General features: G+C 36.7%; 1 protein-coding gene across 2 annotated transcripts; it reads left to right on the top strand.

Annotated features, from left to right (window-relative positions):
- The first annotated feature begins 8699 nt into the window (after window positions 1-8699).
- Window positions 8700-94853, top strand: LOC149797745 (glutamate receptor 3-like). Of its 2 annotated transcripts, none has more exons than XM_089962689.1 (12): window positions 8700-9161; window positions 48439-48561; window positions 50357-50596; window positions 56103-56281; window positions 57772-57825; window positions 58827-59060; window positions 70085-70189; window positions 72497-72628; window positions 78409-78612; window positions 82717-83546; window positions 84206-84383; window positions 88558-94853. In XM_089962689.1, exons 1-12 carry the CDS (start codon window positions 9074-9076, stop codon window positions 88603-88605), a joined length of 2415 nt encoding a protein of 804 aa, XP_089818815.1. In that variant the 5' UTR covers window positions 8700-9073; the 3' UTR covers window positions 88606-94853. The 2 variants fall into 2 exon arrangements, with proteins under 2 accessions (XP_089818815.1, XP_089818814.1); XM_089962688.1 differs by having other exon boundaries at window positions 48395-48561.
- Window positions 94854-110244: the final 15391 nt, after the last annotated feature.

Raw genomic sequence — 110244 nt, 5'->3', positions numbered from 1 at the left:
GTTGGAACACTTGTATATGGGAATGACGAAATAATGTGACCGTTATTGAAAACTGGGCGACGTCTCCAATGTGTTTCTGTTCAACATAATTTCTCTTCCATGACGATAATATGACTTTCTGGGTTTTGACCACATTACTGTGTCTGTAATTTCAAAATAGCAAAGCTACGGATAATTGTAAAGGCTACTTGTTTCTGATACGAGTTTTCAACAAAATGTATGCTAACTTATAGTACATCTATAAAGATGCATTCAGTATTTGTTCCCAATCATGCATGCATTTTTACACTGAAGCGCCATATATCTTGCAACTTAAGGGTCAAATACCGTCTGTAGTTCACATTACATTCTACCTTATTTTCGGATTTATATTGTATCGATCGTTCTAACGTGATTTAGTAAATTAAGCGAAGAGAGATTTTCTTAAAAATTCAACCTTATGTATTGTAATACAAAATGAAAATAATGGAGTTATTAACCAGATTTCCGGTATAACTACTCGTCGGCTTATTATTGTAATATAATAAGACAACCACAATTGTAAGTCAGACAAAGGTCTTGTAGCTATCTGGTGACTCCAGTACACAATCACCAAGAGAGGATGGGCCATGTATATTGGTATTCATTCAAGGCTCCTTTAAATATCTATTCAAGGCGCCTCAAAATAGTGGTCTCAAACTACGATTGCAGTTCAGCGTTCTAGTCTTTGATTGAGATTATGTGTTTCAAGCTGGAAATTTTGATTTATGGGAGAAAAGAAGACGAATTATCTTGTTCGTAAACTTTCCCAATTTAAAGGAAAATTAGCTGACTGAATTTTGACAAACAAGAAATGAAAATAGTACCTTATTATTGTGTGACCCCTAATAATGTTCTCCTTTCTATCTTGACGATTGATGACTTACGTATCGATATTTCACGCACCAACCGGATTTCAGTAAAATTGTCAAGTAATTTACTTTCATCGTAAACACATGCAGATGGAGATGGCTGCGATTAAATTTGACCTATTCCTGCTCTTCATTGTAATCTTGGACAAAATAATCAATGCATGTTCTCTCCTAACTGTAAGTATTAACGACATTGGCAAGTTAAGCAGTTCCAGAACTAAAGAAAATAAGCTGATAAAAAAGGTATCATATAACAATCAGGTAGTACATCATCTTAGGATGCCTAGTTTTAATTATTTAATTATCGTCTTGCAAGAACACAGCATTCTTCAATAAAACAAATGATAATATCAGTAGGGTATAATGGTACTTACATAATGTAGCTTGTTGACCAGTATCACATGAAGTCAGTGATAAAGTGATTTAGGTTAAGACGCACATATACATATTGTTTCAAGAGTAAGTTATAGCTTCTATACTCTCTAAATCAGTGACAAATTTCCGCTATTTATTAATGAGTAGTATATTATTCATGTTAAATCTTTAAATAGTATCTCATCGTATTCTACGTCCATGTAAAGTCGTTTAACAGTATCAGAGAATATTCTTCTAGCGTGTAAAATGAAATTATTAGATCGAAACATAACTGTATGGCGGCAGCCTGTGTTTTGGTATATTTCTTCATGCAAACAATCCTATTATATTAACACGTATGCTCCTGAGAAAATTCAGGGTTATGACTTTCTGCTGTTTTCTGAATATTTGCATCTGTCAGAGGAATTCGGAATGCCTGTGTTTAGAAAAGAGTTAATTAGGTTCCCTGTGTTTGTTATGGATGATTGCCTATATTCTCGACTTAGGTCCATCCTGGGGATATTTAGTCAAGAGGATATGAGGATTGGTTTAAGTTCCATCATGTGTTGAGGATGTAAGCTTAGTCAAGAGGATATGAGGATTGTTGTTCTAAGTTACATCCTGTCATAGCGGTACGCGGCTTAGCCTAGAGGATATGAGGATCAGTCTAAATTACATAATGTGTTGGTATGCACGCTTAGTCTTGACTCTAGACTAAGCGTGCATGCCCAATACATTATGTAACTTAGACCGATTCTCATATCCTCTAGACTCTAAAGGATATGAGAATCGGTCCAAGTTACATGATGTATTGGGGATGCACTCTTACTCAAGAAGATATGATGATCAGTCTAAGTTACATAATATATAGGGATGCACTCTTAGTCAAAAAGATATGATGATCGGTCTAAGTTACATAATATATTGGGGATGTACGCTTAGTCTAGAGGATATGAGGATCGGTGTAAGTTACATAATGTATTGGGGATGCACGCTTAGTCTAGAGGATATGAGGATCGGTCTAAGTTACATAATGTATTGGGGATGTACGCTTAGTCAAGAGGATATGAGGATAGGTGAGAGGCAATAAGTGATGTATCTATAAAGTACAATTAAACAAAAAAATTACTACCGGCATGACTGCGCATGCGAGATTGATGTATTCATCGCTTTGCAATCGTTGCCCATGTCCTAATGTAGTATGAACCGACATGATAAAGGTAACAATTACATTATGGTGGGATTTATTGCAATATTTCATCCGCTGTCATTCGAATAAAGTATCGATTTCTTCATCAAAGAACAAAGAAAATGTATTTTATGTGTGTACGTGTGTGTCTTTGCTATGCAGCCACAACGCTGGAAATAAATAACCCGTCGTTTTTATTTGTTGGATTTATGATAGTTTTAGTGGCAGAAGAAAACCTAATCACGGAGCTATTATATAAAGTTACTTAAACAAATATGATTGCGATCTCAATTGCCTCTGAAAACTTGAAGAATAGACCATATCTACATTGTTTGAGTGGATACCAGGAAATATTTCACGAATGAAGTAGAAACATTTTGTATTATCAAGCCACTCGAAACCAAAATATGTTTCTACTTTGCTCGTGAAATATGTCCTTATATTTACTACTAAACAAGTACATTTTCTTTTGCATATATTTTAAGGCAAATCCTTCCATTTCTTTCTCCATTTTGTGTCAATGCGATTAACAACTATATTGCTACATCATTAAAAAGAAGTTCCGAAATTTTAAAATAATTTTGCACAGCCACTTGTTACAAATTTAGATTGTGCATGTACTACTTCAAATTGTATATTTTGTTAAATTCATGAATGTTGTCTAAAGAAACTGAAGAGAGATTTGTTTGTTTTTTAAGATATCTCTTGCGCGGATTGATACGAAGAACACTGATGTAGTGAACATATTATCGAGACATCGAGCAACCATTTTTTAATGATTGTGAGTTTACTTATAAAGAGTTTGGTTTTTGCTTTTGTTTACGTCTACATTCAGGCGTGAATACTTGTGTATTTGCAAGATCGCAGCCTATTTTGGTAACAGACGCTGCACTCAACTTTCGATTACCACTTGATTTTGGTTTGCAATTGGCACTATTCAGTGCCTGATTTCTCCATCAGTTTCAGACATGATTGTGATTGTGATTACATTTAAATCACTGCTCAAACAATTTTATTCCTATATGTATTCAAGAGTGTTTCCTAACTGTTTATCGTTTGTCCTAACTTGTAACAGGCATAGAATGATATATCGGTGACATAGAATATCCAATGGGAACATGTCATATTAGTTCAGTCACTAATAAATTTGACCTTTCATGTGAAAAACTAATTATGAAAATGTTCATACTTGAAGCCTACTTTGTCTTGATTTAGAATTCATTTTAGGAGCTAATGAGAGCGCCTACTCATTCATTAAAAAAATGATATTAGAGGGTCAACAGCCTTGATGAATGTTAAGATCTATTCTTCCTGATGGTGAGAGAGAGTGAAAAATATTAAACAAATGAAATAACACAAAATATGGAAATACGGATATGAGAAATATACATAAGAGAAAATAAATTTAAAAAATGGAAAAGAAAGAAGTTAAGAAAGTGGGGATAAAAGTGGTATCGCAACTCTAACAATAAAGGTGGCATCGCTACTGTGGCGATATGTTTATCCCACTGTTATATTTCAATAACTAAGTATGAAATATATAATAAATAAGTGTGACGTTCAATTGCACGTGTAGGTACTTACTACCTGTAGGTACTTACTGTTTTAAAGTATTCATTAGAGATTGCTTATATTTTACTGTTTTAAAGTATTCATTAGAGATTGTTTGCACTCTTCATATAGTATTGTATTACGAATATTTGATTTTCAGTGTACTGCAGCACGTTAAATGTTTATTATCCAACATTTTCAGTCGATTACACCGGGAATGTTGGCCTTATTCCCTGCCTAATTCATGCGTGCCTCTCTTTCTCTACTAATGCCATAAGTGGTGAAACAAATTTCATTCATTACACTTAAAACAGACCCATTTAGGACATCTGAAGCAGCTCTCTAATCAATACCATTTCTTTTTTTTAATAGAGCAAAACCAATACAATTTGTCATTAACAAGGCACTGTTTGAAAACGTGTCCATTTATTGACATTGATAATGCACTGCTAATGAATACCTCGTTTAAACCAGATTAGGAGTGACCTCCCTGAGCAAGGCGGTGTAAACAAGTAATACCTTTGCAGGAAAGGAAGGGCACATTCAATTATGTTAAATGTGTGATTAAAGCCACCATTGACTAGTGGATCAAACCTTAATATGAAGTTGAGTTGTATCTTTTAACATGGCATGATCTTGGTAGCCATTTTTATTCATTTCTTAATGATAATGGTAATGGAAGTTAGAAAATATTATGCTGCAAAAGTTTCCATTGGCACTGCATGTTTTCTTAAAAATTTTAACTATGCTACTGAAACAATCTTGAAAATCCCACCCACCCATCCATCACCCCCATGACTGTGAAAGTCGACAAATCCAGAGGGCAAAGAGTACGTTTCTTTACATGATTACATATATTTTGTATTGTAGATGCGCTTCATTGTAAAAGGACGAAGGTATCAGCATAGGAATGATGAAGAAAACGTATTATATGTACATGAATGAGTATGACGTGTGGCTTCAAATTCCGCTAGAGTCTGTTTTGAGGTCCGAGTACTGACTGGGACAATAGTAGGCGTGCAGTTTAGCACGAGTACTGACTGGGACAATAGTAGGCGTGCAGTTTAGCACGAGTACTGACTGGGACAATAGTAGGCGTGCAGTTTAGCACGAGTACTGACTGGGACAATAGTAGGCGTGCAGTTTAGCACGACATAAACATACATGATGACGATGGCCCTATGACCATAAATAGAAAATTATTCAAATTTAAGAATCAGATGTACGGATTTCTGACTTTCAATTGCAATACTTGTGCTTTTGTAACACCGACATTTCTTACCAACACTATGAAAATTACCTGCATATTAGCACCGACCTTTTGTATCAGCACTATGAAAATTACTTGCATATTAGCTGAATAATAATCCTGTCCAGAATAGATAACACTATATAAATTTCATAATAGAAGTCGACTGTACAAATTCTTTTTCATCAATCAGGTTTGCTGATATTCCAAACCGTAATGGCGGCATTTTTCTTTTCTTTACTATGTGCGATATATTTTGAAAAAAGGTTTGTACGTTTGGGATTAATTGAGATTACGTGGGATTAACTATTTGGGATTAATTTATAATCCGAAGCAATTTTACAGCCGGGTCCTGCAGGATATGATAACCGAAGCTGATACTTCGTCATCCGACGGGTAGGGTTGGGAGACCTCAACGGAGGGCGAGATACCAGCGGGGAAGAGAGTAGTGAGCATAATGGGGATTAGCCTCAACTCCGGTAAATAAATACCGGAAGAGGTCGAAATCAAACACAGGAAATGGAGACCTATCTCCTTGTTAAACGCGGATTACAACATCCTCAGTAGATTTTATCCAATAGGATAAAAAATAACATGACAACAATAATAAATGTTAATCAAAGTTGTGGGAAAGAGGGTTTTTCAGAATAAAACATTGAACATACAGATCACGATAGACTAGATAAGCATATTTTTGCCCAAAATGGTGCTTTGGTACTTTTTGACCAGTTAAAGGTTTCTGACAGATGAGAAAACAACTACATAGGCTTCGGAAACAACTTCCAAAATGGACCAAAATACTGTACAACGAAATCTTCTCAAGCATACATGGGAGTGGAGTGGTAACAGAGAAACTTAATATACAAAAATCGGTAAGGCAATGATGCCCCCTTCTCCATGCTATTATACTTAATTGCAATAGAAGTCTTAACTCATCAGACAAGAGGCAGCCAAACATCTCAGGAATTAGCATACCAAATTTGAAAGGAACTGAAATTGCTCCACCACGCTGATGACTGTACAAACCCCACAACTGATATAAATTCCTTGAAGCATCTAGAAAAGAAATTTAAAAAATACGGAAAAGTTTCAGGATCTAGAATCAATCACGAAAAAAATTGATTTCTTTTAAGCAAGAAACTGGGGAGAAATCACCCAGGACCCCACCACCACCACCAAATTAAAGACAAGGTCAAGGTCCTAGGTATAACCCCTGGACACAACGTAGCTTTCGAAAACTATCAAAACATGAAGAAAGAAAAAAATAATAAATGTAGAAATCTGGGAACCCATGTCGCTCAGCATATATATAGCCAAATAAAAGGAAGGATAAGTATTCAAAATTTACTTTTAAAAAAATTACAAACACACTAAACCGTATGAAAGGGTTAAAAGCAAATCAAGTTTTTGAATGTGATACCTTATATATTTATTATTTCTATTTTATGCTGAGAAATAAATTAGAATTTTAAAGAAATAATAATCCTGTTAAGCAATAGCAGGTACCCAGGAAGGAAATATCGAATGTGGATAAAACAGGATTATGCCACATGGCGCTACGCGAAGTGGACATGACTGTGAAAGAGCTCGAGGAAACATTGGAGCAAAACACAAGAACACTCAAACAGGCAGACGGACTGAGATCTACATTTGTTTATTAGAATTAAATTTCCACTGTGTCCAAATCGATACAAATCATATGTTAATCTAAAATACCCTCAAACATCACTTCACATTAACGTTCTTGTCATAGGTTCACAGGCATTTCTTTGAGAGGCTCGACTATAAAAAGCAACGTGCATTGAAACACAGATTTCACTTCCGGATCATCACCAAGGCCTTATTACTCACTGTGCACTGTCGCCAAAACACACACAGACAACCATTTGATTAATTGTGACATGATTCCATCAGGACCAAGATATGAGTAGAGGAAACCGAAATGATAACACAATGGTATACCGGGATGAAGCCAGACCATAGAGTGGAGGATAGAATTTATACCTGAAATGACACGTAGATAATGCCTATGGGTTATATTGCACGGCTGAGTGCGTGGAATGAAAGCTCCAACTAACACGAGGCGCTCTCTCAGCACGAGTAGTCTCTCAAAAGATTGCGAATAGAATCAATGACATCACTGGAGGGATTGAAGTGATATCGTTTTTACCTATCTGAAGATGAAACAATATCAGGAACCTTCTCTTAACTGCAAATATCCCGAAACGCTCGAGGGACAGTAGCTCCAGAAATTCAATGCAAATAATATATAATAAAACTTAAACCAGTCGACAACTAAAATCAATTTTACATATATGCCGTTATTACATGAAGAGAGCAACACATACACAGTATCACGCAATACACATATCATACTCAGGACAGTAGTAGATATACTGGCAAATGATCACATATGGATACAAGGAGGAAGGATACCGACTTTGGACATCTGCCTCTGGCAGTAAGTACGACCCCAAAAAAATCTCAATGTAAGGTCAAGAGAACGTTGAGGAACCAGACCGAGTACCTCGACAAGTACCAAATAGTGAAGATCAACCCCCAATTCTAAAATAAATATCTATAAAAGAAATTGTTGTATCAAAATGCAATTTTCTTTTACAGAAACACAACATCAACGACCTTTGCGACCAGCACTTACATATAAAATCGTTTATAAATTTTGGGACCATGCTGGAACACTTCCAAGGTTACCAGCTAATTTGGCAGGAAGCTAGCGAGGTCCCACTTATAAATCTTTTACCTGTTGGAATATATTTGGCTGGTTCAAAACTGTTAATGCAAAATTACGAGAAAATTGCTCTGGTTTAATGACGGTAACATAATATAGAAAAATAAATATAAGAATCAAAATTTTAACAGCAACATCTAATTTAAAAAAAGTAATAATAACGAGCATGATACTGTTGATGTTGTTATTGTTATTGTTTTATTATTCATTGAATCGATAACAAAAAATAAATTTCTGCTCTCATAGTGCTAAGATATGGAAAGGTTACAACGTTAACGTAAATATTTGTCAGGTACATATAATGACCTATCTATTTTATTTTCATTTAAATAAGTGGTTTTGTTTGCAACTGTGATACTAAATTTCATTGAACTAATTAATGAAGCTGAATAAATTTGAAATTAATTTAACTCGTGCACGTTTAAACACATTTATATATAGAAACTAGTGATTTGGTACGATGCAACTAGCCAGTAAACCATTATGAAGACGAGATTTCATTCCGTTTATCCCTACATATTAAAGAGAATAACGTCTTGAAAGTTATCCGGTGGCAGAAAAACAAATCAAGATTCAACATTGACCGGATAAATATTTAAGTTACATACACTGCACTGAGACAGGTGTGAACAAATGAAGCCGACAAGACTGTAAACAAATTAACCCCTTTTGCCATCACATGGGTTACAGAGAACACGCGGTATCAGGTGGAATCCCCTGATGGTAGTTTTATAGAGGCTATCGACCAGAGACGAGTGCAGAAATTTCCCCATTCAGCGTTGTTCTTCTCTCTTTACTCTGCTGCTAGTACAGCCTATATTAGTAATATGAGTGTGTGAGACCGGTTTCGAGACAACCTTCCTGGTATGTGGACTGTCCTTTCATTGCTAGATTGTGCTCGGTTATTTAAAGCCCTCGGCGCAACGAAATATGCATGATGAGATGGCATTGCTGTATATCATACGTGTTTTGTCCCGGGAAATATGTACAGGAAGCGATGAATGACTTTAATTATGGTCTGTCTGCGTTTTAAGACCTGTAGCAATTCGGAATCCAAAACAGTTTAGGTGGATGATCAGAGAAAAACAAACATGAATGCAGGAGGAGTTATTGACACATGTGTTCTGCTAGGAATTCTGAGCCAGATATCGTGTGTGTCCAGTGTGACAATAACTACAGGTAAGACAGTCTTTATTTGTAATTAAATGATAAATCAAGGTATCAAGTGTTTGTAATCAAGTGTTTGAAGTAATCTGATTGAAGGATTGGTTATTTTGTTCTCTCTCTCTCTCTCTCTCTCTCTCTCTCTCTCTCTCTCTCTCTATATATATATATATATATATATATATATATATATATATATATATATATATATATATATATATATATATATATATATATATATTATGCACGAGCTATTGCTCTATCTAGTTTGTTTCTATAAATTAAAACAACTTGATTTATCGCACGTTTATATGATCATTGATAATGGGATCTAATTCCAATAAAAATAAATACGGGATGCATTTTCCAAAACAATTATTGTTTTTGCTCCAGGACTGCTGTCATCCTTTGTAAAATTTACAGTTATTGTCATTCATAAAAATAATGTCATGAGCTGGAAAAGTTTTTTAATGTGTGCGACAGATTTTACAGTGCGCTTAAAACAAACCTTAATTATCAATGACCAGATCTAAAATCAATTTTATCCTGAGGATGTAACCATTTGTACACGCAAATACGGATCAAAATAAAATAATGTCGCACAACTCACGTCATTTGGCTATTCTCTTTAAGATGTCATTCATAGTAATTGAAAATTTGATTGATGCATGAAATTCCGATGAAATCCCAGTGTCCGTAACTTATGATTAGATTTCGTGATATTCAGTTTGATGTCTTGACACTTACGTTTTATATTTGTTTGGCTATTTGTAACACATTAGCGGCACTGGGTGGCCATGCGGTCTATAACGTTCGTCAATACCGATCACTGCCGTCCCACCACTGTTCAAGTCGGTTCGAGTCTCGGGCTCGGTAAAGGCTGGTGTGCGAGAAAGCTTGCCAATAGCTTCCCATGGGTCGATTCTTTCCGGTGTTTCCCGGGTTCTTCTTCCTCCGCCATATTGTGGCCTATGATGTGTTGAAAAACGACATTAAACCCACAACAACAATAACAAGAATTCAACAAACAGTCACTTGTGAAACCCTGCTTTTTCAGATATTTGAGCAACCCATTTTAATTTTGTTAAATAAAGGAATTTATTGAATTCATTTAAGGCTAAATTCTGGATTAGAATATACTGTGACTAGTATTATTTTCCATTTTGGACTGAATTCATCAATTACTAAAGTCTTTACCTAGCCTTGACTATCTGCTGTTTATAGGCAGGATTAGTAACACAGCTTTTAATTTTTGGACGGAATTTTTTGGAGTCCTTTTTAATTTGCAGATGTTCTCATTTCTCGAGGAATTGTCTAATTGGAATAATTAGGATATATTTGGGACTAAAAAAACTGCTTCCTGTTTGCTAGTATCGGCTAATTCTGTGTGTCCATCTTATCCAATCATCCGGTAGCTCAGCTTTCAATACGTTTTCGACCCGTAGACTGCTATGCGAAGTAATATCACGCATGCATGTCATCTGATCACTATGGGAATCAACGAACCTTATGAGGCTGTGTTGTCTAGTGCAATCATCTATAATCAAGACGACTGTAGTATTCGCTTGTTTATACTGGCCCTGAAGTGATTGAATGTCAGAGATCATATAGCGTACGTCTCATGTTCCTTGGATTTAAATCACCTACTGTTATCACATGCGAAGGGCTCAGCATTGTTAAAAAATGAGCCCCTCTTCGATGAATCTAAGGCCTGGATTTACACTTTGTTGTTTCTATCAGAAAGAGTCTCAAGCTAAAATATTCAATCTAACATACCCATTTTATCTAAGTAATCAAGTGTATTTTCAGCTCACTGTATCATATATTTAAACTCTGCTTCTAAAAAGGGTCGGTAACCAAATTAAGTTAGTCAAAAAATTTAGTTGAATTAGCTATGTTGATATTTAACCTTTTGAAGCCATAAAGGGTATAAAAAAGAGATATTATTCAAATAGTTTTAATTTTCCTTTAAAATTGTAAAATATGTTTTGGTTGTAAGAAAAGACACCATTTTATATTTCTAACTCGTATGTTGTAGTTATAGCGCGGAAAAAGGAAGAAAGTTTAAGAGTAGTTTAAAAAAAAATATTAATACAGTTTAATTTTGTTGAAAAAAGTGAAATAAATTGCTGCATCATTATTGGAACAGAATAATCGCCGTGTTTGTAATTTCTATAGTTTAATATTTTAAAAAATAGTTTCGTGTTCTGAATAATTTTCATAGAATTAATTAATTAATTTAGGTTTTATATTTTATTTCATCTAAGCCATGTCTGAAAAGAAATAGATAATATATATTTGACGTTTTCAAAAAGAGTAATTATGAAAGGCTATGTTCTTTCTAGTAAATATCGTTGAGGAAGATATATATATAAATGTTGAGCTATTCTGAACATTTAACAATTTTGATTGCATGGTATATTTACATTGCCTAGCAAAATAATATTTGCAACTGTTGGAATGTTTATAAACTGTCAAGAACAACTAATTCATGGCGATCAATATTATAGGCTTGAGATTTTTAAAAAAATGAGGAGCAGACTCAATTATCGCACAATGGCATTTATGTGTTGAAGATAGATGGCTGGTAAATAAATCGTAGTTTAAACGTCTAGATTTACTTCATAGCCTTGCATGAACAGTAGAGTGTTTTCGCTGAGCGATCAGACTTCAGGTATTCACGTGAGATATTTTCCCTAAGATTCTCGATCCAAGAAGTTACAAATTATTACGGAATTCTGTACTGATTGCAGTACCTACCTTTTCTTGACGGTTTACGAATTTTCCTTGTTCTTAGTTGTAGCTGCAGCTTGACTTGCATATAATTGGTAGATTTCCTCGAGGTGCTATAAAAGAATTCTTTTGATTGGATAAATTTACGTATATTTGTATTGCTTGGTTATGATAACATACAATGCAGAAATACATATACTTTAAAAAATCATGCCTGTTAATTGTACGGTTAACTTTGAGACGAAACGATAGCTGTTGGCTTATGAGATTTAAAAAGATATCCTGAAATAACGGGTCATTTGAATGAGCCCAGAATAACGGGTCATTTGAATTAGCCCAGAATAACGGGTTATTTGAATTAGCCCATAATAACGGGTCATTCGAATTAGCCCAGAATAACGGATCAATTGAATTAGCCCAGAATAACGGGTCATTTTAATTAGCCCATATGTGTCTATGCTTAGTTTGTTTTTCTAAATTTATTGCCTTTATTTCGAGTAGTGTAGATCGTATCAGTTCTAGCTCATTTGTTTCGTTGTTCTGATTTCAAAACATGATCTTTTAAGCAACTCTGTTTTAACTAAGTTCTCTCACGATTAGAAAAACCCACTGCTCTAGTGTACCAGACAGTCGCGAGGCCTCCCTCCTTCCTGCCCTGACTCCGCTCTCCCCTTCTCAACATCATGGCAGACGGCTACCTATGTGATCTTCTGAGAAAGAAAAATGATACACATATACACTTTTTTTAATATATTCACTAGCAGCATATTTTAGGTCTATGTATCCTCTCAAGTATCCCTTCAATATATATATATATATATATATATATATATATATATATATATATATATATATATATATATATATATATCGATAACGATTTACACCATTTGCAGTAATGTGGATGAAATTGCCAGTACTTCAGATATTATCATCACAACATTACGAACTGTGTAAAATTAAAAGGGCCAAACTCATATTTCATCACCTTGCAAAGTGAAATGCAACACATGATGAACTTTTTGAAGGGCATCAGACATTGTAGACATTGTGATAAAACCTACAGGAAGAAAACAAGCGTAAAACAGCATTCGAATACGTACACCGTGAACATTATAACTGGATATTAAATTGAAAGTCACAAGATAGTTTATTACTATGTCTGATAAACTGTCTGGTAAAAGTCATTTTATCATCGGTACAGTAGAAACTTTAGGCAACGGACCAATGTTTTACCTATATATTTGTCCAAATATGGTACTATAGAGAGTTGTTGTCCATGTCAATAATGCCAAGCTACTAATTGTGTAAATGATATCGTTTCTATCCAACAAGTTTCGATTAGTAAAATTTGAGTCAACTCTAATCGTTGAATAGTCTAGTTTATATTATTTCTTCTATAATTTTTAAAATTGTTATCTGAACACATGTTTATCGCTGGGACCTTTGTTTTTACCTTGATGCGAAAGACTGCGCATGCCCCTGTATTAATGGGAGCAATGAAGGCAATTACGGCATCCATACATACAGAAGGGAAAATATATGTTACTATTCCGCAGTAACTGAAAGTGGCTGAAAGTCATTAATGGGCATATGCTTTAGTCGTTTAAAATCACTAATTAATAATTAAAAGCCCTAAGAGGTACTGAAAGTAACTGGCATGTATATTTGGTTCGTCATTTTCAGTAACAAAAACAAATATATAAAAATATCCGAAAATATATTTATTAATGTTGTCAAGAAATTTTTAGTAAAACATATCAAATACATGACTAAACATTGCCCTATAAATGGACAAATATATACTTGAAAATGATGGCGTACTAAAGAGTACATATAATTAAATCCCGATGGAATATAGTCTACCGCCACCCACCTCCGCCCTCATTTAGGTACCTGCAAACAAACTACAAATAAAATTCATGTTGATGTACATTGCATAGGATGTGCCATTTCGGAAATGCAACTTACATATGGCGAAAATCAACCAAGACAATAATTAATAACAGAAAAATGTATCAGCTAATGAAATATTAGGTGGCGGTCCGATATACATTTAAAATATCGACAGCGCGTTATTCATTACCCTTCTTCAGAACAGTATCTGAAACTTAATTTGAATTCGGGCTTGCAAATTACCAAAATCGTGAAATATTTGATGGATGCTGATTTGCTACAAACTGTAAAAGCGAAATATAGAAATGAATCTACACCTGGAATAGAGCGGAAAACATACCAGTTGATGGCAATGGTCATTCTTCAAAACAGGAATATAACGATCTAGGTGAATCATTATTAAATTCAATTAGAACTAGAAAATCTCAAACGCAACTACTTGAAATTATATCTCATTCGACCACAACATCTTTGAAATGGCAAATGAATCGTATATAGCAAAAGCAAGGTCAATGAACCAGCTACGAAAAACACCACCAGCTTCCAAAAAAAATCCAAAAAAAAACGCACCCCAAAACGCTAAAACACGCGGATACATCAAAGTACATTCACCAATACAGATGAATATTACAAAGAAGAAATAATATGTATATGTTTATTAATTTGTCTTCTATCAATTCTTCTAGAGTATGTTCTTGTTGATTGCGTGTACTATAGAATGGCCGATTTTCTAGCACACTGGCGATTCAATTTCGAATATAAGAAAAATCAAATACCAAAGTAGAGACAACTCTGCGAAGAATTATTTCTAATATACATAAAGGTTAAAGAATTGATAGGAGAAATGGTTGCAGAACTCTCAGCGTACATACTATTAGTTATTTTTACTCTTAACACAATTGTTATTTATTATTAATGAATATTTTCTTTATGCTATAAACGAGTTCATGAAATATACGGAGAAATTGTGTAATGTATCGTAAGTAATCTTATAATTTTAATTGCTATCCCTTCATTATCTAAATTATCATCATCGTCATATATATCCTCCTCCTCTTCTTTTTCTTCTTCTTCTTGTCATTGCTGACACTAATTTTTCATATCCATTTCTTCCTGCTCAGATAATATGAACACAAAGCAATCACAACAACAACTACTACTACTACAATTACAACAGCAACAACAACAAATACTATCATCAGACAGATTAGCGACAAAGGCCGCAGGAGTAACACATAAAACTTTCTAATGCATCTTAATGAAGTGGGATAGGAAATAATATTTGTAGCAAAGATTAATTAATCGAGTCTCAAAAAAAAATAATTGCATTTTCAGAAGTAGACTGGACAGTTACATTTTGCGAAATAGACAAATTAATGTGCCCCAATGTAACCCAGAGACATAGATCAAAATAACCTTCCTTTGTACATTAAAGAACCATGATGGATGAACTAGTGATGCGATTACTACAAGAAAATGAGAAAGAGGAATGATGGTATAGTATTGAAACACATATCTGATGGGATACGTCCAACATACGCATTAAAGAAGAGTTCGAGGATTACATTGAACCACTCGGAACCTTTTAGACCGTCATTCCAGTCGCCATTAACATTTACCTCCCTCGGTGGCGTAGTGGTTAGAGCACCCGCCTCGGATGCGGAAGATCGCCGATTCGATGACCGGCCGAGTTATATTTAGTATTAGAGGTTAGTGTTAGGACTGGTCGACCTGGTGTCAGGATAATGTGACTAGGTGGGACATATTCCTACATGTCTGCGGTATGATGCCCCGGTGTAAGATATCATTATAAACTGCCACACTGCAGACATCGACGATCGTAGCGAAATGACCGAAAAAAAATCAAAGTTAAAAATACAAACCACACATTTACCCCCACCCACCAACCATCACTTCCGAATTATGTAACGACTGGACCTACACCCCCAACATTGTACGGCGGGGGATATTCCATTCCTCCTCCTTCCATAGTTACCACGCACGAACTTTGTTTTAGCGTCTCTGAAAAAAATTATTGAGCTCGAGGACCTGCTCGAAACAGGTCTAATTCAGAAGACCCATCGACTTTTTCAGATAAGGTACATAGGCCGAGGAGCGCTTAGCTCGGGGAGGTCGTACAAGGTATAGATGACGCAGTTTAAGCTTCATTCTCGCTTAGCGTTTTGAGAAAATCTGCGCGATTATCGGATCGACTGTGGACAAAAGTGTGGACCGTTCTACAGTCACGTGTAAGTTAATTTTGATGTTGCATAATTATTCAGCTCGTCCAAAATGAGACTGAAATCGTTTTAGGACGGGGTTGGGGGGTGGGGGGCATAGTGGAGGGCTGGCGAGACTAATTGTGAGATGGAGTTTAGCTTATCTTCCGTGAGGACCCGCATTTGGTCGTATTTTTGAGCCTTTACGAAGAGACAGTGGACTGTGAATGTCCAGCCAGTGAAAAGAGCCAGCACGTGAGTAATGCTCCTTTCAGCGGTATAGTGAGAGGGGCAGTTGCCAGAATAGCGAGCAGTGTACACGTGGCAAAATCTTGTAAGCTATCTCCTCGATAAGTAGCATGGTATTGGCGTGGACCTCCCCTTAATAACAGCCTGGACTATGCGGATAAAATAAACATACCAGGTGTGGATCCGACGAGGGCCTACATATAAAGAAACATATTTTCCAAAAACTTTACTTTTACAAACACCAGAGAAAAGTCGTCCTGGCCTGAAATCCAGACCTCGTCTCCAACAAAAAGGACGTTGACGCATCCAGCTTATGGCCATGAGCCATTCCTCTGAAAAAATGCTACCTGCGACCGTAATGCGGTATCCGATCTCCGCGTGCAAGGACACGTAGGCAGCATAAAAGGTAGCCATAATGTGGTTTCCTCTAGAGTTAGAAAGATAAGACCTAACACCCTCAGACGTCAAAACAAACTAGCCACCGAATTTGAAAAGACGTCAACATGTGTAGGTATCGATATTGGCCTTGGAAACTGCATCCAAGGGAGCTTTCGCACGCCCACTATTTTATAATTTTTCAATCCAGGGTGGTGGATATAGCACCCAGTGAGGCTTAAGAACTAATCCAGTCAACATATATTTAAGTGCATCGTTGTTTTCACCAACAGGTCTCAACATGACCATGATTTTGTTGTCGTTCAGGTATAAGGGGCGCCTCATGCTATCTCCAGATTTGGATATCCCAGAAATAGCCAGTGCTCCATTTTAGTATATAGGGTATCCTTCATAGTTAAATCCAACCCATCCTGATTGTTAATGGAATCGTCAGCGTTTGATTATATGGTCCCTGCGTTTTGACGGAATATTTGGTCCGCTCGGGACGCACAATTATTTTTAGCAATATCCAATGGAACAGTCAAACTAATTGGCTTGGCCATGTCATTCTTGTAATCGTTTCCTCATCAAGTGCGTGTTTCTTTTTGCCGTCGTGTTTAAGTCGCTGATCATTGTCTCGCTAGCCTTGGTCACCCAGTGTGCGACTTGCTCGTCAACCTTATTGTGGAAATTTCGCCCGACGACGTGATTGTGGCATTGGTGCGTTGCTTTTGAGCCATGTCCATGTAGTCGGCATTCATTTTCACCTCAGTATATGTATCGTTGTCGTACTTGTTTTCTGATCCCATATGACATACTCTTCGGCCCTCACTCTATTGAGCAAACTGCTGCCGTCTCGCAGAATGCCATCCGCCACGAATACGACGAGGCTAACGGGGCCCTCAACTCTATCCCGGTGAGTCAAGAGCAAGTAAAGTCCACGCCGGAGCTCGTCAGGTTCCCGACGCTGTTGGCGAATACAAACAGGTCGTTCGGATCGGAGCTGTAAGCTACCACCAGCTCAACCTTTTTGACATAATGAACAAGGTCCATTTGAGCTCTGGGTACTGCCTCGTCTTTCTGCGAGTCTTCTGGAATTGTCTCCTAGTATGGTGCATATTGCCACCGGCAGGTAGTTTCTCAACAAAAGGGCGCGTTAAGGACATCCCTTTACTGTCAGTGGACTCTAATTTATATTGATCTAAGTGCATCAGTCTGGTGGCCATACCTGCATTTGGTACATATGTGATGGACGTAGAGAGTGCCTGATTCTCATTTACAGCGGGTCAAAGATCGGAACGCATCCAATCTATGTCGAAGCAATTACGGCCTTGTATGCATTAAAGCACTTCTTCCTATTAAGGGTAGTACGACTTATGATCATCCAGTCGTTTGTGGCCCATAGTTAATGACGGTATCCCATAGACCCCTCACGTCTATAATGGGTCTTTTCGTGATAGCCACTCACCTGATGATCTGCTATCATAACCACCAAGGCCTGCCCCCCTCCCCAATCGCAGGGTGTACCAAAATAGTTGTCTTTCGTTGACTTAGCATAATGTGATGCAGAGATTCTCTAAATTCACATTTTACTGATAAGTTTGCATTTGAACTAACAATTTAATATGCACAGACATGACTAAATATTTGGGGTGTGTGTGTGTCTGTGTGTGTGCGTGTGTGTGTGTGTGTGTGTATTTGAGTTCTCTTATCCGTTTGTATTGTACCACAGATTTCTCTCCAACTCATTTGATCGAAGCAATTACTTTGCGTGATATTTTAACATATAATCATCAGAGTCGTTCATTTGATGGCTATGATATGTGATTTTCACCTCGACTACCCAGGCAAGTAATCGCCGAACTCAGCTGCTGTTTAATTGAATATCATAATGTTTTGTATGGTACATAACTTTCTTTGATAAGCAATAATACTCAAAATATCCCATATGATGAGCAATATTACACACAATAATACATATGATAAGCAATAATACACACAATAACCCATATGATAAGGAATAATACACGCAATATTCCATGTGATAAGCAATATTACAAACAATAACCCAATTGATAAGCAATAATACATGCAATATCAATATGATAGGCAATATTACACACAATAATCCATATGATATGCAATAATACACGCAATATCCCATATGATAAGGAATAGTACTCACAATATCCCATATGATGAGCAATATTACATACAATAATCCATATGATAAGCAATATTACACTCAATATACCATAGGATAAGGAATATTACACGCAATATCCCATGTGATAACGAATAATACTCAAAATATCCCATATGATAGGCAATATTACACACAATGACCCATATGATAAGCAATTATGTACTCACTATACCATAGGATAAGCAATATTACAGGCAATATCCCATGCGATTAGCAATTAAACTCGCAATATCCCATATGATAATAATACACGCAACATCCCATAAGATAAGCAATAAATGCACGCAATATCCCACACGAAAAGGAATAATATACTCAATATCCCATATAATAAGGAATAATACACGCAATATCCCATATGATAAGCAATAATACAAATAATATCCCATATGATAAGCAAGTTCACACGCAATATACACGCGATAAGCAATAATACATAATATCCCATATGATAAACAAGGTTACACACACTAACCCATATGAAATGATAGATTAAGCTCTTATACTTTAAGACAATATATTGTTTTGTTACATATCAGGAACATCGCTGTTCGCATAAACTATTTACGTTGTATTATCGTAGATCATCAAAGAAACATACTCTTAGATTCAACAGGTAATTGTTATTATTTCTCGCCACTTTGATCGCGCACTGTCTTTACTTAACTTCGATTGAAGGCGAAAGACTAATTAATATAGTCCTTCTAACGCAGCATTAATGAAGCTTTATTGCTCTGTATTTTAGCTTACTTTCATAAAAGCACATTATCTTCCGGAAACTTTCGCCCTGAGTGGATCTCATTTATGTGAAAGATCAAAATAGAAACCAGAACCCTGGTCGTTTTGAATGCGGGATGTGAGATCAAAGTCACGCAATATACAGTTAATTAAATAATTCAGAGGCATTCAGAAATAAACATTTTATTTTCACAACGATGTTTCAAGAAGTTATGAGTTAGAAGGTAAGTTAGGCGGTTAATGTATTATGACCCGATACATTTGTTAGGGCAAATTGCTAATAGTCCATTTGTTACGAATTCTCCACAACACTGTATAAGATCAAAAGTTTTAGAATCAAGACTCCGGAGCAGATGAACAATACCTCAATTTGAGAGTATTTCATGCAACTAGAACCACCATGGTCATCAACAACTGTGGCCACTTTAGAAGTGTTGTCATATTATGGAAATTTTTCTTCATTTCGTTAATTGAGACGATTTTTCTCTACATTGTGATGTCCACTTAGTGAACTTTAGTTTGCCTGGTTTATCCAAAGTGTTTTTAATTGTCTTACCATTTTCAGAACCTTCAGTTGCTCATTTTGTGTCGCGTCCTTTCGGGTGGGGTGGGGGTGAATTTTTATAACATTTGTTGAAATAGCGTTAATAAAAACAAACTGCAAAAACAACAATAATGATGAAAGCAAAATAATAATAATAATAATAATAATAATAATAATAATAATAATAAATGTCTGTAACAAGTTTTTGGTGAACAAATGTCTGATTCAGGTGAAAGTAGTTTTGTCTCAGGCAGACATTTGTCGTTCAAGAAAATTGCGTCTTAGTCTCAGGTATATTCAACGCATTAGCGTTGTCCCTCCGTTCGTCTGTCCGTCCGTAAATTAAACTTTGTCATGCCTTACTAAAACATAATTCCAAGGTCCACAACAACGACAAGAACTATTACTACTGCCACTACTACTAGCTGACCTGGTTGACAGCAGGCAAATGCAAATCTGCTATGAATTGATAATTGTTCATAATATGCGAAAAGGATACATTCGGATAGACCCATCCAATTTAGCACCAAAAAATAGGTTTGTGTTTTATCGCGGAAACATTGCTGCTATTATATATATATATATATATATATATATATATATATATATATATATATATATATATATATATATATATATATATATATATATATATATATATATATATATATATATATATATATATATATATATGTTGTTGTTGTTGTTGGTGTAGGGTTTAACGCCATTTTCAGCACAAGATAGGCTATACATGGCGGCCAGTATAATTGGTGGAGGAAGAACCCTGGAAAACCCAGGGAAGAACCACCGACCCACGAGAAGCTACTGGCAGGCTTTCTCACGTACCAACGTATATATATATATATATATATATATATATATATATATATATATATATATATATATATATATATATATATATATATATATATATATATATATATATATATATATATATATATATATATATTACATTTAAAAGGAATAAAAATTTCATGTTTTCTTTTCTTTTAGCCAAGAGGAAAGGCAAATCGTACGTTACATAATATCCACCACTCTTGCATAATTCAAATTCTTAATAGTATAGGCAATACTCAAGATAACTCAATTTGTACTTTGAAAATCAAATACGTACTAGCATCTATAGTTCAGCGTTTTTAACGAAAAAGACTGCCTACCACAGATGCAAATAGCACTCAATACAAAACAGTCATTTCAGATATGCCCTACGAACAGTTTCAATGATGGCAATAATGTTATTTTTGAATAACAGAAAATTTAGGAAAATGTTATTGCTGTATATTTGTGCTTATTTTGGCATTAGAAAACTCAAGAACAATTCTAGCATAGTCATTTATACATGGACTTTATTGCGTGACTTTTCAATAGTAAACAGTAAGGACGGAAAGCTGTCAGGAAATTCTTGATCAACATATTTCATTTTCACCCCGTAAGATGCAAAGCGGAAATCATGTGCGCGACTGAATGACGGTCCGAAAGTCTGTTTTTAGTGCATTCATTAATACTCACTTGAATTCAATATAACTCATTTTACAAATGCAAAAGCAAGTTAAATGTCACAAGCTTTATTGCTGTGTTAAACGCACATATTGTATATAGTCAATGCGATAACACATATTACAAGATTCATGATTTACTAATATCATCTTAGCCAGTATGGCATACAAAGAAATATACAATAATAGCTAATTTAAAGCGATGAAAGCAAGAATAGTACGATGATAATGGAATCTGTGTTTATCGAAAAGAAAAATGTAGACTTTTGCAATTATTAAATTTAAGTGATATACGTAATTTATTGAAATATGACATAAGAACGTTTTTATTTTCATCATGGTTTTGTCAACTTCGGAATTTCTATTTTACGATTAATGTGTCTACGAGTGTTTCTACGAATTGCAAAAGCAAAGCAGCATTCAAAAACATGATGCAAATTTTAGTGAAATATTATTTTAATATCTGTATAAGTTCTTGCCCCTAACACGTGTCTTGATATTTTGTTTGTGATTCATGGCAAGTTGGTGATGTAATTTGTTTTAAAAGGGTAAATGGTAGATTTTTATTTATTCTGCTGAAAGTGTATTAATAAGTTATGCTAGGTTTCTTAGATTCCTGGTTTTTATATGCCATTAACTAAGTACAGTACAATTACACGTATTAGTTTACAATATTGCTGCCTTTTCCAATATTTCACAGTGATAGCGCTTGCAAACAAATACATTAACACAGTATTCGAGGAAAGCTCTGAAATTCAATTCACATTACAAAAGGTGTGCCTAATGAATGTTTTGTAGCCATCTGGAATATGGAGTGTACACTAATCTGGCTAATGGTAAGTCCTGATGCTAAACTCTGTTTCATTCAGACTTTCTGGCATCATGAATCACATTGGTACAGTAAAGTCGTAATGGACTATGATAGTATTCCACGGCAACTCTATGCCAAATGAAAATAATCTTTGGCAAAGCTTTCCATCTTGCATTGCTTGCATTCTAGACAGTTTATCCTTATGAACCCGACCATCTCCAGTATACATCTATTCCAGAAGTAAACATATCATGATAAAAACTTACAACTTACTTTAATTAAAACTTGCTTTTAAATATAACATTTCGTCTAAACCATCGTTATTACAAGAGAAAACTGTTTATAGGATAACCAGAATACAAATTAATAAGAAATGAATGTGATTTCGTTTCCTTCTCCATGAAAATGTTTATTTCCAAAAATCTCATGCTTTTTAGTCTTTATTATCTAAACACACCAGATAAAATCCAAGTAAATCTGGACAATCAAATAAAAGCTACTACATACCATAGTAATTGATGTAAAATTTCATCTTTTTTAAATTCTTCAAGAACAACGAATTTCATATCTTTATATCTCATTTAAACAAGAAGAACTATTTTACATGGATTACTTGTAGATTTCCATGTCTTTACCGATTATTGATAACGTAAAATTATAAATGAACATTATGGAGTCAACTCAAAGTGTGACTGTGTGTAGCTGGATCAGGCCACACTTTGAATAAATTTTAGTTCTTTCTTGGTTCAGTTTGATATCCAACTGTACAATTTGAATACATTTAATTTTTCTCATGCTACACCCTGATATGCCATTGTAAAATTTGAATACAGTTTAGTACCCTCATGCTATACCTTGATACGCCATTGTAAAATTTGAGTATAGTTTAGTTCTCTCATGCTACACCCTGATATGCCATTGTAAAATTTGAATGTAGTTTAGTTCTCTCATGCTATACCTTAATATGCCATTGCAAAATTTGAATACAGTTTAGTTCCCTCATGATATACCTTGATATGCCATTGTAAAATTTGAATATAGTTTAGTTCTCTCATGCTACACCCTGATATGCCATTGTAAAATTTGAATACAGTTTAGTTCCCGCATGAGTAGTAAATGGGGATAGATTAGCGTCAATGGGAATTAGCATTAAAAACACCCCTGGGACAGATTAGCGTCAAGGGAAATTTAACATGGAGAAAAATCGTGGGTCAGATTAGCGTCAAGGGAAATTAACATGGAGAAAAATCGTGGGACGGTTTAGCGTCAAAGGAATTTAAACAGGGTGGGACTTTATAGCGTCAAGGGAAATTGAACATGGGATTTTTTTTTAAAATTTTTTTTAAAAAAGGGGTAGGCAATTGAAAGGCTATCTCTTTTCGAGAAATATGGCTAGCCCTGAAAAGGGCCTTTGGGTTTATGTTAATATTAATATTAACATAGATGGCATCTGTCACATCTTCTTCTTCTTCTTCTTAAACTGCTTCTAACTGCCGGTCCATACACAAGTACCCTCTTGAGACATCCTTGTCTTTCTATGTAAACTCTCCTCATCCATTGACTAGTATCTGTCCTATCAACAACAGTCCACTTGGACCTGACATACATGAGCATGTCCGTCCTAAACATCATGGAAGACACAAGGGTGGATGACTCAACTGTGGTCCACATCTTGAAGCGACGAGAATAGGTGAATCAATGCAGTGAACTGCGCTTATTTATAGGTACACGAAGGATTGAAACGGATTGAATTCATTCACCAATCCGAACACGCGTTACAAAATTCAGTCAGCTCGCATCCAATCCGAAGAGAGCAGTCTGTGACGTCACGTGGTCTATATAGATTCGTTAGCGCTTGCGTGCAGTCAATCTATGCGACAGTGATTCAACATGACGGAAACTCAGAAAACGATCCACTGGGGTGCACCAGCAGGGGAGACTGCACAAGGGAACCCGGACTTACTTTCAGAAGGGATTTTGTGGATTTTCTTACCTCGCAAGAATTTGTTCCGGAACCTTCGTTACCTTCTTCATTACCGCAAGTGGAGAATTTTAGACAGAGACAGAAAGAAGAATTGGAGAAATTTATGCAACGACAAAAGGAAGCGGAACAAGCTTTTCTCCTACAGCAACAGCAACGGCAACAAGAAGAGGTAAGAAAAAAACAACAGCAACAACAGCAAGAAGAAGTAGCAGCAAAGAAACAAGAGGGTGAAAATCAAACGGCTACGGTACTGTTGGACATTTTAGCGGAGTTAAGAAGTCTGAAACAAATGTATCAGACTTCTTTATCACGACCGAAGAGAATACGACCTTCCCGAGCTAAACACGCCAACCCTGTGACTAAGCCTATCGTACCACCCTTAGTGATTTCAACCCAATCATCAGAAGTAGGCCTTGGCCGTGGCAAAGGCTTAAGGCAGTTAAAGTTGATTGGTTAAACTCACTCCTACACCATAAAGAAAAAAGGCCCTTTTCAGGGCCACCCACATTTCTCGAAAAGAAATACAATTTCAATTTGCCAATAACTCAAAAAATAAACCCCACCCATTTTACCCTTATAGTACGTGTCTGTGTATGAGTGCGTGAGTGTAGCTTCTTATTTTAAAATCAAAACTCAAAGACACTTACCTTATATCATTCATGTATTCTTTTCTCCATAGTTACAATCCAATTCACAGTTCACAACAGAACACTTTAACTAAAAGTTCATTGACTTCTTCTTTCTCCTTGTTTAGTCTCTCTGTTTTTTTTGAATTTCTTCACCGTTTTTTCCTAATTTTCTTCCCTTCCTCTTTTCTTCTCCTGTTTCTTTGCATCTTTTAAACAGAATTGTCTTCTTTCTTCCTCTTCTTCCTCTGAAGAATCCCTCTCTTCTTTCGAAGAATCCCTCTCTTCTTCCGAAGAATCCCTCTCTTCTTCTGAAGAATCCTTCTTTTCTTCTGACTCCTCTTGTTTCTTTTTTGGGCAATCTGGAGACCAATGTCCTTTTTCTTGACACTAATAACACTCTGAAGACCAATGCCCTTTCTTCTGACAGATATAGCAAGTATCCTGACTTTTATCTCGAAAGGAAGGAGAGTAGTCCGTCGGCTGGTCTGAAGAGAATTTTCTAATGACCCCTCGCAAAGCTCTGACGAAACGTTCCATCTGGGTAGTCTCTTCCATCGTTGTGCTCGGTTTGAGAGTGAAATGAATAGTGAAAGGACAAGACACACACCCTTTTATATACGCTGGTTTGTCATGACTATAAATTAGTCTATGGTGTTTAAACTTGAGTCATTTGACGTTTTGCACTCAAGATGAAACGATCCTATTCATTCGAGAAGAAAGAAGAAGTAGAAGAAAGTAAGAGGCAGAAACGTAATATATCGCCTCGTACCAGGGCTGAAATCTTGGCACAAATTCATGCCAGTGATTTTGAAGAGGACATGAGTGAACCAGAATTTGAAACCTCTAAACCAAGTTCACCACCCCTAGTCAACCCTGAAAAGTACTATTCTATTCGAGAGACGGAAAAGTGCTCCTCTAGAAAATTTAGAACCACGGCTTACACCTACACGGTGAAGTTTAAAGATTTCAAGGCCGACGTACCCTTAGAGAAAGCAGAAGGGTTTATCACCGAGATGTGGGATTCTTTGCTCACCTCACTCAAGCGACAATGTCAAGCCAAAGAAGACGATCGCTTGACACTATCCATAGATCACGACGGTTTGAAATCCCCTGTTTGGATCGAGTTTAGCAGACCCGCAGAACCAACCCCTTCCAAAGTCATGGACAAGATTCAACACGTACAACAATCTAATGACCAGTTTGACATCACCGATGGTAAAGCCACACTGAAAATGGCTCACGTCTCTCTTCCTCAAGGGACAGGACGCAAAAAGATGTTATTGGTGGACTACCTTCGCAACACCAAAAAGAGTCTCGTCCGAATTAACAACCCTCAAGACCAGATGTGCTTAGCCCGTGCCATCGTGGTGGGACGAACCTATGCCAACAAGAACGACACGGTAGAATGGAAAAGAACCTGGAAAACTATTCAACAATCCGACCGAGCCAAACAACGAAATGAAGCAGAACTCCTGTTACAACAAGCCGGACTGTCCAAAGACACACCCTGTGGCATTCCTGAGATGCAAAAATTGCAAGATGCCCTAGCTCCACGCTACACCTTGAAAGTGCACCCTCAAGAAATGCGTGGAACTCTGCTGTTTCGAGGCCAAGATTTTAAGGACGGAAAATACATTCATGTCTATTATCACGATGAACATTTCGATACCATTACCAGTATCACTGGATTCCTGGGATACGGTTATTATTGTGAGAAATGTGACTATGGTTATAACAATCGAGAGCAACACAAACATTGTGGATGGAAATGCTCAGGATGTTTGGCCTCTCCACCCTGTCTGAGCGAAGAACCAGTGCCTTGATCAACTTGTCTGCGCACGTTTGTCAGCTCTACCTGTTACCAACAACACTTGAAAACACAAGGTTCACAGAATAGTACTAAGGCACACGTATGTTCAGGAAAGAAAAAATGTCACATTTGTCACCACATCGTCGACTTGGAACACCAATGCTACGTGCAAAAATACCAACCCCCACCAGAGAAAGAGGACGGTCACAAGAAGAAAGGCAATTTCATCTTTTTCGATTTCGAATGCATGCAAGAGACTGGCATTCACATTCCTAATTTCTGCGTGGCTCATCGAGCGTGCGAGAAGTGCATTCAAGAACCTATCTTCAGTCATTGCCCTCACTGCAGCAAGATTCCTGGAGGGCGTGAAAAAATCTTTCGGGGACCGAACACGTTAGCCGATTTTGCCAAATGAGTCTTAGACCCCGTCGACAAGACGTGGAGCCAAGAGGACATCGAACGTTACGGAGATTGTCATCGTGATGCCACGGTGATGGCTCACAATTTCTCCGGATATGATGGACAGTTTCTTTTGAGATACTATACGGAACAAGGCACCGAGCGTCCTAAAGTGACTTTGAACGGAGCCAAAATCATTTTCATGCAAGTGGGACAAGTACAGTTTAAAGATTCGATGAGCTATTTGGCCATGCCTTTAAGCCGAATGCCTAAAACGTTTGGAATGACAGAAATGGCTAAAAGGTACTTTCCACACTTTTTCAATACGGAAGCAAATCAACACGCCGTTCTACCCCATTTGCCTGAGGCTCACTATTACGACCCCGACAACATGCGTACCGAACAACGAGAAGCTTTCGACTTTCAGGAAGAAATGCTAAAGTATTGTCGATCCGACGTGGACATTTTACGACGTTGCTGTGGAAAATTTCGAGAACTGTTCATGGAACACGGAGGGGTCGATCCTTTGAAAGAAGCTTGCACCATTGCCAAAGCGTGTTCCTTAGTGTACCGCCAACGATTCATGCCTGAAAACACCGTGGCTGTCATCAGTCCTCAAACGACCCACTTTGTCAAACGTCAATACTCGGTCAAAGCCCTACGCTGGTTACATTACTTGTGCGACAAGGAAGACAAATGGATTCAGCATGCCCGCAACGGAGGAGGCGAAAAGACCATCGGAACGTATTCGGTCGATGGCTGGGACTTAGAAAACCCCAAGATCGTGTACGAGTTTAACGGTTGCTTATTTCATGGATGTCCCGTCTGTTACCCTGACCGTGACACTAAAAATCAGTTTTTACAACGAACCATGGAAGACTTGTACCAGGACACTTGTCAGCGGCGCCTAAAGTTAGAACAGCAAGGATACCAAGTGGTGGAAATGTGGGAACACGAGTACGATCACCGTATGAAAACCGATCCCGAGTTTAAACGCCTCGTGGAAAGTTACCAGTTCATGGACCCGTTGAACCCGAGGGATAGTTTGTACGCAGGAAGGACCAATGCCACCTGTTTGCTGTACCAAGCCGACGAAGAGAAAGGAGAAGAAATCAAATACTTGGACGTGTGTTCGCTGTATCCCTACGTGTGCAAATATTGTCGCTTTCCCGTAGGGCACCCGCAATTGCTGACGGAACACATCGACCTGAAAAACATTCGACAATACGAAGGCTTGATCAAGTGCAAAGTTTTGCCTCCCACGAACCTATACCATCCCGTCTTACCTCACCATTGTCAAGGCAAACTGATGTTTCCCTTGTTCCGTACTTGTGCCGAAACGTGCAACCAGGACGAACCTTGCCATCACAGCCAGGAAGAACGTGCCTTGACGGGAACCTGGGTCAGCGTGGAATTGTTCAAAGCTCTGGACATGGGATACTAACTGTTAGAAGTGTACGAAATTTGCCACTTTCCCAAGACACAACAGTACCACAAGGGTGACCCTACTCAGAAAGGCATTTTCGCCGACTACGTGGATGCCTTTTTGAAACTGAAACAAGAAGCTAGCGGCTATCCTTCCTGGTGTCACACTCCCGAAGACCAAATACAATTCAAAGAGAAATACTACGAACAAGAAGGCATCTCTTTAGACCACATCGAAAAAAACGAAGGCAGGCGATCGTTTGCCAAAGTGATGTTAAATTGCTTGTGGGGTAAAATGGCACAACGACCGTGTTTACACAAGACGGAATATTTGACAGAACCTTCCCGCTACTTCCAGATCATTCATGACAAAACCAAATACATCAAACACGTGGACGTCGTTCGAGAGGATTTGATCTTGGTCAATTACGAAGAAGATCTGGACTTTGTACAAGACGACCCTTTTGGAAATGTCATCATTGCGGCTTACGTGACAGCTCATGCTCGCTTAAAATTGTACGAAGCTTTAGAACTGTTAGAAGAACGCGTCCTGTACTTTGACACGGACAGTTGCATTTACATCCATCACCCGAGTCAACATCACCCTGACATCGAAGGAGACCGTTTAGGAGCCTGGACAGACGAGCATCCGGACGACAAGATTCTAAGTTTCGTCAGTGGCGGCCCCAAAAATTACGGCTACGAATACCGGGACAAACAAGGAGAAGTGCACACGACGTGCAAAGTGAAAGGACTGACTCTGAATCATCGTACCAGTCGAGTGGTCAACTTTGGGGTATTGAAAGAAGCCTTGCAATCGGGAGAGGATGGAAACTTTAAAGTGACCACCTATCAACCGAACAAGATTGTACGTTTACCCACTCACCACATCGTCAGTCGACCCTTGGAAAAAGTCTATCAAATTGTATACCAGAAGCGAGTGCGACTTCCCAATCACTTTACGTTGCCGTACGGTCACGTCGGTATTGGTCTGTATATAAAAAGGAACCCTAGGCAAGATCGATAGTTCATTGTTCATTGAAGTAACTTACCATGTCGTTGACGAGGAAGAAACCAGATTGGTTTGGCTTGGACCCAAGAGGTGGCCCAGTATGCACGAGAGTTATTCAAGGAAAAAAGTTACTTTTCAACCCGTGTTAGTGACGGTGCCAGAAGAACCCGTCACCCAGGACGGGACTGTCGTGGACAGGCCTGAAAGACCCTTTCGGGAGGACACTTGTGTGACCTTACCCCCTACTATAGAACTGGTCAGAACTTTACCCAAAACATGTGGTTGTTGTACAGACACTTGTTTTTATTCCACGTTCATGGTTATCATGTGACTTTTATTCTTGTACTTAAGCCTTTGGCTTTTCTGTATTTTTGTCTTTCGTATTCATGTTTGAAAAAAACATTCAATAAACGTTTTCTGAAAAAGTATATAAACTCTTGTCTTGTTTGTTTTTCGTGTGACAAGTGACATTTCTCACACAATGGCTACCTCTGCTGTCTCTGCTCCCTCTTCCTCTACTGTCAAAGTCATCGACGAACACTTAGATCGTGCCAGTTGGGAGGCTTTGTATCTTCGCCATCCCTTTAACATGCTCATTGCTGGACCTAGCGGTTCAGGCAAAACCGAATTCGTCAAACGTTTGATCGAACATAAACATCATTTGATCGATCGGCCACCTCAACGGATCGTGTGGTGTTACAAAGAGTGGCAATCGGCGTACAACCTCTTGCGAGAAAGTCAAGGCGATTCCATCGTGTTTGTGGAAGGCATTCCTAAAGAAGACGACGGCATCGTCTCTGACTCCCGTCAAACCCATTTGGTCATTTTCGACGACATGTTAGGAGAAGACGAAGAAGAAATTAAACTGTGGTTCACGCGCAAAGGGCATCACCGTAATGCCAGTGTCGTTTACATCACCCAAAATTTGTTTCAACAAAGTAAAGCCCATCGCACCATCAGTCTCAATGCGCATTACGTGGTCTTGTTTAAAAGCCCTCGAGATAAATCGCAAGTGCAAGTCTTAGCCAAACAGTTAGGAACGTCTTGGCTGACTCAGGGGTACGACGATGCCACTCAAACTCCACACGCCTATTTACTCGTCGATTTGAAACCTACGACTCCCGAGGATTTGCGATTTCGTACCCACTTGTTTCACCACTGTTGATAAGACGGAGGGCCTGTCCTGTACACGTCTCCGTCCTCGACTTAATTTCACTCCACATAAAAAAATCTATAAAAACCTCAGACCCTTTTTCCTCTGTCTCACTCTCAGTGCGAACATGACGTCCCTTCAGTCGCATCTTCACGTCAAATTGATTCGTGCCTTGTATGGCATCAGTCGAGAAAAAGACAAACACGAGCTCGTGTCTTAGAAGCTAGTCTCAAAGAAGTCTTACGATGGTTCACGGTGACGGCACGTCAATTACTCCAAGGAATCATTCAGATTCCTCATCAAACCAAACGCTTTTTTGATCGAAACAAAGTCGCTTTGGTCCAACTGGCCGATCCCCGCATCGACACTCAAACCAAAAAACAAATCATTTTGAAACCTGGAGGGAGCGGTACTCTAGGAGGAGTCATCATTCGCTCACTCTTAAGATGGGATCCTAATGCCCCCAAAGTTATCCCCAAGACAAAAGTCCAACGAAGCCCCAAGAAGAAAAAGACCAGGTCCCCAAGGAGAACTTCTCCAGTGGCAGGACCCTCCTCTAACCAGACACCACCACCCCGGAAAAAGAAAAGAAGCCCCCAGAAAAGGAACAGAGAAAAAGTCCCCAGAAAAAGAAAAGTCCATAGAAGAAAACTAGTCGCAAGAGAGGCACTTCGGCCAGGACGCAACCTTACACTCGCAAACCACGATCTGCCACGGCAGTGACTGCGTCTCCGGCATCCTCACGTTTATCCACTTCTCCGTTGATGACACCAGGAACTGAAGAGTACTTGGAGACGTTGATCACACCAAGAACTTCTCCGTTGATGACCCCCAAAAGAACTTCCCCAGTGGCAGGACCCTCCAATTTAGTGGCAGTGGCTGCTGCTCACAAAGTACCTTCTCCCAAAATCAAAGTCCATGAAAGATCTGGCATGTTACAAAGTTTACTGGATTTGTCCAAGCAAGAACTGGCTCGATTTAGTCCGTTGCGTACCCCTGCACGACGTGTCATGCCTGTCCTCAAACTGATACGACGTAAAGACAATCAGTGGCGACGCGTTCCAGTATAAAAAAGGCCTGTGACCGAGTAGGGTATCAGTGTTTTTTTGGTGCTCCTGAAGACTCAAAGATGTCACCCTCCAGAAAACCCCAAGGAAAGAAAAGGAAAGGACTGCCACCACGTTTACCAAACATGGGGACATGTTATCTGTCCTGTCCAAAGCTTCTCCACCCCTACGAAAAAAACTCATTCAAACAGCCTCCAAAGAGGTCATCGATACCGTGTGCGAATGTTGTTTGAACGTTTTGAAAGGCACGATCCCTTTGTCCAAACACCAGAAACAATGCTTAGGCAAACATCGTCACGTTCTTCGCCAAATGGTTCAAAAGAAAATTCCCATTCGTCAAAAAAAAGAAGATGTTGGTCCAACGTGGAGGCATTTTGCCTCTCTTGTTAGACCCCATACTGAAAGGAGTCTTGGGAACCATGTTGGGAGGACTGGTGGGAGCAAGATAAAAAGGCCCTTGGAAGTCCCAAGATCTCAGAATCGACCCCTGACAACCCCATGGAAGGACGAAAACTAGCTTTAGTGCCTTACAAACGATGGATGGAATACCATCGGTGGCAAGAACAACGCACCCCGCATTTACCTCCCAATCCCAATTTGAGCGAGATGTCCCAGTTACAACACGAATTGCAGTCCTTGATGGATCGCCAAGATTTGTCCGAAACAGAAAAATCGCAAAAGTACGGTCAACTCTTGCAACGACTGCAACTCTTTCACCAGAAAGCTTTAGACGAAACAGCTCTACCCACTCTGAAAGATTTTAAGACCTTGATGAAAAGTCCAGCACCATCACCAGTACCAGTACCAGTGACCAAGACAGAAAAAGGAAAAGAAGAAGAAGGGTTTCAAACTCCACCAGAAAAAGTACGCAAGTTAACAACACCACCTACCTCCAGAATTGGATGGATTAAAAAGATGATGGCCACCCCTTCTTCATCACAAGAGAAAAAGAAAGTGAAGACAGAAGTGACGACAGAAGTGAAACAAGAACCGATATCCCCCGCTCAGACATCCTCCTCCTCTTCAACACCTATTGCCGGTCGCACACGCAAAGCATTGCAATCCAAGAAAATACCACAAGAGAAAAAGAGTAGCATCCTCCAAGAGTGGGTGCCGTATTAACACACCAACCAACGCAAAAAAATGGAAAAAGTCTTAGCCAGCATTTACTACGATCCCTCCCATCCTGCAGGTTACGCAGGAGTTCAAAAATTGTATCGTGCTGCCAAAACGCGACTGAAAAGTCTCCGTTTACCTCAAGTGCAACGATGGTTACAAGAACAAGCTACCTACACTTTACACAAACCCATTCGACGCAAGTTTGCCAGAAGTCGCACCCGAGTGGAAGGCATCGATCATCAATGGCAAGCCGATTTAGCCGATGTCTCTCATTTGGCCAGCTACAATCGTGGCTACAAATATTTGTTTTGTGTCATCGACGTCTTTTCCAAATTTGCTTGGGTCGTACCCTTGACTTCCAAATCGAGCAGCGAGTTAGTGCGAGCCCTGCAACGGGTGTTGAAACAAAGCGGTCGTCATCCTCTTCGATGGCAAACGGACAAAGGTACCGAATTTCTGAACCAAGCTTTCCAAAAAGAATTAAAGAAACGTGACATTCATTTTTTTACCACCGAGAATCCCGAAACCAAAGCCAGCATCGTGGAACGTTTTCAACGCACTTTGAAAGAACGCATGTGGAAATATTTTACGCATCACCACACTCTGAAGTACATCGACATCTTACCGCACCTGGTGCAAGCGTACAACCAATCTTACCATCGAAGCATTGGACGTGCCCCGCCAGACGTGACTCCCGACAACGAAGTGTTGGTGTTTGAGCGCCTGTTTGGTACGTCCCCGACGAGGGCTGTCCCCAAGAAAAGTGGAGACTTGGCCGTAGGAGATTGGGTGGTTTGGTTTTGCATTGGCAAAACCAAACGCACTTTCGACAAAGGTTACTTACCTAACTGGACGACCGAATTGTTTCGCGTCACTGGACGAGTGCATGGCCGTCATCCTGCTATCTATAAATTGGAGGACATGAACGGAGAAGTGCTCAAAGGAACGTTTTATTTGCCCGAGTTACAACGTGTCACCAAAAAAGAAGACGACATGTACGACATCGAAAGCATTCTCGAACGCAGAACCCGTAAAGTGGGCAAACGACGTCTCAAAGAAGTCAAAGTACGTTGGAAAGGATATCCACCCAGTTTTGATTCTTGGATCGACGCTTCGCAAGTCATCGACTATAAAAAGAAGTGACCATCATGCCCTTTCACACAGCAGACGCAGCTACGTCGACCACTCCTCCTTCACCTAGTTCTTCTGTGCAAGATTTACAAAAACAACCCTTGTGGGTGTGGTGTGGAGAACGTGTGCCTAAAACGCAAATCGTCTTTTTCTGCCAAATCTTCGTGGTGCATTGTGTCATCGGGACAGCCATCGCCAATTTGAGTTTGCAACAAGGAGACAAACAATTGTGGACCATTTTATTGAGCAGTTGCATCGGTTACCTGCTTCCTAATCCCTCCCTGAAACTCACCTCGAACGGGAACCCCGGGAACCTTGTGTCCAGTGCCAGTGCCAGTCACCACTTCAATCACAACCAGAACCCCATTTTGGGCGGAGACACGCCTCTGACGTCCACTAACCCCTCGGACAGCCACGGAACTCTGGAATTATGAGTCACCAAAACCAATTTTACTTAACTTTACCCAGTGACAGTTCCATGGAGGTGTTTCCCAAGAACACGTTGTGCTGTTACACGGCCAAATTACCTCAAGCCATCCAGTTAGATCACGAAGCCCATTGGGAAGTGGCTTTAGTAGAAATGATTCACCCGACCCAAGTCCTCAATGTCCTTCCCAATCAAAATTTTTTTGATGTGGAAGTTCATGACGAGCAAATGCAACAGTGGATGGATAGCAATGTCAAATATGACAAGAAAACCCGTACACAAAAGTACACCACCTATAACTTGTTCATTTCCTCAGGCTATTATTTTAGTGGTCAACATTTGGTCAGCACCATAACCTCCAGGTTTAATGTCGTGTTTCTGAAAGCTTTGGAGCATGTCAACAAAAGTGTCACCATGGAGTACCACAAAGCAGCTCGTCGCTTCTTGATGAAATTTGAACGAAGTAAAATCATGTCCATTTTATTTTGTCCTGAATTGTTTGACATGTTCGGCGGAGACATGGACATGAGAAAGACCATGCTCAAGAAAAACGAATTACCCATCGTTTACGACAACGAGTCTTTTAGCAAGTTATTTCGTGCCCCGGTAGAACTGAACCAAGGACTGAATTTGATGTTTGTGTATTCCGATGTGGTGGAGTACAACGTGGTGGGACACACTTCCGTACCGTTACTGCGTGTCATTCCTTTCAAAGTGGATTCTGCCACGGACGCTGACGAGGAAAGTGGAAACACTTACCACGGCCACCGCGAATTTGTACATCCTCACTATTTGCCTGTCAGTAAGTCGTATTTGGACACGGTCAACATTGCTATAAAAGGAGATCTGGGACAAAATATTCCATTCACCAAAGGAAAAGTCACGGTGAAACTCCATTTTCGAAAACGGTTCTCTCACGACTCGTAAGTAAGTCATGTATCCAGTGTACCGAGGGGTTGCTCGACAGCGAGGACACGGTTTAGGAGACATGTTAAAATCGGCCTTTCGTTCGGTGGCCCCGGTGTTGAAACCGATGGTGACACGCGGATTGCACGCCTTGAAAGATGCGGAACTGACGCAAGGCAAAGAATTTCTCCAAAATGTCATCATCGACAAACAAAACCCTAAAGAAGCCTTCATGAGGGCAGGCAAAAATGTCTTGCTGCAAACGGGCAAAGACATTTTAGGCCAACGAGAAACACCTATAAATGCCCTGCACGCTACCGAGTCAGGCATTCAGCAAGGACAAGGCAGAAAGAGACGACGAAGAAAGCACCCTTTCACCAGACTTCAAGCTAGAAAGGCCAAGAAAAGAAGAACCGTTCGAGACTTAGACGTTTTCGATTATTGAGAAAAGAGACAAAAAATGATGCACCGAGAATCTTGCGCTTGTTCCAAGACGGAACTGGACCTGTTTGCCATGCCCCCCACGATGATGACGATGCAAGAATTCCAGTGGGTGGAATTTCACCCCGTCTCCCTACTGACCAATTCCGCTCCCATCGAGTTTGAAATCAAAGGACAGCCCGAAGATTACATCGATCTGAATAGCAGTTACTTGTACCTGAAAGTCAAAATTCTAGATAAGACTGGAGGTGCTATAGACGATGAAGCAGTAGCTCCCGTCAACAATTTCATGCATTCCTTGTTCAGTGGAGTGGACTTGTACTTGAATAACAAACTGGTCAGTAGCAGCATGGATACTTACCCTTATCGTGCCTACCTGGAAAATCTCTTGACGTACGGAATAGATGCCAAGAACACTCATCTCAATGCCTGTGTGGTATGGGAAGCTGACGAACCTACCAAGTTTGAAATATTGGAAACTGATGAAAAGAAAGACAACAATGATGGATTTCTAGAACGAAGAAAGAGAATCACGGGAGCCGACACAAGTTTAGAACTGATGGATCGTTTGCATTTGGACATGTGGTTGCAAGAAAAGTATTTGCTGAACGGGGTGGATGTCCGCCTGAGACTGAATCGTAGCAGTGCCGCTTTCAATTTGATGGCTGATAGTGACGGTTACAAAACCAAAATCCTAGAAGCCAGACTCTACGTACACCGTGTGGAAGTGTTACCTAAAGTGGGAAACGACATCAGTCAGACGTTGAGCAGAACGACCGCCAAGTATCCCATACGACGCGTGGAAGTGAAAACCTTCACCATTCCCAAGGGACAGCGATCCATGATCGAAGATCATCTGTTCCAAGGACAGTTACCCAAACGTTTGATCGTTGGTATCGTCGAGAATACAGCCGTCAACGGAGCTGCCGAAAAAAATCCTTTCTACTTTCAACACTTTGTCGTGTCCAAAATCGAAGTCAGTCGCGATGGCAAGACCTTGTGTACCCGACCTTTCGAACCTGACTTTACCAAGAAGAATTACTTGAGATCGTACTTGTCCCTGTACGAAGCCACCGGACAGTTAGGAACCAATACCAGTCACGGTATTACGTACGAGGATTATGCAGGAGGCTACGCTTTGTGGGCTTTCGATTTCACTCCAGACCAAGGGAGCGACGAGGGACATTTCCACCCTATAAATTCCGGCCAGATTCGTGTGGAAATTCAGTTTAAAGACCGAGACCCTGATGAAACGGTGAACGTCATCCTGTATGCAGAATTCGATAATACGATAGAAATCAACAGTTTGAGAGAAGTCATCCTAGATTACTAGAAACCATGGAAGACTGTTATCCCTCTTTACCTAGTGGAGAAACTTTAAAGATGGAATGTGAGGAGACTGTTTAAAAAATGTTATGTTTTGAAAAAAAATTGTTTGATGTTATGATGTTGGATTATTGTTAAAAATGTTAGAGTTGTTGTTTAGTGTTAAGTGATTTTTGAATAAAAAATGTTGTGTTTTGAAAAAATTGTTTGATATTGTCATGTTGGATTATTGTTAAAAATGTTAGAGTTGTTGTTTAGTGTTAAGTGATTTTTGAATAAAAAATGTTGTGTTTTGAAAAAAATGCCTTTGTGGTTTGTTTAGCTATAAGAATGTTGGATTAATGCTCTTTCATTTCTTACTATCCCTCGCATGACACTCACTGAACGTTGCGGCTCGAAAACCGTGTGGGGGATGTTTTCCTTCACGTCCGCGCTTTGACTTTAAGAACCGGGATTGTTTCCAGTCTAACCATCCATTGTCGACTCATCCTCCTAAGAAGATGTGTTCCAAACTAGCTAAACTCAACGAAGCCTACGTGAATTTGCATAGGGTCAGACACAGTCTGATACCGAAGCCAGAAGAAATAGAGAATGTGAGAATGTTAAAAATCACTGAAGACCTGATAGAAGAGCTCTTCAGAGAAGAAATGAACAGGGAGAAAGAAGAATGGACGGAGAAGTACAGACTTCAGAGACAGCAGCAACAGCAGCAACAACAACAACAGCAGCAGCAACCTGAAGCTGACAGAGGCTTTGTCGATTGTTGTATCGACACCAAAGAGTTCTTCTCCTCTTTTCGAAGAAGCAGACCTATCGCCAGAAAGTCTATCCTCAGAGGACATCGCATTCTTAGAAACTAAAAAAAGAATGCCATAGCAAACAAAAAAAAAACAGCCCTTTTCAGGGCTACCCCAATACTCTAGAAAAGAAATAACGATCGATTTGCCAATGTGTGTAGGTAGAGTAGTGTGAAAATAAACACTAACTCTTTTTTAAAAATGTGAGGGTATGTGTTTGTGTGTTTGTGTTTGTAAGTGCTTAAGTAAGTTGGTATGGATAGTAGATTAAAATGATGTCTTTTTTTGGTGTTTGAGATGTAAATTTGGGGTTAGATTGGATTGCTTTGCGTATGTGGATAGTCTGTTGAAGTGATTTATAAAAATTTTTAAAATAGTGATGGGTAGCATAAAAAAGTGAGTGAGTGTTTCTTTTAGGTCAGCGCGTTGTTGTTTTTTGGTTATGATCTAGGTAAGATCAATTTTATGTTTTTAGGGGGATGTTTTCCATCACGTCCGCGCTTTCACTATAAATTGAAACCCGCTGGGTAGTCTAGCTACCATTGTTGATTGATCAACACAAGAATGAATAGCAGAATAAGCAAACTTCTTGAACTCCAGATACATCTGGAATATGTCAGGCGCCTGTTAAATGAACTGGCCGCGGAGGCTATAGTAGAAGAGGAAAGAATGAAGAACGAAGAGGAGGAGAGAAGACAGAGTGAAGAGGAGGAAAAGATACTAGAAGAGAGGATGTCGTACATTATTCCCGAGACAGAGGATTGGGGTGTTGAAGCGAATCATCCTCCCTCCGCGCTCCCCAGAAGAAAGGTGAAAGGAGACTGGGGAAGAAGATGCGTGTGTGGCGCCAGGCCAGGAAGGTGCAACCATTAGATAGGTGCATCTGGAGTTAAAAAAACAGCCCTTTTAAGGGCTACCCAATGCTCTAGAAAAGAAATAACTATCGATTTGCCAATGTGTGTGTGTGTGTGTGTGTGTGTGTGTGTGTGTGTGTGTGTGTGTGTGTGTGTGTGTGTGTGTGTGTGTGTGTGTGTGTGTGTAGGTAGAGTAGTGTGATTATAAACACTAACTCTTTTTTCATAGTGCGAGGGTATGTGTTTGTGTGTTTGTGTTTGTAACTGCTCACGTACGATTGTGTGGATAGTAGATTATGGATTTTGTTTATTGTTTCTTAGCGTATGTGGAGAGTATAGTTTGGGTTTTGTAACCGCTCACGTACGATTGTGTGGATAGTAGATTATGAATTTGTTTATTGTTTCTTAGCGTATGTGGAGAGTATAGTTTGGGTTTGATTATATGAAATGAGAAAAGTGGGGGATGTTTTCCTTCACGTCCGCGCGTTGCTTGGTCATGATCTAGGTAAGATCAATTTTACGTTTTTAGGGGGATGTTTTCCATCACGTCCGCGCTTTCACTATAAGAACCCACTACGTTCATCATTAGAACCATTCTACGGAATAATAAAAAACGAAGATGGTGGTTGCAAGTGACTTGTTCAACAATTTGGTACATATATACAACTGGATAATAGATGGCATCTATGTAGTGGAGAGACTAGAAAAAGAATGGAAGATAGCAGGGTACCTGGACTACGCTAAATGTCTAAACATAGCAAAAGAACTGATAGCAGGAATGATAGAAGAGGAGGAAAAGAGATTGAGAGGTATGATAAATCCCACCTATGTCAGAGTGGGAAGCCTAAAGGAAGCACTTGACAATGCAAGCAAAGTCAGGTGTTTTCTTGAAAAAATGTCACATGGGACAGAGTGCTCTTATGTGGAGAGAGGTCAGGAAAGACTTAGGAAAGGAGAGGAGTTGATGAGAAAAGTGATGGAGGTAGAGGTAAAGAAGATTAAAGAGAGATGGTATAAAGAAAGAAAAGATCAGGAAAACAAAAAGAAACAGGCTGATTTTGATAGGCTAAATCAGAATAGGAAAAGTTTAGAGCCTTGCGTCATCCAGACTGGATGCCAGAGGAGAAAAAGAAGAAGAAAGGAATAATGGAAAAAGTGAGGACTTGGTGGAAGAAGTTAAGGAGTTAGAAGAAGAAGAAGAAACCCAAAGGCCCTTTTCAGTTCCAGCCATATTTCTCGAAAAGAGATAGCCTTTCAATTGCCTACCCCTTTTTTAAAAAAATTTTTAAAAAAAATCCCATGTTCAATTTCCCTTGACGCTATAAAGTCCCACCCTGTTTAAATTCCTTTGACGCTAAACCGTCCCACGATTTTTCTCCATGTTAATTTCCCTTGACGCTAATCTGACCCACGATTTTTCTCCATGTTAAATTTCCCTTGACGCTAATCTGTCCCAGGGGTGTTTTTAATGCTAATTCCCATTGACGCTAATCTATCCCCATTTACTACTCGCATGCTATATCTTGATATGCCATTGTAAAATATGAATATAGTTTAGTTCTGTCATGCTACACCCTGATATGCCATTGTAAAATTTGAATGCAGTTTAGTTCTCTCATGCTATACCTTGATATGCCATTGTAAAATTTGAATATAGCTTAGTTCTCTCATGCTATACCTTGATATGCCATTGTAAAATTTTAATATAGTTTAGTTCTGTCATGCTACACCCTGATATGCCATTGTAAAATTTGAATATAGTTTAGTTATCTCATGCTATACCTTGATATGCCATTGTAAAATTTGAATGCAGTTTAGTTCTCTCTTGCTATACCTTGATATGCTATTGTATACTTTGCGGTTAACACGGAGAAGGAAACTGAAGTTAAAATGAACTATTAGGAAACATTAAGTAGGTTGCCTTAAATTTACCTTGGAGCTTTGAGTCGGTGGTTCTTTCCGGGGTTTTCCCGGGTTCTTCCTCCACCATTAATACTGGCCGCCATGTATAGCCTATCGTGTGCTGAAAAATGGCGTTAAGCCCTAAAACAACAACAACAACAACAACCTTGGAGCTTAACGCATATATACAATGGCAATCTAACTGCGTAATTACATAGGATTAATTTATATTTCCGACATAGTTTAAAAGATAAATTAGATTCTTATGTTACGTGTTTAAGCTCTAATAAACAGTAACAAAAGAAAGAGTAAAAACAACAAGCTTTGAAAACTTTAACAAATAATTTATTTCCTGGGGAAAACAATGTAAAAATGAAAACATAAGAACTTACGGTTTTAAGATTCGAATCCAAAAATAACCCAAGAATAATCAACGAATTAAAAATTAGAAGTCCTAGTAATAAAACGTTCTACAGAATTCAAGTTCGAATCCTGACGAAAAATCCAAAATGGAAGGCAATGACGTATACTGTAGTCCGTATAGCGCTGATGTGTTTACAGTTCTTTGTGAACCACATAAAATAATATTCCGGTGTTTGAATTCCGAATGAAATTTAAAGAAATGTCTTTGTCCAAGCATTCTGTATGAGCACTCAAATATTTCCAGGAAAAAAAACATTGATCTTTTAGAATCCAAACAATTGGAATAAAAATTTAAATATAAATCCAAACTGGTCTCAACGAAACACTCTCCAGTGTCCAAGGTAAAAACACCACTATTAAATCAAACTACTACGCAATTTCAGAAAACCCAGAATTGAGAAATAGAGGCTGTTTACATATCTAAATCACATACTCCCAGTATGACCTTATTAAAAACCAATCATTTTACTCCGAGAATAAAATAAAAATAGAAAGTTGGTTACTCGTCTCAGTGATTTCTGAATAAAGGTCGGGAACTAAGTCAAAAATAGAAACAATTTCTATTATTAGGTGTTTATTTAAAGAGTCAGGTCAAAATTAATTTTCTGAAACAAGTAAACAAGATTGCATTGCTTTGACATGTAATTAAATTTAAAATCAAAACTAAAACTTACAAACAGGCCATTAACTTAAAACAAATATAATTTAAATATAAATGATCATAAAATATAAAACAACCAATCGGCTCATTGTTTTTCAATTTACATTTGAAATTGCTAGGCAAAGTTAGCTGTCGAAAGGGAGGGGCCCGTCAGAGGTAAGGCAGTGCTTAGATTATATACCCAACATTACATCCTTCAATTATGAACCAAAACAAAAGAGAATTAAACGTTATTTAGACAATGCGTAAGATATAAACGGTCTTTTTAAATATCCGACATAACAAGCGATTAAACCCTTGGGAATTCTTTTTCTTTCAACAAAAAATTTCCACTATGCAAAATACGAAACTTGAGCGGAACTGTGATGCGGTCACTCGAATGACACGTCTACACAATAGGCGACAAAGAGACATACGGATTTCAGCCATCGTTTTAGTTGATTTGGCGTGACACGCAATAGTTATTATATGCCTCAGAGACTTAAATTTGTTTGTACACTTACAGGCATGAAGACCTTTTTCCATCAGAAGAGAATGTTTGTAAGCAGTAGAACAGAGATAAATTGAATTATTGGAATTTTGAAAAATATTGTCTATTTCACTGTGCCCGGACATATTGGTGCAAAGGTATATTAACCAGTAAAGTTTACAAGTACCATTAATGCAAAAACTAGCTAGGACTGGAAATACATTACAATAGAATTGACCCCGTGAGATTCTATTACAGGCTACAAATAGGCATGCTGGCTTAAATAATGACGATTTCAGAGTCTGGTAATATATTATAAATACTTAGTTCTGGAGACTTACGTGTCAGACAAATCACGCTGACAGTACCATTTGTCATCTTCTCAGATAATGGAGACGTCATTTTGACGCATTATTACCATTGCTGTGACTTTACGGATCTAATTTTTAAAAGCTACTGAACAAATTTTAACACCTATGGTGCCAAACTGAGACAGTTCTAAAAACATCGTATTGATATCTGGGCGCGCGATAATTTAAGTGCACTTTGAAACTTGTAGTACTAATATATTTTAGCATATATTGTTGAATGGGGTCCCATCATATTTTGTGTATCAACAGCTCCTATGGATACGGAGAAATGAAAAATAAAAAATGGCATAAATGCTGAAATAACTAGACTTGAAGGTATCGTTTCCAGCATTAAAAATCACAAGACTGTTGATATCGTTGCCTCTTCACCACGTATAGAGATATGCATATATTAATATCAATTTTAAACAGATTACTAGATTAGATTAATTGTTCATTAATTAATCGTCCAAACAGACTAGAGATTTTTTGGTGGGTGGGTGGGCAAATATTAAAAGCAATTTCGTATATCTTTGACATGCTTTTTATGAATGTTTCACTAATATTGAATCATACAAGAAGATCATCGTTGTAAAATTCAAGTTTAGTTCTGTTAAGAGCAAGAAAAACCATATTGCATATTGTAAAATTACTTTCTTCAATAGGATGTACAACGCAATGTACATAATATATACAGATTTGGAAAAATTGTTAATTGCTTCAGTTGGAATAAGAACAACATCCTGCATACTTAAGGCTGAATTAGAACTCAATTCTTACACGTTTAATGCAAAGTGAATATCATACATTGCAGATTATTTGCACGACATACAACGTTTCAATGTTACCACACAAAAAAGAAACAAAAAGAATGGGACTATATGCATTTATCATTCCGGGTTATTTCTTCCGTCAGAAGCTATTCTCGATTAACCAATTCTTGGTAAACTCAGATATAGACAAAAGTAGAAACAATTTAAAAACTGACTTGCACAATTCACACAGCTTTATCTTAAACATATTTGCAAATCCTTACGTTCTCCATATACATAACAAATAGCACACCTTTGGAATTTGTTACATGTTTTAAATTATGATCCTTGCAAAGGTCAATTTGAAGTCTTTTAAGATACTGTTTCTAAAATATACATATTAATCATTTGGCGGGGAGGGAAAAAAAGTCCTCAAATTCAGATGCGGCAACAGAGGAAGCGATTAATGTATATTCCTTTGGGTCCACAAATCTGCATCATGTCCGCGTCAGTAGCATAATAAGCCTAGTTCAAAACTTTGAAATCTTGTCCAAAACATATTTCAGCTGTTGTCCACTTATTTATGTTTATTTTCTCAGTATATTTGTGTGTGAAATCTTTGTCTTTTATAAATGAATAGCCTATTATCATCTAGTCTCTTATCTAAAGATGCATCTCCTCATTTTGTTTAATGGTAAGGAATCTTGTTTTTTTTTTGTATAAAGTAATTATCAATGAGCCCATGTTCGCTAGGATTAGCAATCTTGCAAAAGCGCTTTATGTATAAGCAATATTTCTCGAAGTTCTGTTAACTGTATATAGTTTACTTTAAAGTGCCAGCATTTGTAAAAGCAGCTTTGGCAGACTATGCAAGTTTTGATATCGCTTTCTAATACGTATCGTTCTACGTGCTTTAAAAAAAAAAGAACAACAACGCAAAATGTTATGTCAAAATTACGAAAGTAAATATTTTCCCGTGTTACCATTGGTAAAAATTGTTTGGCTTATCCACAATAATAGCTATTATTAGTCCTGCTTCTTTGACCTTACAAACATCAAGACTAGTGTGGCGGATGTGCTTCCTAAGCCAGATCTCTTTACAGATTCGGTTACACATGCACTGCTATAAGGGTTCGGATCACTTACAGATATTGGCTATTTTGCTCCATGTCCTTGCAACAGAACTTCATTAACATACGCCAGTTCAAAATGGTTGCCTCACATTGGATTTTGCTTTTGTCGCTAACTTTTACCATATCTGATGCTGCACAGGACTCTCCTAACAAATGTAAACACCATCATGTTGTCTGACAAAAGGCCCAGTAATACCTTTACGCTCCCTCCATTTTTGTGATTTATATTCTTAACGCGTGTTAAGCGGTTCATTCCTCTGAATTTCATATTTTGATGAATTCCTGCATTTCGAGTTTTTGTACTTCCATTTTTAAAGTGCGCTTGTGCATGGGTGTGTGGATGATTATGTATGTACGTATGTATGTATGTGTGTGTGATTTGCATTTTGAACGTAGCTGTAACAGTTTGAGTCATGAAGCTACGATGTCTGCAATGTGGCAGTTTATAAGGATGTCGAACACTTGCTCATTTTGCCACAGTCATCATATCCCACCCAGTAACTGCATCCTGACACCAGGTCGACCAGTCCAAACACTAACCTCTTAATGCTGAGCGCCCAGCGAGGCCATTTTTATCACTCTGAGGTATGAATTGGCCGGTGGTCGAACCAGATACCTTCCGTGTCTGAGATGGGTGCTTAACGACTTAGATCAGCTGAGTGGTCAAGTAAGAGAGAGAGAGAGAGAAATGACTTGGATCAGCTGAGCGGTCTGCGTACTAGTAAGAGAGAGAGAGAGAGAGAGAGAGAGAGAGAGAGAGAGAGAGAGAGAGTTCATGCTGTTAAACAAGTCACAACATTTAAAAGAGAACTTACAAAAATCCTTGCCGTGTTGAATCATTTCTTAATGGTTTATAGATTATGTTTCTACGTTTGACTCTTCGATGTTGTTGTTGTTGTTCTAGGGTTTAACGCCATTTTCAGCGCAAGATAGGCTATACATGGCGGCCAGTATAACTGATGGAGGAAGAACCCTGGAAAACCCAGGGAAGAACCACCGACCCACGAGAAGCTACTGGCAGGTTTTCCCACGTACCCATGCTAGCCGAGCTTTGGACTTGGACCCACACAGACAGAGGTGAGATGGCGGTGATCCCGAACGGTGAACGCTTTAGACCACTCGGCCATTTGGGGCCTCGACTCTTTGATTTACGAGGATTGTTGCCCTGCCGTGAATAGTTTATGAATATAAATCAGATGATTAGATGTAAGTGCCCTGCATGACAGTTAGGCATAAACTATTTTAGAGTATCCAGAACGATGATGTACACCAGACGGTGTTTCATCAGTTCCTCCCATGTCCCTTGGTTTCATGCGAGCATTCTGGTCAAGTGGAGGAAATAAAAGCATTTTGAGTGATTGAGTGGCCGCTCAGGTGGCCTAAGCTGTTAGAACGTTGCCTCTAATGCGAGAGGTCGCTGGTTCGAATCCCGGCCGAGTTATACTAGAGACTTATAAAAATAGTACTAGCAGGTACATTACTTGGCGCTCAGCATTAAGAGGTTAGTGATATGACTTGTCGACCTGGTGTCAGGATAATGTGACTAGGTTGGACATGATGCTACATGTCTGCACCATGATGCCCCAGTGCTAGACATTACTATAAACTGCCACACTGCAGACATCTTAATGATATGTTAAAGCTACGTTAAAAATCCAAATCTCTCTCTCTCCCTCTCTCTCTCTCTCTCTCTCTCTCACACACACACACACACACACACAGAGAGTGATTAAGTTGCCTTAATAACATGGCAAATGACGTCATCTTTTTGAACAGTTGTAATGCATAATGCATAATGGAGGTAGTCCTTTGAAGTTATCACCATTCTTGCAATATCTCTTGAAAAAATGTCAGAATGAAACCAAGAATAAAAGCAATAAATATTCATGTAGCAAAAACATTGTTTTAATTTTCAGACAGTGTCTAGAAATCGGCGGATAGCAGGGACAGATCTAATTCAATTCTTTAGTACGTTTCACCCGCTGGTCTACAGCGAATTAAAGAGCTAAAGAAATAAGACATATGCTAGTATCTGTCACTGATTTCTGTCGATTTTTCGATTTTTTGGAAGAAAAATAACAACAGGTTAAACAAATCGAATTTTGTTTTGCCTCAAATTATGTGCTTGCTTTCCTTTTTGCGTTTTTAAGTGAAATCTTCTGGTTCCTTTACGTCAAATCGAAGTCAAGTATTACGACCATATGGTATTAACATAATTCAAAGAAAAGACAGAGAAGCAACAGGCTTTGTAAACTTCAATAATTAATGTATTTCCCTAGAATATAAAAAGTGAAATGTAAAACAAAGAACTTACGGTAATGCGAATTAAATCCAAAATGATCCTAGAATTAGTAACATAAGTATTGATTTTCAAAGTTCTGAGTAATCTTCAGTGGCATTCCAAATAATGCCCAAGGCTTAAGGTGTTGATGCTCCAGTAGTGGCCGCTAGTCTCTAATGTGCTAATGTATCAATGGTCTGAATTGTATTGATGTGCTAACATTCTTTCCTTGAAATGATCACAAAAATATAATCCATGGTTTCCTTGTTTGAATTCACTCTAGTTCCCACTTAACTTCTCTTTGCAAGTAGCGGAAGGGGTTAGGGCTTTCGTCTCAGATGTGTGAGGACGCGGGTTCGAATTCCGGCTGAGTCATACCAAAGACTTATTTTAAAAAATGGTACTTGCAGCTGCCTCGCTTTAAGAGGTTAGTGTTAGGACTGGTCGGTCTGATGTCAGGATAATGTGAATAGGTGGGACATGATGTTACATGTATGCAGCATGATACCCCAGTACTAGCTATCACTATAAACTGCTACATTACAGACATCTTAAAGATATGACTGAAAAATTGTTAAAGTTACATTAAAAATCCATATCTCACACACACACACACACACACACACACACACACACTTTCAAAGAAGATTAGAAAGTGCTTTATATTTGCAGAGAATAATAAATAATTTCATCCAAATCAGAATGTGAATACAACAATATAAACGAGTTATGCCTAGATGTTATGGCAGGAGTAAATAGTTTTTCCAGTAAATAAGATTATAAAGTCCTGTACTTGATCTAGATCACAAATGCCGTTTCTATTTTTTATATATAAAAATAATAAAGAATGGAAAATTCCATTTTTAGAATGTTCTGTTACTAACCTTATAATAAAGAACATGGTCAGCACAATGTCCGTCACTCTATACATTAACTTCTATTGATAATGATCCTAATATTAAACCCACACTCATAGAGAAAAATATTATTTATGTATTAGTTTTTTTACGAACTTTAAAAAATTCAATGATTTTGGTCAGGTACACAATGAAATTGGTTTCGGAAAAGGTCAAGTACAAAGTACATTTTTACATAACCCACAGCATATAACGGATATAAAGCTATCAAACAATGCAGATGAACTGTACGTAACGCAAGATAAAAAAATAGTGCAGTGATATTGTAATTTAAGACGCTGTGCACATTTTGGGATTAACCTGCTGCTTTTACCGTGTCATGTTACTAATGAAACGTGTACCAAAATTGTTTATGATGGTTTCCAGTTTTAAGAAATATGAATGTGGTTGATGTGCACACGGTGATTTCATTCATTTGTGAGGCTGAGAGATACACATTTTATCTTGAAATTGTTTCTCCCATTTAAGTTTAACAATTCATTGATTATTCTGGCAATGAATGCAACACAAATATCACGTGTTTCATTGATAGTATCGTAGGTACTCTGAAATCTTTGCTTTAAACTTCGGGTTCTACTTTTTTTTCTTCTAGTTATGCAATCAGAAACGCCAAAGTCAGTTTCCACCTCATTTCAGCTGTTTTGCCGTCATGGAATCAAATCCTGGAGCCCATCTTCGCCGAAAAGCTGTCTTCCAAGGCCACTATGATGACCCTTAGGCTAGATACAGCTAAAACTGAATATGATAGAGTTTTCAAAGGTAATTTATCTTTTTGCATGAAATATTTAAATATGTTTTGATAATATTTTCGTTGCAAAAATATTATTTTGAGAGAACGTGGCATGTATTTGATTGACTTTATTATGCCATCTACTGTATGTTATGCCATTTACTGCATTTTATGCCATTTACTGAATGTTATTCCATTTACTGTATGCTATTTCATTGCTGTATAATCAGTGCTAATAATCCTTCAGTACAGATTATGTTTTATTGGTTTAGCAGCATGCCTAAATTGTATTACAATCACAGAGTATCGTTTAAAATTAAAACATTGTAGAAACTAGTGTTCATAACTCTCTTCAAATCGTCTAACGTGAATCTCCATTCTAATACAAAATAAGTTCGCCAGATCTCTGGGTCTATACTGGATCATTGCTTGCAGAAGAAAGAAAGAAAGATCCGTCACATAAGACAAAATAATATATATATATATATATATATATATATATATATATATATATATATATATATATATATATATATATATATATAGAGAGAGAGAGAGAGAGAGAGAGAGAGAGAGAGAGAGAGAGAGAGAGAGACAGACAGACAGACAGACAGACAGACAGAGAGAGGGCACTGGTCATCTTCATTTTAATATTGATGTGCATACTCTATTCTTGTTTTTTTATAAGTTTGGATTTCAGACACGTAAAGCTATATACTCGCATGATGTGTTGATTTTGTATCATCTTTAAATTCCAAACGTTCTATTTCGTCATCAAACATTATTGATCCATTCTCGTGTCCCTTCTATATCACTCATCTGCAAATTCCGCCTTGTATTCCAGTTTGGTACTTCCGGTACCCTGATTTCCGTTCTCCGGCCCTGCGCCATCGCACAATTTCCTATTCTCCTCGCCCTGCGCCTTCGCACAACTGCCTGTTTTCTTGGCCCTGATCTTTTGCACAACTGATTATTGTTCTGGCCTTGCGAGTCTAATACATACACACCTATCCCTAGTTCTCGATAAAGTAAAATATCAAAATCAGCAATATTCCTACGCATTTCCTACCTAACAAATTGCAAATTGTAAAAGACACATACAAATATAAAAATGCCTAATTATACGCGCACAAGGCCAACAATACCTAGCTCTGGATAATCCATAACTATATATTCAAATACAAACAAGTACAAGTTCTAACATAACTCATTATAACATTCATTTAAGCACCACGATGCAACATCGTATCATATTACACCAACCACTTCGATTATATCCTAACAACTACATACATTAATCTTGAATATTAATAATTCGCTATACGCGACGTTAAGACATGTTGATAATTCAGCAATACAAAGATTAAACTTCTACTAAATTAAATGAACATATTAACGTATAAATTGTATACCCCATAGATAGTAAAGTGAGACACATTCGGGTGAAGATATTTTACATCAGAAGCCTTTGTTCCAAATATTTTCCGAATATTTTCTAGCCTAATTCAAAGTAAATGTAAAGCACATTACATATTTAGCTTCTGTGTGAATTTATAAACGCTAGGCTTACGATAATTAGGCTCATGCCTTCTACCCTATAATTAGGGAGGTGTCATAATACGAAACTATCCAGTGAAACATGAGTTGTACCTACAATCAAATATGACGTAATCCTAAAATAAACGGCTGTGAGACAAATCGTGTCATGCGAGAATAGTAATAAGTTATTCTACCCCGGTATTCTCATCAGAATACAACTACTGTGAATCCAATGCACTGAGGGTGTCTGTCTTATTAAATTGATGCTTTTTGATAATATTACAGCCCTTGAGTTCCTCAAAGGACATTCCATCCATGCTGTGCTGGGTCCGTTCGACGAGGCAACAGCCTTAGCTTCGGAGTCATTAAACATGGCGTACATAGCGACAAGCCCGATGACGTCACCTCGACTAAACTCAACTTTCCAGATTTTCCCAGCACTTGAAGACTTTAGTCAGGCTATATTTGATCTGGTCAAAAGATACAAATGGGAGAAAGTCAGTTTCTTCTACGATAATGACAAAGGTATTTGCAAGTTGCTTTCACATAATCCCACATTCAGTCTCCAATCTACTCAACTATTCACGTAGTCACATACTCACTTGCCAGCCCACTCACCTATCTGGAAGGGTCACCTCTGTCTGAATGGGTTCGAGTCTCGGATTCGGCCAATGTGGGTACGTGAGAAAGCTTGCCAGTTGCTTCTCGTGGGTCGATTGTTCTTTTCGGGGTTATCCCGCGTTCTTCCTCCACCATTAATACTAGCCGCCATGTATAGCCTATCGTGTGCTGAAAAATGGCGTTAAACCCCAAAACAACAACATCTGGAGGGGAAAACTAATTTGATTATCTAGACCAAAATATGGTCATACCATTTGTTAACATATTTACATTAAACTCGGTTAATATCCATGAAGAAATACTGGTTCTAGATTCGCTGAGATAAATGTTATACAAAACTAAACACATATATGTAGAATTAGATTGAGGATTCTATCTTTATATATCGACCGATCTAAAACAAAAGGGATTTTTAAGCATTACAGCATTTATATGAATTTGTTTCATATATTGATTAGGTATCAATGCCCCATCGTGAAACAAAAGTGAAGAACGATGTTAATAGAACATTACTATAAACTTGCAAAAGAAGCAAAGGAAACATATCAGCCCAATAGATTTGTATGTTGTCTTTGTTTATGTTGCAAGTGAATAAATCAATTGACGGAGTGAATGAACTCATCGCACCCCTGCCACTATGTTCGCAACAAATTACATTTGGTTATCTTGGGCGGCTATTCACAATCCTCTTTTGAAAACAATAAATTTCATCGTTTCTTCTTTTTTGAGCTTCTATTTTCACTCATATTGGTTTAAATGAAGAAAGTAGTGTACTACTAAAACAGAATGGCTATCTTTTAGAACACTGAACGGGAAGCTATTTGCTTACCGGCGAGTTTATTAAAACAAGTTAAAAATTAAAACTTAGCGAAATGACGATCCAGCAAGAGGTAATTTAAAGGAGGAGTGTCATTCTTTACCAGTATACCCGGGTCCCTGATCGAGAGCAAATGTACATTTTTCAAAAGTTTAAATTGAAATTATATTTTCAAATGTTTTCTGGCCAATATATGCAGCCAACTCTGGAAAACGGATCACATTTGTGGCGGATTTTGGATTTTAACTCCTTGTCACTGGGGTTGGGGGATGTGGTATGGGGCTAAATTGTGCTGTGAAAAGAACGCAGTTGTTTTCATTCATCCTCTTTAATTTATTGAATAGAGTAAATGAAAAGGTCTGTGAGACTACGGCATAGATGACTTTAACGAATTCGATGAACACGCCATATAAAACACATAAACAAAACACATGTTTGTTTTGTTTTGTGGGGTTTAATGGCACTTTAACACAGATATTCACTATATCATAATGTGTTAAGTAGGAGATAAGTGTCTTTCCTAACGACACATAGAGTAGCCAATCCAAGTTGGACTGGGCGGGTATCGTACCCGGGACCCTTGCATTACCAATCCAACACTGTACTAAATGAGCTCATTTCTCTCTATAAAATGGGGCAAACGATGAATTATTACACTTCATCTCGTATCTTAGTCATTCAAAAGTAAAACACACCAAAGATTAATGTAGACTTCATACAAAATAAGAAGACAGTAGCTGACACGTTGGCTGAGATACGAGCAATTTTAAAAATGTGATACGATAATTTTCTTGAGAATTGACAAACGTTTCTTGGTCCAATTAATTATCAATTACAAGCACCGGAAGTGGAAGTAAATAAAAATTACAATATTTAAGCAGTTGGAATCAATTATAAATTAAAGAAAAAAATAGCGATCATTACATATCTGGACGACATGGTTTGAAACGAAACCAGATTGTAAATTCAAATTAATTTCATGGGAAAATAAGGACCGAGAAAGCGCATATAACTAGTTTAAAACGTGCTCAGAACAACACCGGTATGACTAGTACGAAAGGTATATATATTTGCTATGTTGGAGACACAAACCAATTAAAAAATAACCTGGTACTTTGAATGTTAAATCTTTTTTAAGACTAGTTAAATACGGACGATATAAATTATTCCACAAACAATTTTACTCTATGAAAAAACCCCACAAACAATCGTGTAATCCCTCTTTGTTCAGCTGTTAATGTTATCAAATGTATAGAACAGTAAATATATTAATATTCAAGTCAACAAGAGAGATACGTTAACAGAATAAATGTTTGGTTTTGTTGGGGAAATTATGACAGATTTGTATGGTAATAATAGTTGAACGAATTTATGAAAGTAAAAAACACTAGCATATGACGATAAATATTTAAAAGTAAATAAGTTGATTTTTCCTGTAATGTTAATTAGCAAAATGTAAAAGAATTGATTTTTGTAGAACTGTTAATTAGCAACAATTGATAAACGAAATATTCATTGTAAATAATTTATTTATCTATAACTTTCGTTTACCAGTAATTGACTTGTATCGACAATTTTAAGATGATATATTCTCTTTGTAATCGTCATGAAATTTTTATACAGAATGCTGATTTGATAGGATGGATCCATGCTTTAGAAGAATGCTTTGACATAATAGCAAATTGTTCTTCATTATGTGCAAGTAAAAGCCAATCGAGGTGGAAATGACAAGATATAAAAAGACTGACATGTTTTTAGCTGTCATTATCCATTTCTGGAATAGTTAACCTCCGTTTGTACAAAGCAATTTAGAAGCTGACACCATGTATCTCGCCAGCTCACAATTCCTGATATTATTCATAACGACTTATCGACTGATAGTTTAACGTGTACTCTTTAGGGATCTCCGTTGTACATAAAATAATCCCTGGCGAACGATGATATTTTCATCGTCAGAATATTAATTAAAACTTGTTCTGCCATGCAAATCAAACGATCGACACCAGAATACTCAAAAAGGACAGCATGCAAGATTGTCAAATGCCCAATATCTAATTAATAATAATAATAATAATAATAATAATAATAATAATAATAATAATATTATTATTATTATTATTACCAACCTGTTGTACACTATATATATATATATATATATATATATATATATATATATATATATATATATATATATATATATATATATATATATATATATATATATATATATATATATATATATATATGTATGTATGTATCTATGTATATTGCAAAGAACACTGTTTCTGAGACACATTCCAGTTGTACAGGTTAGTTTAGATACACATTTCCTGGAACAATATCTATATCTTCCCACTGTACACGTTCGTTTAGATACACATTTCATTGAACAATATATCCATCATTCCATCTGATTGTACCCGGTCATTCAGATACTTATTTCCATGAACAATATATCTAACATTCCATCTGATTGTACACGGTCATTCAGATGCACATTTCCATGAACAATATCTCCATGTCAGACATTGACGTTTATATTTATTATCACAGATTTGGATCCCTTAGAACAAAATCTTGTCTATTATGTTCAAATAAATGGATTAAGTAATAAAATCTCGCTGCCTTTTTATAGCTTTGCTGAGAAATTATGTCCAACAATCGTATTGACCCATGATATATTTGCTAAAAGTGTTTTCTCATCATGTTTTCTATGTGCGTAGCATTTCTGTAGCGTATTGCCTTCACTAATGAATACTATTCAGATTATGGACTTTCTTGTCAGTCCCACTGATATTTTTTTCCCCATAACTAGAATAAAACATTGTAGGTCTGAGAGATAATAGCAATGTATTTATGAGGTTATGCGATACGTCATTTGTAATGCTGTTTAACGTTTTTCACAAACGTTGTTTTTCTTCTTCTAGACACGTAAGAAGAAAACTGCTGCTATAGTAAATACAGTTTCTTTGTGTTAAGCAAGACTGAGTTATGGGTGTCATTACGTAAACATGTGGCTTACTCGTTTGAATATTTATACTGTTCTTACATGAAGAAAATCGCAAACGCAACCTAATTCCATCTGTTTCTTCTGTTATCGAAGAGATAAAGTTATTACATTCAAACATTTGCTGTCATTTAATTTAGCACTTGTGGTAAGGGGTTGTTTGATCTGAGAATAGCCAGTTTGTGGTTATGGGTTGTTTGATCTGAGAATAGCCAGTTGTTGGTTATGGTGTTGTTTGATCTGAGATTAGCCAGCTTGTGGTTATGGGTTGTTTGATCTGAGAATAGCCAGTTTGTGGTTATGGTTTGTTTGATCTGAGAATAGCCAGTTTGTGGTCATGGATTGTTTGATCTGAGAATAGACATATTGTTGCTTATGGGATGTTTGATCTGAGAATAGACGGATTGTGGTTCTAAACATTTAATTTAATTTGCTTTGTATGCAAACTCTCGTGTGACGTGATTCGACTCATCCACAGTGCTGCAGCACTGAGGTCATATTCTATACTATCATAACATCAGATAGTTATTAGCCCTGAAGGATAACAGCACTGAGGCTACATTCTATACTAAAATAATATCAGATAGTTATTAGCCCTGAAGGATAACAGATAGTTATTAGCCCTGAAGGATAACAGCACAAAAAACATTACATTTTCCTATCCTGCTGATTTCTCATAATTGCATTTGCTGTAAGCCAGTCTCGTTGGAAACCCAATTGATGTTAACAAATCTCGTAGGTACACATTTCCTTCACTGAAACAATAATACTGAAATCCAAAAATGATGATTACTTAGGACGGCAACCGCTGCTTTATCTAGGTCTATGTTTTCTAAGATATGGTATCGTTTTTATAATTAAAACGATTATCAGTGTTACAGATGTGCCCTAGTTGTTTACAACCATGGACTAACTCTTTCAGGTCAGCTTACTCATTTCAGAAGCTGGGCTGTAGTACACTTATTCTGCATAACCTTATAATTCAAGCCTATTAGTGGACTGATTATTCGTGGTGGAGGGGCGGCATTCTGACGACGATCTAATTTTATTTCACTGTTTCTGAGAGTTCTGAGGTTTCATGTACCCAAAAAATAGATCTTTTTCAGTCATTGCTTCTGTTTACATTCTCCGTCATAATTATTACCTGCTCGATTCATTTTAGCTTTTTTGCCATTTTTTTAATTAAATTTTTGTTTCATTCCTTCAACGTGAGAATAACACGATGTTACTGTATTTTTATGACTGTCAGATCACGGCCAGTAATGACGGCAGTAGTACTAGTGGCAACATGTGGCAATGACGGCAATACTAATAGCGGCAATGCTAGAAGTCTTTACAAAAGGATATTATTAATATTGGTCATAGTAGAATTCATTACAAAGGAAATTATTAATAGTGGTCATACTACAAGTCTTTACCAAAGGAAATTAGTAATAGTGGTCATGCTACAAGTCTTTACAGAAGGAAATTAGTAATAGTGGTAATACTAGAAGTCTCTACAAAGGAATGTAGTAATAGTGGTAATTCTAGAAGTCTTTGCAAAGGAAAGCAGTAATATTTCCCATAAAACTATTTCTCCTTTACAGGGATCAGCATCGTTGAGAAACTGCTGACAAACCACGAATTGATGATCAAATCCTGGAAGTTTGAGGGGGAAGCAACAGAAAAGGAAGCACGTGACCATCTCGTGAACATGCGCACAGTCTTCATGAAAAGGAGCATTGTATTCTTGAACATGAGAAATACGAGAGTCCTTCTTGAGACAGTAAGTAGCAACACTATTATCCCCGATAGAATTTCTAATTCATCATATCGTCTTTCTGTGACGATTTTTAAACTTTGAATGGACTAAATGGTTAACTATAACTGAAAGTGGGAGAAAGTTAATTTGTGGGAGAGGTTTTCGTCCCGCATGTTATTCATATCCCCATATCCAAAGAAAGGCAGACAAGAAATTGGTACTCGAATTAACATTGTAAATGCGTGTGTGTGTGTGTGTGTGTGTGATTTTGGATTTTTAACTTAGCTTTAACAATGTTCCGGTCATATCGTTACGATGTATGCAGCGTGGCAGTTTATAGTGATGTCACTGGGGCACTGGGGCATCATGCCGCAGACATGTAGCATGATGTCCCACCCAGTCACATTATCCTGACACCAGGCCGACCAGTCCTAACACTAACCGCTTAATGCTGAGCGCCAAGCGAGGCAGCTATCAGTATCATTTTTATAAGACTTAGGTTTGACTCGGCCGGGGATCAAAACCGCGAGTTTCCGCATCCAAGGCGGACGCTTTAACCATTAGGCCACGGAGCGGTTCATTGTTAATGCAGTCGAATGAACTAAAATAAGGCCTTATTGTTGTCTTGACAACACTGCCAACACTTTAATCTAATGAGCCATACTTGCTCTAAACATTGGTATATGTGCTTTTGCTAAGAAAGATTCAGATTCGAACCATGAAAATACGACGGACACATCTATGCAACACCTACGTTTTTTGAGGATAAAGTATTAATCAGCGCGGGCAAGTACTTTCTATTTGTCGACCTCACACTGACTGCGCTAGTTACCTCACTTTCTAGTCATAACAACGACGCACTTAAATTTTTTTGTCTGACATTTAAATGCTTACTGGATCTGTAGCTTCGTATGGAAATGATATTTCTTCTCTGTAATTAACCTGATTCGTTGTTGTACTAAATCGTCATTATTACCGAGTCTGGAGGTAAAAACTGTATGTCACTTACCTTCATTTATGTTTTAGAAAAAGAAACATTCGATTAAATTAAAGCTATATATTCTTTATCTTTTCCACCAATTTGATCGGAAGACTGACAGTTTCTTAATGGTGTAAACTGTTGTTATTCAGCTACCAGACTTTTTTGCGCTGGTCTTATTTTAGTAAAGGTGTAAACGCATTTCTGTTCTCTGTTATCCGACAAAATAATATGTTTAAACAGTAATGTTTATCGAATAATGCATCGCTGAACATCAAGCTGACCTATTTTGGTCTGCATCATTCCTTTGGGAATTATTTCATTGTTAAAGTACATTTGAAGTTCTTTTATCGATAATATAGACTGAGCTCTGCCAAACCTGATTCAGAATAAATCAAACAGCATATGGCATCAGACATTGGCTTTATTTCGTACCCTATTTAACCGATTGTCATATAAATGGCAATGGACCATGTTTCCGAACGATGAAATAATACGATCTCTCTGTACATCATTTTAATTTCTTTTCGTATAGGCAAGAAATCTTGCAATGATGTCAACACCATACGAGTGGTTTTTCTATGATCCGGTAGGTACGCAGTTTTTTATGTTGTATTTGTGCGTGTGTATGTGGTCTCGCGCATGCGTACATGTGCATGTGTTTTTCCATTTGTGTTTACAGAATTATTCATTGTCACCCACGTGATAAATGATGTTGGATATGCTGAAGAATATAGTAAACTTGAGTGTGTTGTCACCAGAATATAGTAAACTTGAGTGTGTTGTCACCAGAATATAGTAAACCTGAGTGTGTTGTCACCAGAATATAGTAAACTTGAGTGTGTTGCCACCAGAATATAGTAAACTTGAGTGTGTTGTCACCAGATATATCTAAAGAAAATGTAGACCACATTTTTGTCTCATACCTTAATAACAACCTTTGAAGACGAAGATGTTACAAAAATGTAAAATGCAGAGTGAGAGAGAGAGAAAGAGAGAGAGAGTAATGCTTTTCGCGTGAAACTCTGTATAAAATACAGCCCACCCATTGTGTTCAATGCGATGTCCGCTCAAAATCCACACAGTACATTATTTAAGTATGTGATCAATATCATATAAGTATCTTGCAAACACTGAGGTCTGCACTCTTTTATATGTCGAGTCAAACTGCAAACAACAAAGATCATGATCTGTCTGAGCATAACGCGTATCCAGACCAGGCTCTATGTTTTGGTTGTTCTACTGATTGCTCCTAACAAACTGTATAGACCCAGATCTAACGGCGCATTATGAGACGGCAGATCTTGGTCTGTGCAATTAGCAGTTGGACTGGTCTTATAAACAAGTATATACGGTAGGTTTCATTGGATGATGCTAGTAATAAATTATTAAATCATAGGAACCAAATTCTGGACTAAAGTATGACCATGTTTCATTCTCTGAGTAGGTAACTCATTTTAGCGGATAGATGTGTTTACCACCTGTGCATATGTACTTGTCTTCGCCATATCAAATCTTCTGCATTCTTGTTTTGCAAACTTATTAAAGAGTTAAACAATTTCGAGATGCACTTTCATTTTCATTCACAAGGGAGACGAATTACCACTTGTGTTTCAAAGTTTCACAGACGTTATGGTCAATTTCACGGTGTTCAGTACCATGCCGTACAACTCCTCGGAGCCCAACACTCGTATTGACGAGAATGGATTGAACGCGACGCTTGCACACGATGCCGTCAGTCTCCTAGAAGACGCTATTGCTGATCTTGATGACAACATGACCACGGAGGAGATACGAATATCCATTAGAGACAGCATAAAACAGGTAAAGGACGTCTTCGCGACATTTGTTGCAAAAATGGGATGTGATGCATTTTATATTTTCGACTTTTCCCTCATTTTTGCCAAGATCTCGCTAACTTATCCACTGTGCTTTGACCCTATTAGTTCTCGTTCCTTAAATAATAATAAAAAAGATTTTTGCTACGAAAATACGGAGTCAAAACAATAAATTAGTGCATTTGTAGATGTTATTTTTGTTGTTGTTAAACTTTTTCTTGCCTATCTTCCTGTCATATGTAATAGAATTTAAACGAATACGAAACTTTCCTGTTCGAATATTCCATCGATGCATCCGTATCAGTTTTGGCATACTCGTCGACGTTAATAAATGGTTTTAAATCCATCCACTTTTATGTTTAATTTGCTATATTTTTTAGACTCACCGTTCCTTTAGTGCTGAAGATTTATGGTTAGGGGCAGAACCTCTATCACTTTTTCAGTACAATGCGCAATTTACAATTTTCTGTAAAATGCAGTTTGTATACAAAACATATATCGGCTGTGATTTGTTTACAACGTCAAATAGACCTGTAGTCAATTACATTTACATGTAATTAAGTTCATTACAGGACACTGGAATTCATCATACAAGTATGTACATGACAAGTCTAACGACGTTTGACCAACTAGAAAAATCCGAATCGCATATTGGTTTTCCTTCTAAACCATACTAATCTCATGTTCAGATTTGGTCCATAATCGCTTCACGTATACCGACCTCATATTATTCATAAGATTTATAAAATAAGTATGGAATGTCATTGTACCTTCCGTAAACAGAATAATTTAACATCTGTTAGCCCTGGGTTCCTGGGAACTAGTTCACTACCTCAAGCAAGTTGGGGAGTAGCCTATGCAGTTTCATAGAAAATGATGGACTTCCAGAACAAATTAAATAATTTTTAAAATGGAATAGAAAAGAAAAAGTGAAAAAATCCTACCACAACTTGGAATATATGCTGAACGCTATGGCTTTAACTCCTAGTACCTGCGGTTCTGTTTCACAATAATGGTAGCTATTTCCATGTGCATCTTAGTGATGCATAATGCCAACTGTTCCATGTACATCTTATTGATGCATAATGCCAACTGTTCCACGTACATCTTATTGATGCATACTGCCAACTGTTCCATGTACATCTTATTGATGCATAATGCCAACTGTTCCATGTACATCTTATTGATGCATACTGCCAATTGTTCCGTGTACATCTTATTGATGCCTAATGTCAGCTGTTCCATGTACATCTTATTGATGCATACTGTCAACTGTTCCATGTACATCTTATTGATGAATAATGCCAACTGTTCCATGTACATCTTATTGATGCATACTGCCAACTGTTCCATGTACATCTTATTGATGTATACTGCCAACTGTTCCATGTACATTTTATTGATGCATAATGCCAACTGTTCCATGTACATCTTTTTGATGCACACTGCCAACTGTTCCATGTGCATCTTATTGATGTATACTGTCAACTGTTCCATGTACATCTTATTGATGCATACTGCCAACTGTTCCATGTACATCTTATTGATGCATACTTCCAAATGTTCCATGTACATCTTATTGATGCATAATGCCAACTGTTCCATGTACATCTTATTGATGCATACTGCCAACTGTTCCATGTACATCTTATTGATGCATACTTCCAACTGGTCCATGTACATCTTATTGATGCATACTGTCAACTGTTCCATGTACATCTTATTGATGCATTCTGCCAACTGTTCCATGTACATCTTATTGATGCATACTGCCAACTGTTCCATGTACATCTTATTGATGCATGCTGTCAACTGGTCCATATACATCTTATTGATGCATACTGCCAAATGTTCCATGTACATCTTATTGATGCATAATGCCAACTATTCCATGTACATCTTATTGATGCATAACGCCAACTGTTCCATGTACATCTTATTGATGCATACTGCCAACTGTTCCATGTACATCTTATTGATGCATAATGCCAACTGTTCCATGTACATCTATTTGATGCATAATGCCAACTGTTCCATGTACATATTATTGATGCATACTTCAAACTGTTCCCTATACATCTTATTGATGCATGCTGTCAACTGTTCCATGTACATCTTATTGATGCATACTGTCAACTGTTCCATGTACATCTTATTGATGCATAATGCTAACTGTTCCATGTACATCTTATTGATGCATACTGCCAACTGTTCCATGCACATCTTATTGATGCATAATGCCAACTGTTCCATGTACATCTTATTGATGCATAATGCCAACTGTTCCATGTACATCTTATTGATGCATAATGTCAACTGGTCCATGTACATCTTATTGATGCATGCTGTCAACTGGTCCATATACATCTTATTGATGCATACTGCCAACTGTTCCATGTACATCTTATTGATGCATACTGCCAACTGTTCCATGTACATCTTATTGATGTATAATGCCAACTGTTCCATGTACATCTTATTGATGCATGCTGTCAACTGGTCCATATACATCTTATTGATGCATACTGCCAACTGTTCCATGTACATCTTATTGATGCATACTGCCAACTGTTCCATGTACATCTTATTGATGTATAATGCCAACTGTTCTATGTACATCTTATTGATGCATGCTGTCAACTGGTCCATATACATCTTATTGATGCATACTGTCAACTGTTCCATGTACATCTTATTGATGCATACTGCCAACTGTTCCATGTACATCTTATTGATGCATACTTCCAACTGTTTCATGTACATCTTATTGATGCATACTGCCAACTGTTCCATGTACATCTTATTGATGCATACTGCCAACTGTTCCATGTACATCTTATAGATGCATACTGCCAACTGTTCCATGTACATCTTATTGATGCATAATGCCAACTGGTCCATGTACATCTTATTGATGCATACTTCCAACTGTTTCATGTACATCTTATAGATGCATAATGCCAACTGTTCCATGTACATCTTATTGATGCATAATGCCAACTGTTCCATGTACATCTTACTGATGCGATGCTGACATTTACATTATTGACAGTGAAGGAAATAAAGACAATGATTTAGGCATCTTGGTGATTCCAGCGTTGAGTGCTTTGTTTCAAGACATGAATAAAATGTCAAATCGGTGATAAGTGGAAGGATTTACAGAAAGGAACGTTCTAGGACAAATACTCCAATTTATTTTTATATTATTTTTTCAATATTTTTATTCAAAAATATTTTCTTTATTATTTTTATCAAGATGTGTATTAAAGATTTTTTTCTATATTTTTGTTTCAAGATGTAATTTCAAAATTTCGTTCCTAAAAGTAATCTAATCTTATATTTGAAGATAATTTCTCAGAACAGTAGTAATTGGTGATATTTATATATTATATCTCAAAATGTAATTAAAGCGGCAACTTCAAAATTCTTTTTAAAGCGTATCTTTTTAAAATGTTATTTTTAAGATTATATTTCAGGTATTGATAAAATCGATATTTCAAGATTATGCTTTAATCAAATCAAATTTTCTGTTTGAAGATCTGTTTCAGAAAGTTAGAAAATATTATATCAAATGTAATAGAATTAGTATACAGATAAACAACAAGAAAAAAATCTCAAGTAAATTTTTAAAAATATAATCAATACAATTTAATATATTCGAATAACATACTAGACAAATCATTAAAATAAGTAAAAGTGAAATAGTTAAATAATGTACTCAAATAAATTCCAAAAATGATTATAAACAATAATATTTACAAAACATCATACAAATAAAACAATATACATTATTATGCGAACGCAAAATCGTAAGAAAACAGTAACAAAAGACACATTCAAATAAAATAAAATAAAATAAAAAACAATATAAAATAGCAAACTAAAACAATATTTAAATAAAACAACTAGACAAACCATAAAAGTAGCATATTCAATTCTTTTAAAAAAATATTACAATTATTATTACAAGAATATTTAAAATGTTAGTATAGGTTAAATAATTAAAGGTCAGGGTGACTCATATTAATTTTGAAAACAAACACAAACGAGAAGTAATTTTCTAAATAGTTGCTTAACAATTTTTGATTTTATTTTGAAGTATAAGTTCCTATTATTTTAACTAATTATCATATGTTTTCATACTGGATATTTTGTACTATATTTCCCATCATATGATGTATAAAGTATGTCTACTGTCGCATTTGTGATACTTCCTTACGTATATTCATTTTCCTTTACAGATGAAAGTAATTTTAACCTCGGTACCAAATCTACTAATTCTTACCATGATTATTTTTATGTTGTTTTGTTCGTATTAAGTGGACATCCAGACAATTCTACAATTGTTTTAAATCTAGGGGTTGATATTTTACTATATTTTTAGAAACGTATCTTTCTTCGTGAAATCACAATTTTTCAGGACACAAACTTGCCATTTACATAAGTTCCTTATTTAGTTTTATAGCCGTTTGCAAACGTTTATGGAACCAACCATCTTTTCTTAATGAATAAATTTCAAGAACTATTGGTTAAAACAATGTAACGTCATTCTTTAAGGTTAACATAGGTTGTAGTAATGTTGCTGTTTCTACTAAACTCGTGTTTTATTATTTTCTTCTTGTTTTTATTTCACCTATTTGGTTACCGTTTTCGTTACTGCTCAGTCCAATAGTATTATTTTTTTTTAAAAATAAGACAATATCATACGACCACAATCAATATAACTAAATTAAAATTAACTATTAAAAGTAGACAATGAATGTGGTATGTTCACAACCAATGTAATCAATCAATAAGATAATACAAAATAAACAACTTCAAGTTGTTTATTATATGATATATTCGAACAAATCATAAACATAAAATAATAAAAATTATATATAAATAAATCATAATAATAATATCACCAAATAAAAGCATAATTTAAATAATATGAAGTAATTTTTTAAAATAACATTACATAAAAATCAACATATGATTCAAACTTCCAAACAGTGTAAAGCCAGATTATTGATTGGATCAAACTGACCTATCGCAACTTGTCAATCATACTGGTGAATTAACCAATCTGCGAGCGTAAATTATACACACCTTCAGGCAATGCTTTAATATACCATTTTCCTCCAACACGTTTCTTGTGGTAATAATGAATTGATTACGATAAGTATTTACAAATTTTTCAATGATTTGTTGATTTATCCATCGAAAGGGTGAAATGAAATCAGCGGGAGCCTTGTAATTGCCAGTTGATAGCCAGATCACCTAAATGTAGGAATTAGATTTATTCCTTTCCCGAAACATTGACAAAACTTCGTCAGATAAAGTCCTCTTTTGTGGTCGCGTGTACGATCAGCTGAATATGGACACAATTGATGGCAATTACATGTTTATTTGCATAAACATACGTACAAAGCATGTCCCGTCGATGGCTTGAAGAAAAATAAAGAAATTGAAATGGAAAAATGTATGTAAAAATAAATGTTTCTAGAATATGGGAGGAGAACCCCCTGGCTTTCGGGTTTTGATGTATATTATTTTTCATGTATAGGAAGGACTGAAACCCAAACTGTAATATTTTAAAATTTGAAAAATGACATTTGATTATCCCAAAAATAATATTGTATTGTCTCGATCTTTCAGACGCTTGAACAAAAAATTCAATTCTCTAAGTTAGAAAATGAAAGTTTAAGATGAACTTAGTTTATTGTGAAGTAAATCCAAAATTAGCTTAAAAGCACTAGCACATACACAAAAGAATATAGTGTTTTTAATGAATTTGAGGTCGTGGATGTGCTGATTTGCCAGTAGGATTGAATATGTTTAGGTTCTTTCAGTCTTGATGTATCATAATGGCATTGTTCAAAACGTTCTTGAATGAATTCACAATAGTCCCAAAATGCCGATTATTTCCAGAACGTCGCATGAACTCATTGTAATTCCAGCAAATAATCCAAACAAATGTTCCTTCTCAAACTATATCTAAACAGAACATTAAATAAAATTGTATGCTGATATTAAACGACAAACATAGATAATAGTAACCAAGAATAACAAACAATTTTATTGTCCACTTCTTCACCTTATACACGTTACTGATCTTACGTCGCGGTATTTTCTAGCTTGATTTATGTCGCAATACTTCCTTTGTGACTTGTGTCACAACACAAGCAGCCTGACATATGTTGCAACACAACCCACCTGACTCAAGCATCCAATGGAATGCTACTCACAAACGTGCCAAAATATTCGTTATTAAGACTGGTTTCAAGAATTTAAAGACTTATAGCTCGTTGCAATCTACAGCCATGTACCAAACGAAAAAACATGATATAGATATATCTAATAATGACCATAAGTATGTATACCATATTAAACGGAGCTGATGGTCTTTTATTGATCATACCTACTTCCATCTTGTGCTTTCCACTCTCATTTTAGTGCATCATGCCAGTCATTCCATTCTGCACATATAATGATCTTTTTTAGACACTTCATTTCTTTATCTATATCAAAATCTTTCAACGTCACTTTATTAGCTTTAGCAAATCTCATTGATTACATTGATATTCTACCTCTTAATTCTGTTTGGATTAACAACTGCATATCCGTTTCAGAGAGCAATGCCAAATTAACATCTGCTTTCTTTAATAAAGCGTCCCATGACGGACAAGTGCTTGTGATGTGATGTGTTGTATCTAATTAGTAGTTTTTTCGTAGATGTTTCCCAAACATTTTCAGATACATCAATAAATAACAAGACAACAGTTTTTGAGTATCAATCATAATACTCGTCCAAACTTTTTCCAAACAGTGTTTGCAGGAGTATTCCCATTATCACTAATTCACGATTTAGTTAATACCGAGCCAAATTTTTCTTTTGGAGGCGATGATGTTTTTTAATCCTTTATAAACAGTTCATATGAATAAATCCCTTCTTCGCTATGAAATTAGTCTTATTACACTTGATATAATTCATTGTAATTTTAAATCAGCTTTTTTTCTTCCTCTGTTCAGCATAACAACTTACGTAAACTTTGCGGCATGAGTAGTAAACCATGAATTAAACGTAACTGCACAACTCTAAAACTTGTATATTTATTCCATTACATTTGGTATACAATTATGTTTTCCACTTAATTTTATTTTTTAAAGAGCCGCCGTAATAACCAATAGCCATAAGAATCACGTAGATTATGGAGAAGAAAAAAAATTGTTTAAATGGTACTGGTTTAACCTGCAAATTATAATATTTCAAAGTTTCAAAATACGCATATATAACAAAAATCACTTTGATTTTTGTATTTATAGTTTCTAAATTCAAGACCTTCTTTTTTCCCTTTCTTATACATTGTTGTTTATTGTTTTTCTGATTCAGTTTCTGTAAAATCATTCCTATGCCTGTCTATAGTGTCTCCTTTGCAAAAATTCACATCTTCTATAACTATTTTCATTCAAATAATGATGACTACTTCAATATGCCAATCTGGATAGTGATTTAATTAAAACAATGATTTTTTTCACCATCTGAAACTGGAATATATTTTCTATATTATTCATTTAATATTAATAATGGACGTAACTCGTTATCCCAAACAAATAAATAATACGCAGTAATATATGTTTCATAGTTACACGTTCCCAACGATGTTTTAAAGGATGTATAAAAAAACAAGTACACACCACAAAGACATGTAGTATCTTTATTATTATTATATATATATATATATATATATATATATATATATATATATATATATATATATATATATATATATATATATATATATATATATACGTACATACATACATGCATTTCAGTTGTGGATGCTATCCACGCGAATATAGCTTTGAGAACGGAATATTACTACCTCCAGCCATACAAAAGTAAACGTTACCCAAACAACCAATGTAAAGAGTTATTCCTATCTCAAATTAGCTAAAAATATCGAAACAATTCCCTGTATTAAGAAATTATGGAAGGTCAATTTGACGAAACGAATCCACGCCGTCATCAAGTTTCGTAAATACTGTACATGATGAGATATTTTCATAGAAATTCGCTAATTACTTGGGTTGCAAAATAATCTTCGCAATCGACTCCCCATATTCAGCAAATAATACAATCTATAAAAAAAAGTCGTAAACTGAGACGCAAATACAACTATCACATACCCTAAGTTTATTACGCTACCCACGCCTCCAAAAATCACACGCCCCAAGTGATTACAAACGTCAAATTAATCATCATGAATCACAATTGAATGCTCCCTTAGAATCTCGATTCGCAGTTTCCTATACAATTGCAACACTGATTCAAAATCAATGGATCTAATCCACTCTTCATCGTACGAACAAACATAATCACTCATCGCCTACAAATGAAATACATATAAACGATTAACCTACATAAAGTTCATCAAACATGGTATTGCATTGCATGAGTTAATTATGCTGAATATTCTTGTATATTTATGCAGTTTACAAGTCTATTCAAACATATCAGGATCTTCGCAACCGATTACATATACTAATAGTAATTCCGATGTCGTAATACTTGATCGACCAATTTCCCATACTAAAACTAAAGCGGAATGACAGCTTATACCTGCTGCTAGAAAGGCTAACCCTCGAATACCACCAGTGAAGCCAACAGGCCACCAACAACTTGTCAAACACCCGGACACCTGCTTGACCACCACGAAAATACTGCAGATAGAGCGATGCCGATTCTCATTGACTTCCTAACATTTTGCTGCATTAATCGTTGCGCAGTGGTAAGCCCCTAATGGTGATGAGCCCCCGACATCACATTCTTACTACCACCTTCAAATCGCCCCTACACGACGACAAAAGAAACCTGGTCGGTTACGCTGTTACTTACATTTATAGACTCGAGCTGTTATGACCGCTGAGAAGCATCCTCGGGAAAAGTCCACCAGCATCCAACAGTCCTGATGTTACTCCAGAATTGGTTCCATTTAAAAATCCATGGCATTATTTCGAACCTACTCTCTAAAAGCACACACACAGTTCTAATTTATATCGATCTTAATCGATGCAACAAACAAAGGACTTCTAACCAATTAATCTGGAAGTAAATATCCAACATGATTAACCCAAACAATTTACCAAAAAAAGACATATTCCTTGACATACGAATATTATTCAGAATCGTAATTATAAAATGCATAACAACCGTAGAGTACGTAACTATTTGAGATATTCGGATAGCTTGACTATTTTAAACCAATTTGACATCGACGCCCGTAACCCAACCATTCAACAACCACATGAATCCAGTTGTTGGACACCCTTTTGCTTAGTGAGAAATAAGGAAGGAAAGTTTGAGGTGGGGGTTGGTGGCTCTTCTAGAAGGTTCTTTTTAATCACTCAATCCTAAGAAATTATAAATTAATAAATCCCAAATTGGACGGAATTCATTACAAGATCAATATTTAGCGTGACAGGATATGAGAGTTCAATCTAATCTTTTCTCACTGAAAATACCATCCAACTGACCGCGTGTCTGATCGAGATTTTAAAAAATAGCGTTTCTGACTCACCCACTTTAAGGCAATCTCTAGTGTCATTCATACATAACTATAATTTGTTCTACCGCCAGATTATCTCCGACCGGTAACATCATCGTCTCACATTTTAAGGGAAATTACAACAAAATATATCTTCTTTCATGCGAAAAATGTTGTGTATCACGAAGCAAACATTCAAGGAAGTGGTATGGTTCATAGAGGACGTCTCGTCTTTCCAATTTTCATGTGGGATAGCCTGAATAAGTTTTTTAAAAAATAGCATAATCAAACAAAACCCAAAATATCAAAACCTGTCCAAAATCCCACCATTGTTACTAGAAATTTTCATTTCATACGTAAGGACCTTTATTCGCATATTAACTCCTTTGCTCTGCTTGTGACGTTTCAGCTGCACATCTCTACTTTATCCAGTTGTCAATGGTTGCAACGAACACGTACGCATGTATGTTCCTCAGGTTGCTTCTTGTTTTTGTATACCGCCCACTTTGGGAACCACTGGTGTACACGTATCTGATACTGAAAATATATTGACGCTCCAAATTCCAACATAGAAGAACATAGAACGAAGCAAAATAAATCAGAAACAAGCACAGTCGAATATAAGTTCATACAGTTATATTCATTTTATGAGCTGCTAGATTATTTTCCTAAATGTAAATAGAGGAGATGGAAGGAGAGAGCCAGACACAATGAGCGAACGTTTATTCTTACACCTGATTGTCACTTAGAGAGTATCGATGTGGCAGCATGCAATTTGTCATGCATAAATTCCTAGCTAATCAAGCATTTCTGAAGACTCATAAAGGTCCAATCAAGAACATTTAGCTGTTCATGACAACGTACTTAACGGTTGATGACAAAGTTAACTACCTACCGGCACAGGTGTGAGCAGCATGTCCGCCGAATTTACCTTAATCGAAACCCTTTAACAATTTTGTATATTTTGGTAATTCATTTTTTGTACTTAATTAAAGTATCTAAATATTTTTTACACAATTTTTCTACTTTTTCCCTCCTAATGATGACAAAAGTCTACGAAATGTTAATATTAACCTAGATACTTCCATTCACAGTTCCATTGTTTATATATTTTTTTTAAAAAACCTCTATCATGCAGGCCACCGATAATCTTCCCGGATGAGTCGAGATAATCTACTTGTTATTGATTCCATAATTACTTATGGCATTCTCCTTTAAAAATATTGTTTTAAAATATTGTGTCCATTTTCCCTGTAATATAAGTGTAAGAAATGTAAATGACACATACAGGAATATTAGAGCAAGAAAATACAGCCTCCGTAGACATTTCTCACAGAATAATTACGTCTTTGTGCATTAGTGTTCGATATTAGAAACCCAAATTCAGTATTTCGTTAAAATCTCTGAACATATACCTGGATTTTTAATCATTAATAAAGGCTGAATGTTAAGCAAATGATTGTACATGTGTTTTCTTCAGGTTCGGAAAAAAGGTTTGACTGGTGATATACAGTTTGACGGGCACGGTCGAAGGACGAATTACACGATCCTTATATCGGAAATTTCTGGTTATGACAATTTACAGGTAAGTTAATGATACGAAATGGATTAGGAAACCTTACTAATATAAACTGATGTAACTAGATAATAGCTGCGAGAAACGTACAAATAGTTGCCCGTCGTTAGTCTCCTGTTACATATTGATCTTATTTAGATTTTTAGGAAAGCTTGACTATTGTATATATTATGTACACACCGTCTGCAACATGTCGAGTCTTGAAATAAGAAACGATTACACGTAAGTTAATAATCCGATTTTCACAGTTTCTGACCTTTGATGCTACCTGTATAATTTTCTGCATAAACCTACGTTCTATATATATATATATATATATATATATATATATATATATATATATATATATATATATATATATATATATATATATATATATATGCCTTTGAAAAGGAACATTTACCGGTGTGTAAGAATATTCCTATAATTTATTGTATAATTCTCTAGTAAGACCTAAGTAAGGATTCGAAAAGAATACTGCATAACACTAGTGGGTCATGCATGAGGCAATATCACGTTAAGCGTAGATGATCACGCAGACAGCCTGATACCGCACGTTAAGCGTAGATGATCACGCAGACAGCCTGATACCGCACGTTAAGCGTAGATGATCACGCAGACAGCCTGATACCGCACTGAAATGAAATAGTGCCTGCATATGTAAAGTGTCAAAGCAACAAAAAAAAATGTCAGAACCTCAATCAGAGAAGAGGTGACTACAGCCTTAAGACAAAAGTCCAGATTAAAATTAATCAATATCATACACATTTCCCAATTAAACGGACTGTAGCATCGCCTCTAGATGAATATTTTAATACAAATATCATGATTCAAACTTACCCTTAAAATTTAGAAATTGTATTGTTCTGTTGAAAGCCCCAATGATGCCGCTTGTCATAAATTTCTAATTCTTCCAGTCAAACTAAAGTTTGGATGGAAGAAAACTATTTGTTAAAAAAGGCTATCTGACATAAACCGTTCTTTGAAATAAAACGACGTTCAAATATTCAGTTTAGAATTAGGAGGTGCCACCCATTATTCAGTCATCGAAGTCACTCGTAATTCCATTCTGTTTCTAGAGAGTGCTCCAAAAGTATTGTCATAATACATTAGACGAACTCCGTTAGTGACTAATTTAATAACAACATTCGTACGTGGCATATACATTGATTAGAGAGGGAACGAAGAGAGGCAAGACAGCTTTCTAAAGCAGATCTGAGAAGAAACAAACATGCATGAGCTAAACGTAATACTGGGGTTAATACTGGTAATCAGCTGATGCGTTCCAGTGCTGTGAAGGGTTAATACTGGTGATCAGCTGATGCGTTCCAATGCTGTGAAGGGTTAATACTGGTAATCAGCTGATGCGTTCCAGTGCTGTGAAGGGTTAATACTGGTAATCAGCTGATGCGTTCCAATGCTGTGAAGGGTTGATACTGGTAATCAGCTGATGCGTTCCAATGCTGTGAAGGGTTAATACTGGTAATCAGCTGATGCGTTCCAATGCTGTGAAGGGTTGATACTGGTAATCAGCTGATGCGTTCCAATGCTGTGAAGGGTTAATACTGGTAATCAGCTGATGCGTTCCAATGCTGCAAAAGGCTAATACTGGTAATCAGCTGATGCGTTCGAATGCTGCGAAGGGTTAATTCTGGTAATCAGCTGATGCGTTCGAATGCTGTGAAGGGTTAATACTGGTAATCAGCTGATGTGTTCGAATGCTGTGAAGGGCAAACTGGGACTGAAGACAATCCGTGATAGAGTGGAACTGGCTTCGTATGTTTACAAAGGTGACGTAAAAAATCTTGTGTTACAACTTCCGACTGGAATCGGTTGACCCACGGACGTAGCTGATCAAAATCGTTATGATTCGTACACATTTGAAAAATGACGTTGTTTCTCAGTTCGAGGGAGAAATTGTATGGCTTGCCATGTGACGAAACGTCCATAGTTTCCTGGTTTTATTGGAACCCAACGACGTTTAGGACATTTCAAGATTCAGTATTATGCAGATGGTATGGCATATACGCCATTTTGCGCGTAGTGGCAATATTGGGTCTTTAAATTTTTGTATCGAGGGGTTGGGGCACCATAATTTATTTTCATACTTTTTCTATTTTAAAAATGATACACTGTAGTTTATGGGAAAGAGCTTTTACAAAAAAAACTGATGAAGTTTGCTCCAGTACCTGTGCTAATTATACTTCTCGCGCATGTCAAAGTGAAAACATATATAGGATATGAAAAATGTTATCGGTATTAGGTTATGGCTTTGACATTTTTTTAATTGTTTATGTCTCCTTTTTTTTTACTGAGATCGGCGTTTGGGATGCGGGTCATGGTTCCATCCTGATAAACAACATGGTGATATTCAACAGAAGTCACCTCTTCAACATGGCTCCACCATTCCCGTTGAAGGGGAGGAAGGCCAGAGTTGTCATGATTTTGGTCAGTATTTAATGTTTAACATTATAACGAAAAGACTGGTTAAACCAGTCACTATCGTGCCCTTGTTCCCTGAAGTTAAATGTTTTCGTCATAGACCATAAATAATTGGCAAACTAACCTTCGGCTGAACAGTAAAGTAAACTTATGTCGTGGTATGAAATAGCTAGATCGGTAGCCGAATGGGTCAATTTTTGGCCTCGTGGGGGCATTTTAAAGATTCATGCAGGTTGTTCATATCTGAATCCTGCCTAACAAGTATTATGAAACGAATACTGTTGAGTGTTGTATGCTAGTTAGATAATGCAAATATTTTATGTACATTTGCACATAAACCATATATGTACGTTCTAAATGTAACATAGAAAACAACACTCACTGATGTAAGTCCAAGTCCAAAGTTTGTGCACACTATTTACAGAAATGCAACAAATATCGGCATAATTGAATGTTAGCGTAGTTGATACACACAAGGAGCATACCTCAAAAATGTGAAAAAATATACAGGGATTTTTGGAACAAAGAGTGATGTTTTAAGTCTAGATTCACGCAACATTACGATGAAACTCATACATATTTTGAAACGCTGTCAATTTTGATTTTCTTCGTCATCAATATCCGAACGTTTCTGTATCTCAGATTGGAATCTGTACCAAATTGTAAAGACATGGCTTTAGTAATCTCTAACATCATCTAGTCAAACTTGCTCAGCTAAGTACCTTAATATGATTTTCAAGTTCCTTCGTCATCCCTAGCCAATACACCTCATTCCAAATATCAAATGTACAACTCGCAAAATATGTTTACCTGCATATTCCTTTCCTTTCAAGGATCTTTGTCACTTTAACCGGTGGTGACAGGAAGTCATCTATTCCGCATGCTAGAATTAGAATTAAATTTAGCCACTTTCATAATGATTTATATTCTAATTAATGTGTGCTTGTGGTGATATGGAAAAATACATACCATTATATATTTTACTTGCAAATACTATATTGAACAGCGTAATAAATTGGTTTAAAATCTAAATCGTCTCTATACACCAACGGCTACAATTAATGTGTTGTACCGATCATCTGATTTTACAGCGAACTTGAATGTTCGAATATTGACTTATTCCAAAGATATACTGAATACACGAAACGATTTACATATTGAATTATTCAAAATTGTATTTGTCTACTCAATTAAATACTGTCAGTTTTAATACAGAAGACATGTTATTATTAATTCTTGCCACTATATTCATTTTGGTGTAGGTACAAGTGTCCTGTTTAAAGGTTTGTTTCAAACGCACGATATGTCACTTCATTATTGTTTATTTCAAAGGCAGTATTTCTTTACAAGTGTGATAATATATGTCGGCGTTGCGGTTGTGTAAGAACGAAATTCTCGGGATCAAAATTATTTTCTAATAGAACATGGTCACAATATTGGGTATTTGGGAATGGCATTTACTTAAAATCATAATTATGCAAAATGAATCAATCAGATCAATCAATTCTCTCTGCGCCGTCTGGTGCTTGAGGCGACAGCAAGGGAGCACCATTTTGGTCTGTCGGCTGCTGTTATGGGGGCGGTCTGCAGGGTGAGGCCTCTGGTCTTGAGTTCTCGCTCCACGGTTCGGCGCCAGGTCTCTTTGGGTCTGCCACGGTTCCTATTCCCCTGTGGAGTCCATCTCAGTGCCACCCTTGGTAGTGAGTCGGGGGTATTCTGCAGACGCTTGCGCCCGCTCTGTGCCGGAGTTCCTCGTTCGAAATCATGTTTGGCCAGAGAATCCTCATGATCCGTCGCAGGCACTTGGTCTGGAAGACTTCCAGCTTGCATTCTATGTTAGCAGTGGTCTTTGAACACTCTGACCCGTACAAAAGGACGCTCAGTACGTTGCTCGTAAAAATACGGATCTTCGTGTGGGCGCTGAGGTTTGTTGTCCTCCAGATGGGCATCAGCATTGCGAAGGCCTGGTTGGCCTTGCTGATTCTAGTGGTGACTTCCCTTGTGCAATCTCCATCCGTGGCGACCTTTCTGCCCAGGTACGTGACTTCGTCTACTTCTTGCAGAGGATGGTCGCTGATGGTGATTGGGTCGCCCACTCTAGTGTTGTTCCTGAAGACTTGTGTCTTCCCTATGTTGACTCGAAGACCTATGGTGCTTGCTGTCTGTACCAACTGTTTTGTCTTCTGTTGGATATCCTGGTGTCTGCTTGCCAGCAACCCGACGTCGTCGGCATAATCCAGGTCATCCAGCATTGAGGTCAGCGTCCACTGTATTCCTTGCCTCCTGCCCTCTGTGGTGCGGCGCATGGTCCAGTCAATGGCCAGTGAGAAGAGGATCGGCGAGAGAATGCATCCTTGCTTCACTCCGGTTTCCACCTTGAATGGTTCAGTGAGTAGGTTGTTGTGGATGACTCTGCACTCAAAATTCTCGTACAGGGACACGATGACGTTGACAAGTTTCTGGGGGGATGCCTTAGTGTCGTAGGATCTTCCACAGAGTGGCTCGGTGCAGCATGTCGAAGGTCTTCTCAAAGTCCACAAAGACCGCATAAAGGGATCCATTCCACTCAGGGGACTGCTCAAGGATCTGTCTCAGAGCGAAGATGTGGTCGATGCAGGATTTGCCCTTCCTAAAGCCTGCCTGTTCCTGGCGTAGGATGCCGTCCACGGCTGTTGTGATGCGTTAGAGAATGATGCGACTGAAAATCTTACTGGAGATGGATAGTAAGATTCCTCGCCAGTTGTTGCAGTTCCCCAGATCTCCTTTCTTGGGAAGTTTGACGATGATTCCTGTTTTCCAGTCATTCGGTGCTTCTTCAATATCCCAGATCTTTTGGAGACTCTGGCAAAGAAACTGCGGTGTCTTTGTGTCTTCTGCCTTCAGCATCTCGGGACATACTCCATCATCGCCAGGTGCCTTCCCATTATTCAGCTTGTGGATGGCCTGCTTGACCTCCTCAATAGTGATGTCGTCGCAGTTGATGTCAAGGTCCTTCTCTGCTTCAGGAATGTCAGCGAGTGCTGGTGGGTCTGGGCTATTCAGTATGGACTCAAAGTGCTGCTTCCATCTCTTCGGCTTCTCCTCCTCCACTGTGACATGAGTTCCATCTTCATCTCTCACTGGAAGGTCGTGGTGCTGGCCGTAGTCGCCCTTCAGCTTCTTGGTGTTCTGGTACACCGTCTTCATGTCTTTCTGCTCTGCTGCTGCCTCCGCCTCCTTTGCCAGTCTCTGTGTATTCTCTTCTATCTCTCCTTGCTGATTTCTTCACCTCCTTGTCTTTTCCTCTATACTCCATCGAAATTCCCTCTTTCAGTCTTGGTGACTTGGAGTCCAAAAGTCTCTTCTTAATCTGTCTTCTCTCGTCTATGCGAGTCCACTCTGTCTTCTTACTATTCCTATAACCTAAAACTACTTCTCCTGCTTCCTTCATTACTCTGACGAAATTGTCTATGGTCAGCGCTGTCTCATCGTCTAGAACACTAAACCTATTCCTTAGGGCCAGCCTAAACTCTTCCTTCACTTTTGGATCTTTCCGCTTGGCCACATCGAAGCGCTGATTCCTGGAGACCCCTATCTTAACTTTCCTAAGCTTGAAAGTCACCGTGGCCACCAGAAGACTATGGTCGCTGACGATGTCAGCGTGCCGCATCACTCGCACGTGTTTGCATCGGCCGTTGATGATGATGTGGTCGATCTGGTTCTGAGTTCTGCCGTCTGGTGACGTCCATGTGAGGTTGTGGATGTCCTTGTGCTCAAACAGGGTCCCTCTTATGACCAAATCATTCTCTTCACAAACGTTGACCAGTCTTTCCCTGTTGTCGGTCACCACACCTACTCCATGGCGCCCCATGGTCCTCTCTCTGTCTTTATTGTCGCAGCCGACCCTAGCGTTGAAGTCGCCAAGTAGCAGCAGCACGTTATGTCGAGGGACGTCCTGTAAAACGGCTTGAAGAGCGTCGTAGAAGGTGTCTTTGTCCTCTTCTTCCGCGTCGTCTGTTGGTGCATAGGCCACAACAACAGACAGCTTGGCGTACTTGGAGTTCATCCTGACGTACAGCAGGCGCTCGTTCACTGGCTTCCACTGTAGAACGGTATTGGTCTTGTTCTTGCTGATAATGATGGCGACCCCCTCCCGGTGGTCATTGTCCTTCCTTCCGGACCAGATGATGACTTCTCCGGAGTTCAACTTCTGCTTGCCGACACCAGTCCGTCGTGCTTCTGTTACACCCATGAGAATTATGCAAAAGGGAAATATCAAATCTATGCGAACAGATATTGAAAACACTTTTCAAAACCTTTAGCACCTTCATTCAAAAGTAACTGGTTTTTTCTTATTCCAAAGTTTGATTAGCAAGAATTAGATTGTTGTATGGTATATACTCAGCATCTAACAAGTGTCCCCAGATCTTTCAATCATTCCGGTTTTTTTTTTAAATGGATGACATGACTGGGTTTCCTTGTATGCTTTGAAATCTATGTCACCCCTGTCTTTATTTTGTTTAGTCTTTTACAGCTGAGAGAACTAAAATATTGTCCTTAGGTTGTCTGGTTATCGGTTCGTTTCTTTATTTTGCACAAAATAAGAGAAATTACAAACACTGAAACATGTAGTAAAACGTAGTGACTGCTTATCATCTCATCTGGTAAAACATGGTAATAACCCATCAAGGAGCAGTTGTAAATTAATAGCTTCATAAGGCACTGGGATGTGTCTCAGTGGGATGAAACAACCCAGGCTTCCATGTGCACGCGAAATATTGTACAAATGAATATAATCTCATTTAACTTTAAGCTTTCAAGCGTGATCGCGTGGATGTTTTTCCCAGCTGATCTTTACAAGTCCTGCTCAACAGTCTAGTTTTATCTCCAACTTATATCGATCGATGATTATTTTGACACTTTTTAAAGCTAAACTGCCGCTGAAGTGACGTTAATTCTATTTCAGTATCTCCGTTATTTGTACCTCTTTCTCACAAATTTCTCTCTCATATTTACATCAGTTCAGACTTGTTTATGGTGTGATTGGTTTTATTTATTATTGTTTAACGCCATTGTCCAGTACACGGAAAGGTGTACATAGTGTCCACTATATTTGGTAGAAGAAGAACCAAGGAAAGCAGTGGAAACAAACACCAACCCACGGGAAGCTACTGCGGGCTTTCTCACATGCTCACTTTGGTCGAGCCAAGTCTCAAACTCAGACAGAAGAAGTGAGATGCATGAGTGATCAGTAAAGGCGGGTGCCTTAGACACTCGGCCACCCGGGGTGTCTTAGACACTCGGTCACCCGGGGTGTCTTAGACACTCGGTCACCCGGGGTGCCTTAGACACTCGGCCACCCGAAGCGCCGATTATGGTATGAAGGAAGCCAGGCCGTAATCACAATACATATATCTTCTTTATGACAATCTTCTGAATCAACCAATGTAAAAATATAAAACATACCGATATTTGTAAAAATCTGTCACAGATATCACACGTTCAATCTTGCTTTCATGTTATCCTGAGGTGGATTAAAATATTTGTGACCAAATTAGGCATAATTTTTTCATAGTACTCAAACAGATGATCGTTTCCTGCAAAGTATTTTTTTATTCATGTTGCTTCTATGCAGTAATTAGGTTATAAATAATTGTATCACAATAATTAATGTAATACATTAAGATCAACTTTCGCTATTAGCTAAGAAAACTATAGTATCCTTAGCAAATCTTACAGTAATCCTAGTAAACATATGTTTTATTGGTGCACTTGCTTTATTTCGAATATTATTCGTACATTTCAAGGAGAAACCTTTCACGATGTTCAAGCGGGCCGACAAAGTGAAAATGGAGAATGACACATACGAGGGGTTCGCTGTTGACCTGCTCCGCAAGGTTGCTGACATGTTAGATTTTGATTATGAGATATATCTGGTGCATGATGGGAAATTTGGCAGCAGACTGCCAAATGGTGAATGGAACGGCATTATGGGAGAGCTGCTTTCAGGGGTAATTTCTTTTTCTTTTGTTCCACAACAACATGAAAACTATTTCCGTATACATTTAGTACAGGGAGTAAAGACAATTTCATAAGTGAAGTTATATAATTGAAGCTTCACATTTTCGAAATTGAAAAGTCGATCAATTGATTTTAATTTAAACTATTCAGCTTGTGTTGTAACACGATAAACGAGGAAACATTAACGGACAAGACAATCGGAATTAAAGAAGAATGCATAAGTAACGTTAAAGGTTAAAAAGACACAAAAATGTTGCAATGCGATGTTTTCAATTGCAGACTTACTTGTTTTACGAGATTGAAACTGGAACTTCAAGTATTAATTAATGAAATAAAAACTACAACTTTAATATTTCAGAACTAATATTTAAAATAATTTAAACTCATTTTGTGTATGTGATCTTATAAAAGTTAAAATGTTCTTAGAAACAAGCCAATAATAATAATAATAATAATAATAATAATTAGGACTTTGTATAGCGCCTAATCTTTAGAAGTTCTAAGCGCTTTACAACATTAGACAACACATATAAGATATAAAAAACATATAATGATATGATTACAAAAACAAACACCATGAAATTAGAAAACTTAAAACAAAGGCCGAGAAGATTTAAGGTAGGAAACATTATTAGGTCTTTAAGTTTGTTCTTGCAGTCGAAATAAGTGTGTTTTGAGAGCCCTCTTGAATGGGAATGTAACCATAAATTTTGAACGCAACAAATGCATAATGAATTAAAAAGGTTGAATGAAACTTTGAAGTGCAGACAAGAACGTGAAATAGATGTTATCTGTACATCCACTCTACATGATATCATCTCCTCTGTATGTTGTCATTTAGAATCCCTACAGAATTCCTACAGAATCCCTCCAGAATGAATCCCTACAGAATGAACCCCTACAGAATCCCCTACAGAATCCCTACAGAATGAATCCCTACAGAATCTTTACTACAGAATCCCTACAGAATGAATCTCGACAGAATCCGTACAGAATCCTTACAGAATCAGAGAGCAATATGACAAAGTCAAATGTTTGGATAACGTTTTAAATTTATAAATTTATGTTTTGCTTTTTGGACAGTGTTATCCGGTGTAATTGTGTGGACTTTGATATTTGTTTTAGTATTTACTTAAATATTGTGAGTATTCGTGGATAATTTATGAGTATTCACTAATTTTGATTATTCACGGATAATTTATGGTTAATCACGGAAAGGTTTGGAATACTGACGGACAGAATATTGTTATTATAGTACCATTATTGTTCACTGTCGAGCAATGTTTGATCAAACTGAGGTTTCCTTCTGAGTTCCCGACAATTTTGTGTTTAATGGTTGAGAAATGTTTCGTATATAATCGAAAATTTAAACATTTCCTGCGTATATACCTGTTAATAAAGATGAATCGAAAACAACTGAGTTTTTGTTCCCACAAATTTAATTTGAAACTCGTTATCGTATCCCCTTTGGGGACAATTTTAAATTTAAGTAGGAAATTATGGACAACAGCGTTCTTATATGAACTTACTAAGCAACAGCTTTAAACGATGTGCGGTCAAATCGCGGACTTTGCAGTAATCTTCAATTTAAATACGTCATCAAATTGATTTTTGTATTAGCGGCAGCTGCAATCCCCTTTTTGTTACAATGCGATGATGAATAAACAAAATTAATTTTGTTTTCAGTAACATACACGCACATGCATATTGATATCCACTGGAGTTTAAAGCTTCTCTGAAACAGCTGAATATAGGATTTTATTTCTGAAACGTTAAGCTTGAAAAGTACACTTTGTAACGACAGAATGCATGATTTTTAATTTAGAATCTTATTTATTCTGCGTACTATATTTTCTCCTAATTGAAGAAGTGATCAAAACACAAAGTAGATTCCGTTTTCCTAAAAGTAATGAACCCATTGTAAGTAGTGGATGTATTTGCATCAGAATATGAGTGAGTTTGACTTGCTTTCCACTTACTGAACAAGATGTGGACCATTGTGAATATTTTAACAGTTCCAAAAGGTGCTCGATCAAGAGTTTGGTTATGGTGTTGGGCTTAAATGTATCCATTTCAATATCTCGTCTTCAAATATATTATCTTACTTATTACATAAACTTTATGTAAACTAAAACGTTGCATACATTCTTGATATCGATTAAATCTACACAAATAACATAACATTTGAAGAAAGGAAATTTAAACGTAAATTATCAAATGTGTTCGAACAGTCAGTGGGCCCTTGACACTCAGTGAAATGTATTTAGTTTCTTATCTCATTCCAGATGGATTCACCGTTTGGATACTATCTACCGAATAGGTTTAAATTCTAAGATTATATATGAACATCTCTGGTAAATTCATATTATTATATTTTCCCTACTGTTTTATATATAATGAACATTGTCTAGCTCACAACACTAGAACTAAACTTTAATAACTGTATTTATTATTTGCTGAAAACTGACAAAAATATCAGTACAAAAGTAATGTGCAATTTTTACACATACTTTCCTCCCTAGGGCCTTCTTTTGATCTATATTTGTATCATATTGATATAAGTATTCTCCATAATAGTATTTCTTATTTTCAAATCTGATATAAAGGTTTGCATTCTTAAAACTGTACAATAACTGTACAAATGAACATAATTCAACATTAATTCTGAAACAAAACGTCTATTACAGGAAACATTTGAATCACCATTTGAATATTGTCTGACGTATCTGAAGAGTTATCATTAAAAGAAACGTTTTTATTTGATAAATTCATATATTTAATCAATGGCATATATTTAATGGAATATGCAACCGTTTTTCTCTTTTTTACAATTGTACTATTATAATACTAATACTAATACTACTTCTGTTACTAGAACTATTTATATTATTAATACTAATAGCATTTATATTACTAATGCTAACACTACTTATATTACTAATACTAATACTATATCTATTACTAATACTAACACAATTTATATTACTAATACTAACACTACTTATATTACTAATACTAATACTATATCTATTACTAATACTAACACAATTTATATTACTAATACTAACACTACTTATATTACTAATACTAATACTATATCTATTACTAATACTAACACAATTTATATTACTAATACTAACACTACTTATATTAATAATACTAATACTATATCTATTACTAATACTAACACAATTTATATTACTAATACTAACACTACTTATATTACTAATACTAATACTATATCTATTACTAATACTAACACAATTTATATTACTAATACTAACACTACTTATATTACTGATACTAATACTATATCTATTACTAATACTAACACAATTTATATTACTAATACTAACACTACTCATATTACTAATACTAATACTATATCTATTACTAATACTAACACAATTTATATTACTAATACTAACACAATTTATATTACTAATACTAATACTATTGATATTACTAATGCTAATTCTATTACTAATACTGCTTCTATTACTTATACTAATACTACTTCTATTACTAATACTAATATTATTTTTATTATTAACACAAACACTACTTAAGTTACTAATACTAACACTATTTCAATTACCAATATTAATAATATTACTCATATTAATAATATTTGTATTACTAATACTAACATTACTTCCATTACTAATACTACTTCTATTATAAATACTAACACTACTTCAATTAATAATACTAACACAAATTCAATTACCAACACTAATACTACTTCTATTACTAATACTAATATTATTTTTATTATTAACACAAACACTACTTAAGTTACTAATACTAACACTATTTCAATTACCAATATTAATAATATTACTCATATTAATAATATTTGTATTACTAATACTAACATTACTTCCATTACTAATACTACTTCTATTATAAATACTAACACTACTTCAGTTAATAATACTAACACAAATTCAATTACCAATACTAATACTACTTCTATTACTATTACTAATATTATTTATGTTACTAATACTATTTATATTACTAATAATATTTGTATTACTACTTCTACAGGAGCATAATTGATATATGTACGAGTATTAACATTGTTTCAGAACGCCACGATGTCAGTAGCGCCGCTCAGCATTAGTTCGGATCGTGAGGGCGCGGTGGATTTTACCAAACCCTTTATGACGCGGTACATCAGTGTACTCATGAAGGTTCCCCGGTCAGAAACCTCCTACTTTGAATTCCTGAATCCCCTGCATCACACAGTCTGGATATGCACCTTTGGGGCTTTCATTTTCGTCAGCATTACTCTGTACATATTAGAGCGAGTTGGAAGCATGCAGAAAAACGACTGCCCCTATATATCTTTCAGGCAAAGTCTGTGGTTTGTCTTCGGTTCCCTTTTACAGGGGAGCACAGATGCCTCCCCCTCCACAATTCCTGGACGCATCCTCGCCAGTTCCTGGTGGTTTTTTGCCCTTATATTAATTTCGTCGTACACTGCAAACCTGGCTGCCTTTTTAACTGTGAAAAAAATTAATACACCCATCAAATCTGTCACGGACCTAACATCGCAAACCAAAATCAAGTACGGGACTGTCAGGGACAGCGGTATCATGTCGTTTTTTAAGAACACAAACATCGAACATTTCACCAAGATGTGGTCTCAGATGTCGGAGATTGACCCAGACTCTATGGTCAGCACTACAGAGGAAGGCTTCAAAAAAGTCAAGCAAGCCAACTTCGCCTTCTTCTGGGACACTACCGTCAACAAGTACATGACAATCGAGGACTGCGAGTTCATGGAAGTCGGGCCTCCTTTTGACCCCAAGGGATTTGGCATAGGGGTTCCTCCTGGAGCCACATACAGGGAAGTCCTGTCCATGGCCATTCTGAATTTAAGCGAAAGCGGCACACTACATGAACTGGAAAATAAGTACGTATTTCTCTGGTGTCTTTCATCATTTTATATTTTCTACTTGGGTTCTGGGTGGCTGAGGAGTGTTCCACGACCTAGGTTGGCCGATTAATCTAAGGTTCTGGGTGGCCGAGTAGACTAAGGTGCTCGCCTTTACAGATCACTCACACATGTCACCTTTATCCGCGTGAATGTTAGTCTCGGCTCGACCAACGTGAGTGTGTGATAAAGCATGTCAGTACCTACTGCCAGTGGTTCTTTTCAGTGTCTTCTCAGGTTCTTCTTGCACCAAAAGTACTGGCCCGCCATGTGCCTTCATATGCTGTAAAATGGTGTTAAACCCCACAAATGTATTCTCTTATTTTTTGGTATGCAGTTATATACCTTCTTAAAAAAAGCAAGTACACTGAGTTGAATCAAATTTATCCGCTTCTTGTTAATTGTGTTGTCAGCTCTGTATTTATCCTCGGGCAGACTAAAACCCATCAAGGTGTGTTCTTTTATTTTCCCGGGACATGCTGTACTCAACTTGCACGAGTTGCTGCCATATCCACCTTAGGAGCAACTGCATCTGTTTTAAATGTTCAACTGGCTCAGCAATCGTTCTGTCAGTAATGTCACATTAAATTCCTGTACTATACATGTGATTGCCTGTTTCGTATGTTTTGTCCTTATAGATGGTGGGGAAGGCGGAACTGCCCTGATTTATCAAAGCCTTCTACTGACGAAACGTCGGAACTCCAGATAGAAAACGTGGCCGGTGTATTTTTTATCCTACTGGGCGGCGTGGCCATAGCCGGAGTTGTATGCCTTGCAGAGTATTTTGTTAAAAAGATTTCAAGAACTGTCAAAAAGGTACGGTGAAGGAACGAAACAAGGACATAAAAAAATAAGCCATAGACTTAACGAGGGATGAATTTGAATGCTGGTAAAAACTTATGCAAATGTACATATTTGTACTTTCCTGTTTTCTTTGTAACAAATAATGATTTTTATTAAGTATGAACAATTTTATATCTGTCTTTACCAGTCACCTTATGGAGAAAAGGATATTGGGATCCAAAGGGAGCTGACATTTTGAATTAGATATACATTTTTGAAATATTATTGTTTAGAAAACCTGAAACTTAGTGGATATGAAAGGTGACTGAGAGAGGTTACCGTTGTGGGAGGTTACATTACACTTGCCCACTTTGCTAAACGAAGAATTAATAATAATAATAATAATAATAATAATATAAATAATAATAATTCAACCACTACGAGACGAAAAAAAACAACAAAAGCAGCTACAACAAAACTACTAGTATTGCTACAGATATTTATTATTGTCTAGAGAAAACAGTTGTCTCAAAAATAGTATTTGGCTTGTTCTATCATATAAGGCTTGCATACTGCACTTAATATTTTATTATTATTATTATTAATATTATTATGTGGTATTTGCAAATGCTTTCGTGTTATTATTTTATTATCATTATTATTATTATTATTATTATTTTATGGTATGTGCATCGGATTCGGCCAATGTGGGTATATGAGAAAGCTTACCAGTAGCTTCTCGTGGGTCGGTGGTTCTTTCCGGGGTTTTCCCGGGTTCTTCCTCCACCATTAATACTGGCCGCCATGTATAGCCTATCGTGTGCTGAAAAATGGCGTTAAACCACACAACACCAACACCTCCTATTATTACATGTTATGTGCACATGCTTTGATTGCCTTGAAGTTTTGTTGAATCACAATTTTATCGGATAGATTTCGTCCTTTCTACAAAGATCCTTTGCAAGGATGTATTTTATACAAATTATTATGGAACCACCAAAACGTAACAATAAAAATCATCAAAAATTGACTGTAAACTCGATTTATTTCAGATAAATAAGTTCCATATTTCATTGACTAAACTTTAATATAGCCAGCTCAAATGAAGCTCATTGTTAACACCAAACATATGGTACAAAAAAGATGGCCTGACTATATTAACAATTCTGCCACACCTAAAATTCCTCTTTCTCTCATGCATGCAATAATAACGATTTTTGTTGCTGCAGAATAAAAACTATTAGTGAAATATATCACACACACACAAACACACACACACACACACACAAACAACCCGTAGCTGTTTTTTACCTGTTCCTCTTTATGACGTCAGTTATACTAAAAATATGAAGATGCAAGTAGCGCTTAGGAACTTTTTTAAAAATAAAGTCCTCATTTAGCTGAATCCGTGATTGCTATATTGATTGTGTGATTGAGCATGTAAAAAAAAACGCTCATAAAGGATTTTCGCGAAGTTTTAGCACCATATTCTGATACGTCAGGCATGGACTTGCAAATTTTTAGCACCATATTTCTGAGAAGTCCGGAAAGTATTTACGAATTGTGTTTGAGAAATCCAAAACAGATTGCTATTTTCTAGCACCGTATGTTTGAGAAGTCAGGATAAGATTACCAAATTTCTAGCACCGTATGTCTGCGAGATCGAGAAGAAATTACTTTAAACTCTGGGTGGAAACTCTTTTTTCTAAGCAGATTTTTAGTAGCTGGGTGCCACGAAATATGTTTTTACTACGGCATACCGTAATTTCTGAACGTACAGCGATAAGTACCACGGTATACGTCAACTAGATTAAGGGCCAATAGATCAATGTTATTGAGCCTGGGCTATCACTTTCATGCTTAATTTCCATCTAGCAATAGCTGGAAAAATATTTTGCTCTAATTTATATTTGTTTTAAAAACACCATTTTATAGTCATGATATTATCTGGAAACTCTGCGAATTATCTTGAGATAAAAGAAAAAGAAATATCTCAGCTCTTAAGAAAATCATAACACCCATTCACCAACAAAAACATAGTATGTGAATTTGCTCTGTATATGTTAATTGCTTTATCAATTATAATCTAACAACATACTGCAGCTAGAGTGGGATGATTAAGCTTACACTGTAGCTGATACTGTGAAAGACAGCATGCTTGATATTCGAGAACCTGTTGATGAAAATAAGAATTATTGATGAAGCCAACCGTTTTCTAGCTACGCTATTGATATAGTTGACAGGAAATTGAGTAGGATGTCAACAACCGGGAACGATTTTTTATCAGAAGGCCAGTAAGCATAATACACACTTACTCAACAAAGGAGAAAATATTTAGTGGAGTTGAGAAATTACGTGAAGTTCAGACATAGAACAAGTGCCCTCCCGAACGTTGTATGATGATTTGCAACCTTACAAAGGAATACATAGTCTAAACACATTCACACGCGCTATTAAATTACTAAAACATGACGTGTTTTTGTTTAGTTTTGTTGTTTTGTGGGATTTTGTTTCGAGTTGTTTACTGAGAAAATTTTCCGATACTTCAAATTGGCCCGATCACGTATCACAACATTCCATTTGGCCACCGTGGTGACAGTAATACCGCACACCTCTACTTTTAACAACATAATACTGTTTGATTCTAATAATGATGTAGACGGAGAACATAATGCAAAATTTACTTCTGCATTACACAGCAAATAAAGTTTATAGCTAAAGACGCAAAAGCGTAAACGTCATATACATATATATATACATACATACATATATATATATATATATATATATATATATATATATATATATATATATATATATATATGCATGCTTATATATGCTTAATTTAATCGCATATGTGACTATATTATTATCAGTCAAATGCAGCTGTGGCATTATAAAATAGCTCATTTTAGGTGTAATAAGTCTTTTAAAATAAGTCAACTGAGTTATATAGTCTCCTTTCATAGCTTGATTGTGTATCAGAACCGACGCAAGTTCAACAATCAATACATGAAATAATAGATAGCTTTTATTTCTGACTACACCCTGTGGGACACTTAATTACCACATGGGTATGTTGTGGGCTTCACATCGCCAAATACATAAAAGAATAACAACCCGCAGAAGTTCAATTTTCTAGAATTTCCGTCAAATCACAATGTTTCTTATTCTATAAAACACAGATACTGTCCTTCATGAGTACCTTTGAAACAGCAAGGAAATAAGAGAAAAGACTGTTGTGAATTGACTTATTTCAGTATCGATTTAGCGTGGTGGTGTCATTTGCTAAAATAAAATTAGAAAGAATGTCATACACAAGAAAATCTAATTTGTGTCTTTCTCCTTTTACTTACGGAGAATTTATATAATTATTTGCCTATTCTGCACACGAAAGGCTCCGAGTGGCCGAGTGGTCTAAAGTGCTCACCGTTACATTGCCTTCTCACCTCTGTCTGCGTGGAGTTCGAGTCTAGGATTCGGCCAATGTGGGTATGAGAGAAAGCTTGCAGTTAGCTTCTCGTTGGTCGGTGGTTCTTTCCGGGGTTTTCCCTGATTCTTCCACTACCGTTTATACTGGCCGCCATGTATAGCCTATTTTGTGCTGAAAATGGTGTTAAACTCTATTAAAACAACAATAACATTCGGCACACTATTACAGCGCTTGCTCTGGTCTAAATCAGTGGAAATATTTTGTTCGATTCTTTTTTATCATGAACGTTACATTGTCTGATAATCCGAAAATATTTTGTTTTCACCACAAAGTGAAAATAATTACAATGCAAACTGGAATGTCCTTTCTTCCTTTTCTGGGAAATATAAATCCCCGTTCTTGCTTTTTTTATCTTACAGTTCACCATATGTAACACCATCTATACTTACTTATAAGACGTGTACAACTGCAAATTGCACACACCCAGATCTGATGTGCCGGCAGATTTGGGTCTGTTCAGTTTGTTAGGAGTAACCAGTATAACAAAAAATATACACCCTGGTCTCGAGGCACATTATGCTATATCAGACCAGGATCTTTGTTGTATGCGGTTTGACTCGACCTATAACAGAGTCCATACGGCACACCTCTGCCTTTGTTATGTAAGTGCCTTAATGAAAAGTGTTGCTCTGTCTTTGAATTAATTTGCTCACTCAATCCATTCGTCATTAAAGTTATATCCTAGGAATTATACTATCATCTCTTTTATTACAGGAAAAACTAAGTCGCATGAACGAGAAGGAACGAGAGAGTTTCCTGTAGCGTGCAACTTTGCATCTGCTGTCTTGCTATTCCATGATGTGCCTCACTCTGCACTCAAACCTGTCTAATAGTTGGCCTGAATTACTAACACACTACACTATATCTTCTGTACTGAAATGCTGGCTGAATGATGCAAATGCCAATAATTTCTCACTGTTCTATACAGTTATTTCACTGACATATATACATAACGTGTTTCCTTGGTCAATCAGTAATAATGAACAATATTCAGTTGTTAATCTGATTAAAATCAGATCTCCACTGTTATACATAAAGACTTGACAACGACCGCTTAGGGGTCATGTTCTAGTAACCTATGGTTTTACCATAATCGCTAATTTTATCCACAAATCAGATGACGTCTTTTTTCTTCGCGTTTGGGGGACTTAACAGTGTGGATGAAGAGTATGAATGTGTTCCGAACGATTTTATTCACTTTCAGATTTTTGAAAGCTGCATTTCCATTAACTAACTTAAAGGTCACCAGAACACGACCCTTAAGCGGTCATCGTCGTAGGACAGCGGAGATCTGATTTTAATCAGATTGGATCAATTCCTACATCGAGCTTATTTTGGCAACCAGTCACTCTTCTCTTAAAACAATTAGACATAGTTATTTACTCATAATTGGCGCACAGTGTGGTGGAAAGTTTAAATTACACGGTCTGTAAAATGATATTGATCAAAAATCTAATATCATTGGCAGGATAAAAATATTGTGGGGTGGGTAGACTTGTATGTCTAGCAATCTCTTTCGGGGAGGGGTAGTTTAATGTGGATAGCTAAATAGCAATCTTCATGTATGTTCCTCCTTTAATAATAATAAAACGTTCCTCCACGCTTGTCACGAATCAGGAATCCATATTTGTGGAACGATTCCATAATGTCACTCATTCAGCACGCTTTATAAAGTGAGGAATGAGAAATTTTGCTATCTTGAAACGTGTAGTTTGCTGACTTATTAATATGCATGTATTGCTAATTAGTCTAAAGACAATGTGTTGTGGCCTGCATGTGAGAAACATCATTTCCGTGCATGAATAACTTAAAAGCACATGATTGTTTCAAGCATTTACAGGATTGCATAATTCGTGCAACATATACTTAACGTACAAGTACTATCAATAATTATGTTAGTCTTGGTGACTGTGGATGATACTCTAAGAGTACAACTTATATGTTCAGATGTGTAAAATACTTGACGAAAAGTATAGATATAATGACAAGCAGATATCCAATATTAAAAACTGGAAGATGCCGGCAAAAGTACATGGGCCAGCAAAGTAAATGTTTTGTTCACTCATTGCTTTGAATATGCATGACTAGAGCTAGAAATGGGTGACAGAAACAGTTTTCTATGTTGAGACAAAGTCTGTTGGAATCCTCCTTACAGATTTTGTCATATAAACTAGGCAAATTTACCAAATATGTTTATAATAGTCAATGCAAGTCATAATTTGATATTTTAAAACATTAGATCTACCTTTCATTGTCAAGAAAGCATTTGCATCTTTTCGATGTGTTAAGCATTTTTTAATGGTTGCATGAGGAAGACAAAATAACACTGAAAGAGATCGAAGAGCTTGCAATTTATATTCTTAAAGAAAATATCAAGTGTGCAGAGCCTGAGTATCACTGTGCATGTCTATGAACTTCTTGTACCAACTTATGACGGAAATATCTCGACGAGATGTATTATATGACCCTCTTTGCAGATAAATTTATGAATTGTATTTTGAGTCAGAAAATAAGTCTTATTACAGATGTTTCAATTTTTTTAAACTTGTTTTTTGCTGTTAAACTAAGAGACGAGCTGTCGAAAAGCATCAATATCAACACTTAACCAAGTGTATATTTCCAATACTGTTTATGGCGCGCTGTGTATTATAATATGCTTTGTTATGTTATGCATTATCGACTTGAGGCCCCAAGTACTGACTAAACTTTCTGTTCTGTTCTGAAACACCAGTATTATGATTCAGAAATTAATCAGGGATAAAATATTTAATTTTACTTATCCAATAGATTTTTTTATTATTATTATTTAAGACAACGGATCTTTTTAAAGTTATCGGAGGCACAAGAATGGATTTTCTTTTGGTCTTCTCGTGGCATGAACGAGTCTTGTTGCACGGTGTATGTGGTAATTAATTTCTCTAGAAAACATTATCACTTAGTACTAGCACAGAGGCTGTATTTATAGATTACTGCTTTTGTATGGGAAAATTTGAACGAGTTTTTCGGATGTAATACTGCACGACCGTGCGAGTGCATTATATCCATCCGACCAAATGAGTTCATGTTTTCCCATTCAAATGCCGTAACCTTTTTATTATACGCTCATGTTCTTATTTCACCTAAGGCTTAATTATATAAACAAAATACACATCAAAAAACTAAGTAAATGAATGTATGCCGTATTCCAAACTAAGTACACAAGCGCAGATTCATCATTAGACAACAACAACATTATTAATGCGCACATAACTCCGCCCAGATGAATTTAAACTTAGTCGCCTGCTAGACATAAGTTTGGAAAGAAAATGCCGTTTTTGTCTACTTAAAATCGAAATTTGGAGCTATATTGTGAATGAATGCGCATTTCAACAAGTTTTCCATTTGATCTGGAGTAAATAGATTTTGGTATTTTTGGTATTGTTGCCGATTCTACAAAATTTTGTGATTATGCACTGGATTTATATGTGACTATACCACATGAAATACATCAGATTGAAAAAGAGAGGGAGAAGCGTGTTGACATCTACAAATGTATTTATGTTTCTGTCATTGAATGTTTGAAATCATAATGTGGGAAAAGTATGAAGTCTTTCAATAGCAATTATCAAAACGACGCTGTGGAATTTAATGCTCATTTCATTTTGAGTGTAGTAAGGACGAAGCATTTGCACTTATATTCGAAATTACAGTACAAATGTGTAATCAAGATTGAGAACCCATGACATGGCTCATGACATGCCTCATGTATTTCGGATTTGCAGAACTAAAAAAGTACATTTTGAGGAAATTCAGGATGTAAAACTGTAAGTATATTTTTGCCATTCTTATTACCAGCGAAGGAAGACAATTTATGCCTTGTCACTTGTATGTTATTTTGTAATGGACCTTTCTGACGTTTACTGTATAGCTAGCCTAAATCCGAAACATTGTATCAAAAACGTTAATGCGGAATGTGCCAAAGCAGATGGTATGTGGCACTCCACGAAACATTTGCTTTACTTTACTCAGAAACAAATTTGATCAACAAAAACGGAAAGCACCTACTACGCGAGTGTACATGATTTGTTTACAAATCAAAAGTGCTGGCGTCTGCGTCCATTGTTTGTTTACAATAGAAATTAGTTCCTTTATGCACGTGAATGCAATAAGAAGGTGTGCAATATCGTAAAATACTGAACGATTATGGCAATGTAAAGTTAACAGAAAAAACAATGAGCATATAATAAATTCCAATACTTACTGCTCTTTGAACTTATTAGCTATTGACATACGGTTATTTTTCCAGGGGAGGGGAAGGGGGTGGGGAAGTGCATATATATTTGAATAAAGTAGGTTAATATAAATTAATTAGAGGGAAGCACAAGTGGGATTAGCCGTCCAAAGGAAGATTATTCTTGATAAAATAAACCGGTATGTATTAATGTGAATGAACTTTATTAATATTAGAATTGAACTGTAAGCATTTTGTCAACGCGTGCCATTTGTAAATAATATTTTGCTCTTTTTATACTACAAGATGATGATACGATATTTTAAGTCAGATATTATTTAAGTTATTATACATGTTGCTTAATAATATTATTTATATTTGTTGCTTAATAATATTATTTATATTTGTTGCTTAATAATATTATTTATACATGTTGCTTGATAATATTATTTATACATGTTGCTTAATAATATTATTTATACATGTTACTTAATAATATTATTTATACATGTTACATCTGAATAATTATTTGCTTATAATGGGGGTGGGGTAGGGAGGGGAGTAAACATGTAGGCGATGAGTCTGTGGAACGGAACTCCCATAGGGGCCCAGGAGACGAAGTCTTGCATATTAAGCGTTTCCAGACATTCATTTTAGCGATCTGTTGAGGAACATTAGGAAACTTTCCGGTTGCTTTGCGCTTATTTTAAGGTCAAGCGTCCCTTCTACATCTGCTCCTCTAGATGATCAGTCAATCAACAGAGGTTGGTGAATAATAAAAACATTTTAAAACGGATTATATATTTCTGCCATGTACCCATTTCCTAGCTGATTACTAGATGATGGATGTTATCCAATCAATTTTACTGACAGGACGTAGGCAATCTGTTACTATGTAAATATCTCCTTTAATACTGACGTTTATTCTATTCATTTGTTTAAACAAGAAATTATTTGAAAATGTCACGTTCAGCCTCAATCGCAGCTAAATGTACAGTTTGAAATGTTTTGTGCCGGACGATGCCTACAGTCTTATACAATAGGCGGGACCTTTTTAAGTTGTGAGTGGATTAGAGCCGATTCTTTTCAATAAAATTTCTATTTATTTCATTTTGGATTTAGAAAAGATGTTAATACAAAGGAAAAGAAGCCAGACTTAATAGTTAAAGAATTTTAAGATATTCCAAAACATTATATCGATTAGAAATTTGAAATAAGATTTCTAAGACCTAGCTAAGCATAATCTACATAAAGTAAACAACAAAACGTTTTACCTCTGAATACATGGTTCTAGCAACAACACTGGATCGAAAAAGCCTTAATACAAGCTCTATATTAAATCCCAATTTGCTAAAGATTTAGAAGAATTGGCGTGGACTTACCTGCAAAAATAAATTCCTTTGAAAAAATATAATGGTTTTTAAAATAAAAGGTCCGTATTTAAATAAAGTTATCGTTCAGAAGGGTTTTCTTATATTTCTAAATTTTGAGCATCGCTACTTGAGTTGTGAGTTGGTCTCTCTGTTATTGATAATGAGCCAGCAGTCAAGCGCCTGAAAATGTACATGTGTGAGAAATTTGAAAACGAGTAAATAATTTACTTTTAGTGCCTTAGAAGTGAATGATGGCATATACGTTTCTATCTACCAGTTTTTAGCTGTTACATGTTTGATTTTTATTTTCATTTGTTCATCACTTGTCATTTCGTTCTTTGTCGCAAGTTATTCAATACATTCGACGACATCTTGATATATTTCTCTCGCTTTTTAATGAGTTTCATTCTAGAGTAGCAATTGAATAATTTCTGTAAATGCGTTTCAAATATTATTTCGTTCTGTTTAAAACGGGAATTAAGTTTTAAACTAGTATGGTACCGCTATGATAATTCGAATATCCGATACTTCGAACATAAAATTCGAACGTTGTTTAATTGCTTTTGAAACATGAGAAGGACATTCTGAAATGTTATAGCATTAATGATATCTTTTAATATTTTTGAATGACTGACTCGTATAATGGGTGTATTGTTATGGAAATAACTGTCTTTATACCAGGCAGAAATAACGACAGTTATATGGAAATGTGAGCCTAATTAATTAAAGTTTCAAGATATCATCATTGTAACTGAGTCATTGATTTTTGCATCATAGTATAATTCTAATTAAATAGCTACTATTTTCTCTCCTTTTTCCTGGAGAGTATGTACCGAGTAACGTTTCAGAATTCAGCCTTCTGGCTTTGTCATAGGATGATAAAGTACACAGATGTGATTTGACCGGTTCCGGAAAGTTATTTCGACCCAAACTTACGGTCATTTCAATGAAATGCAAATATTTCCAGAAAATGCAATACGAACTGTAGTATCGAGGTGAGTGCCAAACATAAGTAAGATAGTCTTGGTGTATCTAAAATTAGAACTAATATACTGGAATTCATTAAAAAAAGTAGTAAAATGAACGGAATATATAAGGAACTTAATTAGTGTAGTTGTACATTCGATATACCTTTCGCAGGCTACTAATTCGATCTGACAATAGATCATTGAAGATGTAAAGAAATGGATGTTATTTATAAAATGTCTCGTAATTTTATACGAGATCTTTTGTAACTTGTGAGAAAATTTATATTTTCTGATTTAGTAGCGATGAAATATTATTAGAACATTGAGTTTTGTATCGTTCGTATAATCATTTTGAATTTATGGTACAGTCACTATTATGAATTTTATTTATCAGTTGTACTTTCATGTATACGTTTGCTTTCTTGCTGTTATCCTGCAATAAAGTCCTGACTTTCATTATATTATTTGTTTTCTTCTGTATAACTAAGGAGGTACCAGTTTATGGGTTTTGTTTACGCACATTGAGGTATGAACCTAAAAAGTACTGTGCAAATTGCAGCGGGTCATACCTACATTTGCACAACGTTTTATTTTTCAGTTAATACTAATAAATCGTATATAAATTAAGTTCAAATATACATACCACTTCACCCATAAATAAAAAGAAAGATTTATATGCGAAAGCTTTCTTTTTACCACAGACTAATTGTAAATGAGGTTGACAAGATATAAATTACACACAGTGTACATGAAATAATACACTGTTATACACAGGAAAGTGCGTCTGCTATTAAATTATCGTTTTCCTTGAAGTGTCTGATGTCAATATCACGTTCACGTAACAACAAATTCCACCTTAATAGTCTATGGTTTTTATTTTTCATCTTGCCGATGAGAGTAAAGGGGGTTGTGGTCACTAAACTCAATAATCGAAGGAGCTGAACCAAGGTTAAACTTCAAAATGTTGTAATGCCAATATGAAAGACAAACATTCCTTCGCGATTGTTCAATAATTTCTTTGATGCTTATTTAATTTCTTTTGAAAATAGCACCCTGGATGATTGATACCATTTTCATCTTCTTGAATGAAAACTGCTCTAAGCCCAACATCACTTGCATCAACAGACAGTTTAAATGATTGGCTGAAATTTGGAGCTGTAAGAACTGGCGCGCTTTTAAGTTTAGCTTTTAACTTGTCAAAAGCCTCCTGATATTTTTTAGTCCAAAAGAACTTGTTTTTCTTACTCAATAAATTTGTCCGGGGTTCAGCAATTAGAGAAAAAATTGGAACAAAATTTGGATAGTATCCGGCCATACCTAAAAATCGCATCAGTTGCTTTTTTATTAACAGGTACAGGGAATTCAGAGATAGCCTTGACCTAGTGGTATAAATTATCCATGTACCACGATATGTCCTAGAAAAGTTACACTAGCACGGCAGAACTAACTTTTTGATAACTTAATTGTCAAACATACATCAGTGAGTCTGTCCAAGAATTTCCGAATTGTTGCTAAATGTTCCTTCCAGGTGTCATTGTAGATGATGACGTCATTTATGTAAGATTCGCAATTGTCTAGACCAGAGGTAACTATATTCATGACACGTTGAAATGTACTTGGCGACCCTTTCATCCCAAACGGCATTACTTTATATTGGTAAAGTCCATCTGGAGTCACGAATGCCGAAATTTCCATCGTTCTTTCCGTTAGTGGAATTTACCGAAATCCTTTCAGTAGGTCAATTTTGGTAACATACTTAGCATTCCCGATCTTATCAATATAGTCATCGATTCTTGGTAATGGGAATGAGTCCGTTTTTGTCACACTATTCACCTTTCTATAATCAGTACACATACGGAAAGTTTTATCTGGTTTCGGAACAAGTATTCATGGTGAACTCCAGTCACTTTCATTGGGCTCTATAAAATCATTCTCCCGCAAATACTGAATTTCTTTTTCCAGGTATACCTGTTTGAGAGGGTTCAGCCTGTACGGGTGTTGTTTCACAGGCTTGGAATTTAAAATTTCAACGTCATCAGACCTTTTATTATTCTTGTAGGAACATCTGGAAATAAGTACTCATATTCAAATAATAACTGTTTAAGTCCATTTCGTTCTTGCTCTTGCAAATGTGAACGTTTATGGTCCAGATCTTTCATAATTTCTTAATTTCGAAGATTTGTCGCTCCAATATCAGTAGAATCCGATGATATTAATTCACTTAAATCTTCATTGAGTGGGACAGGTACAACTAAATCAACTGCATTTTTAACCTGGCTATCTCTTTCAACATACTGTTTTTGCATGTTTATGTGACAGAGTTGTTTTTGTTTACGACTTCCAGGAGTATTTATGATGTAATTTAAATCATTTATTTTCCTGTCTACTGTGTAGAGACCATAATACTTGGCCTGAAGAGGATTTTGTGGTATAGGCAAGAGAGCAAGGACTATATATCCAGGTTGAAAGCTCCTTTCCTTCGAGTTTTTATCATATCTTGACTTCATTTTGGATTGTGCAGAGTACAGATTTGCTCTTGCGACATCACAAGCCTTTGACAACTTCTATTCAAAACTGGAAACATAATCAAGAAGATTAATTTCAGAATCTTCATTAGAAAGAAGTTTCTCTTTCAATAAATTCAATGGTCCACGCACAGTGTGCCCAAAAACCAGTTCAAAGGGTCTAAAGCCTAAAGATTCTTGAAATGGTTCCCTAACAGCAAATAATAGTAAATGAATGTCTTCATCCCAATCTTTACCCGTATCAAAATAATATGATCGAATTATATTTTTCAAAGTCTGATGGAATCTTTCTAATGCCCCTTGGCTCTCAGGGTGATAGGCAGAATATTTGAATTGCTGGATGCCTAATTCGTACATAACTTGTTGGAAAATTCCAGACATAAATTCTGAGCTTTGATCAGACTCGACAGATTTGGGAAGGTCAAATTGAGTAAATAAAACTATATATATATATATAGGGCCGGCGCTGGACTATTTGGCGCCCCCCTCCCCCCCCCCCGGAAAATATCAATTTCAGATTTGGGAAGGTCAAATTCAGTTATATATATATGGGTGCGTGGGTGTGATGGAGAAAGCGATGAACAGCATGAGGTACTTCGTTTGAAACTCATCGATTCGATACGCCCAGTTTATGTTTCACTTCTCTGCTATATCAGAGTCGATCAATATTAAATTCGTTTTAGAAATACGCATTGGATCTCTATGCATAATATCACAATCACTCTTTTTTATGGGTGAATGTGCTAAAGTCCTAATGATTAAAATCTGCAAGAAGCTATCTATTAAAATTGAAATTCCAAACTAAAGAGAATGTTTACTCATTTCGAGGGGGATGTCTTTCAGGCTCTAATTTCATTCAAATCATGGGAATCCTACTTTAAGCTTAACTGAGATAACCAAATCATGTCTCTGTGTAGATCTGTCTTTCTGTCTGTCTGTCTAATCAAGAGGCGAAATGAGCTATTCAGCCCAGTCTGGATAATCGACTCGTCTTGGTTTTATATGAAACATTGTTTCATGGTACAGGTCAGAATGTAATTTGGACGAACATTTGGAATGCCAGGAATCGTGATACTCACCCATACCTCCTCCCCCCCCTGCCAATTATCTGCTTTTTTATCGATCAACCTTTCAGTTTTATAAAGTCGAATTTGCTCCTTTTCTTTCTTGACATCCTTATCTTATGTACGTTATCCCAGAGCCTTCGTTGTTGATGTAAACTAATACGACATCAAATATTTTACACAGAATAAATATCAATGCAAGTATTGTACAAGGTAGTGCCAGTATCAACGGCAAATTTTTGTTCGATTCATACATGATGTATGAAGCCAAAACTTTCAAAAGGGCCTGAACAATCAGATTGCTGGAAATTGTAAGAGCAAAAGAAAAATAGAGTTATGGCATATTATGCAATATTATGCCAGGAAAACAGAAAATGGCTGATTTAACATGCTGAATTCATGGCATCGCGGACATCAATTATTATGTACTAATTACGCACATGGAGATAGAGCCTGATTTCCCCTTTAATGGTAAACTAAATATTTTATTAACAATTGGCAGTACTTGATAGCATTCCTTACTATTGCTAAAACGTTTCATTCGGTGAAATTCAATACATCACTTGAATTTTGGTGAGGAGACATTGTTTATGACATCCCTGTGAAAAGCGTTGTCATTATGTTTTATGTTGTACTCTATTAAATTTTTATTTTTGCCAGATATGTACTGAATCGAACAGAACTGAAGAAAATTTGATTGGTAAAAGTCCATGGCATACATGTAACACTTATTAGTTGAGTGCATTCTATGTTCTATTATGCATGGCATACATGTAACACTTATTAGTTGAGTGCATTCTATGTTCTATTATGCAAGGCATACATGTAACACTTATTAGTTGAGTGCATTCTATGTTCTATTATGCATGGCATACATGTAACACTTACTAGTTGAGTGCATTCTATGTTCTATTATGCATGGCATACATGTAACACTTATTAGTTGAGTGCATTCTATGTTCTATTGTGCATGGCATACATGTACCACTTATTAGTTGAGTGCATTCTATGTTCTATTATGCATGGCATACATGTAACACTTATTAGTTGAGTGCATTCTATGTTCTATTGTGCATGGCATACATGTACCACTTATTAGTTGAGTGCATTCTATGTTCTATTATGCATGGCATACATGTAACACTTATTAGTTGAGTGCATTCTATGTTCTATTATGCATGGCATACATGTAACACTTATTAGTTGAGTGCATTCTATGTTCTATTGTGCATGGCATACATGTAACACTTATTAGTTGAGTGCATTCTATGTTCTATTATGCATGGCATACATGTAACACTTATTAGTTGAGTGCATTCTATGTTCTATTATGCATGGCATACATGTAACACTTATTAGTTGAGTGCATTCTATGTTCTATTATGCAAGGCGTTAAGATTGTGTTACGTATTGCACGTATAATATAGTAAAGAGAAAAAGAGGAGAGATCGAAAGAGACAGAAAAGCACAGAATTAGTAAAACAGGAAATACGGAGTACCTAATATATATAATATATATAAAGAGACAGAAAAGCACAGAATTAGTAAAAGAGGGAATACGGAGTACCTAATATATATAAAGAGACAGAAAAGCACAGAATTAGTAAAAGAGGGAATACGGAGTACCTAATATATATAAAGAGACAGAAAAGCACAGAATTAGTAAAAGAGGGAATACGGAGTACCTAATATATATAAAGAGACAGAAAAGCACAGAATTAGTAAAAGAGGGAATACGGAGTACCTAATATATATATAAAGAGACAGAAAAGCACAGAATTAGTAAAAGAGGGAATACGGAGTACCTAATATATATAAAGAGACAGAAAAGCACAGAATTAGTAAAAGAGGGAATACGGAGTACCTAAAACTTAAATGTGTGTCTAAAGAAGAGTGAATATCACCTTTCAAATAGTCAGTGTGATTCCTGTACAAAACTATATATATATATATATATATATATATATATATATATATATATATATATATATATATATATATATATATATATATATATATATATATATATATATATATATATATATGTGTGTGTGTGTGTGTGTGTGTGTGCATGCGTATGTGTGTAAAATTTGTATTTCAAAATTATATGACCTACGTAATAACAGTTGTTAATCAAATTCGGTCAATCCGACCTAAACTATTCATACAGAAGATATAATGGAATTGTTCGCTGAAAACTCGATTTTTAATTTAAAAAATTCTTACTATTGGATACTGGTATTATTACAAAAAATACCTGTCAACATTTTTTTCTAGCAGAAATAACTAATATAGTTTTCTTAATTTAAGAGGAATCATATGATTTCCATTTAACCTTATATTCCGACTTTATTAATAATTTTCTTTGCAAGAGTTGTTCAGTTGTGCTCAGAAATTTCAGAATCAGGTTCCAGGTTAATCATTTTATATATAAAATTGGACATCTAACTTTTCCGTTCCATTGATGAGTCCTGCCCATACTTATAGCGTTTTGCAATGTCTGTCAGTCTACTTCCGCATGTAGTATAAAGACTGGAGTATATGTTTTCATAAATCTTTTAAACTGTTTAAAAATTGATTCTTAAAAGTTATTCTACTAGATCCAGCTTTTAACATCCCATATTCTCCTGCCACATGTAAGTATTAACAGAATGAAAAATGATCAAATAACTCGAAGTGCAGACCCCTTCAATTAATAATTCAAAGGTGCGAGTACTTATTCAACAACAAGATTCCTAGCCTTCGTAAAAGTTTCTGGATATTGAGAAGAAAACACTTAGATATTTATGCCAATCATCTTATACTCAGTTTAACCATCTAAAAAGAACGATTTACTGCATGACGTTTCCTTCTCCAGAAGCAATTATTTTGGTTTTACTATTATTAATAATTAATATCCAGTCCATGTAAAAGTGCAGAAAATCATTTGAATTGACTTGGATTTTATTTTCACTGTCAGCTAGTAACATCTATCAGCTGCATAAAGAAGGCCTCGAGTAGAAGACTGAAAGCTCTCTCTAACTGTGCGTGTGACTCAAAATTTATTTGCAACCGGTTATGCAAGTAAATCGGTAGATAAGTTGCATGCAGGATGTATGTACTGTAGTAGATGTTTACATACAGGTTATTCATAACTTTCGAATGAATACTAAGGATTTGCAAATTCCACAAATTCCGCGGTAATAGGCATGACTCGATAAAGGGGGCACTCACCAGTTATTAACTTATTATGTACTTTTGAGAGAGTGACGTATGTAAGGTGAAGTTGTTTGCATTTGAAACATGCACAGTGGAGAGAATGTTGCCATATCTCTATGCTACTTTGCTGTAATATGGCTGACATTACTTTGGATATTGTACTTTTGGAAACTGTACATGATCTAAGCTCACTGCAAACTATAATGTGATCCCATGTGCTCAACAAATCAGCCTGAATTAATCTAAAGTACAATATCCGTAGCAGCTATTTAAAATAGGGAAAATGAATTTTGCCTGACTAGCCAATATCAGCTTTTGAAAGGGCAAAGAATGAATTACCAAATATATAAAATGTAAACAAGTTATCGGCTCTTTTTTATACAATTTATCTTTGAAGTTCAGGAAGTGAAAATGACTAAGTGGAGCTATCACTTTTTAAAGATGCATATCTGGAGTAAGGCCAAGCTGTATACTCTATAACCCATATTACATCCATCAATCATACACCAAAATAAAGAGAATTAAACGTTATTTGAACTATATCTAATATATAGAAGGTCTTTTTTTGAATAGCCAGTATAACCAAAGAGGAAAGCCGGGAAAATTCTTTTTCTTTAAATTTCTAACCCTATGCAAAATACGAAACTGTAGAGCGCCACCTTAAAACAAATATAAAAATGTATGCAATACATTTTCTTATTTTCATATCGTTATGTATGATGTTCTGAATAAAATGGTACATTAATATTGATGTTAAGCATGAAAATAAGCTAGTCATGCTCATTTTGCTCTTACTTACATAATTTGCCACAAGGCATGTTTGTATGAGTAGTGACCATACTTATGGGGAAATTAGAAGTCCTAGAATATAGGAATATAGTCAATTTAAATTTAAAACTGTTGTATTAAGTAAAAGGATACATACAGTGAACATGTTTCTATTCATTTATTTGCAATGAAATTAAAAATACATTATGGCAAAGCAAGTTCGCTTCGTCCATATTAAACAATAGGCAAATATTTCACGCTGGACTTGTTAGAGACTCTGACACTAATAAATACTGTTCTGTTGGGGGGGGGGGGGATACAGAAGAATTATTCAAAAGGACTGCTTTGATGCCTGCGAGTTAAATGTTTCAGCCATACAATCAAAATTAAATCATACAATAATAATACCTATGCTCTCTTTAAGGGGGAGATCACAAGTTATTATGTATTTTTGAGAGAGTGACGTGTCTAAGGTGAAGTTGTTTAGTATTTAAAACATGCACAGTGGAGAGAATGTTGGCATACCTCTATGCTATTTTAATGTATTGTGGCTGACATTTCTTTGGATATTGTATTTTCGGAAATTGTACATGATCTAAGCTCACTGCTAACTAAAATGACTGCTCCCTTGTGCTCAAAAATCAGCCTGAATTAGTCTAAAGTACACTATACATAGCAGCTATTAAACTAGGGAAAATGAATTTTGCCAGACTAGACAATACCAGCTTCTGAAAGTACAATAAATGAATTACCAAATATATAAAATGAAAGATGTTATCGGCTTTTTTTTAATACAATTTACCTCTGAAGTTCAGGAAGTGAAAATAACCAAGTGGAGCTAGCACGTTTTTGAAAGATGCACATCTGGAGTAAGGCCATATTACACCCATCAATCATACACAAAAATAAAGGGAAGTATTGTTATTTGAACCATACCTAGTATATAGAAGGTCTTTTTTATATAAAAAAAATAGCCAGTATAACCAGAGAGGAAAGCCGGGAAAATTATTTTTCTTTAAAATTCTAACATGTGAAATACGAAATTATAGAGCGCCACCAATAGGCATATCACGGTAATACACATAGCACTAAATTAGTTATAAGGTGGTGATAGGTTTGATACGGCAATAAGCATGGCACAGTAATAAGCATGACCCAGTAATAAGCATGACGCGCTAATGGACATTAATCGGTAATACTCATGATGCGGTAATAAGCATCACTCGGTAACACGCATGATGCAGTAATAGGTATCACACGATAATAGGCATGAAGCGGTAATATGCATGACACAATAAAAGGCATGTCTCGATAATGCGCATGACGCAGTAATAGGCATGACACGGTAATAGACATATCGTGGTAATAGGCACGTTGCAGTAATAGGATCGACGCGGTAACAGGCATGACTCGCTAACACGCATGATGCGGCAATACGCATGTCGCAGTAACAGGCTTGACGGAGTAATACGCATGAGGCGGGAATAATTTAAAAGAAAACAACTTTAAAAGCTGTCCTTGATACTCAATAATATTACCTCATGGTCACATTCTAGATTTCCCAGTCTTCTTAAATAGTGTACATTTATACAGTAATTGCTTAAAAATGAATATATTCCAGTATTTATGCTATAAAAATGTTCTTGCGGAGTGTAAAATCCCCAAGAATGTCACATCTATATAACTGGATTTACAATCGTGTGGTAAACAAGTTACCACACGACTGACAATATACGTCTAGAAACAATTAAACGGTGAACAAGCTATGCGTCAAGAATTAAAAAGCAAATATTGAATTATTACCCAAATGTACGATATTATTTAACGAGTTTCTGTGTAGTTTATTATATGTTGAAATGATTCCTTAAAAATGGAACGATTTTAGGTAGGCGACGCAGACTGATCAGTCATTAGCCAGAATTTAATTTTGGTCGAGGAGCGATAACTACTGCAACAAAAGCACTGATAATAAACCTTTGACTGCATAAGAAACAATGGCAGTTAGGTGATTTGTAATGTACACCATGAAACTGGTCAAAGAAAGTGTGAACTAGAAATGGTTATGAAGGAATTCATTTCACTTGCATACCCCTCTGGTCATTTTCGACGACATGATAGGAGAAGACGAAGAAGAAATTAAAATGTGGTTTACGCGCATGGGCATCATCGTAATGACAGTGTCATTTACATTGCTCCAAATTTGTTTCAGCAAAGTAAAGCCCATCGCACCATCAGTCTCAATGCTCATTACGTGGTCTTGTTTAAAAGCCCTAGAGATAAATCGCAAGTGCAAGTCTTTGCCAAACAGTTAGGAATCCCTTGACTGACTCATGCGTACGACGATGCCACTCAAACCCCACACACGTATCTACTCGTCGATTTAAAACCCACCCACCCCACCCCAATTATTTGCAAATTCGTACCCATTTGTTTCACCACTAATGTCTCACACAGCGTCAACATTACGTCCCTTCAGTCTCATCTTCCCATCAAATTGATTAGTGCCCTGTACGGCATCCGTCGCGAAAAAAAATCCTCAAATACGTGCTCGTATCTTAGAAGCCAGTCTCAAAGAAGTCTTATGGTTTACGGTGACAGGACGTCAATTACTACAAGGCATCATTCACATTCCTCATCAAACAAAACGCTTTTTTGAGAGAAACAAAGTGGCCTTGATGCAACCCTTTCGACGAAGTTTCCAGACGTCGCACTCGAGTGGAGGTCATTATTCATCAATGGAAAGCCGATTTAGCCGATGTCTCTCATTTGGCCACCTACAATCATGGCTACAAATATTTATTTTGTGTCATTGACGTTTTTTTTTCAAATTTGCCTGGGTCGCACCATTGACTTCGAAATAGAGCAGTATATTAGTGCGAGCTCTCAAACTGGTGTTGAAAAAAAGTGGTCGTCACCTTCGTGGAAGGCAAACTGACAAAGGCACCGAATTTCTGAACCATTGTACACATCACCACAGTCTCAAGTACATCGACATATTACCACACATGGTTCAATCGTACAACCAATGTTACCAATGAAGCATTGGACGTGCTCGACACGAAGTGACTCCCGAGAACGAAGTGACCATTTTTGAGCGACTGTTTGGTACGTCCCCGACCGTGGCTGACCCAAAGAAAAGTGAAGTGTTAGCAGTAGAGATTAGGTGCGCAGTGGCAAAAGCAAACGCACTTTCGACAATGGTTACTTACCCAACTGGACCACCGAATTGTTTCGTGTCAATTGACGGGTGAGTGGGCGTCATCCTACCGTCTATAAATTGGAAGACATGAACGGGGAAGTGTTAAAAGGAACGTTTTACTTGCCCGAGTTACAGCGTGTCACCAAAAACGAAGACGAATTGTACGACATCGAAACAATTCCCGAACGCAGAACCCGTAAAGTGGGAAAACGACGTGTCAAAGAAGTCAAAGTACGTTGGAACGGATATCCTCCCAGTAATGATTCTTGGATCGACGTTTCGCAAGTCATCGAATATAAAAAGAAGTAATCATCATGCCCTTTCACACAGCCCCAGCTACCGCTACCACCGCAGTGACCACTCCTTCACCGAGTTCTTCTCTGCAAGATCTACAAAAAACAACCTTTGTGGGTGTGGTGTGGAGAACGTGTGCCTAAAACGCAAATCGTCTTTTTCTGCCAAATCTTGTTGACATTGTCAATTTGAGTTTGCTACAAGAAGACAAACAATTGTGGACTATTTTACTGAGAAGCTGCATTGGTTACCTCATTCCCAATCCTTCCCTGAAATACTACTCGAACGGGAACAACGGGAGCCTTGTGCACAACGTCAGTAACCACCCCAACAACAACAATAACATTTTAGGCGGAGACACTCCTCTGACTTCTAGTGACCCCTCGGACAGCCGCAGAACTCTGGAATTATGAATAACAACAACCAATTTTACTTAACGTTACCCAGTGACAGTTCCATGGAGGTGTTTCGAAATAATGTTTTGTGTTGTTACATGGCCAAAGTACCGCAAGCCATCCAATTAGATCACTAAGCCCATTGGGAAGTGGCTTTGATGGAAATCATTCACCCTACACAAATCAAAAACATCACTGCAACTCAAAGCAATATTCTGGTCGAAGTTCTGAACACCAATATGCAACAATTCTTGTTGGAAAAATCCCTACAGATGCTAATAAGATAACACTACCTGTCCCTTATTATTGTCGACACGTATATCTGTTGAAAATTCCTGCAGGCTTTTATTTTAGCAGTCAACATTTGGTGGACACAATTGATACCAAATTCAAGGCAGCGTTTGGAAAAGACTTCTCCAAAATGAACAAATCTACCAACTTCGAGTACCATAAAGTGGCTCGTCGCCTAATGATAAAATGTCAATATAAGCAAACGGTGGCCATTTAATTTTGTTCTGATTTGTTTGACATTTTGGCTGGAGAGCTAAACATGGTTAGGAATATCATAACCAGAAACATTAGCATACCATTCATCAGCAGCACTTCAAATTATGTGAGCATTTTTCGTTCCCCGGTAGAACTGGACTAAGGACTAAATTTGATGTTTGTGTATTCCGATGTGACGGAATACAAAGTGGTGGGACACACCTCCGTACCGTTACTTCGTGTAATTCCTTCCAAAGTGGTTTCTGTCACGAACGCTGACGATGAAGGTGGAATCACCTATCACGTTCACCGCGAATTTGTACATCCTCATGATTTACCCGTCAGTAAGCCGTATTTCGGCACTGTCAACATTGCTATAAAAGGAGAGCTGGGACAAAATAGTCCGTTTACCAAAGGGAAAGTCACGGTGAAACTCTAACGAATTGTAAGTCATGTATTCAGTGTACCAAGGTGTCGCTCGACGGCGAGGACATGGTTTAGGAGATATGTTGTAATCGGCCTTTCGTTAGTAGCCCTAGTTTTGAAATCGATAGTGACACGAGGATTGCACGCTCTGAAAGATGCCGCATTGACGCAAGGCAAAGAATTTCTTAAAAATCTCATCATCAACTAACAAAAGCCTAAAGAAGCATCTTGAGAGCAGGCAAAAATGACTTGCTGCAAACGGGCAAAGACATTTTGGGCCGACGAGAAACACCTATAAATGCTCTGAAAACTGCCGAGGCAAGCATTCCGGCTTCCCTAGTGCCACAGCAAGGACAAGGCAGAAAGAGACAACGAAAGAAACACCACTTCAGAAGCCTTCGTGTTAATAAAGCTAGAAAGACTAAGAAAAGAAGAACCGTCCGAGACTTAGACGTTTTTGATTATTAAATCATAGAGAGAAAAAATGATGCACCGACAGTCTTGTGTCTGTTCCAAGTCGGAACTGGATCTGTTTACCATGCCACCCACCATGATGACGATGCAAGAATCCCAATGAGTCGAATTGCATCCCGTTTCCTCTGTCAAGGACTCAGGATCAACCCCCCTCGAGTTTGAAATCAAAGGACAGACCGAAGATTACAACGATCTGAATCGCAATTACTTGTATCTGAAATTCAAAGTTGAGGATACGACTGGAAATCTTATAGACGATGAAGCAGTAGCTCTCGTCAAAAATTTCATGCATTCTTTGTTCAGCTCAGTAGATTTGTACTTGAATAACAAACTGGTCAGTAGAAGCATGAATACCTATGTACCATACCCTTCGAACGTGACTTTTCTCCCAATAAGATGAATTACTTGAGATCGTAATTGTCCCTGTACGAAGCCACCGGACAGATAGGGAATGACACTAGTCACGGTATTACGTACGAGGATTATGCAGGAGGCTGTGCTTTCTGGGCTTTTGATTTCACTTCAGACCAAGGCAGCGATGAGGGATATTTCCACCCTATAAAATCCGGCCAGATTCGTGTGGAACTTAAGTTGGCAACCGTTCTGCAGAAGACAGTGAACGTCATTTTGTATGCTGAATTTGATAATACGATATAAATCAACAGTTTGAGAGAAGTATTCTAGACTATTAGAAACTATGGAAGACTATAACCCCTCTTTGAAAGATGGAAAATCTATGGAAATTACATGGGAGAATACCGTGGAAGCAGAACCGCAAGAAAAAGACGAAAAGAACATAGTGATAAGTCCAGATGGCCAGAACAAGAACAACATTTAGTCTCCTGTTTTTCCAAATACCTGGCAGAAACAATTACAGAATTGATCAAGAAAAATTGCTATGGATGTTAAAACGATCATCCCAGTCAAATTCAACACGATAAATGTATGATGCTGAGTCAAGAAGAAAAATTGGACTAGTATCTGGACGAAGCTTGGAGTCTCATCTCGGAAGAAGCCGTGTTGCATCAGTGGTATAAAGACTTGCGTGAACATTCCTCTTCTCCATTGATGACTTTAGAGGTCCGTCATATCGAAGCTCTATTAGCACAGAGTACAGAGACGAAACGAAGAAACGGTTACTTGTCAGACATTTTCAAGCAAAAAGTCAGGATTGAATTAATCATTTATCATTGCCTGTGAAGAAAAAAGCAACAAAACAACACACAAATGGATACCTGGGAACTTTATTACCTTTTGAACCACAGTTCGAACACTGCTTCTTGGAAGTCCTGTCGTGTGTGGTAAAGATGAACTACCTCATTGCAAACCTCAATGCCATCAAGCTTATGTCATCCACACGGACGACAGTCATCTCCCAGGAGCCCACTTGGTAGCCGTCTACTTTCCTAAAGAGGATTGTGTGGAGTATTTCGATTCGTATGGATTGCCTCCTTTGGAAAGACGACATCATCGACTTTATGAGAAGAAATGATCTGACAACACGATTCAATAATGTGAAATTACAAGGCACATATTCCATGGTGGATGGACAATATTGTGTGTATTTTAGTCATCAACGCAGTCTTGGATATTCTTTAGAACATGTAGTGACTTACTTTGATCGTCACTCATCTTGAAACGATGACAAACTAGATCGATGGTTTTGTGAACATTATGGTTATCTTTTGTCTTTAGCTAGGAATTGTAGTGTAAATCAATGGCGCAATGATTTCCAACAGTGCAAGTCTAGCTTCACTTCACAACGTTTTCAACCTTGTCCAAAATAGTTTATTATTAGAAAAATGTTTGTTAGCTTATCTTAATGTTTATTAAAAAAATTTGTTAATTGTTAGTTTTTGGATGTTAGTTATTTGAATAAAAATGTTGTGTTTTGAAAAAGGCGTCTGTCGTTTTTTCCCCATTTTTATCATGATATATGCTGTTTGACTTATCTCTATCCCTCAAATCAAACTATTCTAACGTTCCGACTCTAAATAGTGTAGGCATGTTTTTTGTCGCGTCTGCTCTTGAACCATATAAAGTGGGGTAGTCTCCAGTCTGGCCATCCATTGTTGACTCATCATCCTATGAAGATGTGCTCAAGACTTGCCAAGTTGAACCAAGCTTACGTGAATTTACATCGTGTCAGGCAAACCATGATACCGAAGCCTGCAGACATAATGTCAGAATGTTGAAAGTGACTGAAGATCTGATAGAAGAGCTCTTCAAAGAGGAAATCAAGTAAGAGAAGTAAGAATGGACGGAAAAGTACAGACTTCAGAAGTAGAGAGCAGCAGCACCAGCAACAGCAGCAGGAACCAGACAGGTTTTGTCGACTGCTGTGTAGACACCACAGAGTTTTCCTTCTCTTTCCGAGGAAGCAGACCCTATCCTGTGGGAAAGCCTGCTGCCAGACGAGGAAGAAATCTTAGACAATAAAAGATTGCCATAGCTCCTCGTCCACAAAAAACAGCCCATTTCAAGGCTAACTAATACTCTAGAAAAGAGATACTAATTCAATTGTCAATGTCATGTTAGTAAGTTAGGCAAAATATAAGTGTGTCTATAAGCACTTCGGTTGTTTGACTTTGCTAGAAATGTGTCTATAAGCACTTCGTTCTCCGTAGCTTGTCAAATAGTCAGTGAGTTTGTGATTGTAATTAGTGTTTGTAAGTAAAAAGTGAGTGAGTGTTTCTTTTAAGTCCGCGCGATCCATGTTTGCTAGGGTAATGACATGGGCAATGTAAGATTTGGTTACAGGGGATGTTTTCCATCACGTCCGTCCTTGACCAATACAAAGGGAGCGCTCGTCAGTCTGGCTACCTTTGTTGATTCATCAACTATGAAGAATGAGCAACAGACTCGCAAAACTGATGGAAATCCAGATGCACCTGGAATATGCCAGGCGACTCCTTAATGAGCTTTCTATGGAGGCCATAGCCGAAGAGGAAGAAAACGATGAGGAGGAGAGAAAAAAAAAAGAAGAGGAGAAAACGATAAAAACTATCCTACCTCACGTAA

Source organism: Sinohyriopsis cumingii, chromosome 6 (assembly GCF_028554795.1).
Source record: "Sinohyriopsis cumingii isolate HCF-2022 chromosome 6, ASM2855479v2, whole genome shotgun sequence".
In the NCBI taxonomy this organism is placed as follows: Eukaryota; Metazoa; Mollusca; class Bivalvia; order Unionida; family Unionidae; genus Sinohyriopsis; species Sinohyriopsis cumingii.
The sequence above is the reverse complement of the archived record's forward strand: the minus strand, read 5'-3'. Positions and strand labels throughout refer to the sequence as shown.

Coding starts and splice junctions, on each gene's coding strand:
- LOC149797745 (XM_089962688.1), top strand. CDS start 9,100: ATGTGTTCTGCTAGGAATTCTGAGCCAGATATCGTGTGTGTCCAGTGT. Junction 9,162..48,394: donor CAGTGTGACAATAACTACAG/GTAAGACAGTCT, acceptor TTTTTCTTCTAG/TTATGCAATCAGAAACGCCA. Junction 59,061..70,084: donor TTAGAGACAGCATAAAACAG/GTAAAGGACGTC, acceptor TGTTTTCTTCAG/GTTCGGAAAAAAGGTTTGAC.